The sequence below is a fragment of the Alnus glutinosa genome, chromosome 1 (genome assembly GCF_958979055.1).
Source record: "Alnus glutinosa chromosome 1, dhAlnGlut1.1, whole genome shotgun sequence".
Taxonomy (NCBI): domain Eukaryota; kingdom Viridiplantae; phylum Streptophyta; class Magnoliopsida; order Fagales; family Betulaceae; genus Alnus; species Alnus glutinosa.
In genome coordinates, this window is record NC_084886.1 from 8,018,414 (window position 1) to 8,140,153 (window position 121,740).

Sequence of the window (121,740 nt, forward strand, 5' to 3'; positions counted from 1 at the left end):
CAGCCATACCGGACCTTCTCTGCCTGGTTTCACACCTGAATTCTCTTTCATGACGTACCTGATTCCAACCCTTAATTCGAGTTCACGTCTAGCTTTCGCACTTACCACACTAGATCCTAGTCTGATTCATCAAGGCATCTGAGACTCAAGCTCAGGCCCAAATTTCTCTCATTATCGCACCAGATCCGCTTCACCCCCAAAAAAAAAAAAAAAAAAAAAAGGAAAAAAATTCCTTTACCATGTCATAAATCCCTTCCAACATCAATGATGCCACTAGTCGAATCAACCTTATTTTGGCTAAATCTAACTATAATATGTGGGCTCAAAATATGAGTGCCTTTCTCAAAAGGCAGAAATTATAGCGTTACGTACGTCTCTAGCTAGAGAGACTTTTGTGCCTGTGCAACAAGAAGGCGAGACCAAAGATGCCTTTGCAGCTCATCTAAAAGATTGAAAGAGCGTTCATTGTAAGATCCTCTTTTGATATTAATCTCCTCCATTCACAGCCCACTTACCAAGCTTGCAAATGCAAAAGCTGCTTGGGATTTTCTAACAAAACAATACAATAGTACTCACGATGCATCACTACAATTCCAATGTTTCTTAGCAAAGTTTTATCCCCAACTCTTTCGATTCTGTGTTATTCCTTAGAAAACCAATGCCAATACTATTCTCATCTTGCTTTATGTTGATGAAATAATCATTGCTGGCGATGACTCTAATTAATGGTATACGAGCTCTCCAGTATATTTTTAGTCAAAATTTCGGGATAAAGGATTTGGAGATACCCAACTACAATTTGGTCTTGATCAGGTCACCTGGCATCTATTGTAAATGGTTATTATCTTTCTCAAGCCAAATACGCTTCAAATCTTCTTTCCAAAGCGGGCACGACAGATCGACAGTGGAACGGTCACTGGTTCTCTAAAGACAAATGTCAAGTTTCATGCTACCAATAGTGAACCTCTTCAGGATGCATGCTACAGTCTAGCATCAAGTAATTGGTAGTCTTATCTATCCATAGTTACATGGCTTGAAATTTCTCATGTTTTTCACTTAATTGGTCAATCAATTTTTAGTATTAGAAGAGATTCTAAGGGCAAATATTGTTTTTGTAATTCACCACTAATTAAAATAAAGTTTTAGCCTACACATAAAAAAAAAAGAAAAAAATGTTAGCTAGAATATTAATCAAATGACACTTAATTAAATTCATCATTTATTATTCATTATTAACTTACACTTTTTGGATCAATAATTTGTGACTAAACAATAATAGTACCTATAATGCACGCATGACCTTTCATGTCATTTGAGTATAATTGATATGATATAATATTAGCGCTGACATGCAAATTATGTAAACTAATAACAATATACTGAAATCAACTATTAGAGGTGGAGAGGAATGGGAGAGGAATTGGATCCTCTCCACATTGAAAGAAAATATGAATCACATACTGCAATATAATAGATGCTTAAATATTCTCATGTGCGACCATCCTCCCCAATGACTGAAGTTTCTTTTCCTGGATGAGAATTAATTATATACTAATGAGAGGTTAATTAATGGAAATTAAAAAATGATTAAATGATCCATGGTTGCTTTAAGTTGACTTCTTAATTTGTCTGTAAATGTTTAGTAAATACAAAGTTAAACAGAGAGAATCAAGGGGGCTCTTTAAAAAGCTTACAGACTAATTAAATTTCAAATGGAGCCATGCCAGCCTCCACAAAGAAATGACATGATCCATGGTAACACACCAAGAACAGAAGAAGATATAGTAGCCAAGGTCAGATGGGAGATTTGTGCGAGAATCATGGCGAAAGGCACCTTCAAGATTTTTACTAAGAACTTAAATTCATCCATTTTTTTAAGCTTAAGCTTTAAAGATAAGCTGTGATTATTTATCCATCAAAGATTTAAAAAATAATAAATAAATAAATAAAATGGTCTTTAGAACAACCCCTCAAGAATTGCTTTTCAGTACAGCAAATATGCTCAAAGCCTGCACTGACTCTAACTACGAACACAAAATAAGAAGTATTCTATTTCAAAAGCGAGGAACCAAACTGAATTGCTTTCATTTGTTGCGTGTGTTTGTACGTATATATATACTACAGCAACGTTCCCTGGTCCCCGCCGCAAGCACAAAAGATACGTTAACCTTATCTTAAAAATTCAAGTTAATAAAAACAAATATATATATATATATTTAATCGGTTAATTAATTTCTAATACTCCACCTCACGTACATGAGGCTCAAACTTCTTCTCAATAAATAAGGCTCAACGTGTAGATTATATATTTGACTGAAATACAGGTACGTAAACGGTAAGTCATGGTTCAAACTCAAGATCTCTACTCTAATACTATGCTAATTTCATCGATTATCCCAAAAACTTAATAATTAGTAAAAGCCTTGAGTTTATCTTCATTTCAATTAAATATAATTCAATCATTCATAGCTTCTTACAACAACGATTTAACAAAGACAACATGCATGTTATAAACAGTGAGAGCATATTATGAACAAACAAAGCTTATGGTGTGAAATCGTCAAAACCAAAACAAAGAAGTAGGCCTCATCGATCGTGGCTCCAGCATGCAGTACTGGCAAGATCCAAAAGAAAACCATGGCCATGGGCATATTCGATCATGAAGAATACTTGTTAAAAAAAAGGGAACATATATATATGACATTTGATTCTCAAAAGAAAAGGCTGGCCGGAATTGATTTGCCAAAAGAAAAGTGGAAGATGTTAGTTAAAGTAGTAGTATATGTGATTGACGCAGCCAAAGGGTGGTGCACAAGCAGCACAACTAAAGCTTAGAAGATCCTGAATTTAATTGTAGGATAAACTCTGGAATCTGTACGAAAATAAAGATATATACTCCCAAAAGTTGTATTAATTACACTAAATGCCACTACAAAAATTCATGTAATTCGCCGCGGGTCTACGGTAACTGTTATTGTAGCCACGCGGCCAAATAGCCACGTGTCTTCATGACAATGTTGCTATTTGTACATGAAAAACGAGTGGCCACATGTAATAAATACACGTGGCCACTTGAACGCGTGTATAAAATACACGTGTCCATTTGGCCACGTGTATTAATACACTTGGCCACTTTTTTAGAAATTTGTACACTATAAGTTAAATATATATATATATATATATATATATATATATATATATATATATATAATAAAAAATATGTTTAAAATATACAATAAGAGATTTGGTCACGTGGCTTTAGGCCACGTGGCCAAAATTTGTGCAGGTAGGCGCACGAGACAATTCCCGCGCACCCACCTGCCCATTACTTTGAAATATATAATATATATATAAATTATATTCTCTCATGCTCTCTCTCTCTCTCCGTCACTGCACCACCAGCTAGCTCCCTGACCACCGCGTTGCCAGCCTTCCCTCCGGTGACACGCCCTCTCTCTAATATCTCTCTCGCTCTCTCTCTCTGTGTATCTCTCTCTCTTTCTCTCTCTATATCTCCAAACTCCGACCAACCAGTAAGACAACAGTACCCTCTCATTCTCTCTCTAATATCTCGCTCTCTCTCTCTCTCTCTCTCTCTCTTTGTATCTCTCTCTCTCTCTCTCTCTTTGTCTCTCTATCTCTCCAAACTCCGGCTGGCCAGTACATCACTGGTTAGGGTTTAGTAGTTGTGAAATGAAGGTATGAACACTGTGGTAGCACAGCAAGCACCAAAGATAGAGAGAGATAGAGAGCACCAAAGTAGTTGTCCATGTCCGTTTGTCCAAATTAAAAAAGAATTTAACAAAAATAAGAAACAAGAAAAAAAAATTAAATTAAAAAGGAATTTAACAAAATAAATTAATTAAATTAAAAATAAAATAACAAATTAATTAATTAATTAATTTAAAAAAAATTAAAATTTCTAAAATTTTGCCATGTGTATTTATATACACGTGGCCAACTGTCAGCCACGCGTACATTAAAACACGTGGCCACAAAGCCACGTGTATATAAATACATGTGGTTAACTGTCAGCCACGTGTATTTATATACACGTGGCTTTGTGGCCACGTGTTTTACTGTACACGTGACCAATTGTACAATTAGCTACACTCGGATCTACGACGCACCGAACATGTGGCTATTTACACGTGTCTAACTGTTCGCTACGTGTACGGATAGGCGAAATGCAAGTGGCAAATTGCATAAATTTTTGTAGTGTGCATATTTTGATTAATTGTTAACACTTCAAAAAACTTGAATAAATAATTCTGAGGAGCAAAATATGTAGCGATTACCATATAGAGCCACTTCCACACAATTATATGCAAAATACGAAACCAAGTTTTGGTTTGGCTCCCCGTTTCTCACTCTGATCTGGTTCTCCTTCCTCATTCGCCTCCAACGATGAAAGAAGAGAGTTTGGGGGAATTCGAAAAAGTATGGGGGACTTTTTGTGGCTGCTGGGATTCGAGCCCAGGTCTCTACGGCCACAACGTAGAATTCTTACCACTAAACTACAGCCACAAGATGACGTTTGAACCAAATATTTAGTCTTTTTCTACGATTAGTGACTTTCATTGTTGATGGGCCCGTGTAATGGCCCATCTCATGCACTTTGTAACAAGTCGTTTTGGTGATTGGTCTAGGGAGATATCTCTGACGTTTATTTTTTGATTTCTCACTCCGTGAGAGACGTGTAGATGTAGAGGGTGTAGTCGCTCCATATTGACGTGCAACAGAGCCAACAGTTATATCAGCCGCGACGGTTGGCATCCCTCTTGAGGGAAGTGAGAGGGATTGGTTGTCAATTGGACATGGCATTTCTGAGAGAGTTTTGAGTGTCAATAGGATCCAAAAGGTATTAGGCCTTGTTTACTTCAATGATCGTGAACCAACTAGGGACAGTTTTTACCAAAAAAATAGAAAAAATATGACAGTGGCAAGTGGCAACGTTGCTTCATGGTACGACAGTTTTGTTATGGTTTGGACAGTTTTAAGGCATAATCACAAATTTATTAATTAGAATAATTTGAAGACAGAAAATAACCAATTCAAATTGATTGTTTTATAGTTAAATACATCAACTGAATCCATTGATTTGACAGAGACCTTAAGACAACTAAAAGACTATTGCCTCATCCAAATAAGACTAAAGCAATGCTTTATTTAATTAAAAGAAGCAGACCACAATGGAGAAAACATTTGCTACCATTCTTCATCTTGTTCTTCCTCTTGCCAGCATTTCAGAGTTGATCTAGGAGAAACACAGCCTCCAGTCTTAATGAACCTCTGGTAGACAATGGAACCACCCCCTCCAAGCTCTTCAAGGCTCCTCTCTCTGCGACAGTATCCCTTGACATCCAGTGAACAATTCTGCTCAAGTAATTTACCCGCAACATTGGCATGCACTGCTATAGATAACTCACTCGGTCCAAAACAAGCCAATGCCCTCTCAACCAATAGAGTCAGATTCACACCTTTTAAATCATGCCCAACTGTTTCAAAGCTTGCATAACTGAAACCATCTTCTGGTGTAACATGAATGGTTGAAATTGCAGATCCTTCAATGGCATTCATGGAATGACCGCAGGGATCAAACTCGAAGTCACATATATCAGAATCTGAAAGAATCTTTCTTATGCCAGAATTGATAGTCATCACAACTGCTGAGCCTGATTGTGATTTTTAGAAGACAGATGCCATTTTCCTGTCCAAACCAGGCATGCACATTTCTAGAGTGTAAACAGGGTCGGATGCACTTGCAAATTCTGCTTCTGCAGAATACACATGCCATTTCTGTGGTTTGTCAGACCCACCCATAATATAAGCCTTGCTGCCTGAACCAAGTTGCCCAAAATAGGCGTCTAGGACAGCAACTTCTTCTAAGAAGTTACAATGCGGATACGTCTGAGCTCCAGGGAAGATGAAACTTCCACTAGTATACCTCACAGATCTTACAGCAAGGTAAAGGGTCTCAGAAAATTTTAGGACCGGTGGGATTGAAAGAAGTAACTTCGTTGTCCCACAGGTTTTGATAATTATCTTGTACGGATAAACAAAGAGGCTAGATTCTGAAAGAACGTAGGAATCCACATGGTCATTTGACAGTGAAGAAACTATAGTGCACTCAGCTGGTCCAAGAACCGCATCCAATTGGAATTTTGACAGAGATCGGAGACCCTTTCCGTCAGGATCAACAAAGACACCCGGCTCAAAAAACGATATTTCAAGCCTCTTTTCATAACCTTCAAATCCGATTGCAGATACCGCTACGGCCATATGGAACAACGGAAACAGTTGCACTTGCAAGACGTCCAAATCGTAAACAGAGTAGTGTTGCAAAGAGATCACAGTTGCAAAGAGATGGATTGAGGAAGAAGTCGATTGAAGTCTTGAAGAAGAAAAGGAAATCAAACTAACAAAAGCAAAACGATTACTGAACAACTTATGAATGTCAGGATGGTTTGCGAGAACACTGCACGTACAGGAAAAGATGAAAGCAAGATGTTAACGTGAATTATAATCTCAAAAAAATCGTACACATAATAGTTCTATTGATCTTCATAAACAAAGAAATTAAATTCATGAGAAGTACTAACAACAACGCGATAAGTACACTAAACTTACGTTGCAGTAAGCAGCAGATCTATACCTCTTGATTCCACCGTTGGGTCGAACGTCTTCAATGCTGTAGCCAAGGGGAATTTCGTAGAATAAGGATTTACTACTGGACTTCTTCTTGCCACCTTTAGACTCCATTAGATCATTCACCCTACCTGATCATAGCCACCACACCAAATTACAGGAATCAGATCTAGTCGCTATAAAGTAATCCAATTTCACCCAAAAAAAAAAAAAAATTGTTTTAAATTCTGTGACAAAATCAACATGTTGATGTCGCCAAAATAATTTATTATTTATTATTAATGACGACACGTTGGAGTTGCTAATAGTATAAATTACTGGCCACATATTTAGATAAGGGAAAGTAAAAAAAAATAAAAATTAGTCCTGAGTTTTCACATGTTTAAAAATTACTCTCTAGAGTTGTTTTTAAAAAAATTATTCTTTGGGTTTTAATCGTTTTAAAAATCATTCCATTTGTTAGTTTTTCTATATATCCAAATTGTTGACAAAAGTGACATCAGCTCACTAAATAAACCTACCATATGACATCATACTCATTATTCTCCATAAAATTTCAATTATATCTCTAATCTTTCTAATTGGTGTATATCTAGTCTTTTGAAGTTGTCATGGTGAAGAAACAACGTACCATTACTTCCTACAAAATAGTAACTAATATATAACTATATATTGTCAATTGATAATTTGCAGAGTGAACTTGGAAAAAGAAAAAGAAAGACAACTTACATAGTGCCTGCACTGGCTGAAATCAATTTAGAGACATACAAGCATACAGACACACTGAGAGCCTCGATTGAAGTCTCAATCAAATCTTGATCCACGAAGAGTATTGATGCATCAATTCCAGTACAAAAATTCGAGGCGTTCAGTCAATGCCTCGGTCGATGATTGATCGACCGAGGGTGGTTCATGTTTATCGCATTTAAACTGAACCTTGATCGACCGTTAATGTAGCAGAATATTTTAGTCTTTTGTTTTCTCAGGGCTGCAATCCTATTTTTCTATTTAAGCCTAATAAGAATAGTTTGGCTGACATTTTATGTTGTTTATCCTCAATTTTTAATAAGAAATTTCCTAGAGGTGAATTTTCTTCAATTTTCCCTCAAATCCTTGATTTTTGTTGGTTTTTTTGAAGAGTTGTGACTTGTATGTTTGTTTAATCTGTGAACCACTAAATCACTTTACCTCAACCAATGTCGCATAACAAATATTTTTTGTGCAATAGATCACAATTACGGTGGTAAATAACACAAAACAATCACACTAAAAGAACACTAAAACTTATGTAGTTCCCTCGATGTGAAGTATGTCTATAGGCAAATACAATTACGAAGGATTTAATTAACCAAAGATGGATGGATAAGAACAAAAATAATAAAGAGAAAAACACTCAAAATTTAAAGTTTCAATACATTCAAATCTCAATATCAAACACAAATAAATTATTCATCAAAGGAGAAAACAAAATAGTAAACAAAAGTACAAACTTCTGTTTTGATAGTACAAACAGCAGGTTTGTTTCTCTTTTTTCTCCCTCACTGTCCCACGCACGACTTCAGCTCGTTTTCTTCTTGTGTTGTGCACCGCTTCTTTTTCCCCTTCACTCTTTTGGTTGAATAGAATGCTTTTATAATGAGAAAATTCGGTCGAAACCAAATACAGAACCAACATCAACAAGCTAAGGAATGAGGCCCACGTGACTGATGGGTTTCAAGCATTCACACGTCAACAAATCTCCACATTTACTTGAATTCTATCAAATTACAACAATACGAATCCCCTCAAAATGCTTCCGCTAAAGCTCCTAAAGGGCAATCACTACACACAAATACAATTCAAATTCAAGTTTAAGTAACCCTTGAACTTAATTGAGTAGAGGACATGGTTTAATCATAACAACACATACCCTGGCCTCCTCTACTAGTTTCGTTGGCCACAACTTTTTCATCTAAGTTTGGAGACCTACGTTCTCCTCAATCTTGACAATTGGTTTGGTGACTGTCTTCTAAATTCACCATAGCCTAAAATCAACAATATTACCAAGAACGCGACGGGAATTTTTATATCCTTGAACTTATATATAAAAGATATTTTGAGGGGACAACCACAGAATTTTTCTGTAAGCCCTGGTCAATTAAATGACATGGTTTGGCAAATTTCCTTTTCGAATCCGATTGAACATGCTGAGCGGCGCGCGCCTTGTCTCCAATTTACTTAATTTATAGGCAATAACGAATTTTTAGCTGTGATTTTCAGAAAATTGAGCTCAGAATAATGATAACGTACCTATATATCCATCTAAGCTAGTTGCATGACCACAAGGAAATTAAGGAAGAGAGAGCCGTTCGATCCTTTCAAGGGTAGACCCATGTCTTAATTAGCTACAAAAGCAGCTGCTTCTTAATTTGCTCAACTTAGTCAACTTTATACATATTTCTGACGTGTTTTTCCATTTAAAATGTATCATTTTTGTTTTTCTGGTTACTACACAATACTATCTACAATACATAACTTTATAAAATCATTTATCTTGAAAACGGCATTAAATTTATTGTTGTTTTTACAATAAGCGATATTACTACATTTAATGTCACTTTTCAAAAAAGGTATAAATTAACGTCATTTGCGTTCTAAACGGTATTAAATTCATTTAAGACCCACTACATTAATGTTGTTGGAGAAGCGGAAAAATGTTAAAATTACAACCTCCACCCAATTATTGCACAACCCCAAGGCACATTGGGGCGGGGCCAATTGTGTAGACCACACTCCGATGTGCTTTGGAGTTGTGCAATAATTGGGTGGGGGTTGTATGTGTATCAAGGCCCTAATTAAACGGCACTAAATGTTTATCGCCGTTTATATAGCCTAAAACAGCATTAAATATGTTATTATTATTATTTTGTAGTGTATGTCCCATCTATTTATTTATTTATAGACATAGACAACTTGCCTGTATAACATGTGCAGTGATGTGCCTCTCCCTCATGTGTGTGTATATATGATCACCTAACACAACAGTAATAACCTTATGTATTTATTGCCCTCTCCTCTTTTATTATGCAAATTAGATTCTCTCTATTTCAATGAAATGTATAATATTTATTTTATTTATGGTTAAAATTTAAAATTAATGTATATAACAATATATTTATATGAAATTAATGTTAATACGCACATATTTTAAAAAATTTAAATAATATAAAATTATTTACATCGTCAAATTTATCAATTTTAAATCCCAATCAATAAGTAAGTAGAGAGGATCCTAGCCTATCCCAAGCAAACCTAAACAATTATTAATATGCTTTATATATACCTGCCCTCTCCCCTAATAATTGCTTACATGCATGTATGCCTTCAATCAATTTAATTATTAGCTACAACTGTGCGTACGTCATTAATGCTATAAAGAGAAGTTGTTGAGGATAATTAAAGAAACTGCTTAATAAGTATTACTGCATGCATGCTTCCACAAACCACGTAGCAGTAGATTCTTAATTTGTTTTCTACCATGAAGCCTCTTTTTCCTACCTCCTTTTTGTTCTTCCTTGTAATCTTGATAGCTCCGTGTCTCATCCTCTCACACGAACCAACTTCCACTGATCACCTCAAAAACTATATCCAACTTGACCTCCCAGTGGTAGTTGGCCCTGAAAGCTTTGGCTTTGATTGCCATGGAAAAGGACCCTACATCGGGGTCTCAGATGGTAGAATCCTCAAGTGGCAAGGAGCGCAGTTGGGTTGGAAAGAGTTTGCCATCACCTCACCAAAGAGGCAAGAGCTGATTTAACAGGATGTATCTTTTCTTGGAGTTCAAAATATATAGTTTCAACCACCATGAGGAAAACTTTTTATAAATTTTTTTTCTTGATTGATGATTTCCTCTTCCTAATATTAATGGAGGCCGGCATGCAATGCTTGAAATTTTGTTTCTTTCTCAGAGGCACTGCATGCCAGTTATGATTGAGCAAGTAATTTATATATATTGAGTTTGCACATATTCATCCAGAGAATTTGAGCATTGGTTTTTTGTATATATGATAGGTTTTGGTAGTTCTGTTGGCATATAATTAAAAATATTATGATCTGATCATACCATTTCGTCAAATTCCGAGTACTGTTGAGCTATTAGACCTAAAAGCACAAGCATGCATCTCTGTGAGAACCCCTCATATTTTTATTTCTAGCCACTTCTGATAAGTGAATGATTGCTGATCAGTGAACTATACTGCTCTGACTTATTAATTTGCTATAAATATTTTAACCAATATCTTATTAAGTCCTTTATATATTGTGGGTTTTTTGACCTGCATAAAAACACTCATATATCAAAATATTGATAAAGTGAGCAAATGTTTGTATTTGATCAGGAATAGGAAGCTATGTGATGGGTCAACCAACCCGGATCTCGAGCCAAAGTGTGGGAGACCCCTAGGCCTTAAATTCAACACCGCAACTTGTGATCTTTATATTGCAGATGCCTACTTTGGGCTCCTAATGGTAGGATCCTCTGGCGGCGTCGCCAAACATCTTGCCACTTCTGCTCAAGGAGTCCCCTTCAGATTCACAAATGCTTTGGACATCGACAACAACACTGGAGAGGTTTATTTTACAGACAGCAGCATTTTATTTCAAAGAAGGTACACCTTTTGTTCTTATGATGTCTGTCTCTGGTTTTTTTCCGTTTAAGCTGCGGGCACTTTTAACTTTCAGGCGTCTATTTTTTAGCATGACAGCAAAAATTATTATTAATATGAAATCTACAAATTACTGCTTCCATTATTTTTCTTTTAACCCTGAACAGAAAGCCATATAACTTGGTACCCTTTTGGGCAAGGAATTATACATCTGCACAATAATGAGTCTGAGCTTAAAAGATGGACATAGTCAGCCCTCCAGCTCCAATTTAATTGTTCACCAACAAAATTCCAAAAAGATCGAGTATGGGAGATTGTCAGCCAGATTCCATAAATAGTGAATTAATTAAGAAATTTCAATAATGGTCTTAATATATATCAACTTGAATTCTCTGGTTGGTGCCCATTCAGTCATAATGAATGATGTGTAAGTCTTCAAGATAAGTTTTCTTAATTCTGTCATTTCATTTGGAATTTTGGAGTACCGTTTGTCAGATAGCCGACTGATCAAAATAGGCTGCAAGTCTAGCTAAATGAGATTTTTTTTTTTAAAAAAAAAAAAAAAATTCAAAAAAATTAAATACAATAATATTATAAATTTTATAAAAAATAGATTTATTTAAAAATTATTCTTTCTTGCTGTTTAAGATGTAAAATTGTTTATCAAATTTTATTAATAGATTATTTTCAATAGATATATACTACATGTGCGCAGTTAATCTATTTAAGCTTTTTTGTGACTTTTTTTTTTTTCTAATTGTAATTAAGTTGGATTTTCCCTTTTCAAATAAGAAATAAGAGGTTTTAATTGACTTTCAACTTAAATTCGACAGGTTAGAGTAGGTTGATTACAACTTTTTTTAAAAAAAAAAAAAATTTGCTTGTCATCTTTATCTTTTATTACTCATGCAATAATATTCTTAAATTTTAAAAGTGTCAATTTAAAATTACCATATTTCATTACTCATGCAATTATATTCTTAAATTTTAGAAGTGTCAATTTAAAATTACCATATTTTAATTTTTTGCAATGTCAACTTTTCCGTCCAAATTCTGCGTTATATCCTAATTAACAGATCGAAAAAGTGAAATTCTCAAAAATACCATGCCTTTCTAAATGAAAAAACATTTTCCACTTCTAAAAACAAAATTAATGACTAAATTTTCAGTGTTATATTATCTGAGTCTTATAAATTAATAGCTAGCATTTTTCTCTGCTTTTACTTTTTAAACCTAACATTAATCTCCATAATTTCCTTGTGCCACAGGGAATGGTTACAGGTAATCCTAAAAGGTGACGCAACAGGCAGGCTGATGAAGTACAACCCACGTACCAAGGAAGTGAGCGTCTTGCTAAAAGGCTTAGCATTCCCAAATGGCGTGGCTCTGAGCGACGACAACTCCTTCCTCGTGGTAGCAGAGAGCGGAAACTTCCAAATTCTAAAGTTTTGGCTTCGAGGTTCCAGGAGCCGTACAACAGAAGTTTTTTCTCCATTGGATAGATCCCCAGACAACATTAAGAAGAACAGCAAGGGAGAATTTTGGGTGGCATTAAATAGCGGAAGAGAGATCCAAAATGTTGGAGCTCTGCATGAAACTGAAAGTGCAATCGCAGAGGGATGGGGGACAAAAGATATCGCGGCAGCAAAATATGATGCAGAGGGAAAAGTTATAGGCGTGTTGGATGGAAAGGGTGGGAATTCACTTGACTCTGTCAGTGAAGTTGAAGAGCATAATGGGTATTTGTGGATTGGGTCTGCGGTGAAGCCTTATGTTGGTGTTATGAGAGTATGAATATATATATATATATATGGATAATTTACATTATTACTCTTGTTGGATTGTTGATAGGATTGCAAAATATCAACATTTTTACTAATATTATGATTGCATATTGTTGTAATCTCCTTATTTTATATAATAATTATTTTCCTGGAGTAAGACTCAATACTCTTTATAAAATGATGTAGATATCGTATGACAATTCAATTAGTGAAAAACATCAATTGCTTTACGCAACAATTGATGGTTGATTATGATCTTCTCCAAGTGATCAATTGTATGTTAAAGTCTTTTGAAGTTGTCGATTTATCATTTTAATTATTATTTTTTGTTTCAATCTATAAAAACCTTTGGGTTCTTAATTGTCATAGCATGTCTTATGGAAATATGGATTTTTTTTATTATTATTTATTTTTTTTCCTGTAATAATTGGGATATGCGTTACATACTATTCTTCATATTCTATTGTGTCACGAGGAAATTAATGTGAGCACCTCTTACATCCCAAAAAGGAAATTTGTACTTTTACATCTAAAAAATGGCAAGTTGGGACCACGTGAAAGTAATTTTTCATTTTGTCGATTGTACTTTTACATATGTTGTATTTTTTGTACAAGAACATTGGACGTGTTTGAAAGTCTTTCCTATTTTCCAACCCTAAAATATATTTGTTAAAAAAAAATTACAAAATAACTTCATACACCTTATCAAAATATTTTGAGAAAATACATATTTATTTTTTTCAAGAATAGGAATTTACTTATTACGCATAATTCATTTTTTATATAAATAATAAAAGAAAATGTAATTGTGCACAGTCACTCCAACAAGTTAAAGGTTATCTTATGGTTACCCTAACCAGAGTGGTCACACGACCATCTCTAACCGAAGAGATGAAGTGGTTGCACGGCCACTCTTAACGAAAGAGAGGTGGTCGCACCACCATCTCTTTATATATATATTGAAAATACAAAACACTCAAAAGTTTATCAAACAATCTTCTTTGCAGATAACACTTTTTCAGCATGTGATCTCACCAAAATCTCTTCTTAATTTTCGTCTCTAAATTCAAATAAAACATCTTGAAATCCTCAAACTTTTCTAGGGATTTGCCAACCTATAAAAAAGCAAATGCAACCAATTAACCAGACAGACAAATGAAAATGATGGTCAATCTACCATTAGAGTAATCTTAATTATAAAGAAAAAATAAAAAAATCAAGGGTTGGTTAACAATGTCAAGTCAATAGAAAATGATGGAAGAAGACATAGAAAATCAAAATAACATTCCTTTGTTTTAACCCTCCACTACAATTTATATACCGGGAACCTAACCTTCCGTTCTCCTTCAAACACTTGACAAAATTAAACTAATGTCAACTGCAAAATTGACACGAAGTCTAAAAATAGGAAGCTTGGAACAAATTAATCTAAGGCATATTCTAAACAGCTTAGATGGAGCCATTGTTCATGATTTTACATCTACAAGACTACACACTCATTTAAATGTACATATTAAATCGTTTCTGCATACAGAATGCATAATAAATCACACAAGCTAGAACCAAGCCCAAGGCACTCACGAGCATTCTTCCCATCTGGAACCAAAAAAAAAAAGGAGGAGGAGATGGTTTTGTATCAAAGTGAAATTAATCAGGATGGCATTCTCAGCTAGAGACCATCCGTGCCCCTGAACCTTTTATGAAGCTCCAACGGGGTACGGGTAGCCATTATGCTTTGGATAGCAATCGTTCCAACTGATCAAAGTCTTCATCTTCCTGATCAAAGTCTTCATCATCTTGATGTTGCTGTTGCTCTTCTTCTTGTAGCAGCAGGAGCTGCTGTTGTTCTTCAGGAGGTTGCTGGCTGAATCCTCTTTGTTGATTAAAAATATCTCTTTGGACATTCCAGTCATCTACGATCTTCTCCATTTCATCTCCAATCAATTTTTTATCCTCTGATATGTGCTTTATGTCTTGAACATCCACTACCTTGCTGGCCTCTTTAACAAGAAATCATGATGAAAAGCAGAAATAAGAAGTCAAATGACCATAAATAAAAGTGTGGAAGTAGGCCAGTTGACATAAACATCTGTAAAACTGCCCAGAAAATTAAAAGAAATTTGTATTCTATGGCAGTTGGCACCATAAAATAGTGCATAGTAATATCTTTGCTTCTTTTTTTGGCAGAGAAGATTGCTAGTGATCTTGGGAAAATATTGGAGTGTGAAACCCGTTTAATAAAACCATGCGTTTTAATAACATAAATGCAAATGTTGTCATTCTAAAAGAGTAGAGGAAATGTGGGATTGGGGATTTCATAACTAGTTTAGAAATTATTTAGTAGGGAAAAATGTAAAATCAGACTAACGTGGTTACATCGATTTATAATAAGTTCCATGTTGTATAAAAATTTGTTAAGAGCTCACTGTAGAATGCAAAAATAACAAATAGGTCCTTGAACCCAACTTATGTCCAAATTTTTTTATAGAAACCGTCAAATGCCACGTCAATACCAATCAAATTATGACACATGTCACCCATAATAATATATATAGGTAAGATCATTGAAAATCATATTGGTGTTCAGACCCAAAAATAACTAAACGAGCCACATCAGGATGTCCCCACTGAAATCCTAAAATTAACTGATACATCTCTTAGGATGCACTGTGAAGCAAAGTAGAATGGAAAAAAATAGCCAAACATTATTACTTGTGGATATCTTCAAGACCGGATGCACTATACTAACTTTCTAGAATGATAAACAATAGCACCACTCACCATCATGATACCAATTCATACATAAAAGTTACTTCCATAATAAAATGATCGATTATTCTGTTTCTGCTGAATTTGGTAAGGAAAAATACAATACCTTCAATGGCCAATTTCTTGGCCTCTGCATACTCTGTTGACTTTTCCTGGACAACATTCAAGTCAACTTCCATACCCTAGTACATGGGGGAACAACAATGTATGTCAGATGCAGTCTAAACCAAAAGCTAACTCGAAGATAAGGATAAAAGGAAATTCATAGCACCCATTATGTCAAATGAAAGATCACCTTATCAAAAATCTCATAAGTTGCTAAAAAAAACTATGACAGACAAAACCTGCCAAGCCTGTCAATCCACCCATACATCAAAATCCTTAGATTGGGTGGTAGTTTTAACTAACAGAGTTGTGTTTACCTGACCTATTTATAACAAATCAACTTTTGTGGACCTAGGGGCTGAATGAATTGTTACAACTATCATACCATGATCAGATAATGTTCGAGTATAGCATGAAAGGTAATTAACCAAAACAAGTAGAAAAAAAATTGGTAAATATTATTGTCACGAAGATGCCCAAAGTACAAGAAACAAGTATCTCAAAACAATACCATTGTCAACAATGCTGTTCAAAATTAGCATTCAGACAACCAGATCATTGGTTGTTCTCACCAACTATGGATCCCTCACCAACAGCAATCAATGAAAGTCAAATAAGCACTCCCAGCAGAACGATTCAAATTGACATGTTCTTTTTATGTACTGCAGGTCAAAAACTTGCGTTTGGTCTGGAGTCATCTAAGATCCACTGTGACTCACTTTGCTTTTCCAAATTATCTTTACAATTGGATTGGTTTACATTAGATGATTCCCAGCAGCCTTTTTATGTGGGAGAGGGTGGGGGGGATAGGCCACCAGTCATCAATGCTTTTCATTGGTAGGTGGATACGCCACCTGCATGAGAATTGACCTCATCCTCCATCCTTTCCATGGGGGAAGGAAATGTAATTGGTCCAAGTACCATTAGAAATAGTCATCGCTTACCATGACCAAAACCAATCTTACACCATTCATTGCTAGTTTTACCAAATATTAAGGATGTAGCATACCCACCTGATCTATCAATCCACGTATGGATGATTAATAAAAACCATGTTGCCGTTGGACAACAAGTATGACATGGCATCCCCTTTGCCATGCTTTGAAATGTGTGGGATATGCCCTGCACATGCCCAGAATTGATATCTGCCATTGTACACTCAACTGAGTCACAGCAATTGTGCACTGGACCACAGCAACGCACACGACTTATATGGTACAGAAAGAATCTTATTGAATGGGATAAAAATCAAAGAGGGGAAGGATACAATTACAGACATTAAAAGCAAAGTTAATTGGTAATATTCTACTGTTGTGTACATGCCACAGTTTTGGAAAAATTTCCAACTTCTATGTTGTATCACATATTTTTTTGTGTTTGTGTGGATGCGATTCACAATTTTCAGAATTCGGAACTAGGCTCAGATTCATAAACAATCTCAACCCAAGTGCGCCACTACAATTAGAAAGAAAAACCATATATGTTTCACCAATTAATGTCTTTTAAATTGAAATCCACATAGTTGATATGCATGTTCATATGTCTGCTCAAATAGAGTATAAACTTATGTCAATGCATCTCATAAGGCACTTTGTTACTTACCAAGTCCATATGGAGGAAGTGCTCTATCCGACTATCAGCAAATAACCTGTTAGTTGAAAGGAAAGCAGGAAAGGAGTAAGAAAATGTGCAGAATATGCAATATCATCAGTGATATGTTGAATAAAGAAAAATACAAAATAAAAGTAATATGTTGACAACATACTTATTATATAAAACTTGAATGGAGGCATTCTGCAATTCTGTAAGTTGATTCACTGTCTCTGTAACAGAACCTTCATTTATCTCCAAACACCCAAAGAGGAACATGTTTTTCTCAAGCATCCTTTTGACCACAGCAGATACCACTTTTAAACCTTTTTCTTTTGCATCAACAACAAGCTCTGTAAGTTTCTTCAGCTCTCCTGTCAAATGGGAATGAAGGTAATTAAGCTCTGAGAGAGAGAGAGAGAGAGAGAGAGAGAGAGAGAATCTAAGGTATTAGTAAGACAAAGTATATTTTAACTTTCATCAGAACCCATACAAGATAAATAAGTAATGAAGTCAACCAGCTGGCAGAGTCTGATAGGGATAGTACAAAAGACTAAGGGTGCGTTTAGGATTGCGATTTCGTAGACAATAAGTGCGATTTTAAACCAAATAGCAGAACATAAATCGTTTGGGAACGGGGTTTTTAAAAATTGCAATTTGAAAACGCAGAAAATCTGTTTTTTCAAATCGTAGTTAAGATGATGTTTTCTGAAAACGCAAAATTTTAAAGGCTAATTTGCAATTTTAAAGGCTAAATTGCGATTTTGCCAAACGCTTAACTGCGTTTTTAAAAATCACTTTTTTTAAATCGCACATTTTAAAATCGTTATTTTAAATCACACTTTTTAAACTCGCAAATCTAAACGGACTCTAATACTTCTTACAAGTAATTCATTAAAAAAGAAAAGCCACAATAATGCAGCACAACTTTAGTACCTAGAAAGTATACAAGAAACACACTAAAAAGGAACAACTAATGTCTACATTTCAAAAAACTCCCACAAATTTAAGATGGAAAAGCAACTCATGGCCCAAGTGACCAAGTCCAATGATGCAAGGCAGCATAGTGAGTTCTCAATAGCAAACAACAATAGAATCACAACTCTTCTCAAACCAAAATTCTATCAAGGAATCAAAGCAAAAGGGATAGAAAATCATTCATAGAGTGTTTCATATTGATAAATTGATAAAAATACATAAGACGGAGGCTTAAGCCATCTTAATAGGCTTATATATAGCCTATAAATTCTAAACCTTAAATAATAATAATAATAATAAACGAAATAAGAACACTTTGCATTACAAATAATACAAAACGACAAATTTTGCCTAGTAAACGTTGGAATTATGAAATGTTCATGAAATACAAAATTGTAGCCCTCTGAATCAGCTTTCCAACGCCACCAAGTTTGTCTCAATCCAATGTCAAAATCAGAAGATGTGATTTTTTAAATAAAACGGGTCTAACAAAAAATTAATAAAACTGGTTCGCATCATCCAATCATAGAAATAATGAAAAAGTAGGAACTTCAAATTTATTATGGATAGTGCCCCTCCCACCCTCCCCCTCTCTATCTCTCCCTATGTGTGTGTTCGCACATGACACAAAAAGTAACTATCTCCCAAAATTTCATCATGAAACACCAATGAACAAAATTATCTAGCTAACAGTCAAAATTATATGATATGATATCCCTGGTTCATTTACACATGCAACATGAGTCCACTATAACCATTCAAAACTTCCTCCAATTATCCAATTTTTCAATCGTGCAAGTATGCCCCATTGTTTAATGGTTCAAGATGTCTCTCTTTCAAGGAGGCAGCACCGATTCTACTTAAAATATTTTCTAAAACTCCTGTCCAAGTAAACATTTCCACTCTAGTGATGCTACCTTCCACATACCCCTCCACAGGAAAAAAGATTACCTCCCTTCATTCTTAGAACCTTAAATTATAACTTGAAAACCACGACTTCTAGAAACCTTCCAAACCATTTTATCCCAACTCTCCCTATGAACCTTGGTAGAATTTTATCCTCACTTTCCACCACTATTGCATTCTAATCTCATTAGATATGAAAAGTTCAAAAAATGTCACTTTCAACATAGTTTCCCCCACACCATAATTTATCCCAAAACCAAACTCCTCTATTAAACCCAACCCCCTCATCAAACCTCTCCTAGTATATTTTGATAAGCAAACTCCATAGGGACCCCAAACTTCATTCATATGCCGTTGTCCCCATGAAATTCCATATTTTTTAACCACCAACTTCCTCCACAAATGATCTTTCTCTTCCAAATAAGGTCATAGTCATTTACCTAACAAAACTATATTCAAAATCAAAAGCCTTCTACCCCCATCTTGAATAGAAGCAAACATCGTTTTTCAGTTAACATGCTAGTATTCAAACTCATCTCCTAGCCCATCCCAAAGAAAATCTCTTTCTAATTTTTCAAAACGATTAGCTATTTCAACAGTCAAAGGAAAGAGAAACAGAAAGTAATAGGGTAAGCTAGATAATGTACTCTTAAGTCAAGGCCACTCTTTCTCCTTGGATAGGTACAGTTTCTTCCAGCTTGCCAATCGACTTTCGATCCTCTTAAACACTCCATCCTAAATAGCTCTTGATTTGACTTGTGACTCCAGGAGCAAACACAAGTATTTCGTGGGGGAGAATAGTCACTTTGCAACCAAGAATATCCCCACTAGCAATTCCACATCCAACACACCAACAGGCACCAATTTGATTTTCCCAAATTAACCTTTAATCCTAGAATGGCTTTAAAGCAAAGAAGAACAGACCTCTGAGAAAGGATTTGATCTGGGTTGTACCACAAAAAATTTAACACGTCTCAGCAAAAAGTAAGTGTGATTCCATGTAATCATTGGCCTCAATACCAAATGTAAACCCAGTCATATGGCCCCATCCTACTGCCCTCGATTAAATTCTAATAAGTACTTCCATCAAAACAATAATATGTGGGAAAAAGTGAAACCTCCAGCCGTAATCCTGTAGAGCTCTTAAAGAAACCACAAAGCAACTGATTAGAACCGAGAAGCATACTGTCGATCTGCAATAAAAAATCTATTTTCTCCATCACTCCCCAAAGTCACACCTTGACAGCAAAAACATCATAAATGTCTACTTAATACGATCATAAGCTTTCTTTAGATACAATTTGCACAATGCTCCCATAATACCCAATGTCAAGCTACTATTCAAACATTTGTTAATAATGAGAAGGGAGATTGAAATTTACCTTTCATTAACACGTTCTGAGAAATTGACAGAAACTTCCTAGAAACAGTTTTCAATTTATTAGGCAGCACTTTCACAACAGGAAAGCGAAAAAGAGATAACCATTTGTGTTCTTTCTTCCCGCACCATCACCGATTTAAGAATAATAAAGTGGTTATGGATAGATATGTAAGTAAAAATGTAAATTTTGACCTATAACCAAAAAGTTTATGGTCAACAAAAATGAATGTTACTTTAAACAATCAGTGACTGCAACTAGGGAGTACACCATTTTACACCCATAAAAATGACTTGCGCTCTGCCCCCAACCACAAACAGATTGGACTTTGAGCCTACTCCTACAGAACACTCCAAAAAAAGCCATAAGACTTGGCATTACTAAATGTAAATACTAAGGCCTGGAATCGCTAGACTATACAGCAAGCAAAACATTAAGCTTTAGGAAGTGTAATGAGAAACAACAAACAAAAGCCCAACAAGTCCATCAATGCCTCCCTAAAACATCCAGAAGCTGCATATCTTCTTGCATTATTACTACAAGAAAACCACAAAAAACAACTAATATTGAGTGCAAATCTACAAAAATAGGATATCTTGATACAATAGGGAAAAAGAACATCAGCAGCTCACTGTAAACAAAACTACAAGTTTACAACTATTATAATCACAAATATAGATGACCCCTATAAACTTAAATTGCAGGCTTATGGTAGGTAGTCCACAATAGTTTGAAATCATATAGTGAGCAGAAGGCCAACCAAGCATCTTTGTCGGATTTTCATGTTTACTTTAACAAATCATTAAACAAACTTTGTCAGCAAAATGATGTACACCATTGCTAATGTTCTAATGATTAAATCAAATAAGTTTTCCTACGCATAATGAAATGTACCTGCAACACTCCACTTTCATATTGGGAAGATGAGTAGCCCACATAGAGAATGGGTGGTTTATAAAAGATGCCCATGGGTGCTAAGTCTCACATTGCTTACTTACTAGATGAAATTGAATTTTATAAGTGATTCTAAGGAAGCTCCAAATTGAGTAGTCCTTTTGGAGTGATAACGCAGATGTAGCTAGCTCTTTTCCCTGAGTCGTTACAAATGGTATCAGAGCCACCTAGTAATGACATGTGATGCTGTCAGCACTACATGACGTGGCCCTGACGAAGAGGTCAAGAGTTTAAGGAGGAAGTTTGTAACACCACAGTCTCATATTGGAAAAATGAGTAGCCCACATAGGGAGTTGGTGGTTTATAAGAGATGTTCAAGGGTTCTAAGTCCTACATTACTTACTTACTATGTAAAACTGGGCTTTATAAGTGATTATAAGAAAACTCCAAATTGACTCGTTCTTTTGGAATAATAGCATAGATGTGGCTAGTACTTTTTCCTGAATCGTTATAGTACCCAACCCCAAACAGCTAGCACAAAGCTTGGAAGATGTGTGAATTATTGCCATATCAACATTGCATCACATGTCAACCAAAAGCTATATGAATATTGCCACGCCAATGTACTCCCACAACTAATACAATATATAAAAAGTTGCTCAAAATTCAGTACCAAGTTTCAGGCGAAATCGTACAAAGTGATAGATAAATTTTGAAAGGGGGTTTGAAAGGCTGAGTCTTATAGAGGCAGTAAAGGCAAAAAAGCCCACCCAGTATGTGTGATAAAGAAACATTACTTATCATGCAACCTGCATAGGAGTAAATGAGAGTTACCTTGGTGTAGGGAAACAACGAACACAATAGAGAGCAAAAACTTTTTAAAGTTCACATAAATATCATAAAATAACGCACTACCTATTGAATGGGAATACAACGATTGCATGAAGACGGCCGAGTTGGAAGAAGGACTAGCCTCATATATGTACGAGAACTTATTAGAAAGCCATACCCTCTTCATATCAGCCAAAGCTGTTGATTCGCCCTGTCACTCCCAAAAAGAAAAATCCACAAGCCTTAGAATAAACATAGAACAAGTATTAAACAAAAGATTGTTCAATACTATGCGGTACCTCAGCAAACTCGTTTATAAGGTTATCAATGTCCAGCTTGAATGGAGAGAGACTTATTATATTTCTCCAATTTGAGCACAACAGCTGCAGAAAATTTGCAGAAATTAGGCCGGAGAGATGGTAGCATGTTTGGTTCGAACAAGCAAATAACAAACCTGGTGATTTCGGACTGTTCTCCCTGATTTTGTCTTCGGAAAACAGAAAACAAGCGCAAAACAAGGCGGAAGCTTTTAAAAACAATTTTTAAAAACAAAAAGCAATAGTTCAACAAGCGTTTGGGCAACTGTTTTCAAAACAATTTCCACTTAGAAAGAAAATAAAAAATCATTTGACGTTTCTAAATATTTTAATTTCAATTTTATGGTTTCTCAACCTATTTGGTGATTCAATACCATAGCAAGCTTAGCTATACTTCATCCAAACACACAATTACAAGTCCTCATCTCATCTTACTTTTCCGTAGCACTCAGGATTCCAAATGGGAGGTTCCATTTTCTGCATAAATGCAGATTCTCATTAGACAACCGAAATTTTCCTTTGGCCACAACTCTTTTAAATTCATCGTACAATCTAGATCAATTTAACCTAATTTTAAGGGTCGGAAAATACCAATTTCGCAGCAAATACCAATTTAATGTACAAGGAAATAATTTTATTAGCAAATACCAATTTCCCAAAAGAATCAACTTTTATCAAAACCTACGTCATAATCACCAACCCTTGAAAAATCACGACCAAAAAACAAAACCCAGCACTAAAATCAGACCAAAGAATATAAGATCGTAGTTATATATATATATATATATATATATATATATATATATATATATATATATATATATATATATATATATATATAGAGAGAGAGAGAGAGAGAGAGAGAGAGAGAGAGAGAGAGAGAGAGAGAGACCCATCACCAGCTTCTTCTCCTAAGCTTCCACATATGGGTTTATTTGTTCAAATGCTTTAGAACTTGCAGAGCTCCGAATAGGAGTAGGAAGTGGAGGCAGAGGAATTGGCAAAGGGAGAGCGAAGAGACTTGAGAAGGGAAGGATGATATCGGGGAGGAAGAGGAGAGGGAAGGGGGAAAAAAATCGCTCCTCTCAAGAATCGAACGCTAGACCTGTCCCGTAGTAGAAGTACCGTGCACTTAAATACTTCACACGTGTTTTCGTTACTGTAGATAAAAACATGAAACTTGTTTTTGAAAACAGGTTTAAATTGTTTTCAAATTTCGTGTTTTATGTGTTTTTGTTTTTGCTTGTTTTTGTTCTTAAACCGGTTTGCCAAACACATGTGAACAGTAGCAAAACACGTTTCCCTGTTTTGAAAACATAAAACTGTTTCTAAAATAGGTTACCAAACAGGCTCTTTCACTCCAAGGCGTTGGGTTACTCAGTTGTGTATTGGGTTTGGGCCTAGCTTCGGTTTCTCGAGGCAATAGGACTAGGCTTTAGTTCTAATGGCCTAAAAGAAATCAAACTTTAAATAATTTTTATCAGTAGCAGAAGCAGCTTTGTCACTGGTGCACGGCATAGGGGCTAGAATTCCCTCAATCTATACCGGCTTTGGGATCTCCGGTGGGCTAGCACTCCGAATCAAAGCCCAATTTACCCCTTCGAAGAAGGAATGCTGTTTGATCTCTGTAGATCCTCGCTTATATGCCAACCTATGTTGTGGCTCTTTCACTAGAAAGCCTCTTATCAAATCCCTTGCTGAAAAGTTGAACACCGGCGAGAAGAACAAAGAGATAGAGAAGAGAGAGGGAGAGGCCAAATGTTTGGAATTCTCCTCCCAAAAATTGTGTAAGTTTTCTACCTTTCGATCTAATGGACGGTTAAGATTATAAAATTTGAGATTCATTTGTGAATCTCAAATTTTAAGGAGAATTTGAGCGATCCTGATCCGGAACGAAGAAGGCAAATAATTGCTCTAGTTATAGTTAGAACCTTCTCTCCAAAAACATCTCCAAAAGAACCTCCCTCCTCCCGATTTTGCTTCTAGTCTTAGCCCTTCTAGGGCTATAGAGGTTTTGTTTCCTCCCTGGGTTGTTCCAGTGGAGGTTAGAGTCTCCCAGCCACTAGGGCTATGGAGTTTTGTACCCCCGGACTAGATCCGGTGGTGGTTTTAGTCCTCCTAGCCCTTTTGGATTATGGAGGTTTGTTTCTTTCTTTGTATTTTTTTAGTTTTTTTTTGTTTGGTAGGAAATCACTAAACAGAGTTTCCAAAGGAGGAGTTAGTTGTTCTTGTCGCCGGCGAGAAGATTTGGTAGTGATTCAGTTTCTCAACATTCTTTGGGGCCAAATCTGCTCAGATCCGATGTTCTATAGTCGACACGCGCCCTCCAGCCTTTTTCGCCGCCGTCCTCTAATCCATTTGCTGCCTCCTTTGGTCGAGACGCTCACCGCTGACCGGCGCGTGGTCTTCATGCGACGGGGGGTTTCCACCATTTTGGCGCGTGAGGGCTACGCTCGTATTTTTTTGCCGTTTTTGGTGGTAGTTGAGGACTTATGGTGATCATCCGCTGCAGGGGTTCTTTTGATGACGGTGTGTGTATTTCACGCGCCGTCGCTGATGGCATTTTCTTCTGACGACTATTTCTGTTTGGTGTTTCCTGTTGACAGATTGTATTTGACAGGTTGCTCTGTGTTAGATTATCCTAGTCATTGAGTTTTTAGCACAGATTGTTTGTGACTGACTCCATAGTGCAAGTAATGGTTTCTATGTTAACGTAGAGGCACATTTCTGTTGGTTAAGACTATTTGTAGCAATTGTTGGTATGATCTGTGTTTTCTGGGGTAATTGTAACGGGTTCTTATAGATTTGGATCCCTGTATTCAATGACGGAGAGAGGGGGGGGGGGGGCATGGCCCCCCCTCAACTCTTAAGAGAAACAAATAATTAAAAAAAAAAAAAAATTAAGGTAAAACAAAAAAAATTAAATTAAGTTTTTTTTTTTTTAGATGAATCAAATTAAGGTTTTTTTTTTTGCTTATTGGCCCCTAGCAAGATTTTTTTTTCCTTGCCCCCTTCCCTTTTATCATCTCTTCAACTATTGTCAAAACTTTTTTCCTTTAATATTTCATGGGTAGTAAGGGATATGCCTAAGAATCTAACAATGGAAAGATCTTTATAAAGTTGTAGAGACTGTGTTCAAAGTAAACGAACATGGTTTAGTAAAGTAGTGCATTGGAAGAAGACATGTGTAGATTTGAGGAGTCACAAGCTTAACCAAGCTTGATTTCCTAAGAATGTGTGGAAAAAATAACTGAGACATTTTTTATTTTTTATTTTTTATTTTCTGAATCGTTGGACAGTGGTTTTCTTTACCTTTTTTTTTTCTTTCTAAAAACTCATTTTTACTTTTGCTTATTGATTTTTAATTTGAATGGAATAATAAAAATATCAAAACTAGGTTATGTTTAATTTACTTAAAATTTGCCTTTATACATATACTTTAATCCCTACTTAAGAAAAAAAATTATTTGGCCCCCTCCCATTAAAATGTCTGGCTCCGTCCCTGCCTGTATTGGTATGAGTCTATCTCAATCTTGTATCAGTTTAATTGTAGCTTTGTTACCCTTTGGAAGTTATTGAGGAAATATATACATTTTCCCTTCAAAAGAAAAATTGCTCTAGTTATTACATAAGTAATTGGTAGAAGAATGTTTATTTTTATTTATTTATTTATTTTTAATTCAATTGGCAGAAGAATGTTGAAAGGGTGAAAACGACACTGTTTGATTTCTTGACCCTTGGAACTTCAAAATACACACTACTTTTTTTTTTTTTACATGTCCACACAAGAGGGGAGGGTGAATTCGAATTAGGGACATTCGCTTCATGAAGCGTGGTCCTCAATCGATTGAGCTATCCCTTGGGACCAAAATACACACAACTGGTTTTCTTTGTCAGTGAGACTGTGATCATGTCATGTGTGGTGTATTTTCTCAAAAGTTTCATATGCCGGTTAGAAGGGCAAACTCTTGACCCAACTCCAAAATAATGGAAAAGGCTATATTTAAAATTACTATTAAATTTAAGTCGATTAATTTTATATATTTTACGTTAATAAGTATTTTTATTATTTAAAAGAGAGCTCTTCAAAGAATACGTACCATTCCTCCCAAAATAATTGGAGGCACATTATCGAATGCATTAATAATTAGAGGCCCATTAATTAGAAGACTACTCTCTGATAAGTGATAATAATATATAAAAAATAAAAAAACAAAAAAAAAACAAAGGTCAAAGTCTTCTACCGAGCACTTTGAAATATCTTAGTGCTTTGCAGTCACGCCAATTGTTAATTAGATATTTAGATTCAACGGGTCAGTCGCCTGCCGTGAGTACGCTATAGTTAGGACTTATGAGAGACTTGTGTTACCGTCCAAGAACCGGGACGTCGGTCCAATTAACGAGGAATACGCACGGGCCGTGTCAAGTACGAAGCATCGAATGCGTCCAAAAAAGGAAGTAACATGCAACGCGTTTGCATTTAGCGTATCCCCGACTGTATAAAATATGTCCTTTTTTTTTTTTAAAAAAAAAAAAAAAAAAAAAAACCCACTCGTGGTGATAAAATTAATAACCCACCCTGCATGTTGAGATTATGTATCCGAGACACCCTGCCTGGCTGCCTGCATGTTGAATTTTGAGAATTCAAATTTTTAACATTAAAACTTAAATTATCATTTGTTTTCAATCTAATATTCTGTTAATATATATTTTTTTATTTTAACATATATATTTTTTTTCATTTATGCATTTCGATTTCTCTCTATTCTTACCTTCCTCTCTCCCTTCAATTCTATGGTACGTCATGGACCATGGAGGTTAAAGGGACAAACAGCCACGGAGGATAACCTCTATAATCATCCCATGGTTATAGAGGTCCATGGACCCATCGCCTCCATGAGTGTGGCTGCGTGGAGATAGGTTAAATGAGACTTGAGAGTGAAGACGGAAGAGAGAAATTGGAGGTATAAATAGAAAGAATTCTTTCTTTTTTATTTTTTTTTAAAAAAAATATATAAATAAATTTTAAAATGTTAATAGAGATCTTATATAGATTATAAACCAATCATAACTTTAGAATCAAAAAATTGAAAACTCAAATCTTAAAATTTAAATTGTACATCCCTGTACTCTTGTTTGTTGTCTTACCTATTCTATGTGGATCTCTTTGCTTTTTATTTTTTAAGCAAATATAATAATAATAAATAAATAAATAAATAAGGTAAAAAGAAGAAAGAGAGTTATAAATTGAAATTCGAAATGGGAAATCACCGCTTCTTGTCCTTAAGCACTCATAAGGAATAAGCATTATATATGTTTGCGGGATATATTCCATCGCTATAATAAAATGCTTCATATTCTTTCACTTATCCAATAAATTGAATGGCAAGCGTTTGTCTTTCTTAAAAAATCTCAACTCGTATGCCCAAAGCTACCAATGGAGCAAAAAAGAGGAGAGCCGTGCAAAAGGGGATCACTTTCTAAAAAGTCGAGGAGGAGATTCTTGATTCTTCTATAAGCAACTATCCAAATTTGTTGAGAAACTTCTTACTTAAACTATCCACTACTTGTTAATGCATTCGATAATGTGCCTCCAATTATTTTCATAGTTTGGGAGGAATGGTATATATGTACTCTTTCAGTAGCTCCCTTTTAAATGTTCATTTTTTTATGTGAGAATAAAAATAATTATTAATATAAAATATATAAATTAATCCATTTAAAATTTAATACTAATTTTAAATATAGCAATTACCATTTTTTTGGAGTTGGGACAAGAGTTTGGACTTTTAACTGGCAGGCAAAACTTTTTTGAGAAAATACACCACACACGACGTGACCACAGTCCCACATACAGAGAAAACCAGTGGTATGTGTTTTGAAGTTCCAAGGGTCAAGAAATCAAAGAAATCAAGCGGTGTCGTTTTCACCCTTTCAACATTCTTCTGCTAATTAGTAATTGAATTAAAAAAGAAAAAGAAAAACGTTACTTCTACTAATTACTTCGGTAATAAAACTACAGCAATTGTTTGCCTTCTTCAATCCTATGCGTTTAGGGCGGGAGATAAAGGATCTGCCTTTTTTTTCCCCCTTTTGCGCCGCTCACTCCTATTTTTCACCTCGCTCGATCTCTGCGATTCCGAAGAGTTAGTAATTTTAACTTCTTCTTCGTTTCCACTTTCTCTATTTCTTAGATTTTGTTTTCATCTTCTTCGTTTGCTGATCTGCTATTGTCTACCACTTTCCGGTTATTCTATATTTTTCTCTAGATCGCTAAGCCATGCAGATTCCATGGATCCAAATGCTTGTGTTTGTGTAGTTTCGTTCTGTTTGATTGCATTAACTTAGCGGTTAATCTACCTGCAGGTGGTTTAGCGGGGTTGTTCTGAGACTCAATCGGGGACTTGTTGGGAAGAATGGGGTATATAGGGTCGCATGGCATAGCTGCGTTGCACAAGTACAAGTACAGTGGCGTGGATCACTCGTACGTCGCCAAATATGTGCTCCAACCGTTCTGGAGTCGCTTCGTTAATTTCTTCCCCCTTTGGATGCCGTAAGTGCTTCGCTATTTTGATTTTACTCTAGGTGAAGTTGTATGTTGAAGACCATGCACATACATATAATCTGTTTTGGAATATTCGATTTAATGATTTCTAAGCTATCTGATCGGACGATATGGGGATCGTACTAAAAGGCGGAAATGAACTTCTAGAACGACATGGATATATAGTTTGATATGTCTACTGGTGTTAGTATCTCTGATTCTTAGTTGATGTGTTGTTGAAGTTTTGCAATTGCTAGTAGAGGATTATGCCAAAACGAGGGAGTAGGAAAAATGGTAATTTTGAATATCAGAATATACGGTTCAGTCTCGATTTCCATTCTGTTTCCCATATTCTGATTGGAATTAAGAATTGGGATTTTCTGACCTAGAAAAAAAAAAAAAAAAGCTGAGTGAGAACGTCCTCATTTTGCACTGAAGCTGGTCTTGTTTGTTGATTTCTTCCTTAGTAAATTCGTATGGGTAGAACTTGAGAATTTGGTTTGATAGTTAAGAGTGCTTGGGACTTGAAGTCTTAATCCAACCTTGGAACACTAAAATGTAAATGAGTAAGTACTAGTTTGAGAATTCGAGGTTTTGTGAATGATGAAACACATAAAGTTTTCACCTTTATGTCCCATTAGAACACTTTTTCTACCCAGAAACCAGAAACACCCCCCAAAACACATTAACAAACATACTAGTTTCTGATGGTATTCCTTCATTGGACTTGTTCTTGATCCCAAGTCGTAGACTTTTGGATTTGTCAGTTATCTTATTATTATTACAATATCAATTATTTATTTTTATGTTGGAATGCGTTCAGTTATTGTTTTATAATATCTCTGGCTTTTAATATTGTCAAAGCTTTACCCACTTTCAGAACTTCTATCAGTCTGATAGTACATTTTTTGATGAATAAATTTCCTCTATGCAAATTTTAGTATTTTTTTCTTACTGAGATGTACTGACTTTTCTCTTTTTCTTTGATCTTTGTTTTGCGTTTTGGGATCTTTTACAAGTCCAAACATGGTATAATAATCTTTGCTTCCTCTTTATATTAATGTATCCATTTCTAACTTTATTTTGATATATTTCTTCATGGCGGTTACTGATGAATACTCTTTAACTTTTGTCAGATAACACTTATGGGATTCATATTCCTAGTCATTTCTGCTTTGCTTGGCTACGTGAGTTGGGGCTTTTCTGCTATCATGTTTTTAGTTTCGTAATTGTTAGGTTCTCCTGTTTATAATGCCATTTTTCTGAGAACCAATAACTATTAAAACTTCTCATTTAACATTGTACACTTCTTTTCAGTACCTGGTGTCTCGATAACATGATAAGTTAAAATTTTTTCTTGAAAATTGTGTGCTGGAATTTTTAGTTAGTTATTTATCTGTTTCTGGTATGATTGGTACGCAGTAAATTTTCAGAGCCTTCTGAGCTTTATGGAAGGCGTCAATATGAAACTCGTCCTTCTTGACTCCTTGCACATTTTTTTTCTTCTTTTGAGGGAGAAAATTTATTATGGGAGAATATATTTTATCTATGACATGCACAAAAGGAGATATATTAACATGGCCCAGTATGAGTACCCCCCCACTTGTGTTCTTTGTGCCTCAAATGCATGTACATGTTATGTGAGCGAAAACTGAATATCGATGTTACTTTGTATGTAATTTTGTTGGAATACTTTGTTTTAATGCATTTTTTTATCCCCAATTGGCTAACTGCTAATTAGACAGAAAAGTTGGTTTAAACTTGTTGATGAGTTGCAATCTTCACAAACATGTGGATTGTGTTTCAGATGTTAATGAATATTATGAAAAGAAGTGTTATGTTTTAGTGCACCTCTAACTTGTCTGAGTTCTTCATATATATATTTTTGTTTCAGATTTATTCACCTCGCTTGGATTCAGCTCCTCCAAGATGGGTTCATTTTGCACATGGATTGCTACTTTTTCTCTACCAGGTCTGTTTAAAATTAATTCAAACTGTGTATTCATGCTGTTTCTTCCAAGTTGTCATATTTTATGTATATTGGGCACGCTTCTCCTTGCTGAATAGGATGAAAACATTAAGACACTCAACACTCAGTATTTTCTTCATCCTATTTCTTTTACTTTTATGTATTATTTTAGTTTCAGTTGTACAGCTGTTTTGCTTGATGATCTATCTTTTGTACAACTGCATTGGATATTTTCACATTCTAGTGTACATTTAGTGGTATGAAATGCTTAGTTGTTGTGGAAAAACTGCTGCTGCTCAACAGCTATAGAGGTCTTCTTTAAATTTTTTTTAACGCAATTTCATTTTTTCAATTCTGAATCTCTGTCCTGATAAGTGAATAACCTTTCTGCCTTGCTCTTTGAGGTGTCTTTATATTGCATATTTTTTAGTAGATGTTGGCATATCCTTTTCTTTTTCACCTTTTTAACCTTTCTCTAGTTCCATGTTAGACCTTTGATGCTGTTGATGGGAAACAAGCAAGACGGACAAATTCCTCAAGTCCATTAGGGGAGCTTTTCGACCATGGTGATATACTGTTGTCATGTATATTGTCATTCTTTTTCTTTGTAGGCTGAGTATTAACATTGATGAATAATGGTCTTGTCTTTCCCTATATATTGCAGGATGTGATGCTCTTGCTTGTGCAGTATGTACCGTCATCTTTGGTTGCCATTGTATGGATCTTAGAGATGCATTACCTTTATTATTATTTTTTTTTTCTTGAGTATAGTTTGAAGCCTTGGCTTTTGGGAGCACCGCTTTGTGTGGCAGAAGTACTTTCTGGTACTGGGTAATTTCAGCTGTTCCATTTTTTTGTGCAACATGGGAACAGTAAGTTGCCTATTGATACTGGTTCATTATTTATGAATTTTATTCATTACATTATTCCTACCTTTTTCGATCTTAAAACTAAAATAGTATTTTCTGTATTGATTATATCTATAAGAAAAAAGATTGCTTTATAGTTTTTGACTTTTTACTTTCTCACTCCCGTCTCCCAGGCGTGAGAGCCCATGGATTTCTTTTGAGGTGTTTTTTTTTTTGGGGGGGGGGGGGGGGGGGGGGGGTGTCATGAATTTAAAGTCCTCATTGTTTTCACTCTTTAACCATGGATGATATTATGAGATCTGTTTGCACTTTATGACTCTTTTTAGGTATCTGTCATTTCTATGTGAAATAGTACTGTTGGGATTATTGTTTATCCAATGCTTTCCGGAACAAGTTTATTTATTGTTGATATATGTAGATTTTACTGACTGTTGGATGTCTCATTAGCAGTATTGATATTTGATTTTCTTGATCCAGCTATTTCACCAATACCCTTATTCTTCCAGCTATCAATGGTCCTACTGAGGGTCTCATGCTGATTTATCTGTGCCATTTCTTCACAGCCATTGTTGGTATGCTTCTGCTACCAATGTTTTTTTTATCCTAAGTAATGTGCTTTTGTGTACAAACGAATAATGTTCTGAAACTTTATTTAAAATTCAATACATTGTAATCTTCTTTAGTGGTTCTCTTTTGTTATTTGCTATTTAACCTTTCATTCTTACTTGAGTTCTTAACTTTTCCAGGTGCTGAGTGGTGGGCTCAACAATTTGGGAAGTCTATACCCTTATTAAGTTGGGTGCCATTTCTTCATGGTAAGGATATTCTTTATAAAGTTGAAGACCTATAACTCATTAGTTTTGGAACTGAAAAAAAATAACATATGGAGTCTGTTTAAAATTCTTGCATAATATATTTGGATGGTTTAGCAATATTCAGACACACCAGAATGTTTTAATTATGAGATGTGTTATTTGGGGTTTCTTTAGCCAAAAGTTGTTTCTGTTTGCATTTGATTGTTTGTTCTCTTTGGGGTGTCTCATTTTTCATGAACTCTGAATTAAACATTTCCACAACAGTTTTACTTACAGCAATGTCTTTAATTTTTTTTTTTATTGAGATTTATATTGGTAAGATCAAGGGGAAATGTGATATTAAAGGGTGATCTTTGAAGTCTTATACTTGGTTACGGTATGCCTGTAAACCAATGTCATTGAGGGTGTTTTGTCTTGCTAAATATTGTGGTATTCGGGAAATAAATCCTAAAGATTATTTTGTGTGGGCTTCACTTGAAACTTCTATAAAATTGCATTACATTTCATTTTTTGCTCTTCTGTTGACATTTTTTGTGTAGTTGAAGTGTCATCTTTCACTGGAACGACAAATTATACCTTGTCATTAAGACATTCATTTGAAGGCGTTTAGGGTTTAAGTGATCCAAAGGATAGTGTTGTTGTTTACCCCAGGGTAGTGGAAGATAGTAAGTCGTGTTTTCGCACGATGGGGGTTTCGTTCGTGGGATCTGATCAAAAGGGATTTCTAGATTTTTTTGGCTTTGATCGAGGATGAGCGCTTTGACTTTGAATCCCCTCCTAAGAAGGATAAGGAGATAAAAAGGAAAAAGGGGAAAAGAGAGGTCAAGAATCTGGAATGTTCTATTAATTTCGATGCTAGGGGAATGGGTTCTAGTCGGGATAGGGGCAAGAAGATGGGGGTTTGATGTAATTTTCTTCTATTGGGTTTTTCGGGTGTTTTTTTTTTTTTTTTGGTCCTTTTTGTATACTTCCTGTATGCTTAGGGGCGCCTTTTACGCTTTTTTAATAATATTTTGTTTATTACCTATCAAAAAAAAAAGTGTATTTTTTTTTTCCCTATAGATCCCAATCTGGTAATATATGCAGATGATTTTCTTTCGTTTATTCCTTATCTTGGTGTCCTTCCCAATTTTGCACTGCTTCTATCCAGCGATCTCATATATTATTCCTTCATTGACGTGGCATCTATTTGTTGATTTGTCAGGATTTTATTTTCCCCATTTAGGATCCCAGAATTTCTTAAGTTGTATTCCTTTTGCCGGAAGAGTTTAATCTGCACCATCTAATTTTTCTTTTTATTTAGAGTTAACATAAGGAGCCTTTAGTAGACATTTCATGATATTCAATTGGTGATTCATCTCTATTGACCAGGCTCCACCACTCCTTAAATTGGCAATTTATACTTCTTGATTACCTTCTTTCTTGTTTTTTTTTTTTTTTTTTTTTCACGTTCTCAATTTTACATCTTTACTTTTTCTTCCCTGCTTGATGATTGTCAGTAAAGTCCTGCCTTCCTTTTGCACTGTTTGAAATGTAATGTGTTTTCATTTTTATTTATTTCAGAAATTCCCACATACAGAGCTATGATGTTTCTGATGATAGTTTTTGCTGTTATACCTACAGTCACATTCAAGTACGTAGTTCTCCATACTCTAAATTATTGAAAATTTCCTTTTCCTTTTCCTCTTCCTCTTTGGCATGAGTACATCTAACATGTTTTCTGACTCATGATGCATTTATTATGACCTGCTCAACTTAAGATTCACTGTTTCATATGCAACCTTCAAGTTCTTTCTTTCTAAGATAAGTTTCGATGGACTGGAGTTTCAGCACAATTTTTTTTTTTTTTTTCCCTGTGCTGACACCAATACAGTTAACGTATGGACATGGATCATATTGCTGTTATTGTTCGATGATGGGGTGTGTGTATGCATATCTGTATTTCAGCCTTCTAGACAATGCAACCAAGAGTGAATTTACACAATTTTTATAATAAAATGAATGGAAAATTATTAAATTGGTTCCTGGGGCTTGGCCTTGTATAAGATAAATAATTGGGGTCTCAAAATAATCTTATAAATCATTGTGGTGCGCCTCAGCCTCTATATCAAAATGATCCCTCGGTACAAAATTATGGCCATTTTTTTGGTAGAATCCTTTTGAAGTTACAATTGTACCTTCAAATAAAAATTTTACAAAAAAAAAAAAAAGAAAAGAAGAAGAAGAAGAAAAGAAAGAAAGAAAGAAAAGAAAAGAAAAGAAGCTGGTTGGCCACCCCCAGAATCAGCCTCTAGTGGTGGCCAAACCACACCCATAACTTATGGGGCTAGTTTGGCCATCCCTAGACTCGCCTCCGGGGGAGGCTGGCCACCCCCAAGGGCCGTAGGGGTTGTTCGACCAGTCCTAGAATCTGCCACTAGAGTTGGCCGGACCACTCCCAAGGGCTTTGGGAGTGATTCGGCCACTCTTAGAACTGGCTAGAAGGAGTGGCTGACAAACCCCACTACCACTCCTAGAACCAAGTTTTATATATATATATAGAAATATGGCCAGAATTTGTATGGAGGGATCATTTTGATAGAAAGGCATATTACATGGATTTATAAGATCATTTTTAAACCCCATAGATTTTTTTGATAATTGATACAATGTCAAACCTCAGGGACCAATATAGTAATTTTCCGTAAAATGAATTACATTTGTGTGTTATAGTGTTGATGTTACAAAGTTTAAACTCCAAGGGATTTGCCTGTTTCCATTAGAGCTCACGTGTATGACTTAATATTGTTTTTTGGTAAAGATTAGCTTAGATCTTTCTTGTATTGTGCTTTATTTTCAGTGTACGCAATGTTTACAAGGTAGTTCAGGCAAGAAAAGGAAGCATGCTGCTAGCATTAGCGATGGTAATACTGCAACCTATTGGATGTACACCTCTTACTCTGTTTGCTTATAATAGGTGTAATATTGTTTTCTTGTTTCTTTCCAGCTTTACCCTTTTGCTGTGCTCTTGGGTGGAGTCCTTATTTGGTACGACTCAAATCTGTTTTATACATGTTTTTCTTTTTCACATGCATTATGGTTTACATTCTGGCATTGTTTCTTGACGCAGGCACTATTTGTCTCCGTCGGACATAATTGGGAACTATCCACATTTAGTTGTGTTGGGAACTGGACTTGCTTTTGGTTTCCTTGTGGTAAGATATCTTTGGTTCAATGTCACTATCCATTCAGTTGAACTTTTTTACTTTCTTTCTTTGAATTGCATGGCTTTGTTACTATTGTTGTTATTATTGAAAAGACCAGCTATCTACCAGACTTAGTGAGGAGTGAATAGTTCCTGTTGAACTGTATTACTGATAATTGTTTTTTTCTCACGATAGTTCAATCAATTCTCAAGTGATAATCGTTTAATAAACATAAATACGCAGAATTCAACTATTTCAATTATTACATTTGATTCAGATTTGAATTGATAATGAACAATGATCACAAATATTACATTTGATTCAGATTTGAATTGATAATGAACAATTATCACAAATATAATGGTTATCAATAAGCTTGGTAAATGATAATTGATCACATAACACAATTAACACAGATAGCATCAAACATTGTTGAGAGATTTTTTCATGTGGAAAACTCAACGGGGAAAACCCATGGGACCTAGTTCAGCACAAAATAATACCACCATTAGTAAGCAACAAGTATAAACTTACATATAGACTCATGGATAGACTCGACCCCTTGGGGTGCCTGCTGCACAGCTCATGCTTGTTCATCATAAATATCCTACAATCCTTGTTCTTTGTTCACTGATATCACGCATTGAATTTGTCACACATTTTCCATGCACGCTGATCCGCGTCTTTGGACTTCTCCGAACTCCACACATGCAATATTTAATATTAACATGTGGTTTTATGGGAACCTCTAAATGCTTCTAGAGACACTATAATTTAAGAAATAGACCAACCTTTTCTGGTTCATTTTCACTTGAGTTTTCTCAAGGATTTTTCACTCTAAACATGTGTCTCTCTCTTCCTTTTAAGAACACTCTTAGTTTTTTTTCCTTGTCTCATATGTACTCTCAAAATATGCAGAAGAGATATTTATGGATTTGAGAAAAGAAAAAATTTATAGAGGCTTTGAAAAACCCAAACAAGTGTGTATTGACTTTCAGAAATGAGTTGCACAATTCGAATGGGTAATCATGATATTTGAATGGGCTTAGTTATAAAAATCGATTTTGGATCTGACATTTGAACAATAATTGAATGTGTTTTGAATAGAAGAAATCTAAGATCTGTTTTTTAAGTTCCAATTCGAACGATACATTTAGGGCTGGCAAAACGGGTTGACGTGTCGGGTTCGGGTCGATCCGCTTGACTTGCCACCCCGTTTAGAGTCAACACGAACATGACCCGTTTAGCTAAACGTATCTGACCCTTCAACCCTATCAAGACCCTTTAAATAAACGTGTGACTTGACTGATAAACATGTCTTGTCGGATTGACCCGATACCATTTTTTTTTTTTTTTAAAGCACACATACCAGCATAATTTTTGTTCCACTACAATTATAAGTCTGTTCCACTACAATTATAGTAAAAAGTCTTTGGAAAACAAACTTCAATCCTGATCAAGTTGGTTGCATCTTTTCTATTGAGAAAATTTATCAACAATATCACTATCAATCCAGAAACTTCCTTATAGGTCTTGACAAGCCATCAGTCCAGAAATTACATCATAACATCATATAAATTATCCACTAGGAAATGCTCAAGACAAGCCATCAGTCCAGAAACCGAGAGAGGAGATTGGTGCTATTTTTTTTTTTCTTCAAAAAAAAAAAAAGAAGATACGAGTCAAGTGGGTCAAGCAGGTTTGTCAAAAAATGCTAAACCCTAACTCTTTAATTTCATGTCGGGTTTTCAGGTCGTGTCAAAAATTGCCAGCCCTAGATACATTATGTTTGACATATTTAAGCACCGTGTTTAAACATGCTTTGGAACGCACTTCGAAAAATACAATGTGTCAAATCTGTTCAACCATCTCATTTGAACTATCTATCAAACAGGTTTTGCACAATGCTCGAGTTGAGCATTTATACTCACTTACTCAGGTTTGAACTGTATATTGAACATATCTCAAACAAAGTAGTCTCTTTCTCACCTTGAAGAAACCTTGGAATACAAATTTTATCGTTATAATGCTAATGAATAGTTGGAGAAATTTAAGTCTTTTTAAAACATTTCTCAAAACATTTATAGCCTAACTTATACAACTTAATCCTAGGCTGTGTAGTCCATGCCTTGAGGAGAAATTTTTAGGCCTCTAAGTCACTTACCGTCCTAAATAATTGAGATCGTTTTATAGCTCATGACGGTGTCTTCAGGGATGCATATATGATAAGTCTTCAATTTTATATGACACGAGTCCTTAGATTCAGGTTTAGACCCAACTTATATTAGTGTTTTGTCAATGGAATATGCAACATATTTGTAAATTTTTCTTGTTTTTCCATTTTGCTGTTCTATGGTCTTTAACATAGATACTTTACTTAGTTTTGAGGGGTTAAGATGATTGGATTAATTGGACTTGGAGCCTGTGAAAACAATTTATCATCTTTGTACCTGATTCCATTTTACAGTTGCACTTATATATTGATTAATAAATGGGCTTGTGGTGGAATGGAGATGCCTTAGCATGGGTTTAAATTTGAGTTCTTTCTAAGCCTTTTTATTTTTATTTTTTGATAGGTTTGGCTATCAGCCCTTTAGAGCATTCTCAATGGCCTAGCCATTTTCACCGTTAGGCTAAAATGGCTAGTTAATTCACTTAAAAGTCCCTCCATCCGATTATGCAAATCAAATGCAAAATGCATCTCTTTTTTTCTTTGTTTCTTTTTCTTTCACTCTCTCTCTCTCCCCCCCCCCCCCCCCCCCCCCCCCCCCCCCCCCCTCCCCTCACCAAAACTCATTTACACCAATATATATCCGAATCTGAAAAATTGTATTTCAGATTTTGTCTATGTTTGCCATTTTAAGGTCACACTTATGCGAACTACCTCAGATGAGAACAAAAAATTTTGCTGACTTTATAGTAAATAATTATCCAAAAAAAAGACTGTTAAAAAAAAAAAAATTGACTTATTGTTATAAAATATCTAAGAATTAAAATTATATATATATGATATAGTGAAATATTAGATAATCGGATGTATTGTACCTTTTGAAACCCATTAGTTAAAATAGATAAAGTAGGTTTTAGTTAGCCATTTTGCATATAAAAGTGCATAAGCCATTGGGAGTGCTCTTAGAGCACCAGAAGTAGCTTCCCTAAAATCCATTATATTCCCTAAATGTAGGAAAAATTCTTAAAAAAACCCCCTGAAATAGATTTCCTTGATATTTCCTAAATCAAGGGAACACCAAGGGAACCAAGAGTGCTACCCTAATCTAGGGTAGCGCTTTTCCTTCCCATAACATTATTTTAATTTTGAAAGGTTTTATCTTTCCTCTAGCATTTATTTGGAAGAGTATTTTAATAGCTTTCTCTTTCCTCTAGCTTTTATTTGAAATAATATTTAAATAGTATAGGGAAATGATAAAGGAAGTTGTTGTGGAGTTTATTTAAATAGGGAAGTAAAAAGTAGTTTGGTTCCCTATATTTAAGGAAAATCTAAGGGAAGTTACTGTCAGTGCTCTTATTCTTTTATAGCTTTTAAATGTTTTTGTTGGGACAATTGTATGCAACCTGTGTATTTTGGCTTTTCAACCATAGAAATCCTAACTTTCTTGCTTGTTGAAACAATTGATTGAAGGTTTTGGGTTCAAACTGATTGTTTGGCTGCATGGCTATGTTTCTCACAGCAACACCATCTTATGAAATGAATTTGGCGGTATAGATCCTGAAAGACTCAGGCATTGACTTGAAATTTTTTCTTGTGCTGTATTTTTGCTTGACAAATAAATTTGTTATGAAGAAGTGGCATATTCATGCTTTTTGTAATTTTGGCAATGTTGTTTGTTATTTCCAGTTTTGAAATCTGAGTGGAACTATGAGAATCTTGATATCATAGACGGTGATCAGGGTTTTCTGGTTCTGTTGGTAGCTGCATCATGGTGCAACTGGATTTTGGTATTTTCCATGTGGTTATATCTTATTGTATAGCTGTTGTTTTGGCACATCATGATATGAAATCAGTGGTATAGACCCATTGGTTATTGTTGTGAAACTACAGTCCTTACAAAGGTGCTCTGCTAGTGCGATATGTGATTCTGGCAACCTTTTATCTATCAGATGCTCAATTTTTGGAACTAGATTGTAGAAAGTACTTCAATTATACTCAAAGGGGTGGTAGAACCCTTCTGGTGCATAGATGACACCGCTAGGTACCATCGTTAGTTGCAGTTTAAAGACTGAGGGTGTATTTATGGTTTACGGCATTCTAACCTGGTACGAGGCATGGCTGGCCTGTATTTTAGGGTGATTGACAACAGCTAATAATATAGGATAAATAAATAATTCACACACATATATACATTCATTTGTTTTCTACCCTGTTTTCTGGTGTTGTAATGTCCGCATGATAGCAGTAGTGTGTGTTTCATACTCATTAGTTTTTTTTATTTTTTTTTGGTGTAAAATTTTATTTTTTTCCCTGAGCACCAGTGTTGTGGAGAATAAAATTCCTTATCCTCGAATTGTTGCTGAATTATAACTTCTCGAAGTATTGCTGAATTGTAACTGTTTTGGCAGGGAAGGATGATCTTGGCTCACTTGTGTGATGAACCAAAGGGCTTGAAAACTAATATGTGCATGGTATGTTGCATTCTCGTACCAAACACCTTTGAAATTAGTTGGTAAATTGAAATTTGGTTAAGATTTATCTCTCTCTGTGCGGTTATGTTGCTTCGGCATATGTTGTCCACAAGTCTCTTTTCAGTATAACTGGTGATGGGTGAGTTTGAGAATCAGCAGATATTTGAAAGTAAGCTGAAAAATGAAAACCCAAAACCAATTGGAGTAAAAAAAAAAATCTGGTAACTTGGGAGAATATGTGGCAGAAACTTCTAAAATTCGTTGTTTTCTAATTTACACTGATCTCCCCTGATGTCTATAGACTACGTAATTTTTTATTTATTTACATATGGTTCTATTTTATTGAAGTCTTGGTCATTCCCCCCCCTGGCCGGGTTTTTCTTTTCCTGTTGTTATCGGTTGTGTTTTCTTTTGTACTTGCCCAGAAGGAAAAAAGAAAAAGAAAAAGTCCTGGTCATTCAATATATTAAAAAAGCAAAAGGTCTGGTAGGGTTTTGGTGATGGAGTACCATGATAGAATGGAACTGCAGGGATTTGGTGATGTATTTTGAATACTTAAGCAAGGTATCTGGCAATGCCAGTATGTTGTGATCACAGATTTTAGTAGTAATAGGATTGGTTTCTAATTGATTTTATTTACTGCTTAACCATATCCCTGCCCTTCCAGTGGCATCCTGAATTTTGTGGCTTAAATTTTACTTGTTTGGTAGGTGTATGATTCAAAGCTGAGTCAGATTTTTGCCTTTAATTTTCAGTGGTTCAGGGTTCCTGGATGTGTGTATTATATCTGTATTAGATGTTTGGGGTGTGTAATTTTGCTTGTTCATTATGGCTTGACATGATGTAAACATGGCTTATTTGTCCAGTCATTTTCTTGGAAACTAGAAATTTGTTAAATAAAAAGGGGATGTCAGTTTCTGTCATGTCGAAGTGCTACAATATTGTTATGAAGAAGCTTTTTTCCAGCAAGCTCAAGGCTAACGGATATTTATGATTTTTTTTTTGTGAACTTCTTGATACATTGGGATTTATTTTAAGGTTGAGTTAATTTTATGATTCACAATATGCCAATGGCCTTTGGGCCTAATGGTATTTTCACCTCCCATAAGGGTGTGGTAAGTGTGGTTGTGGTATCAAATCCCGTTTGGGTGATTGAGTTAATTACTAAGAAAAAGGAAAAAAGTTGTGATTCACAATATCTATTACTTTGTGCAGTCACTACTGTATCTCCCTTTTGCTATTGCAAATGCACTCACAGCCAGACTGAATGATGGGTATGTTGTAATTTGTTTTCTGTGAGCTGAATAGCAGACTTGTTCCATTCTTAATGGTTTTGGTTCTGTTTTATTTATGAAACTTTGTTCATCTATTTGGGCAGAGTTCCTTTAGTTGATGAGAGGTTTGTTCTACTCTTTTACTGTCTATTCTCAGGTATGGTGACTTTCACCTCTTTTTTTGTTTTGTTTTGTTTTTTATGCATACCATCAATTTTGAAAATTACTTCTCTGTACATTTTACAAACTCCTGTTTCCAATTATTTGCCTCAAATGCAACGTAGTTCTTGCTGTGCTGGGGTTCTGGAAAAGCATATTATGCATTTGCTTTTGAAACTGTTACTATTGCTTAGAGATTTATTATTGTGATTTTGTGATATTCTTTCTGTTTTGTGCCTGACAAACCTCTTTTACTGAACTCAGCGGGACTCTATTTGCACTTTGCTACATCAGTCGTTCATGAAATTACAACTGCCTTGGGAATATATTGCTTCAGGTGAGAATACCAGCCACAACTTTGGAATTTCACATTTCCTTTTTGCCAAACTTGATTCAAAAAAGGTTTAGATTGGATTAGTGTTTTTTTTTTTTTTGGTTTGTTTTGAAATCAGATGTGAATTTGCCAATTTGGACAGGTCTGACCCATTTGTCCAAATTATATTCAAATTTGTGATATATGAGCTATTAGATATCTTGATTACTAATTATTTTCAAATTTTTAATATCTTGATTACTTATTAAAAAAAAAAAAAAAATCAAGTGTTTGTATAAAATCTAGTTTGAGTGCAGGTGGTCCAAATTTTTATTTGGTGTAGATTTGAATTAACTCTAGTTGGCCGGTTTATTTGGGATGTTGAATACGTGCTCATTATTTAACCTAGACCCTAGTATTTATCATCTTCCCAAAAGTTTATTCCCTTCGGTTCTTGTAAATGAACCCCCGTGTACCGTTGTCCAACAGTGTTGAGATGGCATATTCATGAGAAAATAAACGTGTTTACATTGGTATCACAATTAGCATTTAACTATAATTTATTAATATAATGTATCCTGCAGTTTTTAAGTTTCAGATCTTCCCCAGTAGTAGCTTCTTATTTTTTTTTTTTATTTTTTTTTTTTTGTGGGGGTCAATTACAGGATAACCAGGAAAGAAGCTTGAATTTTGGTGGTGCTTACTTTCGGATGTCCTTCCCAGGTTCGCCCATCTTCCTTTTGCGTAACTTTTTTCCTATAATTTTCAGTATAGTATGATCAATGGTTTAGTTTATCGTTCCTTTGTATCTATCTCAAATGTTATGTAGCATAGAGTTTTTTGGTGGTTTCAAATCTGTATGCTCTTTTCTGATTTTTTTTTTTTTTTTTTTTTTTTTTTTTTTTTTTTTTTTTTAACTTTTATTCTTATTGCGTTCCAGTTTCAAGTCAAGAATGATGCAGCGACAACGAGTTTTTGGTTATTCTTTTTTAATATAACATTGATGGCATAGTTGTTATTTGGTTTTAGTATTGAAGGTCCAATTTAATCATCCGTATTTTTGTAATAGATTATTTATTTTCGGAATAGAGTAGGCCAGTTCAGATATGTAAACTCGTTAAATGTAATACAAGAATTAGATATTTGTAGCATGTGATGTGAGAGCATGTGCATGAGTTCGAGTCAAAATGTTTTTTTGCTTTTTTTTCTCATAGTAGAGAGAAATTTGGAGGTCGATATACTTTCAATTGGATGCCGATTAGTAGATTATGCTTTGATTCGTGCTAATCGAAGATTTATATGTTTTATCTCCAATATGGTGGTGCCATGTTGTTACTATGCATGTTGCCTAGGGAAGTTTGGCTCAAAAGCTATTCAAATAAAGTCCTGGGAGGCAATTAATCGAAAGTACCTATGTTATATAAACCGACCAAATTTTGCGTGGAAATTTTATTTGCCTACTGCGGATGACCCGAGTTTTCATGCAGTTGCGTCCCACTTCCTTATTACCACCGAGCAGACTTGATTGGAGCTCCCTTGCTAGTCCTCACAGTAATTACTGTCGTGTCCCACTCCAATTGGCACGATGTTCACCGACTGAGGCATTTTGCAAGTCCTTGAAATTATTGAGGCCCGCAATTCTTTCGATTGAGATCGTTAATTCAAAGTGAACAGTCTAAATTGAGCCACCGTTTGGTAAAATAGTTATTTCATAGTTTGGTTTTTTTTTATTATTTCTTCCATGGGAATGACTTCCTCATTTTTTTTTTTTTTATAAGTACATCAGTAACCGATTACAAGGAAAAATAAATAACACAAATACAACAGGGTATGGGCAACCCAAATATTAAACTAAGAATGTAAGTACGCGGGGGCAATGCTTCCGAAGATGCGGGCCCTTTGACTCGAGGCACGGATGCCACAAAGTCGGGGTCACCATTAAAGGTGATTTCACAAGTGTATTGAGTCACAAGGACCCAAACACTAAAACAGGGGTAAACAGGGGGAGAGGGGTACAACAAGAAAGCCCAAAAAAACAGTAATACAAAAACAATAAAATAAACAGTAGCAGTCCAGAGGAAGGCGGGGCGGGAGCCGTCCATGACGGCGCGTGGGGAACACGCGCCGCCGAGGAGAGGCCTCTCATCAGCCGGTTTCGCCGGCGTGGCCCAGAAACACCGGACACGGTCGAGGGGGGAAGTGGGGATCGCAAACGTGGCATACACGCGCGGAGAAGAGCAAAGAGCTCGCCGGAGCGTGTGTGCCACGCGCGGGGGAGCAGAAGCCGGCTGAGGAAAAATCGACCGTCGGTGGAAACCGGAGACGCCGGGGAACTCGGTGGTGAGGCGCGTGTCTTGTAATTTTTGGCGGAGGAGTGTAGATCTAGATCTGAAAAATTGAAACAAAACCCCTTGCCAAAAATTACAAAAAACTCGGTGGAAGGCGGAGGAAAATAGCCTGAACAGACGTTGTAGATACACAAAAACCAGTAAAAAGCATGTAAGATAGGAGGGTAGATGGAGCTTATGCCTTAACTCCAAAGGCTTGAAAAACTGGAAAGAAAGTAGAAGGTTGAAGAGATAGATGATGGAAAGTGAGAAGTAAGGGTGGTCGGATGTTGGGGTGGAAGAAGAAGAGAGGAAAACGGAGATGGGTGGTGGGGAGATTGGTGGTGGGGAGGGAAGCACAGAGCTTCCCTCCCATGGCGGCTTACACAGGAGAAATATCAGGGAGAAAAGGTTGGAGGAGAGAGAACGGAGAGAAAAGGAATTCCTCTGACTTCCTCATTTTGAGTAATAACTATTCCTTCCTATAAGGAGAGGAATAGTTATTTTGCCTTGAATAAAAAAGCCTTAATTTTTATTTTTTCCTAAAATTACTCGATGGGTGGCCTTGACCACCCTCCATGTGCCATTGGAAATGGTTGTGACCATCGCAAATTGCACCTGGGGTGATTGCGGCCACCCTCACGGTGCATCTGGTAACTACCTTCGAATCCCTTTCGCCTCCGCTTTGAAGAACTAGGGTAAATGGTTTTTAGAGTTAAATTTGAGCAAAATATATTTAATTTCAGTTAAAAAAGTTTAGTCATTCATATATTGTTTCAAAAAAAAAAAAAAAATGGTCATTCCATTCTAACTTTTTAAAGGCGGTCAACCTTCCCAACCACATCCTTGGCGGTGGCCGACCACCCATTAGTTTATTTTGATATCTTATACTTTAATTTTATTATTTTATTGTTGACATGGTTGAATTCAAGTCCTTTAGAATTTTTTTTTTTTTGTTTTAAAAAAAAAAAAATTGCTGAAAGTTTTAATCCAGTGTTCATTACGTTTAGAGCCCGGAATCAGGGGCGGAACTAGCATTTGAAATTGGAGAGGAAAAACCGAAAAAAAATAAAAATAAAAATAAAAAAATAAAAATAAAAAATTGGAGGTAAATTTTTAATTTTTAAAGAATTATAATAATATTTCTAAAAAAATTTGGAGAAAACATGGTGGCTACCACCATGTAGCTACGCCCCTTCCGAGAATTGTTGAGTTCCATCAAAAGCAAAATCCTTGAAGGAAAGAGTTAAAGCTGAGAAACCAAAGGAGACATGCTTTAAAAATATTACAGAAGAAGAAGAAGAAGAAAAAAAAAGAATTAAAAAAGGAAAAAAAAAAAAAAAAAAGAAGTCAAAACGTTTCTTTCTTGGGTAGCAAGACTTCTTCAGTGTGGTTGACAAAGCCACATAACTGGTTTGATTTGATTCTGATTTGGTTTCAATATTTTTGTCTTTTAATGGCAATTTATATTCATCGAAATTTGAATACAAACGTGACAAATAGAGAATCAACTCCACGTATTAAAAAATTTCACAACAATTAAAAAAACTAAAAACCTATTATAATATTTTCAAAAAGAAAATTGATTTTATTTTATACGCCCGTACATGTATAGCATGAGCATATAGATAGAAAGGAGCAGCGAGCCGCCTAGGGCAGAGACCTTCCGATATATTAACAAAAGTCCTTTTCCTCCCCCACATATCCCTGTGCGAGACTGCCAGCCATGTCCCTGGTGCGTTTCAGAAGCGCTGGGCAATGTGTGCGCTATTGGCACTCCCTAACACGCCGCCACTCCTTTTCCCATCGTCACCTAAGCACATCCACCTCCGACCCCCACCTCCTCTTTTCCGCCTACAAGATAGACTCCGGCGAGCAACACTTCTTCTCCGTCCCAGTCCTCCCAGAACTTTCTCTCGGACCCGCCACTCCACTCTTAACACTCCAGACTGACCCCCTGGGTCTCACCTCTTCGCAATGTCTCAATGGCTTGTTCTGCTTTTACCACGCTGAATATCCCAGTTACTTTGGGCCCCCAATACTCGTATACAACCCCGCCACTCAAGAAACCATTAATATTCCCCTTGATCGTCCAATAAATGCGGGCGCAGATACAACTTGGAACATCAAGACGCACTTTGGGTTCGACCCTTCAACCAACGTGCACAAAGTGCTCCGTATTCGGTTGACCGAAGCGGTTCCGGAGTCAGCTCCGAGGGTATTTAAGATGGAATTCAATGTTTTTACGCTAGGCAAGGAGACGGACTCGTGGAGAGAGATAGACCCTAAGCTGCCTTTTGATTCTGCCAAGTATGGCTCTGGCGAGAGAAGTGTTTGTCTTAATGGCGCAATGCATTGGATGCACAGATACGGGGATTCTATCGTTGCGTTCAATGTCAGAGATGAGCGGTTTACATTAATCCCTCTTCCTGATGAGTACACAGAGGGTGAAAACGCGTCGGAACTTGTACGGCCGGAACGACTAGTCGAAGTTGGTGGGTGTTTGGCTGTGATAATTTCGGAGGGCAAAAACGGTTTAGAGACTAAACATTTAGCGGAGGTACAGATGCTGGAATTGTGGGTACTAAAGGATTACGACAATCATGTGTGGGTTAGGGAGTCTATTCGGTTACCCTTCCGATGGGAAGAGTCGGGTCGACCTGTTCCTTTTGGGAGTTTGCCCACGGGCGAGCTCTTGATGAAGCCGCTTTCTTTGTACAAGAGCCCTGCATGGGTGCTTTTTTACAATAGAGAGGAAAAATATTTCAAGAAGGTTGACATCCCGGGCTTGCCTGAATGGGTGATTTCGGGCTGTCGATGTCTCACTTTCGTTCATTGTTCTGTGGGAAGGGAAGGTCTTCCAAACGGAGTAATTGATGAACCACGACATGGAGATTCGAATGGTTCTTCTAAAGACTAAAGAGGCCCTTTGGGTGGTTGATGTAATGTAGGTGTCTTTATTTTGCTTTGCTTAGCTTTGGAGATGAGTTCTTGGTTGGTTTTGTACCTAAACAGGTTTAGTTATGTCCAATTTGGAGATGAGATGAGTCATAAGATTAAGATAATGCCAATTTAGAGTATTATGAATTTATTTACTTCTAATTGTCTGCTAAATTTTGGCGGTGAAGGATTAATTTCCGTCATGGTTCCCTTTAAGAGGACAGTTTTCTCTGTTGATTGATGTTATCAATGGCACATCCAGACACTTTGCTTGTGGCACGAGCAAGTGCTTCTTGTTTTCACTGTTGTTGTGTTTATTTTTTTTTCCCATAATAATTCCTTTTAAGTTCTTAATGTGGAATATGAAGTACTCCTTCATTGATACTTGTTTGTCTTGGTGAGTAGTTGCCCTTTGTTGCGGTGCAGAGAGGTATGTACTTCTTTCTTTTGTTAAGCATGATCAGAGTTTATTTGATACAATGTCAAACCTCAGGGACCAATATAGTAATTTTCCGTAAAATGAATTACATTTGTGTGTTATAGTGTTGATGTTACAAAGTTTAAACTCCAAAGGATTTGCCTGTTTCCGTTCGAGCTCGCGTGTATGACTTAATATTATTTTTTGGTAAAGATTAGCTTAGATCTTTCTTGTATTGTGCTTTATTTTCAGCGTACGCAATGTTTACAAGGTAGTTCAGGCAAGAAAAGGAAGCATGCTGCTAGCATTAGCGATGGTAATACTGCAACCTATTGGATGTACACCTCTTACTCTGTTTGCTTATAATAGGTGTAATATTGTTTTCTTGTTTCTTTTCAGCTTTACCCTTTTGCTGTGCTCTTGGGTGGAGTCCTTATTTGGTACGACTCAAATCTGTTTTATACATGTTTTTCTTTTTCACATGCATTATGGTTTACATTCTGGCATTGTTTCTTGATGCAGGCACTATTTGTCTCCGTCGGACATAATTGGGAACTATCCACATTTAGTTGTGGTGGGAACTGGACTTGCTTTTGGTTTCCTTGTGGTAAGATATCTGTGGTTCAATGTCACTATCCATTCAGTTGAACTTTTTTACTTTCTTTCTTTGAATTGCATGGCTTTGTTACTATTGTTGTTATTATTGAAAAGACCAGCTATCTACCAGACTTAGTGAGGAGTGAATAGTTCCTGTTGAACTGTTTTACTGATAATTGTTTTTTTCTCACGATAGTTCAATCAATTCTCAAGTGATAATCGTTTAATAAACATAAATACGCAGAATTCAACTATTTCAATTATTGCATTTGATTCAGATTTGAATTGATAATGAACAATTATCACAAATATAATGGGTTGTCAATAAGCTTGGTAAATGATAATTGATCACATAACACACTTAACACAGATAGCACCAAACATTGTTGAGAGATTTTTTCATGCGGAAAACTCAATGGGGAAAACCCATGGGACCTAGTTCAGCACAAAAAAAAATACCACCATTAGTAAGCAACAAGTATAAACTTACATATAGACTCATGGATAGACTCAACCCCTTGGGGTGCCTGCTGCACAGCTCATGCTTGTTCATCATAAATATCCTGCAATCCTTGTTCTTTGTTCACTGATATCACGCATTGAATTTGTCACACGTTTTCCATGCACGCTGATCCGCGTCTTTGGACTTCTCCGAACTCCACACATGCAGTATTTAATATTAACATGTGGTTTTATGGGAACCTCTAAATGCTTCTAGAGACACTATAATTTAAGAAATAGACCAACCTTTTCTGGTTCATTTTCACTTGAGTTTTCTCAAGGATTTTTCACTCTAAACATGTGTCTCTCTCTTCCTTTTAAGAACACTCTTTAGTTTTTTTTCTTGTCTCATATGTACTCTCAAAATATGCAGAAGAGATATTTATGGATTTGAGAAAAGAAAAAATTTATAGAGGCTTTGAAAAACCCAAACAAGTGTGTATTGACTTTCAGAAATGAGTTGCACCATTCGAATGGGTAATCATGATATTTGAACGGGCTTAGTTATAAAAATCGATTTTGGATATGACATTTGAACAATAATTGAATGTGTTTTGAATAAAAGAAATCTAAGATCTGTTTTTTAAGTTCCAATTCGAACGATACATTTAGGGCTTGCAAAACGGGTTGGTGTCTCAGGTTTGGGTCAATCCGCTTGACCTGCCAACCCGTTTAGAGTCAACACGAACACGAACATGACCCGTTTAGCTAAACGTATCTGACCCTTCAACCCTGTCAAGACCCTTTAAATAAACGTGTGACTTGATTGATAAACATGTCTTGTTGGGTTGACCCGATACCAATTTCTTTTTTTAAAGCGCACGTACCAGCATTATTTTTGTTTCGCTACAATTATAGTAAAAAGTCTTTGGAAAACAAACTTCAATCCTGATCAAGTTGGTTGCATCTTTTCTATTGAGAAAATTTATCAACAATATCACTATCAATCCAGAAACTTCCTTATAGGTCTTGACAAGCAATCAGTCCAGAAATTACATCATAGAAATTATCCACTAGGAAATGCTCAAGACAAGCCATCAGTCTAGAAACCGAGAGAGGAGATTGGTGCTATTTCTTTTTTTTTCTTCATAAAAAAAAAAAAAAGAAGATACGGGTCAAGCGGGTTTGTCAAAAAATGCTAAACCCTAACTCTTTAATTTCATATCGGATTTTCAGGTCGTGTCAAAATTTGTCAGCCCTAGATACATTATGTTTGACATATTTAAGCACCGTGTTTAAACATGCTTTGGAACACACTTCGAAAAATACAATGCGTCAAATCTGTTCAACCATCTCATTTGAACTATCTATCAAACCGGTTTTGCACAATGCTATTGAGTTGAGCATTTATACTCACTTACTCAGGTTTGAACTGTATATTGAACATATCTCAAACAAAGTAGTCTATTTCTCGGCTTGAAGAAACCTTGGAATACAAATTTTATCGTTATAATGCTAATGAATAGTTGGAGAAATTTAAGTCTTTTTAAAACATTTCTCAAAACGTTTATAGCCTAACTTATATACAACTTAATACTAGGTTGTGTAGTCCATGCCTTAAGGAGAAATTTTTAGGCCTCTAAGTCACTTACCGTCCTAAATAATTGAGATCGTTTTATAGCTCATGACGGTGTCTTCAAGGATGCATATATGATAAGTCTTCAATTTTATATGACACGAGTCCTTAGATTCAGGTTTAGACCCAACTTATATTAGTGTTTTCTCAATGGAATATGCTACATATTTGTAAATTTTTCTTGTTTTTCCATTTTGCTGTTCTATGGTCTTTAACATAGATAATTTACTTAGTTTTGAGGGGCTAAGATGATTGGATTAATTGGACTTGGAGCCTGTGAAAACAATTTATCATCTTTGTACCTGATTCCATTTTACAATTGCACTTATATATTGATTAATAAATGGGCTTGTGGTGGGTGGAATGGAGATGCCTTAGCATGGGTTTAAATTTGAGTTCTTTCTGAGCCTTTCTATTTTTATTTTTCGATAGGTTTGGCTATCAGCCCTTTAGAGCATTTTCAATGGCCTAGCCATTTTCACCGTTAGGCTAAAATGACTAATTAATTCACTTAAAAGTCCCTCCATCCAATTATGCAAATCAAATGCAAAATGTATCTCTTTTTTTCTTTGTTTCTTTTTCTTTCACTCTCCCCCGCACCAAAACTCATTTACACCGATATATATCCGAATCTGAAAAATTCTGTTTAAAATTTTGTCTATGTTTGCCATTTTAAGGTCACACTTATACGAACTACCTCTGATGAGAACAAAAAATTTTGTTGACTTTATAGTAAATAATTATCCAAAAAATAAATGACAATATTAAAAAAAAAAAAAAAAAAAATTGACTTATTGTTATAAAATATCTAAGAATTAAAATAAAAAAAAATATTTAAATGATATAGTAAAATATTAGATAATCGGATGTATTGTACCTTTTGAAACCCATTAGTTAAAATAGATAAAATAAGTTTTGGTTAGTCATTTTGCATGTAAAAGTGCATAAGTCTTTGGGAGTGCTTTTAAAGCACTAGAAGCAGCTTTCCTAAAATCCATTACATTCCCTAAATGTAGGAAAAATTCGTTAAAAAAACCCCTGATGATTGGTTTTGTGTCTAAGCACGCAAGAACATCATGATGATTGCCAAGGTTTTGTACTAACGCAAACTGGAAAGGGAAAATTTTGTGGTGAATGTATGTGCAAAAATTCAATGGTACTTTGTTTCCAATAAGGTCAGACGTAATATAGCAAATTACTCAAAATTTCCAAAAGTAAATCAAACACCAACTGGGTGACAGGAGCAATCGGCAACAGGAAAACCAGAATTGCTGTTCCGGTTCTTGCCAAGGGAGATGCCAACCATCACCTGGTTCATTTCGAAAAAGTTCTAGCTGCAAACATTATCCATGTTAATTATTCATCGAGTTTTTCTTCTTTTCCCCTGTTTTTGTTGATGCCCAAGCTCAGTTTCCAGCCTCTGTGATGCAAGTCAACAATTGCACTAGCAACTATAGAACTTTTGACTAGTAAGTTAGGCATCCGCCCAGCTTGTTCGTACATATGAATTGGATGCATGAAAAAAATTATACATGTAATCTTGTTTACAGTAGTGACTTATGGTAGTTGTAATTCAGGTATCAGATTTATTGCCAATACAAATGACTTAAAACACATTTACATGAAAAATTAACTTGAATACGTATACTGAATCTAACCAAAATGAGAGCCCCTCCCCCAACAACAAAAAATAGCTATTGATTTTTTCTAACACGTTTATCGAATGGTATAACATAAACTAAAAATGACTCAATGCCTTGCCTGCAGATGCAATTATACAGCCCTCTCTATCCATCTTGGCAATCTCAGTGAAGGCTTCATCCCAAGCCTGGTAAGGAAGACAGAATACAAAATGTGGAGCAAGAATATGAAGCATCCACAATTCAGTAAAACCTAACAAAATAGAAAGGAGAACGAACATGTTAGTCGACAAGTAATTAAGGGGATGGGGGAGGATGTTAGAGTACAGGGAAGAAGGGCAGGTGAAGAATTTGGGATACCAAGGTCGCAAATATGGCATATATCACATTCATCGATGGAATTGTATTGATGCCCGTAGCAGTGAGCAGGAATGTCAGAGAAGCATGAATGTTTATGGTGATCTACAAATGAAAGAAATCTGTAAATGAATAGCAGGGACTCAAATTGAAACCTCAGAGGTGAAAGGACTATCAATTACCAAAGCAAGTATGTTTTCTCTTAGCAAGAATGAAGTTATTAAGACATATCCCACAGCACCAATTGCTCGAACCTGCAAATATAAAATTCTCACTGTCAAAAGAAATTTGGAAATAGAAGGCAATGTTTAAAAGATATACAGAATTCAAGGCAAAGTGGAGCGAAGATTACGATAGTGCACAACAAAATTGAAAGAGTCCAATTTGCTCCTGACCTGAGAATATGCCAAAAACAAGAAACCCAATATGTTACTGCCTGACTTTTGACTTGTCCAGAAATCAAAGATTCATAGTTTTTGCATAAGATAAAGGAAATGCATAATTAAAATAACTAAAAAGAATCACAAAAAAGTAGTCCATTGCTCATCAAAATTACCAGAACTGACTAAGCAAACTAGTCTAAGTCGCTTGGCACTGGATTCAAACGGTTTAGATGTTATTAAAACAATCAATATATATATATATATATATGCCCAGAAAACTAATTACAAAAAAACACAAGTTTCGGCAAAGTTGTAAACCATGAATAAGGACCAAAACAAAGGAAGCGGATAGCAAAATTTTTACATAATGTTGTACAATTTAAAATAATTTAACAAATTTTGTAAGAAAGTGTGCGCTTTGCCTACATAAGAATCATCAATAATGATACGGGTTGAGCATCGCATACCTCCACAAAGTACCCATTGTGAAGCCAACTATTCCATGCCTAAGCTGCAGAAGAGGAATATCCAAAAAGTAGGTAAATTACCAGCTATTATGCCCCCCACTCCAAAAAAGAAAAAGAAAATAAAACAGAAGAACACCTAGCTATCCCAAAGAATGGAAGCTAATTAGTGAATATATGCATGTATCCTATAAGATACATGCATATATTCACAAATTAACATAAAAAAAGTTCAAACACATCAAAAGTAATTGAAATTTGACCAAGAAAACAAGTTCCTGGAAAGTGAAAGCTTTGAATCTATAATATACTAAATTTGTACGAAAACCATGCATATTACAATTGAAGAGCTCAGAACATATTGTTTTGATTACAAAAAATCAAAGCAAGAAAGAATACAAACTAAGGTCACAAAAGGCAAGCACAAAAACAAGACAAGGTCTGTTAGGCAGAAGGGAAGCTCACCAGATAGGTTAAGGCTTTCACTGGACCAGACAAGACAAGTAATAGCATGGTTGTTGCCACCTATCAAGCAAAAGAATCATTTCCATACTTACAAAAGTTTATAATTCAATGATCTATACGTTATTTTTCCCAAAAAGTGCTGATCTTCTAATATGGTGGGAATAAATGGGTACAAACCATAGTTTTCCTTCCAGCTGCAACGCCCCATCTCATTGAGGAGATTACTATTGGCAACGCGAAGACACAGCCAAAGTAATTCTGTAGAAAACCATATCTTATTGAGAAACAATGCACGGCAGAATCCATAAGCAGACATGAGACATATAATGGCTTCTTATACCAAACTGAAGAATTCTATTAAATTGGGGGGGGGGGGGGGAGAAAAAAAAAAGGAATGTCCCATTTCCTGTTCTTCCTGGGTAGATTTATGTTTGTTTGATCTTGTATCTACAAAAGTCTGTTTTGTTCAGGTTTCAGGCTGTGTGTACTGCTACTTGCTTCTTGTTTCTATTTTGGATTGATACAAGTTAAATTTAAAAGAGTATGAAAAATGACATTTATACCAAATCTGCACATTACTACAAATGAGTCATACTTTATATAATCACCAATATGCAGCCAGGAAATGACAAGACCTATTTATAACAACCAAATTCCAAACCAAAGAAGCCAGAAAACTTGAAGATTTAAACTAAATAGCCAATGCAGGGAAACAGAAATAACCCCATGGAACATATACAGAGAGGAAATTGTTTATCACACAGAAAGTCAGCAAGTTAAAATTGGAATACGTATAAGTTTGTACTAACGTGAGAACTATATTAACAACCAATAAAAAACAAAGCTACAAAATTCCATATCCATCCCCCTTACTTTTCTTTACAAGATACAGTACCAAGTTACCAAGAGCATCAGAGAGGCGTAGATTACAACATTAACGCAAACAAAGCGAAAATTTCACTTCTTTAACTAAATTGACGAAGACCCATTTTGCAATTTAGCCCCACAAACCTCAATTGCGAGAGAATTGCTCAAGAAGTAGACCAAGCCGGTGAGCGCGGCGAACATGGAGCACTCCACCAATGCCAGTGTCTTCCGATAAACGGCGCCGTTTGGAGACAAGTCTTCCCGCTCCGGTGAAGGTTTGGTGTAGCCTCCTTCATTGCCAGTAATCGGTGCTTCAGCTTTCGAAACACTAAACAATTTGAAGGTGGGCTTGGAGAGAGGGATTGGGAAAGAGAAGGGGTTGGGTTTGAGGAAAACAGTGGGTTTGTGAGGGGTTGGAGAGAGCGGTAATATTGGAAAGTGAGGTTGGGTGAGAGAGAGGTGGAGAGGGGTAGTTTGGGAAATAGGGAAAGATGGAGAGGGTTGATGAAGCTTCAACGGAATCATGAAGATGAAACGCTTGGAGTTCTCAGAAAATGTGTCCCTGTTAGGCACTAGAGAGCGGGAGAGGACTTCAGTCTTCAGGTAGAAAGTTGTGTATGGGCCTGGGCCGGGCTTTTTTCTGATACCCAACACAACTCTTTTAAGGGTCCGTTTGGGTTTATAATTTCAAAAAATGCGATTTAAAATAACGATTTTACAATGTGCGATTTAAAAAAAATTAATTTTTAAAAACGCAGTTAAGTATTTGGCAAAATCGCAGTATAGCATTTAAAATCACAAATTAGCCTTTAAAATTCTGCGTTTAAAAAAAAACATTATTTTACCTGCGATTTGAAAAAGTAGACTTTCTACGTTTTCAAATCACAATTTTTAAAAACACAGTTTCCAAACGATTTATGTTCTGCAATTTGGTTTAAAATCGCATTTATTGTCTACGAAATCGCAATCTCAAATGCATTGTATGTTTAGTTTTTTCGTATAGTGATTATGGCTATTACACAGATATTATTGCTTTACCACCAAGAAAAATATAAGAGAAATAGTAAACCTATGCCTACAACTCATTTACAACCGGTTGATTATAAGAGCATCTTCAACAAATCTTTCATGTGGCTCATAATAATTAAATAAAGTTATTATGAGTCACTTTATCCTTCCTGCAGATGCATCAAAATAGAGTATCTTCATTCATTATGCTACAGTGAACTCTCATATACGAAGTTTACTGTAGCACATTTTAGTCAACTTTATAATAAAAAATACATTGAAAAATAATATTTAAAGGAAGTAGAGAGTGAGATGGATAATCTATTAGACCATTCTTTTAGTAGCCTTATCAAATTTTACCAGCCAAAATAACTAAAAATTACTTTTCTTTATTTTAACCACCCACTTTTTTAAAGCACTCACAATAACTTCACAATTTTAACTATCAACTATTACTATTTATTTTAAATAATATTTTTCAAAATAAAAATTGTGTGTAATGCATGAGAGAAAAAATAAATAAATAATGGATTTACTCTATCAACTATCAGTGAGCTTTAAAAGAATGGTAGGTCTCATTTTTCAAAAATAAATATGAGTTAAAGGTGGTAGGATTTACTCTATTCCAGCTCCAAAACAAATTTCGGCCCTCCTTTTATGCCCCCAGCATTAGCAGTATTCTATGTTTAGAGAAATAAGAGGATTATCGCTTAGTTGTATATTACAAAAACATATACACAACTGAGACTATTCAAACAAGCAAGATATATATGAATTGCCTGTATGTAAGTTGGGATTAAACAAAATCTTACGGACCTGAGATTTCTTATAATTGCAGTGTAATTCGACAAGCAATTGAGAGAGGTTATTGATTGGGCTTAAGTGTCGGAATAAGTCTTTTGTTCGGTCTCATTAACAACCTCTCGCAATTGCAGTCGGGCAAACTACGATCCAAACAAGAGATTGCAACTAATCCCGATCCAAATTCTACTCAAGCATGGCTGATTCAAGGTCATTTCCAAGTGAGTTTATTTATGCGCAAACGATTAAAGTCAAGTTGGGATTGAACAAAACTTAACGGAACGAAATTCTTTATAATTGAAGTGCGATTGGACGAGGGAAATAAGAGGTTATCAATGGGGGGATCAAATGTAGGAATAAGTCTCGGGTGGGTCTCGTCTTATAATTACAGTCTGAACAAACTACGATCGGAACAAGAAATTGTAACTAATTCCGATCCAAATTCTAGCTGAGCATGGCCGATTGAAGGTCTAAAAGTGTGATATAAAAATGGGCATTACCATTACGCATTCGGGGGGTATGGTGGGTTTGATCTGAACAGTGGGAACATTTATGCCATTTGACTGCAAAGGGGGTCCCAGGGAAGTGCACGTCAGACAAGAAACATGCTTATAAATAAGCTGTAGTTAATCATGAATAAATTCCATCGTATTTGATGAGGCAATGCCATATAGAATTGCATAACCTTATATAATCCCGGAACATTTTGAACTTGTCAATTACTACAAAGCAACAAAATTATTAGCGAGCACAGACCCATGGAACACCATAATTGTCACCATTTTTAAATTTAGTAAATTAATACATAACATTCCCTCTTAACAATTGTTTATGTCCCCCAATGATGCATAGGGATTTTGCATGCGTGTTGCGTGCAACTTAGCCATTATGTCTCAAACCCAGACGTGTCTCTGCCCGTTTTCTACCTTTTCTTTTGAATTAAATTTTAGTCATATTAGACTTAATAAAATAATTAAACTTTATAGTTTTTTAAACTATTAATAATTTAATACGACATTAAAATACGATTCAATCAAAATTAAGATTTTATAATTGATAAGTTCGGGTCGTGTCAAGACGTGTATAAGACTATATAGTTTAACCTTAATCCGGCTTATTTAATTAAATGAGTCAGACCGCTTAATTCTAATTCGCTAATTTCGTGTTGGGTTCGTGTCGTGTCGAAGCATGAATATAATATCATGTAATTAAATCAATCATAATTCAACTCATTTAATTAAATGAATCAGGTTCTTTAATCTTAACACGTTAATTACTTAATCTTATGTTAGGTGCATATCAAACTCTTGAATCAAGTCAAAATTACCGGCCCTGCCGTGCTACATCCAATATACATAGATTGTGCCTCATCATCTATAAAGATCCTATTTTAACTAAAAATTATGTCACCCTAATACAAAATAAATACAAATTTTTTACAAAATTCTTGTAATTTTACATTTAATAAGTATATCAAACATATTGATGGAGAGAAAGATATATTTTTGAGTTTGAGATTAACTAAATTGGTTTGGAATTTGTACAAAATGTTGCGTGTAGATGATGCTCTCTCTCACTCAGAAGGTTATGCCCCACCAATGGCATAAGACCACTTTGGTTTAGTCCAATCATGGAAATGCCACGTAACAAGAGGGTAAGGAAGATAGATGTGAGCAGCCACTGAGTGTAAAAAAGGTCCCACAAATTTGAAATGGGGAAAAGTCAGTGCGCAGAACTATGAGTCTACGAGCCCAGTTTATTAGTACACTACGGCACGTCAAAGCCCATCTCATCTGCTTTTGGAACAACGTGACACATGTCGTCAATCATATCCCAGATTGAGACTTTGAGACCTTGATTAGCATCCTAGGATGGATAGGGAGCACCATCCATGCCTTAGGTTCTACGGAGCCCCTCCCCACCATGATTGTCAATGCAGCCTAGCAAATCTGAACCGCAATTTCCTCCAAAAGCGTTACGGAAAAGGACGCCAGTGATCGTTTAGTCTAAACTGTGGGGCCGACAAAATAGCTTTGTCGGTGGGACACGTGCTCGAGATCTACGGGGAAACAGACATTGTTTAAGATTGTTTTGTCTCACTAAATGATGATACAGTGTTCAAAGAAAGTGGGCAAATTCAGATGTGCCTTCACTTATGCCACTCTGATGGGTGGTTACTTTACGTTCATATCCCACTAATTCAAGAAGAAAATCTGAGAGACTCGATTATAATTGCAGTTCGGGAATGAGAGGAGTATTTCTTTTCTACATAAATGATTGATGAGAGAGGAGGATTTATGTCATTTTGTTTGGAAAAGTCAAAGGGAAGAGATCGAGAAAATCCTGTAAAATTTTGACAAAGATGTCCGAAACAGATGACAGATTGATGGACTAATAAGACCGGACAATCTAGACATCGTTGATGGTGGGGTTTCTTCCTTTTCTTTTCTTCTCTTTTCCTTTTCTTTTTTCCCTTTAATTATGTGGGAGTCTTTTTTTGCTCTAAATAATTAGAGAGGGAGTTTTATTGGAGAGTGGCATTGATGGTACAGATGCATGCAGTACTGGAATATATGAATAAGTTTGTTCACTGATTTACTCCATTTGCTGTTGCCTTCCCTTCCCTACACACAATAATGCCTTGGGGAGGTAGTGCTTTCTTGCGTCACTCTTTTTTCTTCCTAACACTGTTTTGTGAAAGAAAACGTAAAGGTGACGCCTCCGTGCCTTCTATCACTCCAGATGTCACAGCACCTTGACTCTTGAAATCTAAAATATTCACAGTTTGTTTCCTCTCAGTTATAGCTTCACCATTTTTGAAGCAAAGAATTTGATCATCGATCTTTCTGGTACTGATCATAGGCTTTTTTACCTCACGCAACTTTGCCGCTTGTTCATTTCAAGATTGAAGAGAGCAATGAAGGAGAGAGGCAAAGCTGTGGAAGCATTCAACAACAACGACATGGAGTATTATTCTTCTTCATCGGATCTTCCATGCAAGAAGCACCCATCTTCATCCTCTGGTGGAATATGCGCTTATTGTCTTAAAGACCGCCTGATCAAGCTGGTCTGCTCTGACTGTGGAGAGCAGCGTCTCTCTTCCTGCTCTTGCTCTGAGATCTCTTCCACTCGCAATTCATGCACTGTCGAGGTGGGAAGTGTCGGTCGGGTCTCTTTCCTAATAGAGAATGAAAGGCACGAAGTTTCACAATCACATTCCAAGCCAAAAGCCCAAGACAAAGCAGAGGAAGTTGTTCTGCTCAAGAGGAGCAGCAGTAGCTGCGTTGAGATTAAAAAAAGTGGGTTTTGGAGAATTGGGAGATTGTTTAGGAAGAAAAGAGAGAAGAATTGTGAGAGATCGAGTGTTGGTGGTGGGTGTGATGAGAAAAGTGATCTGTGGATGGTTGATTACATGGGTGTGTCTCGGTCCAGGTCTCTCTGTAGTTTCAGGGGCGGTTGGTTGTTTGGGTCAGAGGATGGTGGGGATCACTTGGTTGTATCAGGTGCCAGGAGTTCTATTTCTGCAGCCAGGAGTTCTGGTGTCAATGGCGGCCTATTTTTAGATTCAGGGAGAAGAAGTGGGTTCAGTGAGGCAGAGCCAAGAAAAAGTGGCTTTGATGGTGAAAAGAAAGATAGTCAACTGGAATCTGAAAAAGGTGCTGATCCCAAGGGTGTGAAGAAGGGTAGTCTTCTGGAGCATGATAGACGTGTTTTCTCACTCAAAGAGAGTGATTTCAACGGTATAGATGATTCGGGCTTTATTGACTTGAAGCTTGATTACTCATCGGAATCAAAGCAGGAGTTCTCTGCTGCGAAAATGGCTGTGTTACCAGATCCAGACTCAGCTTTTGGTAGCATGAGAGAGGGACCAAAAAGGGCGCATGAATGTGGAGGTTCGTTTGGGAATTTCACTGGGGATGGGAGTTTCAGTAATCGGGGTTCCTGTAGAATCACGGTGAATGAGAGAGGGATCAAAAGGGGCAGGAAAAGTATTAAGGGTTGGCGATGGATTTTCAAGCAGCATACTAGCTGGGGAAGTGCAAGGAAGAAGGATGAAGATGATTTTATGTTCAAAACCTGATATATGATGAGCAAATGTCAAATTCTTGACAGAAAAAGTTATCTTTTTGTGAAGAGCAAATGTCAAATTCTTAATTCTGTTTTTTATGCCTTTTAGAAGGGAGTCAGTCCCTGTCTTTAGTCTCTTCTGTTCGTAGTTTATGTTAATCTGGTAAATGTTAATAACAAGTAGCTCAGATTAAATGCCTGATGTGTTTGCTTCTGTCTACTGGGCAACACAAACAAAAAGAGTTTAGGAAATATTTGATATGCGGAATAGGTCACTTTAATGGAAGTTCTATTCTACTGTTCGATTTCTTTTTTATTATTATTCATAAGAGTAACTATTCTTTTTATTTTCCTTGAAAATAACACATCAATCTTAAATTTACTTAGAATCTGAGAAATAGAATTCTTATCTATAGAAAAAAAAGTGTAAAGTACCTTTATAAAAAACGCCTTATTTTTAAATTTGTTCTTAAAACAAAGGTTTTGACCTTTTCAAAGCCAAAAGTAAAACTACAAATTTTGTATACAGTAAAAGTACTTTTTAAAATTTTTAACACAATTTCAAACAAGACGGCAGCACTCGGTCCTTAAAATAACGGTAAAGTATCTGTCACAAATAATTTATTCGGTCAATTTTTGACACACGAAAGAATCAACTGAGAGACTTTTGACTGACTGAGTCTGTGTGTGTGCGCGCGCGAGATGACGAGGCTCTCATTACTACCATGTCAAAGTTCTTCCTCGGTTTAGTACTATGCCAGCGGTCAACTTTGAGCTACTATGAACAATTATGCACACAAATAATAATATATTAGCGCAGCACTTGTATATAACTAAGCAAGAGCGCTCTACTTAATTTCTCATACAGAAACTAGAAAGCAATAAATTGTGGTAGAGCAGAGAAAATGTATGTGACAAGACCTCTTTCAATGTACAGAAGGTTTCCTGACGCCCTCTCCTCGCCTCCACCGGAGGGTCCGAGTTCTGGTATTCTGGTCATCCAAGATGAAGGATCGGAGCCTACTTCTTGTTTCGGATTGTGTAAGAGTAGTGACATCAAGGACCTTCCTTTTCCTCAGAACAAGAGCCTGCAGCATCGATACACAACAGGCTTCGGACCTACCCAAGTTCTTCATTTTCAGAATATGATCTTCATTCCAGTCCTTAACCAGCCCCTGTCTTCCAACCTCTACTATGCGATAAAATGCAGGAAGCATAAAGGGTATGCATATATTATCACAGTTCACAATTAAACCACAGTTATTTTAGCATTATATGATTGCCCAGGTGCCTAATTCATACTCGAATCTTTTTGTAGGGAAGCGTACACAAGTTCAGTGGAGGAGGATGAGACCACCTGCTGTTTCGGCGGATACGCCTGCGATGTACCACCACAACCTTTGGATCCCACTAACGTGAATCAGCAATTTGAGATCCGTCTTAAAGGAGGAATCATCAATACTTCGGGTGGTTTTACTGCCAAATCCGTAGCTCCAGATGGATTTCCTCCATTTATTTTGGGGAGAAAAAGGTGGAAAGTGCGTGCCTCAACATCCCCTGATTTCGAGTTGGGTGAAGCACAAGGCCTTGACACTACCCTCCGTGCCCACCTACCAGAATTCACCTTCCCGTTATCAGACAGGAACTCCAAACCTGTGGTAGTAGGAAAATGGTATTGTCCCTTCATGTTTATTAGGGAAGGAACACGGAAAACATTGAAGGATGCAATGAGTAACTTGATATATTACGGGATGGCGCTGGAGCAAAAATGGGAACAAATATTTGCAAGTGAGAATAACGATAGTCAAGGCAACGCTGTGGTGGTGGATGCTCTTGTCCAAACAGAAGTGGTCACAGTTGCTGGAAGGGAAGCTGTACTAGAAGAACGAAACGTGGGTGATAGGTTGGTGTGGTTTAGGAGTAATGGCAACGCGGGAGAAGAAACTTGTGTGGCGTTAAGTGAAGTAATAGTTGAGAGAATGAGGTGGGAGCAGAAAAGGGCAGGGTGGGTTGGGGGGGATGGAAAGGAAGTGAGGGTAAAGAGAGTAGAGGAATTTGGTGGGATTGGTGGGTGGAAGAAATTTGGTTGTTATGTTTTGGTTGAGAGGTTTGTATTGAAGCGACTGGATGGGACCTTGGTACTAAGCTATGATTTCAAGCATACTCATCAGATTAGGAGCAAATGGGAATGAGAACTATTGCTGCTCTTTTAATTAAATTTGATTGTGTTAGTGAAAGAATTGTGAGCAATGTGTAAAGAACAGGAAGATGGTGCGATTTTTCCCCCTCTTTGATATAATTGCTTGTTTGAGAAGAACAGACAATGAACTATATGTATATATATTTAGAGTTGTTTCATGAGATCAATCCGTCTTCTTTTCTTTTTTTGCTTCTTTCCCCTCTCTCTCACCACCTGCTAAGCACCAGTAACTCCTTCCTTAGTCGCTTGCAATTTGCATAGTCAACCAAATCTAACCATTTCCAACACTCTCTCTCTCTCCCACCTTCTCTGTTCCCTGCAATAATCATAGATTCATCATAGTGGGTCTTGCCCGGCAATCTTCGGGTCATGTAATCTCTCCCTTATTTTTTAATTTTCTCATTTTCTACGTATTTGTTGGGGTTACCATCTTAAATATCGTTTACCAAAATTCATGAAGCATTTCTTTCATATTATTGTTGTAGCATAGCATCGTTGAACACGTACTGTTGGACACTTTCCTACTGCATCTTAAAACCGTCGAGCATCCCACTGCGGGACTGTAATATCTTTTTTAAGGGATTTAGCATGTGCTAACCATTGATACTAAAAAGCGGGCATACAAGATTATAAATGAGGGACATACTCCTCACACTCTATGTCAGAAGGATCAGACTTAAAAACAGCTGTCTAAGCAGAATCTCAAATCTCACTAGAATTACAATTAAGCCTCCTTTACAATAAAAATTTCAATAAAATTTGAGTCACACATAGGCAAACTGTACATAGTAACATAAGAAATACACGACACAAAGGCAGAAAATCCTAAAAAGTTGCCGGCAGTGGAGTAGGGAGGCAGCATCACCGGAGTAACGGCGCGTGTACCCAAACCATATCAATTGAGACAAGAGTTAGAATAACTCAATAAACAAGAGTTACAAGATGATAAATTAGATTTATTATTGTTAATGTAAAAGTATAAGAGATTTGTAACATCCAGATTATTTCTCTATAAATAGAATTTTGTATACAATCAAATCAAATCAAATAAACATGTACCTAAACAAAACGCTTTAACGTGTGGATATAGGTCATATGCCGAAATACCTTAATTCTGTCTTTTTTTCTTGTTCTCATCTTTTTCCTATATTATTAGTTCTTATATAGTATCAGAGTTATAGGCTAATGCTAGTATTCAATCATGTGCCAATCTTCTTCTTTTTTGGTTCACTCATCCTTTTACATCTTCAATCATAACCAAAATCAAAATACCCACAAATATCCATTGTGTGCCATTTTTTTTTTCTTGGGTTTCTCATCTTTTAAAATTTTCTTATTATGTGCCCAAGTTATTTCTCTTCCCATACCCACGTGAGTCTCTTTATTTGGCAAGATGATATGCTACCCTGCTATTGTTTCCTCTACCTACAAATACCACCCACCGAATTCGCTCTTATTGAAAGAAAAAAAAATAATATGCCCAAATATGTTTTATGCTCATAGTTGACCCAATTTTGGCCATAGTAATCGCGTTCGACCAAAGTTGTCGATGTTCAAATTCTGGCTATAGTAACCGATGCCGACTAAAGTCGTCGATATCCAAGTCCTGGCTATAGTAGCCGATGTCGGACAGAATTGCCGAAGTTCAAGGTTCGGTCATAAAAACCGATGTTCTAAATCATGCCATAATAGCCTTTTCTTTTCTTTTTTCTAATCCTTTGATGCTCAAGACCAAACCTCAACGTCTGTGAACTACCGTTGGGGTTGCGGAGGCGTATTAAGACAATAATTATAATAACTCAAGATACAAGTGTTACAAGATGATAAATTAAATGTATTATTGTTAATGTAAAAGTATGAGACTTGTAATATTCAGACTCTTTCTCTATAAATAGAGTCTTGTATATAATAAAATAAAATTATTTCTCTATAAATAAAGTCTTGTATACAATAAAATGAAATCGAAAAATATGTAGCTAAACAAAACGTTTTTACATATAGATATAGGTAATAGATGAAAACATTTTAATTCTGTATCTTTTTTTTATTCTCATCTTCTTTCTAAATTATTAGTTCTTACATCTTATTCTCTAATATGAGAATCGTGCACTTATTGATTTGGATGCAAGCTATAGTACTCTAATAGCCGTTAATCCATCAAATTGATGTGAGTGTTGAGCTTGACTTTCCTAATTCATTATGAACGTATGACGTCTCATATCGCTTGGAAATGAGGATGTACTTATATATATAAATGCACTATTTATGACACAATGCGTTTTAAAACTGTGATGGCGATGAACCTATTAGAACTCTGCAGTTAAGCGTGCTTTTGCGAGAGTAATCCCAGGATGGGTGACCTCCTAGGAAGTCTGATTTGGGGTAGCAAAAAACGAACAATATTGTGTCATTAGGGGTGGGTTGTTACAGAACGTGTGTGTGCCCAAATAAAAAATTGTTCTCAACTAAGGAAGTAATTCATGCACAAGACATATTAATGTGAGTTCTACAAAGTATATTTTGGAGTTGTAAGATAGTTATACAAAAGTTGTAATTTTATCACTTCTCCCTCAACACACATCTACACTTGTTCTCAAATATTTACATAAATAATAGGCCATGCAAAAGGGCTCGTTGGCCATCCAACCCAACCTGATTGCATCCGAGTAAAGTTCGAAGTTGGATCCAAAAATACTCCACAACTCAAATCTCTATGGATCAAATTGTCTAACGACGAGGAATTGTGAGTACACGACTAAGTAGGTAAAGACAAATAATGTGAAATGTGAGTGCTCTTTCAATATGGTAGAATCTCTTTTTATTGTTGATTTGAATACCTTGAAACTCTGAATTGAAATTCCCAAAAGTACGTTGCAAAACATTTCTAATAAAAGTACAATTATGCTTGAAAAAAGAAAAAGCAAAAAGAAAAAAAAAATTGTAAAATCAATCTATTTAGTTAATCAAATTTACAAATCGCTTATTATAGTATCAAAATAAATTCAAAAGTTATTGAAATATGCCAAAAAAATAATTTAGTCTATCGAGTCTACCTCCATTACAACATTTGGTGAATTTTATTAAGTGTCACGTCAGTGCCAATCAACTGCCGGCACATATCACTCTTCATATAAAAATATAAATATATTAAACTAAAAAAATATTTTTTCTTTTTAAAAAAAAGTTAAAAAAAAAAAAGAAAAGAAAAGAAAAAAAGGAAATGGGTGTGCCAGCCCCCACCTCTTTCATTTTTTATTTTTAAAAAAATAAAAAATAAAAAAAATATTTTTTTTGTTAAGAGTGACACGTGTCGTCATTTGATAGGCGCTGATGTGGCATCAAACAGAATTCGTCAAATGTTTTTAACGAAATTTGACTCGAATGACTAAATTGTTTTTTTAATATGCCTCAAAGATCTCTAAATTCACTTTGATACTACTTAAAGCGATTTGTAAATTAAGTTAATCACATGAACTAATCTTACATTTTTTTTTTTCAAAAAATAATAATAATAATAATAATAATAATAATAATAAAAGAAAAAGAAAAAAGCTTTGTATATGTACGGAAGTGCCACCTCAACTTGACACATCAAACAAAGAGAGAGAACACGAATTCACTAGCAAGGATAGAACCAAAAAATTTTATTTGGAAGGGGTAAAATATAAATAAAGATAAATGTTAGAGCTTATGCTAGGGTCATTCTATGTTGACATGACACCGTATTTTTAATAAAGAAAAACTACAACCTGATTTCTCTCTCATATTTTTATTAAAAAATACAAGGTGCTATATCAGTATCGAAGAACTCCAGAAAGAAACTAGAAGAAACTTTTGTATTCCTCGTAAATGAATATCAAATCTAATTTTGATAAGGTCAAGCCTAATTTTTAAGTAAAAAATATAAATATATTTAACTTCATAAAAAAAATAAAAAAATAAAAGAAAAGTTAAAAATCAAAGAGGCCATGGCTCCCCTTTAATCGGTGCGTAGTTTAGGCAGCGACGGGAATGACCACCAACCACCCAAGTGCTTGGCGGAAAAGACAAATGACAAGTTGTACTTTGTCCATCCTTGGTCGAAGTTCTTCCTCGCTTTAATACCGATCTTGTGTGGCAAAGACAGGTACATAACAGAGGAGTGAGTTGTTAATTTTAAAATTAGTAAAAAGTGATGATGTGATATAAAGTAAAAAAAAAAATTGTATAAAAGAGTAAAACAAATTTGTATTGTAGTAATTTTTTTTATTTGAATAATAATAAAAAAGTATTGATGTGATGTAAAAAGTAAAAATGTGCGAATGTTTTGATGTTTGGCGTAGTAAAAAGAATATAAAAAAGTGAAAAAATAAAATAAAAAATAAAAAAATCTGAACAGTAAGACGCACTGCTGTGTATTGTCCCGTTCTTGCCAAACAACCCCACCATGTCAGCGGACAAACAATGAAAAACAACTGATTGGCTACTATGGAAAACAAAAACAAAAAAAACCCCATTGACTTGTCAAACTCTTCCTCGAAATCAACATTCGTATATAACTCAGCAAGAGTGCTGCTCATACAGAAACTACACAAAGCAAAAAAAATTTGTGGTAGAGGCTAGAGCAGATCGAGAAAATGTATGTGACAAGACCTCTTTCAATTTACAGAAGGTTTCCTGACGCCTTCTCCTCCCCTCCACCGGAGGGTCCGAGTTCTGGTATTCTGGTCATCCAAGATGAAGGATCGGAGCCTACTTGTTGTTTCGGATTGAGTAAGAGTAGTGAAATCAAGGACCTTCCTATTCCTCAGAACAAGAGCCTTGAACATCGATACTCAACAGGCTTCTACTATTCCAAAACTACTCATTTTCAGAATATTGTCTTCATTCCAGTCCTTAATCAGCCACTGTCTTCCAATCTCTACTATGCGGTACAGCCATACGGGAAGCATAAAGGGTATGCTTATTATCACAAACCACAGTTATTTTGGCATTATATGATTGCCCAGGTGACTGATTCATACTCAAAAATCTTTTCTTTTCTTTTCTTTTTTCTAGGGAAGCGTACACAGGTTCAAATGAGGAGGATGAGACCAGCTGCTGTTTCAGCGGATACTCCTGCGATGTACCACCACAACCTTTGGATCCCACTAACGAAAATCAGCAATTTGAGATCCGTCTAAAAGGGGGAATCATCAATAATTGGGGTGGTTTTACTGCCAAATCCATAGCTCCAGATGGATTTCCTCCATTCATTTTGGGGAACAAAGGGTGGAAATTGCGGGCCTCAACATCCCCTGATTTCGAGTTGGGCGAAGCACAAGGGCTTGACACTACCCTCCGTGCCCACCTACCAGAATTCACCTTCCCATTATCAAACAGGAGCTCCCAACCTGTGGTAGTGGGAAAATGGTATTGTCCTTTCATGTTTATTAGGGAAGTAACACCAAAAACATTGAGGGATCAAATGAGTAACTTGATATATTACGAGATGGCGCTGGAGCAAAAATGGGAACAAATATTTGCAAGTGAGAATAACGATAGTCAAGGCAACGCTGTGGTGGTGGATGCTCTTGTCCAAGGAGAAGTGGTCACGGTTGCTGGAAGGGAAGCTGTTCTTGATGACAGAAATGTGGGTGATAGGTTGGTGTGGTTTAGGAGTTATGGCAACGCAGGAGAAGAAACTTGTGTGGCGTTAAGTGTAGAAATAGTTGAGAGAATGAAGTGGGAGCAGAAAAGGGCAGGGTGGATTGGGGGAGATGGAAAGGAAGTGAGGGTAAAGAGAGTAGAGGAGTTTGGTGGGATAGGTGGGTGGAAGAAATTTGGTTGTTATGTTTTGGTTGAGAGGTTTGTATTGAAGCGACTGGATGGGACCTTGGTGCTAAGCTATGATTTCAAGCATGCTCATCAGATTAGGAGCAAATGGGAATGAGAACTATTGCTGCTTTGTTCACTTAAATTTGATTGTATTAGTGAAAGAATTGTGAGCAGTATGTAAAGAACAGGAAGATGGTGCGATTCTTCCCCCTCTTTGATGTAATTGCTTGTTTGAGAAGAAGAGACAGTGAACTTCATGTATCTACAGTTGTTTTGTGACATTAATCTGTCTTCTAAAACTTGTCGAGGGTAGATGAAATGCTTGCATAGGATCAGAATTCTCAAGTTTATTGGCCATAAACGAGAAGGAAGAAAAGGTGTGCGAAGGATTAAGACAATAAATGGTAGTAGAGAGTGTTTTTTTATGGTGAAGACGAAAATAGTATATTTGCCAAATGCCCTTTTAAGGCATCACAAGTCACAACGAGATCGATGGTCTTGGACCCTTCCCCAACTGGCACATTTTCTGTTAGTACTCGGTTTGTTAATACTCGGTTTGTTTCGGCGAAAATGATTTCAGTATTTTATAGTGTTTGGTAGAGGCGAAAATAATGGTTAATGAAAACCATTTTCAATTTGACCGAAAAAACTTCTTTAATTTTTGGAAAAACCTTAAATCGTTTTCCGAAATTATATATTTTGTCATTGCACGTACGTTTGATATCTGACTATCCGAATCCTGCAATAGTCGGTCGTTCGAAACCAGGCGGCACCGGAATCCGGCATCATTCCGGTGCCAGAATCCAGCGACATTCGGCCACCGTCGCTGGATGCCGGCAGAACAGATTCCGGCAAAATCTGGCCGGAATCCGGCCATGGTCAGAAACCAGCCGAAATCCTGCCTGATCTGACCGGATCTGGCCACTAATCCGGCCGGATCTGGCCAAAATGGCCGGGATCCAGTTCCCATATCTTCCCCCTGTGCCCTTCAGACTAGAAGTTGCTGTGGAGTTTTAAGATTCAATTTAGACTAAAACATTTTTTTTGTAAAATTTAGGTTGGAATATCTTGCCTACTAGACCTAATATTTTCATATTTTTACCTCAATAAGACTCAGAAATGCTTTGTTGCCCTCTTTGCCAACTCTCAATGGAGTCTCTACAATACCTCTTCTTGAGTTGTCCTTTCTCTAGAATTATGTGGTAACAATCTCACTGGCCTTTGCACACAGTGTCTTTCTCGCATATGTGGCCTTCTATTGGTTGGATCAAGGTTTTGTTTCGGGCTCATTTCTCTCTTGGAATCCCGATAAAAGATGTGCATAGTTTTCAAATTTTTGCTTTGATATTAATGGATTAGATCTAGTTTGTTAAAAATAAATTTATTCATGAGGCTATATCCCCTGTACCCCTCAACACTCTTAAATGCATTAGGGCCACCACTCAACATCACTTGCTGGCTTGGCAGCATGGTATCTTGATTGATTGGGAGCCTCCCCCTTATGTTCTTTTAAAGTCAATTTTGATTTGGCCATTTGTCATTCATTTGCGGTTGTTGCAGCAGTTCTCCGATATCTCTCTGAAAAATTCTTGGCAATCAATACTCTGAAATTACCTCCTATGGATGACTTGATGGGTGAAGCTCATGCAGCACTTTTGGCTTATAGATTGGTTGTCTCATTCAGTTACTCACCTCTGATCATTAAAAGAGATTCTCTCCTCACTATTATAACTTTAAAGGATCCTTTGTTTTTCTTAGATTGAATCTCCGCACCAATTATTTTGACTCTTTGGTTCAATTACATTTTATAAATGTTTGGAGTGCTCTTAAACTTTTTAAATGTGCTAATATTGATGCACACCTTGTTGTTGGATGGGCCACTTCTCACCTTGTGTTTGGAAGCATTCTCACTATTTCACATTTCATTTCATCTATCTTGTTAAGGAGCGGTAAAAATCTTCGTTTGTAATCCTTACTTTTTCCTCTTTTTCATGTTTGATTAAAAAAAAAAAAAGGGAAAAATACACATAACCCCCTCAAACTACCATTCAATTGTTAATGTACCCCCTAAACTACCAATTGTGTCAATCTCCCCCTTTAAACTACCAGAAAATGTCAATGTTCCCCCTAAGACCAACAAAAAAGACAAAAATGACCCTAATTTTTTTTGAATAAGACAAAAATGTCCTCATAAATTCAAAAAAAATTAAAACTAAAACTAAAAAACTTACAAAAATTAAAAATTAAAAATTAAATTAAATTAAATAAAAAACGAAAAAAAAATATTTAAAAAAAAAGAACAAAATTTTTAATTTTTTTTTTAAAAAAGTAAACAAAAAATAACTGATTTTTTTTTTTTTACAAAAAAATCAAATGAAAAAAATAAAAAAAGAAAAACCAGTTTTTATTAAATTAAAAAACGAAAAATAACAAATTTTTTTAAACAAAAAAACAAAAAATAACAGAAATTTATTTATTTAAAAAAAAATAAAACAAATGAAAAAAAAAAACCAGTTTTTATTAAATTAAAAAACAAAAAAGAACAATTTTTTTTAAAGAAAAAACAAAAAATAACTGAAATTTATTTATTTATTTTAAAAAAATAAAACAAATGAAAAAAAAAAAAACCAGTTTTTATTTAATTAAAAAAAAAAAGAACAATTTTTTTTTAAAAAAAAAAAAGAAAAAAAAAACTGAAAATTATTATTTAAAAAAATAATAAAAAACAGTTTTAATTTTTAATTTTTTTGTTGGAATAATTTTTTGTTATTTTATATTTTTTTAATAATTTTTATTAGTTTTTATTTTATTTTAATAATTTTATGAAAGGCATTTTTGTCATTAGGGGGACATTGATATTTTCTGGTAGTTTAAGGGGGGAGATTGACACAATTGGTAGTTTGGGGGGTACATCGACAATGATGTGGTAGTTTGAGGGGGTTATGTGTACTTTTCCCAAAAAAAAAAAAAAAAAAAGTAAAAACGAGACAAGGACCATCTTCTAGCGTGAATCAGGGTTTGGAGGGATTAATTTTGTTTTGCTGTCTAAAATAACAAAAATTTAACGTTGACTTGTCCACTAAAATGGCCAAAAATAATTATAATGTTGAAGTGTTAAATATGATTTAGATAACCGATTGTGTAATTCATACACATCTTATATATATTGTTTTGAATATTTTTTAATTAATATCATTAAATATTAAGTCTAGTCTCAATTAAAGTTAATAATACACATAAAAATATATATATACTAATTATATAATGCCAAAATGTTTCAAAATTCAAACAAATAACAGTCATGATCAAATCTCTTATTCCTGATCCGGACCATGTTAGTCTCTATCCTTTAGACAGGTGTCGCAAATCAATTATGGAGTCGTCCACATACAAGGCAACCACAGCTGGAGAACCCCATCCTTGGAAGACAAGTAATTATCTTCGTAACTTGCACAGAGTTTAGCAGGTCAACTTTGAACTCTTTGAAATCTCAAATTCCGCACGTCGGTTTTTTTTTTAAAAGTATATACGAGAGAAAACAAAAAAAGAAAAAAAAAAAACTAAATTATGAAACTAAAAAAGTGGAGGGAGAATCTTTTCCTGGAAGAAAAGATGTGAATAGAGATAAATGATGAGAATGCAGCCATAATAACATATAGCTGCGGTCTAATTTGTTACATTTAGTCGACTATTAATAATAATGGTTCACTGCTTCAAGCCAATAGACCCATCTATTGGGATTTTCTGAAAAATTTGGATGATTGATTTGGGATTTTATGTAAACCCTTACACTTTGTCAAATAATTGACAAGGACAAAGTTTGATAAAAGAAAGGCTTGATCGGGGTATTGCTTCAAGCTAAGAGCATCTCCAGCAGGAGAGCTATTTTAACCAAAAAGTTAAATTTGGCAATTTTTGTCTCTTTTTCTTCCTCTATAACAAAGTAGTTATTCCAACTTTTTTCAAAACTTCGTGAACAGTGAATATCCACTATTGACTATTCACAGTTCACATATCTACTATTTTTTTTTTCTTTCTCTTCCCTCTTTCTCTCACTCCTATCTCTTGCCCACCGAAGAATCTCTCGCCCACCAGAGAAGACGAAGTCCGACGCTGACGCCGACGCCTCTCTCTCTGCGCTGACGCCGAGGTCCGATCGAGCCTCCCAAAGCTCCGGCGCTGAACGAGGCCGTCCTTGACGACCTAGATGTCGACGCCGTCTGCGTGCCCCTGCCCACCGGCCTCCACGTACATTGGGCCATTCTCGTCGCCTAGAAGAAGCAACACCTGTTGCTCGAGAAGCCACCATCAATCGTACCGGTTCTGGGTCTTGAGTGTGGGTGGGCAAGTGCTGGTGGATGCGGTAGAAAATGGAAGAGAGAGACAGAGAAAATAAAACAATAAAAAAAGATTGAAAAATAATATTTAAATAAAATGAAGAGTAGGATAAAGAGTATTGTTATAGTGTTTTTAAAAAAGTGAGTAGTTAAAGTAGATATTGGTACTTTTTCAGTAGCTATTTTAACCAGAACTACTAGAGATGCTCTAATAGATCCATCTATTCCTTTCATTTTCCATCACCCATTTACCGGCTCATACTTTTAATCACAACTCTTTGATATTAGACACAACTCTTACCTCCCCCTTTTTCCCTCGCCCTTTCCGCTTTGAAGAATTTTGGTCAAAAGATCCCACTTGTGGTATAGTCATTAATGAAGCTTGCTCTATAAAAACCACTGGATTATATCCCCAGTTTTTTGTTTGATTAGTAAACTCAAGAATACTAAATAGGCTATAAAATTTTGGATAAACATCACTTTGGCAATGTTGGAAGGAAATTAGATTCAACTCTTCAGCTTCTTGACCAGATTTAACAAGCTCCATCTTCTTATACCAACTTAGCTTTTGAGCTTTATCTTAAATCTCTTTTGAATGAATATATTCTCCGAGAAGAATCTTTATAGAAGAGTAAGTCTAGAGAAATTTGGCTCACTTGTAAGGATCTCAACACTAGGTTTTTTTATACTAGTATCCTTATTCGTCGCAGAAGAAATGCTATTGATCTTCTAAAATCCTCCATTGATGAATGGATCACTGATAGGACTGGTATTGGAGGCTGTTTTATTTCCCATTTTAAGAACTTATTTGCCTCATCCAATTCTTCTTTGAGTGAAGAGCTTCTTAATCTCTTTGATTGCTCTATATCAACTGAAGATAATTTATATTATATGCTATTCGTACTGAATCTGAGGTTTACAATGCTCTTGCTAGCCTAGGTACCTCTAGGGCTCCTGGACTTGATGGTTTTACTACTCTATTCTATATGAAATATTGGAACTATATTAAACTGATTGTTCTCAAAGTTGTCTGAAACTTTTTCAGGAACAATCACCTTCTCAAAGAGCAACACTATACTTTTATTGTTATGATTCCCAATAAGCTCGAAGCTTCCTCGGTTCATCACTATCGTCATATCAGTCTCTGCAATATTATTTATAAGATTATCTTCAAGTTACTTGCAAATAGGCTAAAGCCTCTTCTCAACAAGTTTATTTCTCCATTCCAGACTGCTTTTATGCCTAATCAGAATATACATGATAACTTCATCTTGGCTCACGAAATGCTTAATTCTCTCAAATCTAAACGACGCCGAGATGGTCTAATAGCTGTCAATATTGATATGAAAAAAGGCTTTTGATAAAATAGAATAGAATTTTCTGTTGACTATTCTTCGTAAACTTGAACTTCACCTGATTCGGATCAACTGGATTCAATTATGTATCTCAACATCTTCCTTTTTGACTTTACTTGATGGTAGCCCCCATTGGCTTATTTTCACCATCAAGGGTATCAGAGAATGTGATCAATTATCTCATTTTCTTTTCATTATTGCTTCTGAAGTTATTTCTCGCTTGCTTTGTAGTAGTCTTTGTGGTTTCAAAATAATTTGATCTTGTGCACCATTAAACCATATTCTCTTTGATGATGATTTGGTTATTTTTACCCATGACACATATGGAGAAGCTACTATTATTAAAAATTGTCTTAAGAAATATGGCTCTTGGTATGAACAAACTGTCAACATCAACAAATCATTTATTCTTTTTGTTCACACTTTTTGTTATGAATTCTCGTGAGATAGGTATAATCAAAAGTTAATAACACAAATAAAAAAAAATATGAAAGTTAATATCCAAATTATATATATATATATATATATATATATATATATATATATAGTATTTTCATCCTTAAAAGGGTCAAATAATGCCAAAATGTTTTAAATTCAAACAAATAATAGCCATGATCGATCGATCAAACATCTTAAATAATGCTTAAATGTTTTAAATTCGGACAAATAATAGTCAGGATCGATCAAATATTTTAATTAGTATTCTTGATCCAGAACTTGTCAATCGCTATCCTTTAGACAGGTGTCACAAATCAATTCCCCAAGGCAACCACGGCTGAAGCACCCCGACCCCACTAGACGACAAGCCATTTGATTTCTTCGTAACTTGCCCGCGGTTTAGCATGCGGGTCAACTTTAAACTCTTTGCAGCCCTATTACTTGTCTAAGATGTCTACGCGGGAGTTCTATTTTTTATTATTTTTTTAATCTCTTATAAATATATACATGAAAGTTGAAATAATTAAACGTACAATGATACAAATCATACACATAATTAACAAAGCAGCAGGCTAGAAATTGTGAAGATAGCTTGAGAGGAAATATGTATGTGACAAGACCTCTTTCTCTGTACAAAAAGTCTCCTTCCGCGCTCTCATTGCCACCCCCTGAAGGTCCAAATTCCGGTATTTTGGTCATCCTAGATGAAGAAGCCGAGGCTACTTGTTGTTTCGGATTGTGCAAGAGTCATGAGCTCAGGGACCTGCCTTTCCCTCAGAACAAAAAGCTCACGCTTCGGTACTCAACAGGCGCTGGCGAGAACCAACATGTTTCTCATTTTTACGCTGCCTTCATTCCAGTTCTTAATCAGCCACTATCTTCCAATCGGTGCTATGCAATAAAGACGCGAGGGGGCCATAAAGGGTACGTATGCCTTTTATTGTTATCTGAATGTATCGTTTTATTATTTCTTTTCTTTTCTGCGATATCCCACTAGTTCCTATTCATGGCTGCTTTATCATCTATGACATCAGGCACACAAGTTAATTTGAAGTTTGCATTTTGGGTCTTAAAAACAATGGATAACTTCACAAAACTGACAAAAGGTATCGAATTATACGTCATTTTGAGATAAGGGTACTGAACTAACAAACGTCTCTAATTGGAGTATACAAGTTTTTAAACGTCTCATTTAAAAATATTCTGTTAGAATTTGCTGTTAAATCCTAATAGAGTACCTAAAATACCCATATTTTTTTATGAAAAAAAAAATGCTAGGATCTAGGTATTAGTCAAAATTTAACGAAATTTGTAAAAATACTCATACATGAATCTTTGAAAAAATTTATAATTTCACTTAAAAAAAAAACATAGGGGTATTTTTGAAAATTTTGCAGGATTTAACAATAAATCTTAACGGAGTACTCTTAAGTGAGATGTTTGGAAACTTGTATACCCCAGTTTGAGACATTTATTAGTTCAGTACTCTTATCTCAAAATGACGTATATTTTGATACATTTTTGTGAAATTATCCTTAAAACTATTTTTTTTTTTTTTTTTTTTGTGATATGAGTTGCACCAACTGGACATAGAATTAAGGAAATTAAGGGCTTCGAAATTACACGAGAGATCACAGCTCGAGGGCCGAGATACAACTACTATAGAGCTAGCTGTTGGGCAAAGAAATATTGGCTAGATATGAGCTCAATCATCGCTGATGATATCCAGATTTCACATGCTTACGCTTAATCTTGTGCTTCTTAGTTTGTTATTTTATTGTTATATCTATCATCATCAGAAGTTGATTTTAGTCGTGCAGTTAATTTTAATACACAACTAATTAAATATTACTCTTTTTTCTTCTTTTTTTTTGACATGTCCACAACTAATTAAATCTTACTTAGAATGGTTTATCTTACAAGTAAGATAAAATAGATTAATCATATCATATATAATATATTAACAAAACTTCAACATTAAAATTTGATTAGCAATTTTATATCTCAAAAAGCTAGAAGAATAATTATTAAATTATTTTTTAATATTTGATTGGGGGGGGGTACGGTGGCGGGGGGTTTTGAGCTAGATCTGCCCAGTGCCCACAGCTCACCCTCTGGAACTAGTCGATAAATATTAACTTTATTATATACAGTGGTGTAAGAATTCCAATTAAATAAATAGTTGTATGTTTTTTCTTTTCTTTTTTTTTTTTTTTTTTTTTTTGGTTTATCAATTTAAACTTTTAAGATAGAAGCATTTAACATTATATGGTATGGAAGAATAATGCTAACGTGGCTGTTTAACATTTTTCGGTATGGAAACAGAGATTTTGAATTTGACTCTTGATTAGGCACTAAACTTTCTATAAATACCAATGTATATGACTAATATAAATAAATAAATTCTAATTTATGTTACGAAATGGTCTTGCAGGGAAGCGTATGCAAATTCCAAGGAGGAGGACAAGGGAAGCTGCTTCTGCTTCAGCTATGTTCGTGATGTGCCACCAAAACCTTTGGATCCCAAGAACGTAGACCAGCAATTTGAGATATTTCGAAAGCGTGGCGGTTTTGTCGCCAAACCCTTATCTCCAGATGGGTTCCCTCCAAAGTTCCTCGGAAGAAAAGGGTGGACAGTGCAAACCTCGACTCCCCGCGATTTCCAGTTAGGTGACGACGCACTAGGCGTAGACGCTGCCCTCCGCGGTCGCCTTCCAGACTTCAACTTCCCGCTATCACACAAGAGTTCTCAACCGGTGGTTGTAGGAAAGTGGTATTCTCCTTTCATCTTCATTAGGGAAGGAACATTGAAAGATCAAATAAGGATATCAATGTATTACCAGATCACGCTCGAACAAAGATGGGAACGGGTGTTCGCATGCGAACATGATAATGACAGCCATGACAATGCTGTGGCCGTGGATGCTGTCGTTCAAAGAGAAGTTGTCTCGGTTGCTGGAAGGGAAGCTGCGGATGTAAATGTGGTTGATGGGGTGATGTGGTTTAGGAGCTTCAGCGAAGGGGGAGGAGAAATAAGTGCGGGGTTGAGCTTACTAGTCGTTGAGAGAATGAAGTGGGAGCAGGAAAGGGTTGGATGGGTTGGGGGGGAAGAGAAGCAGGTGACACTGAACAGAGTAGAGGAGTTTGGAGGGAAGGGGGGATGGAGGAAATTTGGTTTTTATGTTTTGGTTGAGAGGTTTGCAGTGAAACGAATGGATGGGAGCCTGGTATTAACCTATGATTTCAACCACATTAATCAGACTAGGAAAAATTGGGAGTGAAAGTTCTTCTTGTCTTCTAAAACCCTGTAAAATTCTAGCTGTTGGTGTGTTCTTGTATGTGCGGTACAAAAGTTGCCTACTTTTCATTCTGTATTTGGTTATTGTGTTATTTGCCTAATAAGAGTTTGGTTTTTTTTTTTGGTTGGAAGGCTCAAATCAATTCAACTCAGCCTTGTTTTCACTTTTATTTTTTTCGTTACAGGTTTGTATTTCAATTGTGACATGTTTGAAAGGAGATGAATGATTGGTGCACAATAATGTTGTGCAAATATCATTTCACTTGGAAGAAAGTGAGAGGGTTGATTTGGTAAAGTTTTTACAGGTTGTTTTGAAAAGAATTTTGAAATTTGAGAATTGATTGACGGGGGCGTATTTTAAATAAGTGTTGAACTTATGGTTTACTTGCAAAATGTTTTAGTAAAATTTTGAGAAGACTTTTTAAAAATAAAAAAAAAAAAAAAAAAAAAAAAATTAAAGAGTGTTCCCCAAATAAATTAAAAAATAAAAAATAAAAACTATGGTAGTTTACACTTAACGGTGGTGGCCGCCTTATGATAGCCACCACGGTGTACACGTTAGACAATCCCAACGGCCATTGAGTGATCATTAGACTGATCGAATGGCCTAGACATTCATTGCAGCTGCTAAAAGTTCATGGCATCCACTAATAATTTATGGGTAATGCTCAGGTGAAGCAATATTACGTCTCCGGTCTCCCTAGCACTGCTCATAATTTATAGTGGGTAATGTACGTGGGGCTATCAAACATTCTTAGCAGCTACGGTAGGGCCATTGAAAGTTTATGGCGATCACTGTAGGGCCGCCAAAAGTTTATAGTTGTTATTTTTTAAGAAGTGTTATAATTTGGGAAAAGTTTTTTTTTTTTTTTTTTTTTTTAAAAAAAAAAAAAAAAAGTATGTTAACATTGTATGTGACCACTTAAAAGTTCGTTTGGAAATTTTTGAAAACCAAAAAGAGTTTTTGAAAATTTTTCCAAACATACTTTCAAGTTGTTTTGAGTGATCCCCCGTAGATGATAGAAAGTCATTAAAATATGCAATTTTTGTTTTTTCAAGTTTCAGAGTAAAAGTTGTAAAAAAAATTGATGGTGTCACAAATTTTTGTCAATAAGTAAATAATATTAATATAAAAATTAACAATAAGATAAATAATAAAATAGAAGCTTAGAGTTGAGAGTAACGAAATATTCCACTATGCTATAGAATCACGCAAAAATATTGTTTGGAGGTTGATTTCGTTCTCCTGGAGTAATGCACTTAGTGCGATCAGGTCTTTTGACACATAACTTTCTAAGATTAGGATATAGCTATTACTTTTGAAAATATAGCATTTCCAACTTCAAATATAAAATAATTTTAAAAATCCTAACCAATCGGCTAAAACCACTGCTCCAAAAAATCTCTCTGCCACCCAATATGCCTTCCTCTAAGATAAATCAATCCATGACAAAACAATTTTAGCCCATGAAATATTTCACTAAATGAAACATAAGAAGGGCAATAGAATAGAGGGATGATGACCTTGAAATTGGACATGGATAAGGCTTTTGGCTATGAATTTGGATCCTTTTCATTTTAAATTGAGAGATACTTTCCATTTCAAATTGAGATATTCTCTCTATTTAGTGTAAAAGTGAGGGTGTAGTTGTCTTTTCACATTCTATAAAAATGTAAAAAGACAACTATGTCCTTACTGTTACACTAAATTGATAGAATATGAAATAGAGAGGATCCTTATCCTTTGACTACATGGAATGGGTTGAAAGTTGATCACTAATCAACATTTGTTGTGGATGGAAGCTCCAAAAAGCCAAAAACTTGCGACATATTCATTATTTCCTCAATGCCACTTTTAGAGCGTCTCCAGCAGGAGAGCTATTTTAATTAAAATAGTCAAATTTGACTATTTTTCCTTTTTTCCTTTTTTATTTTTTATTTTTTTATTCCTCCAACAAAGTAGTTATTGCAACTTTTTTCTTAACTTCATGAATTGTCTATTCACTGTTCATCTATTTATTTTATTATTATTATTAGTATTTTTTTCTCCCTCTCTACCGCCTCACTACCCTGCACCTGTCCTCCATCTCCTTTAGCTTCCCACTCCCAATCTTCACCATGAACTCCCTCACAAAGCTCATCCACGTCTCCAACGTCGACAAACCCGAAAACCCCATCTCTGCTGTCGTTTCGAACACTGCCCTCAAACACGGATAACCCGCCCAAATCTTCTTGGAGAGCTCGAAGGACTTGCGCTCATGGGGCTTGGGGGTTTATGAACTTGCAGGGAGGTGAGGGTGGCTCAGCTGCAATGGGGGTTGGAGATGGAAATGGAAACGGGAGAGAGAGAGAGAGAGAGAGAGAGAGAGAGAGAGAGAGAGAGAGAGAGAGAGAGAGAGAGAGAGAGAGAGAGAGAGAGAGAGAGAGAAAGAAAATCAATGGGGGTCGGGAGTTGGAGATGGAGACGGATACTAGAGAGAGAGAAAAAGAAAAAAAATCAATAAAAAAAGATTGAAAAATAATATTTTAAGAAAATGAAGAGTAGAATAAAAAATATTGTTTGAGCGTTTTTAAGAAAATAAGTAACTAAAGTAGATATTTGTAGTTTTTGAGTAACTACTTTAACTTTACCTACCGGAGATGCTCTAATGCATCATGGCTTTGAAAAGGAATTCTGGAGAACAATAAGGTAGTAGAAAAAATGCGCTTGTTGGGCCATCTCTAATGGGCAAAACATCAACATACGGTCTTCTCCATGGATCCCATCTCTCCCCTCTTTCAAACCCTTGCCCCCAATTCCAATCCTGTGAATACCCCTTATCTCCAAGTGGCTGACTTGATAAATCCCATAAACATATCAAGAAATTCACCCCTTAGACAATCCCCAGCAGCTTATGTAAATTTCAATCTATTTTCCATAACCAAACTCACTTTTTGCTAGTTTACATAACCACTTTTAAAACTATCCTCCAACAGATTATCTAAATTTATATTTATTTTATTAAAATAATCATTTATTTATTTATTTTTATTATTTTTGTTAAATCCTCATGTCCACTCCTCTCTACAGACCCGAAATCATCTCACAAGCATTTCATCAACCAAATGACCTGCACTTTCAAGATCAAAATCAACCCACGGTAACTCACCACAACATTATCAACCAACCAAAATCAACCAAAATTATCACATAGACACACCACACAGACTACACACAACCGGCAACCATCATGGCATCACCACCGCACCACCATCGCACTAGACAACCAGCAACCATAACCGCCGAACCGGACAACCGGCAACCATAACCACCGCACCAGACCGCCAAAAACCTCCAAAAGATCGGCAACCCAAACCCAGAAACTTCCAAAAGATCGGCAATCCAAACCCATACACCCTAACTCAAAAACTTCCAGAAAATTGGCAACCCGTACCCATCCTCCCAAATCCCAATATGAAACGGCGTCGCTGGGTTTCACGGCGAGTCTACGGATCAATTGGATTAGGCCAACGAGGACCACAAGGAGGACGAAGTTCTTGGCGAAGATGAACACGGTGACCCACGGGTTCTGCTCAAGCTTGTGAAGGAGGGGCTTGCAAGCGCAGCGAAATGCTGCGTTGGTGGTGTTGGCCATGAGTTTCTTCGCTTGCTGGGCCTTTATCGTCACCGCCGGTGGGGTTGGGTTAGGGAAGCGAGGCTTCATTGACGCCGAGCGATTCGACGTTGGTGGTCCTCTTCTCGGTCGCCATCATACCCATCCTCCAAGCATGATCGATTGAGAGAGAGAACGCCAAAGAACAAGCAAGAAAATGTGCGCAAAGAAAGAACAAGAAGCTTCGAGAGAGTGAGAAAAAGTAAGAAAAAATAATAAAATATAAGATATATCTGTGAACAGTATCACGCCGCATGTGGTGTGATACTGTTCACAAATGGACGATGGAGCTATTATGGCGTTGGGTTGCATAATCTGATGGAGGAAGATTTTATTGTTTCTGCCATCTACTATAGCTAAGAGTTGAGTTTACATACACTGCTGGGGATTGATCCCATCACTCTTCAACAAATCCACAAATCCAAAATATCCACCTTGCCTAGATCAATACTCTAGAGTCTAACATATGGAATTGGCCCAATTGGGCTCCCTCCCCATCTGACCATTTTTACAGGAGTTGTGATTATAAGTGGTTATCTAATCACAACTCTATGTAAAAACTGTGAAAACAAACAAAAATATCCTCGGCAAAATATATTAACTTCCATATAACCTGATGACTTAAGCTCACCAACTAGCCAACTAGCCAACTAGGTGATGCTCTCAGCTGGCTCAATTTTTAATTAGCTAGCCCTACTTAAATTACTAGCAATCCATGCTGAATTTTAATCGAAATTTCACCCTAAACACATATATACATTCTTTCCTCAATGCCAATTTTTTTTTTTTCTAATTTTTTTTTAAAAAAATTAATTTAATTTAATTTAACCTTTTTTATTTTTTATTTTTTACATCAACCATTTCCGTGCAGCACCAAAATGGTAAAACTAAAAAGTGAAAACCCTAGTAAAAGACTTTGAAACACAAGTTACAACCCGTGGACGCAGCGCCAAATTGGTAAAATTTCATTTCTGCCACTGCTTCACTCGGCGCCCGACATCGCCCCGCTTATTTAATTCCCCACCCGCTTCAAAATCCCTCCCTTCACGCCTCTCCGATTTTCACTACAAAGCGGGAAAACTCGAAGGAAAAGAAAGCGATGTACTTATATTATTGGTAGTAGTATTAGGTATCTAGTGTTGGAAATGGCGAATGTAATTGATCAAGATCAGCAATGGCTGCTCAACTGCTTGTCCGCCACTCTCGACCCCAACCACGAGGTCCGCACCTTCGCTGAAGCTTCCCTTAATCAGGCCTCTCTTCAACCAGGTTTCATTTTCTTCTCTATTTCTCTGAGAACCTTGTATGCTGCTCATAAATCGGCACTTGTATTAACTGTGTCAACATTGATCTTCCTCGGTGTAATTTTGCTGGTATTAATTAAATCAAGTTTGGCTTCAAGAAGTATGTCCTATGTGGTGTATGTCTCATATTCATTTCAGTCTTTTTACTGAGAAGGTCGGATTTTGACATATCCAATTCTGGTTTGTGGATTTCCTGATTGTGTTGGATGCTGCTGCGTGGTCTGTTTAAGTCGTGTGTTTTTTTTTTTTTTAGCTTGAATTAGGTGTTTGAGATCGAGAATAGGCAATAGGTGGTTGAGATGGATTATTAGGTCTGCCCTAGGAAGTTTGTCTGTTCTGTAGAGCTTAAGTGTATCATATCATCATTAATTGGAGCCCGATAAGGCAGAATGCTGAATATGAGGGGTACAATCGGGTTCAAACTGGGAAGAGATTCTGAGGTTTCTGAGGATGTGCCCAACGTAGCGGCTGTTTCTCCTCAAAAGCTAAGTGCATGATTGGAGGAATTACACTTACAAAATAGTACATAATTGGAGAAATAACGCAGAGAATGGCTGAGTTGTTAGGAATGTAACGATAGTCTATCTAGGTGGTGAATCTTTTACTGATAAATAGATGTCATGTTTTAGGAAAGCTCTTTGCTTTTGAGTCCCAATGACGTTCATAGTGAACTTATGGGCATGAGTGACTGAGAGATGAGGAGGTACATTCTATAGATTATCAGTCAATTAAATATTTGGTTTTATTTACCAAAAGAGGTTGAGATTGAAGGCAGGGACAAGATAAATGCTAAAAGTGCATAGGGAGGGAGAGGTTGAAGGATTTTTTATTTTTTTTGATAAGTAAAAAAATTTTATAAAAAAACGTAAGGCACCCCTAAGTATACAGGAAGTATACACAAAAACAACTAAAGCAGCCCACAACAATAAAAAAAATCCAAGAATCCCTCAAATGCCTAAGCCTTCAAACCCAAACCCGCAAGGAACTCTCAACACTAAAACAAGTGAGCCTTGCCTTTCCTGTGCCGGGAGGACGCACTTGAATTGCAGTAGTTAATGGAGCTTACCATATTCAACAGCTCCCTCCTACCTTTGGTCTTTGGATGCACAACTTTAACTCCCTAATGGAAGTTCTCTTCAATGGCATCCAGAACCGCCAAAGACGGATCCACATCCTCATCACTATCCAACTTCCAATCCAAGGCTATGTCGGGAGGTAAAACACCCAAAGGGTAAGAGGAATCTACATCCTCTCCATCTCAAACCTTGTCGCCTTGCTCCCACACAACCACCTCCCCAGACGAATCAAAACCTACTGGCCGCTTATGAGATTGGGTCAAACCATTCATCCTGAAATCCTCACCTTTTACGGCGGTTGGAGTGACGCAACCATCCAAAGGGGAGGGAGCCCTTACCACCCCATCTTCCTTAACAACCTTTGTCGATGCTTACACAACTATCACTTTATGCGAGAGATGAGGAGAAATAACTTACACAGCCGGGTTCGGGTTGAGAAACCCCCTCTGAAGAAAACCCCTCACGGAGTAGAAAGCAGAGGCTGAAAGGATTATGGATCAATGCAAAGACAAATCCACAATCACTTAGGATTTAATTCAATGGTTATGGTCCTTGACTTGTCAAAATAGAACGAAAGAAAAAAACAAAAACAAAGAGAGATGGTCCTTGATGGACAGCTGGACGGAGGCTGGACTGCTATAGCCGACTACAGATAATTGGTGATTAAAAATGCTGTTGTTTTGTTGGCCCAAAAAGGGACTCTTGAGTTGAGTATTAAGTTATTTTTGATAATCTCTAGAAGTGCTATATGTTTTTTCTTTTTATTTATTTATTTATTTCATGGGTTCAAAATGTAGAAGCTTGTATTGCTTTATGGAGAAATTGGGTGTACTGTTAAAAGAAGAAAACAATGCATATTATGTCAAGATTTAAGCTGCTCAAAGTTACCACAAAATTTCTGTGAAGCTATCATGCAATGGCAGCCATTGCACTTAAGAAATATTTTTGCTGAAGGTACTAACTAAAATTGATCTTTAATAGCTAATATTGTCTTGAAACCTTATAGTCCTAATTTTGACCGTTTAGAGAGTAATGCAATGTAATCTTTCTGGTAGTTGTATTGCTACATTTTCACATGGGGTATGCCTTGGGCTTATTATTGCTTTATGCATATACAATATCTTGTTTGCCATTTTTCTATCCTTGATTCTAGTTTCCGACAATCGTAGGTGGTTGTCATGCCCATCGAACAGTCATTTACATTCTTTTTCTGCTTTTCTGGTAATACACGGACGGTAACTGCTGCACATAAAAACTTACAACTTGATGATTCTATAATTTGTCCATGAAGGTTTTGGAACTGCCCTATCCAAGGTTGCTGCAAACAGGGAGCTCGCACTGGGTTTGCGACAGATATCCTTTGATTACAAATAAACTCATATAGTTACACGTATATTTTTATTTATTCATTGTCATTATTTTCTGCTTTTTCTCCTCTTACTCCCTGCTGATCAAAGAATTATCTTGTAAGGTGTTCCATACTAGAGGTTGCACAATGATTGAGAAAAAAGCGTTTGTTTTCCATCTTGCTATTCAATTGTATATATTAGTAAAAGTAGTGTAATTGACTAATATACCCGTGTGTGGTATACTATATTATATGAACTCCCTTTAACCTTTACAACAAACTTACTCTTTGTAACATAAGGTTTAATGTACTTCTACCTAGCTGCCATCCTTCTGAAGCAGTTCATTAAGAAACACTGGCTTCTATTGACCATCAAGATAAAAAGACCAGCATGCTTACTGAAAGCTACTTTTCTTGTATTGACCTTCTTGAAAATTCTCATATGTTGCATAATAATATGGCATTTTATCTTGTAAGATTTAACATACTTCTACCTAGCTGCCGTCCTTCTGAAGCAGTTCATTAAGAAACACTGGCAGGAGGGGGAGGAATCTTTTGAACATCCGGCTGTTTCAAGTGACGAAAAGGTATATATGACATTTGACATTGCTGATTGCATTTTGTAATTTTTGAGCTTTTATAAACCTTATAGTTTATTTATTTAATTTTAATCTTACTTGTACATTCCTGAAATTGTAATGCAACTCCATGAGAAATCTAAAATTTTCCAAAATCCGGGAAGTGACCGTTCCCTCACATTTGAAGTCGAGTTTTCCATGTTTGAGAAGCTAGTGAAAACATGTTACGACCACACCTGATATAAAATCTTAAAAAATATAAAGAATTTAAACTCTAACCATCCATAATAAAAATGATATCATAGTAATCATGACTCCAAAAACATATGAAGAATTTCAATCGACCTCCAAATACGATGGACCAATCAATCTCCTCAATATGGTTATTACAAAAATTATTCCAAGTCTGGTAAAATGTTAATTACTCAAATACAAGAGCTCTAGCAAAAAGAAAAATCCTCAAGCATCTCCACTTGAGGCAGTTAGAAAACACAGTTTACAGAACAGCTAGTCTGAAAAGATTATAAACAACATATATGAGCTACAAAGCCCAGTAAGTAGAAAGTTACAACCCAAAATAATGAAGTGGGTATAGAAAGATTTTATATAATAAGCTGAAGTAGAAGCGGTACAACTAATTCAATTGGCTAGGATGCAACAACAAATAAGTTATTATGTTTTGATAAGTAAATCATTCTCATTAGAAAGCGCAAAATGGTGCAACCCAAGTACACATGAAGTATACAAGAGACCCCTAATTAGGAAGAGGGAGAAGAACACAAATCCAAAAATTCTGAAAAATTAGAAAAGCAAGAAATGTTGTGAGCCGCCACCCAAACATAAAGAGATTTGAACATAATAACTTCTAACTCTAACACTGTTCTCTCATAATCTTTGAAGTTATGAGCATTGACGTGGCCGTTTTGTGTACAAAAATATAAATAATAAAATTATCACTCGTAATAGTATGAAACCTTGTAGGATATGGCTATATTGAGGGTGTTGAACCTCAAGGACTGCGTAGGTGTTGCTATCAAGTTTTTCAAGGTTAAATATAACTTAATTAAAAGAAGTTTGATTTTATTTTATTTATAACTAAATTAAATGCATAAAACTAAAGACATAAAAATAAAGATTTTTGTGATGAGAGAAAGAATAGGGAATGATTTCACCACTCACCGCATAACAATGGTCAATCATAAATTAACAAGGAAAATTCATACTATGCATGATATAGGGCTCGTCTCACTCGAGTAGTCAAGAAATTACCTCTAAAGAATAAGTATAATCCATCATCGGTTGACACCGACCGTCCACCTAACCATTAAGATGCGGTACGACCTGTCTTCTCTAGGTATGAATTAGCTACGTCTTTAATAGGATACACACAATCAATGAAAAAGTTTAACCCATCTTCGGTTGGTACGAACCGCCTACCTAAATTACACTAAACTAGGGTATAGTACAATTCGTCTTCCCTAGGTATGGCCTATCTAACCCTCTTGATTATATATCAATTAAAACCGTTGTATAACAATCATTCACATAATCACATAAAATATAAAGGATTGAGTTCAATCAATATAAAAGACTTTCTAAGACAAGATAAGAAATTCATAATGATTGAATATAAACATTAAGATCAATTCTCACAGTTATACAATCATCATGCATATAGAAAATCCCAAATTAAAATACAATGAAACCATTGTTACTTGGAAAGGGCAATGTCAACTTTTTATTATGAATTTAGCCGCTCATCGTAGTGCTGGGATGGCTTCTTGCCATGTTCTTCTCCTCTTCAACTTGTCAAGTCTTCAAAAAGAATTTCCTCTCTTGAAGCTTAGGGGTCTATTTATAGAGATTATGAGATGCTTAAAAGCCCTAGGAATCTAAGAGAAATCAGAACTTAGTCTCTTAGTCTAAGTAGGAGATTGAAAATTCAATCCAAGTAGGAAAATGATTCCAAATTTGTCCAGATCTGCGGTCTTTTATTGTGGGGCGATTTTGAGATTGTAAACGTCCGAATTAGGAAAAAACTATTTCTGACATATTTGTTTCATTTTTTAGTATCTTTTCAACGCCACCAATTTCATTGCATTCCAAGATCTGAGCAGAAAGTTCTGATCCAAACACTGAGATGTGTGCAGAATCCAAATTTGAATCCAATCCGATTTTGACTCTTAGTGGAGAAATTTCGATTTAATCCTACCCTTGATTTGATTAAACTTAACCACATCATATAGGTCTTCTATTATGATTGACTAAGTTTAACTATATCTTCTAGGTCTTCTCAAAGTGTGCTTTAAGCTCAAAATCAATAAAATTAATTGCATCTTTATTTAAAACCTGAAAACAATAAAATAACACAAAATCAAACAAATAACAATGTTAAGGAATTAACATATGCAAGTTAAGGGGCTTGAATGTGCGACATTCGACGCTTATCAAGCATTATTCTCTCTCAAAATGCACCACATTTAGCACAAAGGAGCCAATCTCCATGCTTTTGATCTACAACGGCTTCTCAACTGACCTCTAAGGGAGGTGGGGGGTCTGGAACTTGTTAATGTTCAATCGTGCTCTCTTAGGGAAATAGCTATGGAGATATGTGCATGAGAGAGAGAGGTTTGGTGGAGATTTGTGGACTCTTAAGTTTGGTAGTTCGTGGGGTGGGTGATGTTCTACTGAGCCTCTTGGGACGTATGCGGTGGGGTTATGCAAGAATATTAAAAGGGGTTGGGAGAAGTTCTCTAGCCATATCCGATTTGAGGTGGGAGATGGCTCCAATGTTAGTTTCTGGCATGATCTGTAGTGTGAGGATATGGCACTTAAGGAAGCCTTTTTCATATTTATGTGGCATTGCTCGTCAAATGATGCTTTTGTTGCGGTTCACTTGGAGATTTCGGATGGCTCCAATCAATGGAATGTAAGTTTGCTATAGTGGCTCATGATTGGGAGGTAAATGATGCAAAAGATGACCTACATTAGTGTAGATTTATTGATGCATGTCTTTTAGTTTTCCTTTAATCTTCAATTCTTAGTTTATGCTGCTATCATATGCTGTCATAACAATTTTAGTTTTGCCCGGCGTCAGTAGATGTCTTTGCCTCGTTTTTCAGGGTGTTGTATTTAGTTAGAGTGAGACGGGAAGGTGAAGACAAGCTTTGGTGGGTTCCCTCCAAAAGAGGTTTGTTTGCAATTAGATCCTTATATAATGTCTTGATTTGCAATGATGGCGCTCATTTCCCTTGGAAGAGTGTTTGGCGGACTAAGATTCCTTTGATGGTGGCTTTTTTTGCTTGGTCGGCTGCCCTAGGTAAGATCCTTACTATGGATAATATGAGGAAGCGACATGTTATCGTGGTTGATAAGTGTTGTATGTGTAAAAGGAATGGGGAGTCTGTGGACCGTCTTCCTCTCCATTGTGAGGTTGCTGGGGCTTTATGGGATTTTCTTCTGTCAATTTGGATTGTCTTGGGTTAGGCCTTGACGAGTAATTGACTTATACGCATGTTGGTGAACTGTTGGTAGCACTCGAAGTGCTGTTGTGTGGAAGATGGTGCTTTCGTGTCTGTTGTAGTGTCTATGGAGGGAAAAAAAATGATAGAAGCTTTGAGGACCGTGATTAGTTATCTTTGTATCTTTATTTTTCTTTAATTTGTATATTTTTTTTGATAAATAATGTCATATCATTGATAAGGCGTAGATGGGTGCAACCTTAGTACACTGAGAGTATACAAGAGATCTCCTAAAATGAGGAGGAAGAAGAGCATAAATTTAAGAACTTTGCAAAAGTAACAAAACTCAGGCTATGATGATCCGCTATCCATAAATATAAAGAGTTAAAGCACAATTCTTCATAACTCCAACATCGATGTTTCTACATCTTCAAAATGCCTATCATTCCTCTCACGCCAAAGACCCTACATTAAGCACAAATGGACTTGCTTCCAAATCGTCGTAGCTTGACCACACCCCAGCGAATCGCCCCAGCTACTCAACAAATCCAACACCCATCTTGGCATAATCCACTCCACCTCAAACAAAGTAAGAAAGTAGCTTCATAGATCTTGTGCAACATCACAATGAAGTAAGGGGTGGTCAATGGATTCCCTACTCTTCTTGCATATACAAAACCACTCAACCGCCACAACATTTCGCCTACGCAGATTGTCATGCGTCATAATTTTTCCTAAGGTTGCGGTCCACACAAAAAAAGACATCCTCGACAGAGCCTTAACACGCTAAATACTCTTCCAAGGAAATGAAGAACCCTCTTGGCTAGTTAACACTTTATAGAATGACTTCATTGCAAATTGCCCTCTCTTGGAAGGGCTTCAAACTAACCTGTCCTCCGCTTCATATCGAATCGGATGAGAATACAGCCGCTCATAAAAAGAAAGTACCATCATCACCTCTCAATCTTGTACTAGGCTCGTAAAGACAACATTTCACTATGCAACTCCATCTTGAACAGACAAGTTATCTACCACCCACGCGTCTTTATATCGAGCAATGCTGAACAAATCCGGATAACATAACTTCAACGGACTATCCCCACATCATATGTCATGCCAAAACCGTACATTAGACCCAACCCCCACCTCGAAGCGCACAAAATTGGAAAAACTTGTACAACTGCTTTTGTTTCTCCTGTGGTGATTAGTTATCATGATTTCTTTGTTCTTTTTTCTTCGTCTAACTAGGTGTTTTCTTATCTATATTCTCTATGTACCTGGGGTGCCTTACACTTTTTGTGATATAGCGATTACTTATTAAAAAAAAAAATTGCACAAAAAGCAGGAGTGATTTCCAATGAAGGCCAATTTTAGGTTGGGGTGCCTCCATAGCATGTGCACTAGTGGGTGACATGCACACCAGATTGCCTTGTATTTGTTTGTTAACATCCCAAAGTCTACTATGATTAACCACATCACAGAGAATTGGAGCTTGACACATTGCTTCTGTTTGTGCTATATATTTAGATGGATGACTCCTTTAAATCTGAAGGTGGCATGTCAGAATTTTTGTTTTGAATCTCAGAATAGGGTCGAATCATGTCAATTTGGTTATCATGTTGAATGAACCATTCCATGTGTGAGGTTGATCATGTGATTCTTTTGTGATAAGGGTATTGGGGAACATGAGATATGTTGATTATATTCTGATCTAAACTTTATCTGTTGTTCTGAATGAAAATATGATATTATTTTATACTGTAAATTGAGGTTTCTGATTGTAGGCTCACAGTACGGATGCAGATCAATTTGTATAAATGATACTCCCGGCAATGACATAAGTATTGCCATAATAATTTTCATGGTTGGGAAAAGTTGAATGGATATATCTGCTTGAAGGCAAATAAGTTGCTGAAAATGGCTAACCTATCCAAAGCAAAGAATATATGAAACAAGTTGCTGAAGTTAAACAAAACGTATCTGATCTTCAATGTGGTAGAAAAATGTTAAGATTGCTGGAGGCATTTGCCCCCACCTCCTTTCTCTTTTCACGAAATAAATTAATTTGTTCCTTTCCTTGATATTTTGTAATAGTAAATTTTCTGTATTCGTTGACCATTTTTTTTTTAAAAAAATTTATTATTGTCATGCTCTTTTACATAATATGATTTTTAATATCCCCTGCTTTTGTATATATATATCTGATGAAATTATGGTTACGTTAGCAGGCAGTTATACGCAGACTTCTTTTGTTGTCATTGGATGACTCTCATAGAAAAATTTGCACGGCAATTAGTATGGCCATGGCATCCATTGCAGTCTATGACTGGCCAGAGAATTGGCCTGACTTATTGCCATTCCTGCTGAAATTGATAAGTGATCAAACTAATATGAATGGTGGTGAGTCTCTCATACATTCATGTTCCACACAACCTGATGACAATGGCTCATCAGGTTTTTTGTTTTCTTCTCTCTCTCTCTCTCTTTTTATTTTTTTATTTTTATTTTTATTTTTATTTTTTTTGTGTTGGGTCTTGCATATTATATTCCTTTACTATATGGCATGAAATTTTATCCCTTTTATTTACATTGTTGAAAATTTTCCAATTAAATGGTATTAATAAAGTTTGATATAAATTTTTAGATGATTGTGAATCATTTATTCACTTGGCTGCTGTAACTGGTGGTAATGCACTCTGTGAGTGTTCAAAGAATGTCTATGAGTTTAGTTGGCCACATTGTACATTATGTTTAAAGATTTTTAAAACATCTGTCATGTGCTCCCTAGCCAGTAAAAAAGAAAATGAAAAAACCTCTAATGTGCTAGTTCTTCCTTGGACATTGCAGTTAATCCTGTCAAGCTTGCTATTTCTGAATTTACAAACATGTGGTGTGATTTGAGTTTTTGCTAGGCTTATACACTGTTTTTGAGAGTGATCTACTAATGCTATATAGGGGCTGCTTATTTTTCTCTGGATGTTTCCTGCTATTGGAAATTACTATTTTATAATTAGTTTTTATTTTATGTTAGACTAAAGCATGGAAAAATCTTAAAAGTTGGATGCAGAAATTGTTTGATGGCATAATCACCTTCAGAGAGTGACAAGTTAGCTTGGAACAACTTAAGAAAAATAAACCAAAACACCAAAATCATACCAAATCTGAAGAAAAAAAACTTTTTTTTTTTTTTTTAATTTTTTTTTAATCTTTTGGTTTCACTCGTAGCTTTTCACAAAAACCATCGCTGCATAGCCCATCGGCGCCATCTAGCCCAGACCACACCACCCACCTGGACCACGCCACCACTGCCCAGCCCAAACAACGCCGCCACAGTCACCTACAATATCATCCATCGACTTTTAATCACCCATAAAACTACAATATCTTTCCTTTCTTTGCTTTTTTCCCTTTGTTCTACCATTTTTAAACTGTGGGTCATCCCTGGCAAGAGGGTTCCCCGCTCCAAGGTCAAGCTAGTATTCAAAGCAATATGTTTTAGCTTTCTTGATTTTCTTACTTGTTTCTCTGGTTATGCTTTTCCTTTTGTGTACTCCCAGTGTACTAAGGGACACCTCATGCTTTTAATGAGATTGACTTATTCCTTATAAAAAAAAAAAAGTTTCAGATAATAAAAAATCAAGCTTATAATTACAAGTTTTAGCCAAAATTCTTCCTTGCCCAGATTCCTCGTCTGCCAATAATAATAATAAAAAAAAAACCCTCAAAAAATTGCAGCAATTTCTCTTTAGGACTCCATAACGTCATTATCGAAGGAGACTTGCTAACATTTGAGATCAATAGGTTGCATCCTTACACAATCAAGCCTACCGCATGCCCAGTCAAAAAAATTACCTTTGTTGAAGCTATAGATCTGTACAAAAAAAGTACCGGTGGTTGAGTAGCGGCAGAGGAACCTTCGACGGTGTTCTCCGGCTCTTAGCCTGAGTGGTGGTGGTGGTGTTTCAGCCTGGTGGTTTTGGTGGGGTTTTTCAAAGGTGGCGGTGGGCTTCGACCATGTTGGAGGTGGCAGCGTGGTCCAGGCTGGACGATGCCCATGGGCTCAGGCAGCGGTGGTTTTTGGAAAATCTGGTAAAAAAAATCTGAAGAGTAGAATGAAACCAAAGGATAAAGTTCAAGATTTTTTTTTTCTTCAGATTTGGTATGATATGGTGTTTTTGTTTACTTTTCTTAAGTTGTTCCAAACTGACTTGTCACCCTCTCATTGGAGGGCACAAAAGGGTGGGTTTGTGCCACAACCACATAGAAGTCGCTCTCTTTTCTTTTTAAGTTTATTGTTTTGTTTCCTTTTATGGTTCTAGACAAGGGGTGTTAGGTAGAAGATATGATTTTTGTTTAAAGCCTGGGAAGAAACACTGTTATGCATTGCTGAAGAAATTACCAAAAAAAAAAAGGTATTGCTGAAGTCTCTTCCTGGCTTTATATGGTGTGTGTAAAACTAGTGGAAGTGATGGGAGTCAGTCAAATATATGCTGCTCCATTGCTTTCTTGATAGAGATTTGTATAGGGGCTGAAGGAGGTTGTTGAGTGTACTTTAGTTGGAAGGGTTTGTTAGGGCAGCATAGTAGTAGTGTGATGGAATTAAATCCCTCCTTGGCCATGTGGACTACTGAGAGAGGAAAAATCAAACTTTTGACCTTGTTGAGCTTTCTAGTCTCGAAATTAAATCTTTATTTTTGGATATATATATATATAAAATAAGGTAACTTATGATATGCGTTATTACCTGATTTGATTACACTTGATTTCATTCTTATTATTGTAATATGCAATAACTGTATTTCCATAATGGGTTGTATATTTTTTGTTTAAACTTGTGTAAGTGTACGAAGCAAATCATTGTGAAAAGACAATATCCCCCCTCTTCTTTCTTCAAATCTTTCGTCTTTTGTCTTTCAACCTTCAACTTGGTATTAGAGTTGTTGTGGTTGTTTTTGTTTCTTGCTTGTGTCACCCAGATCGATAGACTCGCATTGGGTCTGTGCTTGTTGCCACAGATAACCCACTTTCGAGATTCTTCGGTAAAGCCTGAAGCTTCTTGAGTGAATTTGTGCCACCAACGAACTAGTGTTGATTGAAACTTCCCATTCTCGATCGGTGCGGTTGCAAGAAGGGGGACTGTATGTGGGTGAGGAGGCTCAGCGAACGAATCTGAGTCAATCTTTGAAGAAGTCGTGAAGGTCTGATGTGGCGATGAGTTTTCCGGCGGTCCTGTGCAATGGTGGTGGAGGAAATACAAAACAAACTAGAAGACTAGTGTAGTTGTATAGCCATGGAATGCCGTTTAGTTCAAACTCGAATGACAGGTTGTTCAGACGAGGCACACGAGACAGGTCGTTTAGAGCAGGCAAAAAAAAAAAAAAAAAAGAACAGAAAAGATGTTGCCCTGTTTTTGATTACATGATATGGGTTGTGCTGTTTAATTCAAAAATATTTTGCTGAGCCTAGTTGTGTAGTGGAGCAATTTTGGTTGGATGACTGATTTAAAATGATGGAGATAAATTAGACCAATTCACGAGAAAGTTATAGAGAGTCAGGTGACCTCCCATAGTGAAAATCCAACTCTCCGAATCACAACTGTGAAATTGGACGGGCTCAACTATCTCGCTTGGTCCTAGTATATGCTCTTTTGTATATTAAAAGCAGAGGGAAAATGTGATACTTGAATGATGGCATTTTGATAGAAATAATGGCATTTGTGCTCTAGTGAAAGTCAAAATTATATGTAACTAATCGATCTTTCATGTAAGCTGTAAATACATGTATAATAGTTTTCCGTTTACGGTGTTAGAAAGGTTGAAATCACCAGGATGGTTGAATGATTTTGATACAGATGGTAGTCTGTTGATGAGTAATGGCATTCACATTTCCACTTGCTTGACCTGTTTTTATTCTTGTTTCTTGTGTCTGTTTCATGGTGGTGGTGTTTGATGCATTTTGTTTCAAACAAATTCACAGTTTGCTCTCAATTTTTTTTAGTGCATGGAGCTCTAAGGTGCCTAGCTCTTGTCTCTGGAGACATTGATGATAAAATGGTGCCAGCACTAGTACCTATTTTGTTCCCATGCTTGCTTACAATCGTGTCATCTCCTCAGGTTAGTTTTCATTAGTTTTCTTTACAAATTTATTATCTAATTTTTTTAAATCATTTTATTGCTTTTATTTTTATGAGTTGGGGAAAGTATTATATTGTGTCTATAGCTGGTGATTTTCTAAAACTTGAGGGATTTGGAATATATGAATTTAATCACCTCAGAAAAATAAATTGTGCATGCGCACAGCTAACATATAAAGTTGCAGTACCATTTAGGCTCAAAGGTGAACCATGGACCTCTTGGAGCAGCCCACTCCTTTGCAATGGCATGGAATGTGCATGTGTATAAATCCACACACACCCGCACACGTAAAGCCAATTATTTATTCAATCGATATTAAAATGAAAGAAAAATATGAGGCTCTCGAGAAGTTTTAAGGATTTTCATGCTGAGTCTGAATCATTGGTTGGACATAGCATTTGTTGCGTTAGGTGATGGGGATAGAGCAGGAACATGAATGTTAATTTCAATACTGCTAGAGGGCCTAATCTGTCTCTAGAGCAGATGCCTACTATTGCAAGTTTGTTACTATTGTACTTAATAGTGATTACTTTTGATGTGCTTCCCAAAGTTTAATAAAAAGACAAAAAAAGGAAACATAATTTTTTTTAACAAAGAATGTAGGGGTAGTTGCATAAATCTCCCAGAGTTTTGCACCATGTTTTGGAGTTTGGAGGGAGAGGAGAGGATAAGGGGAATGTACTCCTTCAAATTCCGTTAAATCCTCTCCTCCTCCATCCAAACCTCCTCTTAGGGTAGTTTTACGTTGAATCCTAAGTTTCTGGTTCTTTCAGATGAAGCCTTAGATTTCAAGTACATTGCAATCTTCTCCATCTGTCAGTTTCTATTGAATTGAGACTAGTGGGGGAGTGCACGACTTGCATGTAGGTCTAAAATCGGCCTCAAAATCACTAGATTTGGCTCATAATAGCCATGAAACAACGTTCCATTAATCAAACAAAGCCAATGAAGTAGAAACACTAGTAATAACAGAGAAAGTTGTTGCGGCGGTGGCAAGAGATGGAGCATCCTGAGCGGTGATTAATGTTGAGATCACGATCATTGTCTTTCTAGGAGCAGTTGTGGATGGCTTTGGTGTTGAATGAGCAAAGCACTATGGTGGCAACTGGGTGGAATGGGAGGAGCAGAGATTGTGAAAGGAGGTTGGAGGGACGAGCCATTTGGGAGTGAGTAGAGGATATTTTGAGATAATTAGGGCATTGAGTTGCTTGAATTGTTTTGTGTGCGAGATCATGAAGTGAATCTAATAAATAGCATTCTTTATATTTGGGCATGTATGTTCTAGCTGATGCATCTCTTTGTGCAGGTCTATGACAAATACATCCGCACAAAAGCCCTTTCAATAGTTTATTCATGCACCTCCGTGCTGGGGGCAATGAGTGGTGTATATAAGGTATTTTCTTGACACTGGATCTTTGTTGTGCTTGATTTTGGGTATGGTTGGATTTAGCTTGTTTTATTATGATTAACAGATCAAGATGTTTATGTTCAGACAGAGACGGCTGCACTAATAATACCTATGCTTAAACCATGGATGGATCAATTCTCTATTATCTTAGAACAGCCAGTGCAATCTGAAGATCCTGATGATTGGAGCATTAGAATGGAGGTCGGTGATCAAAATCTGTGTTAACGTGTCCCCACTCGTTGTCCATCAATCAGAATTAATGATTCTATATAATTATTGTTTCTCTCTTTATCATTAGGTTTTGAAGTGTTTGAATCAGTTTGTTCAGAATTTTCCTACCCTTGAAAGTGAACTTATGGGTAAGTTTGACGCCGTGTATTAGTAAAATCTGAAACAAATATTTTTACTTAATTTCAAGTTCTTTTCATTGATATTTCTATTTCTGATATTTTTCATTGATTTGCATGTGTGTTTTGTCTCTCCAACACGTCGTCTCTGTCTAACACACCGTCTCTTCCAGTTCTTGTCGGACCATTGTGGAAAACATTTGAATCATCTCTCAGGGTATATGTGAGATCATCCATTGAAGGTACAGAAGATTCATATGAGGGAAGATATGACTCTGATGGTGCAGAGAAGAGCCTTGATTCATTTGTCATCCAGGTGATAATGCTGATGGCATTGTAGGCAATAACTTATTTAACTTATTTAAACATGTTATAATAAGCAACGAATATTTTAAGAAGTGCCGAAGGGGGAAAGATGTGTGGTGGGGTGGGGGGAGGAGGAGCTGAGTACAGAAGGACTCTACAAAGGCAATGGGAAGAAGGAATATAAAAGAAAGAAAATAGAGCAAGAGAAAGTTAGAAATCAGATCCTCAAATTTAGATAATCAATGAAATTCAAAGAGAAAGTACAGGTCCAGAAAGAGAATGAAGAGCAACCTAATCATATGAGGCCTTCAGCAAGCCCTCTCCTGTGGAATTCTCCTTACCTTGGAAACCCTATTTTTCCTCTCCAACCAAATTTTTGGCATAAAACTTGATGGTGCTGCTCGTGAAGTAATTAAGCCTCTTCCGCTGCCCAAAATTTTGCTCCAATAAGATTACTGTTCTTGGCATTATGGGATTAACTCGAAAGAAACTGATGAACATAGAGGAGGAATGTAAAACTAAATCTATTGAGTCTCCTTCCCTTCTGCACATGTAGCACCAACTAATGATAAATGTGACCCAAAACTGCAAAACTGCAATCTCACAAAACACCAATTATTTGAAGGAACTCTTACGTGCCAAAAGCTCCTCCAGGGAAAGATACTTTTGCCTGAATCTTACAGCTTCTACTAGAACTTTTTGGTATTAAACTTATGCATACTATTCTACTTTCAACACAAAACTTTCTCGACAACACTATCTTTCACCTCATACGGCAGTCAAGAAAGAGCACCAACTGGCTCCAACTCCCAATCGTAACTTGCTGAATAAGAAACAACTTCCAATTTGACACTTCTCCCAAAACAACCCATGGAGCTAGTATTGTTTTTTTTTTTTTTTGGGTATAAGGGGAAGAATATAATTGGAAAGAGTATTTATTTGTTTGCTGTACATTGCAATGCCAACTGCTTGTTAATCCATTAAGTGACTTATTTAAATTCCTTATTTAGTTGTTCAGTAATTTTGTTTTGTGTATGTTTATTTGCTTGTTACCTATATTCTGTTTTGTTTGAATTTTGCTATGGATAAGCATCCCTATGGAATTGTTTGAGTTTTATCTGTGAATTTGGAATGTAGATCTGGCCATATTGAGGAGTGATTGGGCAATTAAGTTACTGCTAATATATTTTCTGGGTCTGGCTCAGTATGTATGTGAGTAATTTGGAAATTTTGTTGTTTATAGTTGAAACTGAGAAGCGTGTATTGTGTTGACATAAAAAAAGTTATGAATTTTGACGAAATATTGTTTCAAGCTTAAAGCATGAATCTAGAAATGACGCTAATGGTAGTGATGGTTGGCCATAGCTATGCAATGCGATAGAGTTGTTTCTGAAAATGGACCTCCAGCAGTCCATTGTTGAAAAAAGAAAATGCCTATTCCCCCATATCTGAGAAGGTGAGGGCAGGTGGGATGTGTTTTCTGACTGGATTCTAACTATCTGTCAATGAGATGCTTCAAAAAGTTGAAGGAAATGTTATCTGGACTATTTTACATGTGCTAAATTATGCCATAATGTATATCATTCTGGTTCGTCCACTTTTGTTTTATTCTCAAGTGCATTTAACTTGATGATTGCATTAGTTCAAATAATAATTGAATTCTGACATGTACTTTGCATATACAGCTGTTTGAGTTTCTGTTGACCATCATGAGTACTGCAAGATTGGTAAAGGTGCGGTTCAAAATTGGATCACATGTTTGTGCTTCTTATTTGGTTCTTGTTTTCAATCCTAAAACAAATTTTGTTCATGTAGGTTATTGCAGATAATGTCAAGGAATTGGTGTATTATACTATTGCTTTTCTGCAAATAACAGAACAGCAGGTAATTTTGTAATTTATAATAATAAGCCAGATCCATTCTCATTTCCCCGATATGAGTTTCCCTCATTTACCCATATCCATACTCATTTCCCTTTTCCCTTTTGTTTTGGTCTAGGTTCTTGTTTTGACGCCATAGCTATCACCTTCCAAGTATCACCCTTTGCTATCTCTATAACTCTATGGCATTCTGACCCTATGTTAATATTATTCCAATCCTATCTCCCTCCAATTTTGTACCCTACTCTCCTGTCACCTTCTCCATCACCCTGTTGAATCCCTCTTCAGAATTTAATTAATACACCTCCCTGATTTGATATAGCAATTAAACTCACTCAAGCCTATGTTTATGAGTGCATCCACAAATCTAAGTATCTATTAGCCTGTTTCCAAACCTAATTTGTATCCCATGCATCCACAAATCATTAGGCATTCTTGAATTCTACTAAGGTTCATGCTGTCAGCCTTTCGTGTTTTCTAGCATAACTGATATTGCTTTATTAAGTAGTTAGTTTTGCTAGAGTTATTTCATTAATTTAGAGCCTTTCATGTTTTCTGGCATAACTGATATTGCTTTATTAAGTAGTTAGTTTTGCTAGAGTTATTTCATTAATTTAGTTTTCTTATCAAAATCTGTACCTTTTCAACTCGTTGTTTGATCATCTTCCTTAACTCTTAGCATTATTCAATAAGCTTTGTTAGTCTTTTCTTGGATGTGCGAATGGCGCTGTTTTATGCCAAACACATTTTTTGTGACAATCTAATCTTCTTGGTGTTAGAATTTATTATTATTATTACTTTTATTTTTATGAATGTCTTGGTGTTAGAATCTTACGGGGATTACAAGTTTGGGAGTCATTAATAACAAAATTAAATTTTATTATAAAATTTACAATTGGTGATAGTTCCATTTTTTCTTAATCAACATCCTGATGTTAGCTTGAAAGTGTTTCTTGCTTATTAGCTGCTGTGATTATATGACTCATGTGATATGTCAAGATGACGATCATTCTAGGAGAGTGATTTTCTGCACTATTTAGTATCTATGTGTTCACACATTTGGTATTGGCATTGCATATTGTTTTATGTAAGTTATCACCTGGTACTTAATGTGCCTCTTTTACAAAGTTGGTTTTTACTTAATATTAATTCGTTTATTGAGTACAAATCTGGAATGGACCCTGCTGATGCTGTTCCTGACTTGAATGATTACTAATTCGCTGACCAGGCAGCTCATTGTCAGCTGTATGATCTGGTTGACCATTAATTTTGATTAAGGAAGATACTGGGATGATGTTAATCATCTTTGTCTGTCTTTAGATATCAATTGGAAAAACACATTACCCCATTCTTCCCTCTTATCTGCAATCTCAATCATTTGAACCGCGAACTTTTTGCCTTTGATGCTAAAGTTATTAAATTTTTTTTTTTGCTTATGACACTAAAATTTTGGAATGAAAAAGATTGATAATCATGCTGCTTTTTAACAAACTGTTTCGGAATAATCTATGTGAAGTTTAGCATGCTTGTGCTATCAAATCATAATATCAAATGGCATTTTTTTTTTCTTCCCTTTTGTGGCCATGTGAAAGTCATATGAGGGTTGCACTTTAATTCTAATGGAAATTTTTGAGTCAACGGAATTTTAACTCTTGAGCAGCCATTACAGTTGTGCTTGTAGTTTGGGAAGGGAAAGTACAATTTACTTCCCCTTCCCCTTTCACCCTTTTTTTTTTTTTTTGAATTTTTTAAATTTCGTCGGATTGATCTGTCAGTAACTGCAAATTGCACAAAATAGACTATTTTGCTTAAAAGGCTTTGAATAGTAATTAAAGGAATTCTGTTTGGTCCTGCAGAAGTCATCATGACAGTTACAAAAGGAATGACTACAAAACAACTAACCACAGGTTATTGTAGGACTCATCGCCATGTAGTATAGAAAAGTTTGTGCTTGGGTGTTAGAACATGGCTAGGGTTTAGGCCTTCATATTGCTTGTGATCTACAGTGATTGCCTTTTGTACTGAAATAGTAATGAAAGAAATTTTGACGATGACCTGGATGCTCTAAGTTTATATGAAAATATGAAAGAAGTTTAAGAAAGAAAAAGTGAATTTTGAACCAAGGGCTATACAAGCATTTTTACTATAGCGTCTTCTGGGGCCAAAGCTCAAAAATTCCCTTTAATTTCACCCAAAAGTCCATCCAATTAAAATGCTACAAGCTTCTTGCATGTGACCCATAATTTGCATGGGAAAACATTGTCTATAATACTCCAAATATGTCCTTACAGCATAGGATTTTAACATTTAACAATATTGCTCAAATTAAAAACAATACTCAATATTCTTGGTTCAATATCCTCAAAAACTAAAATTCCAAATCTCAACACTGTGGCGTTACATTTGTGGTACGCTTTTGATTAGATTTTTTTTGCGAATCTCTCTTCTTCTTCTTCTTTTTCAATTTTATCCAGTCGAATCGTTGAATCTGTCAGGTCTACTGTTACTTAAAATGTTCAATTCTCTTAATATATTCTTTTTTTCTTCTTCTCAAAAATAACTTTTCTTTAGGTACATAATTGGTCAGTAGATGCTAACCAATTTGTCGCTGATGAGGATGATATCACTTACAGCTGTCGTGTCTCCGGTAAGAAATTACCAAGCTGTTTATGTAATTACTTAATTGTTCTAAAGAGACAGACACACAAACATACAACTATATTTGTGTGGTGTGTAAACTTAAAGAAGGGTTCCAATATATTGGTGCAATTGTCTGTGTTAATTGTTATTTTAGTTTGCATGATTATGATCATTTTGGAAATGGAGAAATGATAAACACAAGCTTTGGGAAGCCAATAAAAATCATGGAGAATGTAGAATTATCATGAAAGTGAAGCATGCTGACAAGATATTATCTCAATGAAAAATATAATGGACATATAGAACTACTGAATGTATGTTACTTAAATCTGATAATATTTTCTATTCCTTACCCCTAGGGGGACCACGCCTCATGCAGCGGCTATCACTAGTTCGAATCTCCCCTTCTCCCTCCCCTTAGGGCCAATTACTCATATAAAAAAAAGGCATTTCTACTACTGAATGTTAGTTTAAATATTATAATTTGATTAGTTACTAGTGTTTTTTTGTTGCATATGCCATAGATATGGCCGTATCAATTTTAAAGACACGAACCTTTATTTATTTTATGAGTCTTTATATCAGTTCCTTTTTTCGGAGGCTACATGAGCTTTTGTGACAGTTTTACCTAAATAAAATTGCCTTTTGCAGGTGCACTTTTACTAGAAGAGGTTGTCAATAGTCTTGGCGGTGAAGGAATTGATGCCATCATGGATGCTGCAAAAAGGCGATTCATTGAGTCTCAACAGGAAAAAGCTGCTGGTTCTACAGTGTGGTGGAGGGTAAGTAAAGGATGTGTTCATGTATATACGTTAATGGTGACGGAATTATCCTGTAATAGGATATGGCCAAAGAGCTGTAGTAGGTTTGTAAGATTGTAGACTGCTGAAATATGCTAGTTGAATATCAATAGCCGGTCTTTAATCTGGATTTTTCCCAGTCATTAAGATATTCTTTATTCATTAATATATATATATATATATTTTTATTTATTTATTTATTTATTTCGGAGGCCTTTCAACCCCCCTGTGCAACCCCTTTAAAGATTTGACTCCCATCAAAACACATGCTGTATTAAATCTTTTTCTGACCATGCTTATGATTCTCTTCAAAGACTCTGCTTGCCAAGGTATAAGTGGCAAAATTTGCATTCTCTTCTACCATTTCTGAAGAACTTTTCTTTTTGTTAGTAATAAAAGTTTCATTATGAAAAATAAGGCTCTAGCCCAACTAGACAAAATAGATGCTAAGAAGAAAATGAATAAAATAACCAAAAAAATCCAAGATACAGAAGAAAAGGCCTCCATCACTTTCTTCCAATTGAATAAAGATCTCAATAATAAAGCTTTCAATCTAAGTTTTCAACTTTCATTTCCTTCAAAAGTCCAAGAATCCCCTTTCAAATACTGCACATGAGGCTTAAAGGTATGGCTTTCCATGATGATATTCCACCAACTGTGGCATAACGCAGATCCCAAATAAAGTAGGGATTAGTGACTCCCTAACCGCATATCAAACTGAAAAAGTTGATCAAATATCTCTTCCCTAGGTTTTGCACATAAAGCAGCAATCAACTACAACATTGTTGCGCTTTCTGGGATTATCCACTGTTAAAAGTTTCTCTGTGCAGCTATCCAACTAAAAAAAGCCACTTTTTCATCATTTTTTTCTTCTGTTTTCTTTGTTCATTCTATTCTTCTCACTTAACTTTTGCATGGTAATATTCCCAGATGAGGGAGGCTACTCTATTTGCATTGGCATCTCTTTCAGAACAACTGGTTGAATTAGAGGTTTGTGCTTTTTAGATTATACTTATTTCAAGAGGGTGGTTTTTGTGCTCTGGTTGGGTTCTGATGAGCACAGCCTGTAGTGACCATCTTTTGTTCTTGATAACATGCAAGATCTTTTGTTGGCAGGATCCACTTGATGTATTATATTAATATATTTATGTAATATACTTTACAGGTATCAGGACCGGCCGGAGTTGACGTAGGAAACCTTCTGGAGCAAATAATTACTGAAGACATTGGAATTGGTGAACTTTCTCTCTGTCCCCTCCCCATTAGTGGATTCAAATCATTATCTATGAACACAATTGGTATTATTGTTTTGTTGTGCAGGGGTACATGAGTGTCCCTTTCTTTATGCTCGTATTTTCACATCAGTTGCTAAGTTCTCCTCTGTGGTAACGATTACAATACTTCCTTACCTTCCCTACGATCATTTCTTTTAGAAAAGTCTTTTATGTAATTTCTGATTACGTATAGATGAGCCGTGAAGTACTTGATCACTTCCTCTACGCTGCTATCAAGGCAATTGGCATGGATTTGTATACCTACCTCTCTCTCTCTCTCTATATATATATCAGCATATTAATTGAGAGCGGAATAAACATATGCTGACGTTATTCTGTTAACAGGCCCCCACCTGTAAAAGTAGGTGCCTGCCGGGCACTTTCCCAGCTCCTACCTGAAGCAAACAATGAAATTATTCCACCCCAATTGATGGATTTATTTTCTTCACTTACAGGTCTTCTTAACCATGTAATGTACTTCCAGTATATCTTTTGTGCTCTATAGTTGAAGTTCCTTTTGGTAGCTGTTTTAACTCTGCTTTTCAGGCATCTGATGAAACCTTGCACCTGGTACTCGAAACACTGCAAGCTGCAATTAGGGCAGGTGGGTTTCTAGGGATTTGGTTTTAATGATGAATTGTGTGAATTCTTTTTAAGTCCGTAGTGAATGTTGCAGTTTTATTTTAGGCCGGTGTAATAGTTTCTTGCTGGTTACTTCCATGTTTTGTTTTTTCCTCATCTAGGCAAAGAAGCATCGGCATCTGTGGAGCCCATCATCTCTCCCATAATACTTAATTTGTGGGCATTGCATGTTTCAGATCCTTTTATCAGCATTGATGCACTTGAGGTTCTGGAGGTAACAGTGTTGAACGTTGTTGATGATTGTCATAACAAGCTGAGATGCCTTCATTCATCTTGTTTGTGCATGCTCGCTATATTTCCATAGAGTTCCTTGGTTTCTTTTGTAATTATCACTCTTTTAGATTGGGGGAACATCACTGACAAAGTGATTAATGATGTGCTAATTTGTGACCTGGTATTTATTAGCGCACAGCACAATCCTAGTGTGTATCAATCTTTTAAGACTCCTAGTGAGTGTGCTGATAAGACTCCCGGTTGATCTACCTCCTAGTGAGTGTTGATAACACAACCAGTTGATAAGGATAAGATTATCTTGAGGAGGTTTACTTGTAATTAGAATTCTGTTTAAGAGTTTGTGTTAGATTAGAATATTAGAAGTTGAGGCTTATCGTGTAAATTCTATATATACTTCAATATACACTCAGTAGATGAGCAAGCTTGAAAGCCAAAGTATTATGAAATTCTACATGGTAGCAGAGCCCCTATAGACTAACGTCTTTTTTTTTTTTTTTTTCATCATCATGTCTAACTCCACGGCTTCTTCTACCGCTTCATCCCCTACTCATTCTGTGAAATAGACCTCCTCAAACCCTTCTTCTTCCAATGTTATCTTCACTGTTCCAATTATGAATCACACCTTGAACATCAAACTCTCCAACAACGACTTTCCTAGCTGGAGAACTCAAATTCTGGCTTAAGTTAAAGCCCAAGATGTGTATGGCTTCCTGGATGGCACTTCTCAGCCTCCAGCTCAGACCATCCAGAATACTAGCACCACTTCCGGTGCCCCTGCAACCATTTCAAATCCGGAATTCCTTGCCTGGTGTCAACGTGATCAAATGCTGCTTAGCGTGTTGATCTCCACGCTCACCGAACCGCTTGTCGTTCATGCCGTCGGTTGTGCAACTTCACATCAACTTTGGATGACCTTCGTCTCTATGATCTCATGTTATGCAGATCCACTATCGGCTTGCCACGGCCAAGAAAGGTAGCTCTTCCATCACAAAATATTTTCAATCCTTTAAAACCATGTGTGACAACCTTGTTGCTGCCAGACAACATCTTAATGACTTTGAAAGCATCTCCTACCTACTTGTTGGCCTCGGATCAGAGTATGATCTGTTTGTTACATCCATAACCACTCGGTTGGATCCTCTCTCCTTTGATGAAATTTATGGTCATCTTCTTGCCCATGAGATGAGGATAGAACACAACCTATCTTCCATTGAGCCTTCACTACCAATGGCTAATCTTTCTACTCGGGCTCCTATGTCTTGTGGCCGAGGATATCGTGGACGAGGCTGCAACACTTTTTGAGGTAGAGGATCCTCTTCCGGTGGCCGTGGCAGAGGCAGTTACTTCTCACAAGACCCTGATGCACCTTCTCGGCTAATCTGCCAACTCTGTGGCAAGATTGGGCACGCTATTCCTAGATGTTACGAATGTCCGGATCCTGCTCTAGCTGCACAGCCCCTTTCAGCATATCCGAATGCTCAAGCCTATTACTCCTTGCCTTCACTGCCTCCTGAAGAAAATTGGTACCCGGATATTGGTGCCACACATCACATGACAAACAATCTCCAGAATCTGAACCTCTCTTCTGAAGAATACTCTACCTGTTGCCGTTCGTTGAAAATCTACTAGCATGGACTAAACCTCGCTGCTGTACCTCTAATGCCGAAACCATAGTTGCTACATCTATTTCTCTGTCTCTCTCTCTTGCAACCCCCTTTCTGCCTTGCTTGCTTTGTCTCTTTGAAACTATGTTGTCCTCACCTCTTTGCTTCTGTCCTCTCTCAATTGGCATGCTCATAGTCATGGTTTCAACCTCCCGATGGACATTGTCTCACACCCCCAAATGCCAGATGGGCATGGTGACTACGCTTACAATATGACACCCTTGAAAATTTAGGGTTTGTTTGGTTTTGGGTTATCAATATTTTTGCTCAATTATGTTGTTTCATTTTTCTTTGTTTGATTTTTTTTTTTAAGGGAAAATGCTGTTCAAGCTCCAAAACATCTCTTTTTCCTCTTTCATTACCTATCAAAAAAACATATCTTTTTAGGTTATTTGGTTTTTGCCTGCAAATTGTTCACAATTATTCTCTGTTAAAAAGGTCCGATGCATGGTACCAATTTTTAGCTATTCCATCATCCCTTGATGTGATATTATCTTATGGATTGATTAAACCGACCATCCACTGGCACCCAACAATTTGGTATGGTTTGGTAGTGACCCCTAAGCAATCTGTTTCTATTTTTTTTCCTCTCAGGCTGGGGTGAATTCTGGACAACTGATACCAGTCGGTTCCCCATTGGAAATGGCTGGCTATCTAACTGAGGGGGCTGGTGTGCCCAGCCCTACCTAGTTTGCTCAGGATTGAGGCTTAATTCAGTTTGTATAAAGGCTAATTAGGTAGTTTTTGGAGATACAAGTTTTCAAATTTTCAGTTCTTAAAAGATTTTTGAGAATTATTGTAGGGTTTAGGAAGTGGTAAAACCTTGCTTAAAGCTTTAGATAATCTTTGTGTAACCTCTAAGGTCAACCTTTTATTCTGTTGACTATTGACTAAGGAGTTCAAGTTTCTTTTTCTTGAATAATATTTGGAATACATGAATCACCAAAACATATAGGAAAGATTTTGCTAGGTCATTCTAAGCAGAGTAAGAGCTTGAAAGTTTTTGTGACAATGGGGATAGTTGACTGGATAAAAACTGGGGATAGTTTTTGTTAAATGTGCAAGCCAAATCTACAGTACTGCCATTTCTGACCACTTTGTATTTGAACCTTGCTTTTGCTAAAATATACGATCTGCTTGATGCTTCCAATATTGGTTCTAAACAAACTTGGTTTTGGTATTGAAGTTTCTGCATTTTCCAAATGTTTGTGGTTAGCCTAAACTACCCTCGTGATTTAGTTGTAGTGACTGGTGACAGTTCTGTGTAAAAATTTTGGATGTGGAGTCTGGTTTTTCATTATGCTAATTTATGATCGTCATTTGCAATTACAACTTAGAAAAGTTCATGATTAAAATGTATCTGTTTATATTATGTTAACTATTTATTTTATTTTTTACCTCAGGCAATAAAAAATTCTCCTGGTTGTATACATCCACTGGTATCCCGAGTTTTGCCATACATTGGGCCAATCTTGGACAAAGTACGGCTTGTAGGAGTTATCTCAATGTAAATGTTTTGCTGGTTGTACAAGAGTTGTTAGGTTATCTGTTTCTGATGCATTCGATGGTTATTGTCAGCCCCAACAGCAGCCTGATGGATTAGTAGCAGGATCATTGGATCTGATAAATATGCTTTTGAAGGCAAGTTAAATTTGGCAAGATAGTCTGATTGTTTTCTCTCACTATCAGCTTTTCAGCTTTTTACAATTAAAGTGGCAGAATAATCTCATTATCATAGTATTCACATGTTTTGCTAACTACACTTTGTGTTGGCGTTGTACAGAATGCTCCTACTTATGTAGTGCAAGCAGTATATGATGCCTGTTTTAATCCTGTTATCAGGATAGTCCTGCAAAGTGACGATCATAGTGAAATGCAGGTTATCTATTCTTTCTTGATGCCTCATTTTCCTATACCTTTGCTGCATATGTAAAATGTTGAAATGACCTTACTATGCTGCCTCAATATTGACCAGAATGCGACAGAATGTTTAGCTGCTTTTGTGTCTGGGGGAAGACAAGAAGTGCTCACTTGGGGTGGTGATTCGGGATTTACTATGAGAAGTTTACTTGATGCAGCTTCCAGGTAATTGATTAGTAATTTCCTTCATTAAGTAATCCCACTGGAGAGTTTGAAAGCTCTTGTTAATGTAGTCAAAAGTTGAAAATGTTGTGCTGAACTAACTTGTTGAAACAGAAAAGCTATTCTTATGGACTAGCATAAAGTAGATACTTTTTCATTATTGATTATTTGCATCTAAAAGCTTTTAGTGTTTTAGTTTTTACAAATTCATGATGATGCCAAACTCGTAAATTTATCCAAACCACACGTGGTCAGGGGCTTAAAAAGGGCTCAAGCTTTGGGACTAGCTCTATTTATTCAACCATTTCGTCATTCTAATAGCATGTTGTATATATATTTTTTTTGCCTGTGTGCTCACGTTTGAATAACAAATGAAAGCTCTATTTTTTTTTTTTTTTGTATACTATGTCCTGATTGATTATGGATATGTGATAACTGACGTGAGAAAATGTACTCATTGTATCTAGTTTGTCCATTTCAACTTGGTTTCTTATTTGCTGAGTGAAATATAGAGATTTTACATTCCCATTTCTTGATCACCTCTTTTGCTGGATGCTCTAGCAAGCAGACTTTTTCATTGCTTATTCTGAGTTTGTCCTCTTCTATGTATAGGACATCATATTACTTATAAAAAAAAAATGTATAGGACATCATATCTTGCATAGTGAAGTGACACAATGGTTTGGAATTATGTTTGTTCTTTCTATATTGATTCTTATGGGTTTTCTAGTAGTACATTGATATTCCTGTTAATTTGTCATGATAAATATCAATATTATACTATAATTTTTTCATAGATTCTGGTTTCTGGATGCTGAAATTTGGGAATTGGAATGCAGACTTCTAGACCCTGAATTGGAAAGCTCTGGTTCTCTTTTTGTTGGAAGCTACATTCTGCAACTTATATTGCATCTTCCCTCACAAATGTCACTGCATATAAGAGACCTGGTTGCTGCTCTTGTTAGACGGATGCAATCTGTTCAAATAATGGGATTGAGAAGCTCATTGCTACTTGTTTTTGCTAGATTAGTAATTCCCTTTAACTTTTTAACTTCATCTTGTCTTAACTAAGCTTATTTTTGGTAGGCTAGCATTTAGTGTTATCTAATGTTGTTGATTAGAATGACGGTGAACTTGCGATTTATTTCTTCTTTTGAATTGCTTACTTTTTCGTATTCTCGGGTAGTGGTATTTATGACTAAAAGCCTATTAACAAAAAAAAAAGAGAGAGAAAAAGAAAGAAAAGAAAATTGCATGAGAGAATCTCTAAACTAGAACTTCTTGGCTGTTCACATTCGATTCTTACTGTACTTGCTTTTAAAATTGCTGAAACTTGGTTCCACCCCTAATCTTTTGTGGTTCCTACCTTACCTATGGATTTTCTTGGCAAATTTCCCCAACATTTCCCAATTTCAGTTGTGGTCCAGAAGTTAGGCACCTGCACATAATTTTGGTGGATTGATTTTGAAATGTTTCTCCCTCTAAAATGCAGGTTCATATGAGTGCCCCAAATGTTGAACAATTTATTGATTTGCTAATCAGCATCCCGGCTGAAGGCTATGATAACTCCTTTACTTATGTAATGTCAGAATGGACGAAGCAGCAAGGTAGGTATTCCCCATGCACTTGTTTGCTTTTAGAGAGGTATGCAAATGTATTCAAGTGGCAATATGAGTTATCACACATTTATTTAAGCTTTAATGATGAATGGGTCATTCAGATTGAGTTTCATAGTGGCTTTGTTGTGCTTGCTAATATACTTAATCAAGAGAAACTGCTTAGGGGTTTCATTGTGCATGGATAGTGAACTAGGGAGGTAACTAATAAGACATTATTACAAACCCTTTTTTACAAGGCTAGAAGTACAAAGTATGTGAAACTAGTAGATACCATTTGGCAACCGTTTAAAAAAACGATTTTCTCTTCTTGAAAACAGAACATTTTTAAAAATTGTTATCGAATCAAGTTTTCAAATGTGGTCTCCACAAAAAATAATTTTCATTTTTCCTTTTCGAGAACACTTTTTCAAAACACAAAATCAAAACCAAAAAAAGGTTTTTGTTGATTATTTTCTTGAAAACGTGTTTGGTAACTAGGTTGGAAGTATTTCTTCCAACCTACTCCATTAAAGTGGCATGTGTCCAAAATGCATGTGATTCTCATATGCATTTTTAAAAATATATGTGAGAATCACATCTCTATTAAAAATGCATGCATTTTAGACACATTTAAGTTTAATAAGTAGGTTGGAGGAAATTCTTTCATCCCAGTTTGGAGGAAAACTTTTTTTACGAAAAAAAAAAAAAAAAAAAATGAAACCAGTGTCACATGTGTCTAGCGGCTACCTTGTGGCTGCCAGAACAGTCTAGTGGCAGCCACCACCGCGTGGCCACTAGAACTGGTGGTCACCATGTGGCCATTGGATCTATCTGGTGGCTATACCGTGTGAGCTAGCCTCTGGTAGGCTCTTTTATTTTTTTATTTTTGGTTTCTTGTTTTGTTTCTTTTATGTTTTGAAAACATATTTTCAAAAACACTTATCAAAGTTTTTATCCAAACAAGTTTTTAACGTGGCCCTCATAGTCAACGCTTTTCCAGATGTGGCCCCCACATTTTGCGAACAATTCTTGAACTTTTCAAAAATAGGAAACACTTTTCGAAAGCTTTCCCAAATGGGCTAGGGCTTCAAATGCCCTTAATCCCTAGTGTTAATTCTATGCTTAGATCAAAGATTGACTTTTTGTGTGTGTGTGTGTTGGGGGGGGGGGGGGGGTTATTACCAAAAGAAGAGATTTCATTGAGATAAAAAATAACTACTTTGGCCAGTGGCCCATATGATACTCTTCTAAGTATTCTGCCTATGTAAGAGTATCGTAGGCTTCTACCCTAAAAGAAATTACCTTTCACATCCAAATGGTTGGGAATCAGATACAAAAACTCCAAAAAAATAAAATAAAATAAAATTCAAGAGAACCAAGAGAGGAAAGTTCCTTTGCTTTGATATTAACTCTAAGCACTGAAATTTATGATTTAAACTTCAGATTACTTTATTTTAATAAATGATAATGTCACAAAATGGTGACAAAGGAGGTGCGATCAAAGTACGGAAGAAATATATGAATGGATGTCTCTGTTGAAGAGAAGAAACAGAAGCAAAAAAAGACGAGGAGAAGAATAAAAAGCAGATACATATGTCAATGCACCCGTAAAAGTAGAAAATGGAATCTGAGGCTGCAAGAGGAGGTTGTCACCATTTATAGCATTTAAATTGTGTTTATAGATACTTTACAATGAATAGAATAATATTTTATGAAACTTTAGCAGGAAAGATGCTAACCTTTCCAATAAGAGGATTGATTTCCCTTAACTTGACCAATTCATTCTAATATGATATATTAATTACAACTATTGGAAACTTTTACGTGACTACTGGAAGATATTTAAATCATTGGGAAGTTGAGAATAATTTAAAACCTCAAAGCTTGAATGTGATGCAAATATATCAAATGATACTTTGAGTGACAATTTGTCTCCAGTCGATCCACGTCATTTAGGGTGTAGGCACCTGGTGGACCTCATGATGCCAGTGGGTCTTTCCAGCTCCATGACCTCATTTTCCACAATAATTATGTTCGTGATGTACACAGGGATGCTCCATCTTGCATTTTTTCATTTATCATATACTGGGTTTTGAATTCTACATACATGGTTTGATTCAGGACAAAACTTTGATACCAAATTTCATGTAGAAGTTTCTGGACAACAACTTGTTTTAGGGCTTAGGATGAGCTAGGGCTAGAATTTTGGTGGCAAAAGGCTTAAAAATATTAGGGAATATAGGGTTTGTAATGATAGAAGGGATAGGTATGCATTGGAGATGAAACAAAGAAACAAAACTTAGAGTTCGGGTGGCTGCTCCTGGGCTGTTAACACTAGCACGGAACTGTAGCAGATTTGGTTTTGTGGTTTTGGATGCTAATCAAGATGAGTTATGCTAGGGTTTTTTTCTCATAAATTTTAGGGTTCTAAGGGTGAGAAATAAATTTCAAATTGTAGGGTCGAAGAGTTTTAATTTTTCTAGAAATTAAAGAGACTGAAAAGAAGAAGATAGATCTAGGTAGCATATCTAGTTTTCCAAAGCATCACACCAAGGGTTTCCTTGGCATCGATCATACCTCAGGAAAGGATTGTATAATACAATCCTCAAGAGTATATTTGCTGCAAAATTTCCAGAAACCTTGTTTTCTCTATTGAATTAAAAGGGTTACATTACTATTTATAGAAAACTCCTAATGAGACTTGGATTCTTAATAAGAATTGAACTCGAGCCTGATGAGACTTGAACTTTTGGGCTTTAACTACAAAACCTAAATGAAATAACTAATGGAACCTCTAAATAAATTCCTACAAATACATGAAGACCCAAAAAAAATTAATGCACCAATAGTACAATTTAGGTCTAAAAGATAAAATCACAAAAATACCCTGGACTCCTAAAAGTAAATAAAATAAATTTAAATAAAACTGGCTTCCTTTTGCTTGGGCATGTTTATAAGCAAATGTGCAAACATAGAGAACATCCTTATTTTCATTTAACTTGCAGGTTTTCCATTTATCTGTTTCTTGTCTTATTGGTAGCTTTGATTATTTGTTGCTCTTGTTTTAGTATTTATTGAAGCAACATTGGTATGGGTCATTTTCACTTTAACTCTGTTTTGATTAGCAAAAAGCTTGTGATGCCGGACAAATATTGCAATACCAAATCGAATGTGAGAATTTCTTGACTGGAACTTGTTGTAGGGTTTAGGATGGGTTGGGGTTAAGGTTTTATGATGGTAAAGTTAGGTAAAAGTTAAGAATTTTAGGGGTTCTAGTAGAGTAAAGAAAGGAATTGGGTTTGCGGGCATTACAAGGAAGAGAAGTTTCCGGGTTTTTGTTAGGGTATGTGAACAGTAACACGAGAACAATGTTCTCGTATGGGTGGTTTTGGGTTTCCAAGATTTGGATTTTGTGGAAAGATGAGAACACAATTTAGGCTTGGGTTCGCTAAAATTGGATTGAAAACGGGGAAGAATTAAAATGGAAAATGAGAAGAAGAAGAATAGAGATCGAAGCATCGCAATAGTTTTCCCTAAACATCTCACCTAGGGTTTCCTCGGCATCAGCTTGGATAAGGTTGGATTACACAATCCTGAAGAGTATTTTTTGCCTACTATTCTCGTAGATTTGTTTTCATTATTGATTGAAAGCATTGTGTCAATATTTATAGATGCCTAATAAGATCTGGACTCTACAGGTTTTGACTACTAAGCCCAAACTAAATAGCAAATAAAATCTGATTAGGTATAAAACCCACAACAATAACCACAATCCATAAGTACAGCCCATATCTGGAAATTCTGAAAATTATAGAAATATCACGGACTGCTAAAGTTAAATAAAACTATATTTAAACAAAACAATCTGGTTGCTTCCTGCATATTGTTGAAGTGACAATTTGTTCCTCTTTGTACTTGAGTGCAGGTGAGATTCAGGGGGCATATCAGATTAAAGTCACGACCAGTGCTTTGGCATTGTTGCTTTCCACGAGGCATACTGAACTGGCAAAAATTAATGTCCAAGGCCACCTAATTCAGGTCTGAATATAATTTTAAGTACATTTTGTTTTCAAATGTGCTTATTGATTCAATTTTTTTGGTTAATTTTTGTTTTTGGACAAGTCTGCCACGGGGATAACCACACGCTCAAAAGCTAAATTAACTCCAGATCAGTGGACAATGGTGCCGCTTCCTGCAAAGGTACTTTTAGGTTGTATTTCCTCACGTTTAAGAATTAATTTTTGGATGGACATGTTTGCTTTTCAAGCCAGATGAGTAATATCTTTGGCAAATTTTAAAGGCGGTGCTAGCTTTCTATCTCCAGTCATTTAGTTTCTGTACATCATGAGCACCTGTGCAGAATTGTGCTCTTAAGAAGCTTGATATTCTGTGTATTATAGATGCAATTTACTGATTATTCTTGTGCTTTTAACAAGCCTAAGGTATGGAGAAAGCTGAAAGCCTGTTCTCTGCTTCCCAAACAATCTTTCTTTTTCAAATCAGAAATTATATGTTTAAATTGGATAAACTTGAATATATTGAAAGATCTTACAATCCTTTTCGCTCTTTCCCCTGGGTTATGCAGATGCTGGCGTTGTTGGCGGATGCATTAATTGAAATCCAAGAACAACATTTGGATGATGATGATGAGGTAGTTAGTTTGATAACCTGCTGTTTAGATCCATGTTACTGGTTATTGGAACTAAAAGGTTTGAACCAATTGTATATTAGGATAGTGACTGGGAAGAAGTTCAAACTGGGGATGTGGAAACTGATAAAGATTTGCTTCATTCACTGAGTACTACATCATCTGGTAGACCGACATACAAACATCTTGAAGCAATGGAAAAAGTATTTAACAAGGTTTGAAAGGAACAAGATAACTTTCCTGTTGTTTACAAATATATGTCTGCTCTTTTTCATTTTCCTTCCCTTCAGTTTTTTTCTTATTTATATTTTTTCCTGGATTTCTGGTTAAAATTGGTTGAAAATTTCAAGGACCAAGAGGATGAATATCAAGATGACCAACTAAGTGTTACGGATCCCCTTAATCAGGTGTTGTCTGGATTCAAAGTTTCTGTTTTTTACAAATATTTTTGATGTCAATCATTTTCAATATTTTTAATTACTTGATTGCCCCTGACAGATTAATCTGGTTCACTATCTTGGAGATTTCTTTGTGAATTTTTGTCAGCACGACAGACAGCTATTTGGGAACCTTTGCCAGGTGCTTTAAATTCTCAGTCAGGCAGTTGCAAGCATCTATTAGAGTGGAGTTCCTCCCCCCCCTCAATAGGGTCATCTCCATTTCATGCTGACGATTTAAAGTTAATGCATCTAACGGTGTACATGAAGTCAATATTAGCACGTCTTTTAAAAAATTTAAATAATGTAAAATCATATACACCATTAAATGCACCAAGTTTAAATTATCATCATGAAATGGAGAGGATCATATTCTTTCCCCCCCTTGTGTTGTTTTGGTGTGTATAACTAACTTAAAATAAGTGATATCCTGTTTTACTTTTGATACCACAGAGTTTGACACAGCCCGAACGAGATGCTATACAGATGGTACTGAATCGCTGATGACTATGTTTGGTATGTCTACATTGTTGGATGCTGTTCCATTCGTTGATTGAAAACAAATATATCTATCTATACATATATAATTGCCGCAGCTGCCAAGGGAGGAAAGACTATAGGTTTGAGTTTTTAAAGCTGTAATTTTCTTTTCCTTTTGGTTTCCTTAAATGTATTTTTAACATTTAGACTGAGACTTGCAATTTTGGATTTAGCTTCAGTGCTGAGTGTTGATTGAACATTTTCTTATGCGTATATTATGATTTTTTTCCCTTTTTTGTAATTTATTTAAACAGTTTCTACAGACGAAGAAAGAAAATAGTAATATATATATATATAGGTTACTAAATGAACAGTGTTTGGTACATCAAACATATTAAGAAATGATTTTGATGTACAGGACAAAAATAAGAGAACTTATCCTAGAGTTTATTTGAATAGAAAAGTAAAAAGAATCTCTTAAAGTCAAAGAAAATAAAAGAGAAGTTGTTAGTGCTCTTAATCTTTTTTCGAAGTTTGAACCCTTTGATACGTTTCTAAATTTGACTACCATTTAATTTATAAGAGATATTAGGGATCGATATTGCCAATTAATGGAGTTGATATTTATTTCTTTAATTACCCCCAACCCCAACTGCCCCTGGAAAAAAAAAAAAGCTAAACCAAAAATTGCACCAGTGTTAATTCTCGTCTGGATTTTATCTTTCAATTCAATTTTTTTTTTTTTTTTAATATTTAATCCTTGTCTGAGCTTAAGCTCATATGATTAATATCAATATATATACTAGATAAACTAAGGTGACGCACTTTTGTCTCCAATCATTTGCTAAAACGTGTTAAAAGTTGTAAAAAAAATTATATGCACGTGTAGCATTATTATTTTTCAAATGAAAAATGCTAGACTAAAAATTCTTTTACAATTTTACTTTTTTACAACTTTTAACACATCAGTATATATGTGATTGAAGAGTGTTAAAGAAAGTTAAATGCTTACAAATGTTCGCTCCAATTACATGCAGACGGACACGTGTTAAAAACTACCTGACATACAACTGTTTCGCAATTTTTTTTTTTTACAACTTTTGACACGTACATGTCAGATTAATGGGTGTTAGAGGGTGTAAAATGCTTACAACTTTTGGCTCCAATCACATATTAATTAACACGTTTCAAAAGGTTATAAAAGGATTATATATGTCTAGCAGTACTACTCTTTGCATATTACCGAATATTCTTCCTTCTTTTCTTTTTTTAATGAAATATTAAGAAATGTTTCGAGAAATGGACTTCAAAGTCCTATGACTCCTATATATATATCTTTGTTATGAAATGTCAAAGGGATCGGACATACCACGTGAAAAATGAAAACGTAAAAAAGAAATTGACTTGGAAAAATGAAAGCTGAGAAGCTGAGTACGTAACAGAGACAGTTTGGAGGCTCGTGGCATGCATGGTGCACTTGAGCCAATTAAGCCCCACACCACAAGACCTCAAAGCACTGAACGTTGACACCATGATCGATACACCTTTTTCCATTGATAGATTTATCTCCCTGCCCTGCATGTGGATAGAAAGAGAAGAGATAGATGATTAGACGACTAAAAAGAAAGAAAGAGATAAGAACACAAGATTCTTTTGTATAAAGCAATATTGGCGCATGCTGCCTGGCGCCTATAACTTATTTATTTTTTTCTATTCCTTGCTTCACAAGATTTCCATTTTCCACCACGCTAGCTGGAAGAATATTTGATCTAGGAATCACACCTGACTCACGTACTGTAAAGTTTGTCTCAATTCTACGAACTTTTCTCTATGGAGGATTACGTGTGTATGCCTAAATGTTAGGTAGAATTGAATATCCGTAGATAGGTATGGGACCGCGGCCATCCTTGACCCGACTGTTATAAAGTGGTCACCTTGCTTAGACATGCATGCTTCATGACCAATACTCGGTATAAACCAATTGGAAAAGGGTTAGAAAGGATCAAAACATTGAGAAAAAGATGGACTTCCCAATAACATATCCAAAAGAAAAATAACAATGTAGAAAATAACTAAATAATAAGAAATAGGCCAAGCAAGTAACTTGGTCCTCTTTAATTAGGGCTGAATAAAGTAGTTACTAAAGCAAAATGGACATAGATAAAAAGGAACACGAATCTTGAGAAGTCCCTTAACCCTATCTGACTCTCAACTAAGAAACTGCAACAACCATCGGAAGGAAGCGGAAGCAGGAAGGGCACTGTCAAAATCTGAAGCAAGAGCCGAAAAAGAGGGAGTACTATCTTCTCCACTACATGATCAAACAACAATAGCACAGCTGCACAAGGAGATCACTAAAACCCACAAAACCAAAGAAACACAATAGAAGATAAAGAAACTTAAAACAAATAACGGAAAAAAAAAAAAAAAAAAAAAAAAAAAAAGAGAAAGAAGAAGAAGAAGAAGATTTACAATGGAATTGGGGGTGGAAGAGGCAAGGGAATGGCGTATGAAGGGCTCTTAATTACTAGTGCATAAGCGGCAAGCGGAGGATCAGAGGATGGCGACTGGGAGGTCGAAGAGGTTAGACTGACGGAGGAAAGTAAATGACGCTTTGAAGAAAACTGATCTAAGAACCAGGCCAGTTCCGAGGTGAAGGAGGCAAGCATGCAGCCCAGTGCTGAGCGGTGAAGAAGGCAAATGACATGTAGAGGAGCGCAGGGCGGCTGTAGAGGGAGGGAAGATATTATGTGTGTGGGTGAAAGAGTCTAAACGGGTGAAAAAACACTAAAAAGGAAAATAGGTGGGACAGAATGGAGGAGGCCGGGAGGGAGAACCATATCCCTGGCCTCCTCCCCTAACAGCCGCACCACCAGCGGAATTAAGCCTCACTAAGGAGGAAGGAAGTCTCTACCTAAAGAGAGGGAGAGCTTCTCTCACCAAAAGGAGATCAGAAGAACCAAAAATGTTGGAGACTTGGAGTCCAAGGAACAATTAAGGATCGGATCATTCTCAAATGAAATGAATAAATCATGGTCAAGATTTAAAGTTGATACACCTAATGATGTACATGATGTCGATATTAATACTTCTTTTGAAAAATTTAAATAATTCGGTATCTTGTACAGCATTAGATATACCAATTATTGAGTGATCGAATACTATCAATTTCAAATGTTAAACCGTAAGAAAGTAGATTTGAATTGGAAATGGCAGCTTAAATGTTATTTCTGGCAATGGGTTCATTTATATAGATATACAGTATAGCTGTACAATATTTGTGATAAATGCAAAGAAAAGTACCTAATAACAAAGAGATAACAGAGTACATTTCAATTCAAACAGTATGAAAAATGCTATCCTACTCCAGCGACAGAAAGCGTGCATGTGTTCATCTTTAGGCATATCATTATCTGCAGGTTTATGATCACTTGATATTTGACCTGAGGACGATTAATCTGCTACGGGGAATTTTCTTTTTGTCATGTTTTGCTTTTACCCAATTCAGCGCAACCACCACGTCTCGCGGTCACCGGAATTGAAAGAACAGTAATTAAAAAGCAGCACTTCCCTCCCAAGTTCAGTGGTAGCTCTCCATGGAAGTAGCGAACGGCGACAAAGGGGACAGGTTACACGCTTGTGTCCAAGCCATCTGTCTAAGCAAACTCTATGAAAAAGATGATCACATGTCAACTCTCTAATCTCTTCTCCTTCCTCAATTCTGCAAAGACACACTGCACATTCTATTTCTTTCCTACACCCTGCAGGCTCGCAGCTGTAAAGGCCTACGCTTAGCTCTTGGTTGCTGCCATCGACCATGTCATCCTCGTACTCCTGAGGGAAAGAATGATGATGAAGCAAGCAACTGAGTAGCTGTTTGAAAAGGGTAGCAATAAAGATAACATAATTCCAAAGGACGGACGGACAAATTAGCTTGTAAACTTGCTTGTGTAAACCAAACATGGAAGACGTTAGAGTGAGAAAGAGGGAGAGTGTTGAGGAAATTTGCGACGTGTTCATGTTGTGCTGATGGATTCTGTGAGGGCTGCGGAGAGGAGGTACTTATAAGAGTAGGGCGCGCACGAAGGAAGGTGGCTGGAAGTGAAGCAAAGTTAGTGAGGACTGATTTTCAAAAAAGAAAGAGGAGAGACTACGATGGGGGGCAAGACAGACAATTCCTAAAAAGTAGGATAAATATGTATTAATTAATTATAATCAAATCCTAAAAGAGCCATGGTTGAGTGCACCACCGACTTTCAACATGTTATAACAACCAATACAACGATATCAAATGATATTAAAAATTCATATTTATATTAAAAAAAAAATGTGATTCTTATATGCTTAAAAAAACACAGTATTTTTAGAGATTAGGTTGGAGGAATTTCTATAATCTGGTTTAAAGAAAATTTATATCCAAAATTATCTTTGTGCTTTTTCACATGACAAAAATTTCTTATAAACTGATTTGTATGAAGTACATATATGTGTCTTTAGCATGTGAGAAAATTAAAAACATTTTTTTTTTGGGACAAAAATTTCCTACAAACTGATTTGTAGGAAATTTTATACAACACACATATAAGATTGACATGTGTCCCTTCACATATGAGAAACACATGTTGTTTTAATAGCATGTGCTTCTCACATGCTTTTTTAATAGCATTAATAAAAAAACATGTGTTTCTCACATGTTTAAAAGACACATGTCGCTTTTATATGTGGGTTGTATGAAATTTCCTACAAACTGATTTGTAAAACATTTTTGTCATTTTTTTAAAAGCATGTGTTTTTCAGTTTTCACATGCTTTTTTAATAGTATTAAAAAGAAAGCATGTGCTTCTCACATACTTGAGCCTTAAAGTAAACATGCCACTCTTAAATTATTACAAACCAATTTGTATGAAATTTCTTTCATTTTTCGCAACATGGATAGAAATTTCATACAAACTTGGTTGTAAGAATTCCTACAATCCAGGCTCCAACCTCTAAAAGTGATATTTGTTCTCTAAGCATGTGAGAAGCACATGTTATTAAAAAACACATATTTTAATTTTCACATGTTAAGGTATACATGTTACCTTTTTAGAGATTGAGTTGTAGGAATCCGGTTCGGTCTATGACCTATGTTCACAGGATAAAACACATATTCTCTTTATGTTTTAATAATACAACAGACTCTTATTTATACGAGGGTTTGGATAGATAAGTATGGTAATCAATCAATGTGATTTAATTACTATCAAATCTGCTACAAATAAATCAATCAAATCAATCAGATTTGATTGATTATAATT

The 121,740-nt window shown here is 36.0% G+C and overlaps 11 protein-coding genes and 1 non-coding gene across 14 annotated transcripts; 8 read left to right on the forward strand and 4 right to left on the reverse strand.

The window, feature by feature from the left end:
* Window positions 1-4,455: 4,455 nt before the first annotated feature.
* Window positions 4,456-4,527, reverse strand: TRNAH-GUG (transfer RNA histidin (anticodon GUG)). The gene has a single exon. It is a non-coding gene; the product is annotated as a tRNA-His (tRNA).
* A 663-nt stretch (window positions 4,528-5,190) lies between these two features.
* Window positions 5,191-6,431, reverse strand: LOC133858762 (S-adenosylmethionine decarboxylase proenzyme). The gene is given in 1 exon segment (XM_062294224.1): window positions 5,191-6,431. A coding segment is annotated over 1 exon segment (1,074 nt). The 5' UTR covers window positions 6,283-6,431; the 3' UTR covers window positions 5,191-5,208.
* Window positions 6,432-10,129: 3,698 nt separating this feature from the next.
* Window positions 10,130-13,221, forward strand: LOC133858759 (protein STRICTOSIDINE SYNTHASE-LIKE 10-like). The gene is made up of 3 exons (XM_062294222.1): window positions 10,130-10,428; window positions 11,025-11,294; window positions 12,560-13,221. Exons 1-3 carry the CDS (start codon window positions 10,166-10,168, stop codon window positions 13,083-13,085), a joined length of 1,059 nt encoding a protein of 352 aa, XP_062150206.1. The 5' UTR covers window positions 10,130-10,165; the 3' UTR covers window positions 13,086-13,221.
* Window positions 13,222-14,803: 1,582 nt separating this feature from the next.
* Window positions 14,804-19,478, reverse strand: LOC133865050 (uncharacterized). Its single transcript, XM_062301539.1, has 5 exons — window positions 19,469-19,478; window positions 17,715-17,913; window positions 17,552-17,597; window positions 15,951-16,026; window positions 14,804-15,075 (listed from the first exon to the last, which is right to left on the reverse strand). The coding sequence occupies exons 1-5, from the start codon at window positions 19,476-19,478 to the stop codon at window positions 14,804-14,806; spliced, it is 603 nt and encodes a 200-aa protein (XP_062157523.1).
* A 9,358-nt stretch (window positions 19,479-28,836) lies between these two features.
* LOC133870310 (choline/ethanolaminephosphotransferase 1) lies at window positions 28,837-43,900 on the forward strand. The gene is made up of 20 exons (XM_062307406.1): window positions 28,837-28,990; window positions 29,211-29,397; window positions 30,408-30,417; window positions 30,525-30,575; window positions 31,283-31,360; window positions 31,848-31,923; window positions 32,022-32,044; window positions 32,129-32,229; window positions 32,704-32,798; window positions 32,973-33,041; window positions 34,605-34,674; window positions 35,881-35,944; window positions 36,028-36,068; window positions 36,151-36,235; window positions 40,805-40,867; window positions 42,083-42,141; window positions 42,246-42,298; window positions 42,565-42,637; window positions 43,279-43,336; window positions 43,554-43,900. Exons 2-19 carry the CDS (start codon window positions 29,261-29,263, stop codon window positions 43,298-43,300), a joined length of 1,170 nt encoding a protein of 389 aa, XP_062163390.1. The 5' UTR covers window positions 28,837-28,990; window positions 29,211-29,260; the 3' UTR covers window positions 43,301-43,336; window positions 43,554-43,900.
* A 2,766-nt stretch (window positions 43,901-46,666) lies between these two features.
* On the forward strand, window positions 46,667-47,860 carry LOC133865194 (F-box protein DOR-like). The gene has a single exon (XM_062301588.1). It carries the CDS (start codon window positions 46,667-46,669, stop codon window positions 47,858-47,860), a length of 1,194 nt encoding a protein of 397 aa, XP_062157572.1.
* Window positions 47,861-52,411: 4,551 nt separating this feature from the next.
* Window positions 52,412-55,757, reverse strand: LOC133870320 (uncharacterized). The gene is made up of 8 exons (XM_062307414.1): window positions 55,293-55,757; window positions 54,459-54,539; window positions 54,282-54,341; window positions 53,820-53,863; window positions 53,322-53,364; window positions 53,152-53,223; window positions 52,973-53,074; window positions 52,412-52,865 (listed from the first exon to the last, which is right to left on the reverse strand). The coding sequence occupies exons 1-8, from the start codon at window positions 55,671-55,673 to the stop codon at window positions 52,746-52,748; spliced, it is 903 nt and encodes a 300-aa protein (XP_062163398.1). The 5' UTR covers window positions 55,674-55,757; the 3' UTR covers window positions 52,412-52,745.
* A 3,681-nt stretch (window positions 55,758-59,438) lies between these two features.
* Window positions 59,439-61,341, forward strand: LOC133870330 (uncharacterized). The gene has a single exon (XM_062307424.1). The coding sequence runs from the start codon at window positions 59,875-59,877 to the stop codon at window positions 61,036-61,038; it is 1,164 nt and encodes a 387-aa protein (XP_062163408.1). The 5' UTR covers window positions 59,439-59,874; the 3' UTR covers window positions 61,039-61,341.
* Window positions 61,342-61,872: 531 nt separating this feature from the next.
* On the forward strand, window positions 61,873-63,392 carry LOC133870338 (uncharacterized). The gene is made up of 2 exons (XM_062307434.1): window positions 61,873-62,247; window positions 62,344-63,392. Exons 1-2 carry the CDS (start codon window positions 61,931-61,933, stop codon window positions 63,215-63,217), a joined length of 1,191 nt encoding a protein of 396 aa, XP_062163418.1. The 5' UTR covers window positions 61,873-61,930; the 3' UTR covers window positions 63,218-63,392.
* A 4,370-nt stretch (window positions 63,393-67,762) lies between these two features.
* Window positions 67,763-69,306, forward strand: LOC133858458 (uncharacterized). Its single transcript, XM_062293930.1, has 2 exons — window positions 67,763-68,161; window positions 68,263-69,306. Exons 1-2 carry the CDS (start codon window positions 67,842-67,844, stop codon window positions 69,134-69,136), a joined length of 1,194 nt encoding a protein of 397 aa, XP_062149914.1. The 5' UTR covers window positions 67,763-67,841; the 3' UTR covers window positions 69,137-69,306.
* A 6,367-nt stretch (window positions 69,307-75,673) lies between these two features.
* LOC133870344 (uncharacterized) lies at window positions 75,674-78,571 on the forward strand. Its single transcript, XM_062307443.1, has 2 exons — window positions 75,674-76,075; window positions 77,586-78,571. The coding sequence occupies exons 1-2, from the start codon at window positions 75,756-75,758 to the stop codon at window positions 78,430-78,432; spliced, it is 1,167 nt and encodes a 388-aa protein (XP_062163427.1). The 5' UTR covers window positions 75,674-75,755; the 3' UTR covers window positions 78,433-78,571.
* Window positions 78,572-83,067: 4,496 nt separating this feature from the next.
* On the forward strand, window positions 83,068-116,716 carry LOC133870355 (uncharacterized). Of its 3 annotated transcripts, XM_062307471.1 has the most exons (33): window positions 83,068-83,371; window positions 85,774-85,835; window positions 86,325-86,417; window positions 92,098-92,269; window positions 95,867-95,982; window positions 97,310-97,396; window positions 97,496-97,612; window positions 97,710-97,770; window positions 97,932-98,074; window positions 99,750-99,797; window positions 99,880-99,948; window positions 102,516-102,591; window positions 103,236-103,366; window positions 104,315-104,374; window positions 104,550-104,619; window positions 104,705-104,769; window positions 104,852-104,913; window positions 105,004-105,127; window positions 105,205-105,262; window positions 105,402-105,514; window positions 108,602-108,679; window positions 108,777-108,839; window positions 108,982-109,077; window positions 109,174-109,283; window positions 110,120-110,309; window positions 110,773-110,887; window positions 114,804-114,916; window positions 115,001-115,078; window positions 115,464-115,529; window positions 115,610-115,741; window positions 115,877-115,933; window positions 116,025-116,105; window positions 116,417-116,716. In XM_062307471.1, exons 1-33 carry the CDS (start codon window positions 83,248-83,250, stop codon window positions 116,465-116,467), a joined length of 3,081 nt encoding a protein of 1,026 aa, XP_062163455.1. In that variant the 5' UTR covers window positions 83,068-83,247; the 3' UTR covers window positions 116,468-116,716. The 3 variants fall into 3 exon arrangements, with proteins under 3 accessions (XP_062163455.1, XP_062163448.1, XP_062163440.1); XM_062307464.1 differs by lacking the exons at window positions 83,068-83,371; window positions 85,774-85,835 and having other exon boundaries at window positions 86,157-86,417; window positions 116,417-116,479; window positions 116,560-116,716; XM_062307456.1 differs by lacking the exons at window positions 83,068-83,371; window positions 85,774-85,835 and having other exon boundaries at window positions 86,157-86,417; window positions 92,095-92,269.
* The last annotated feature ends 5,024 nt before the right edge of the window (window positions 116,717-121,740 follow it).

What these genes read in the sequence shown, in the direction of transcription:
- LOC133870355 (XM_062307471.1), top strand. Translation starts at nt 83,248, where the DNA reads ATGGCGAATGTAATTGATCAAGATCAGCAATGGCTGCTCAACTGCTTG. An exon ending in CTGTTTCAAGTGACGAAAAG is followed by an intron (nt 86,418 to 92,097) that starts GTATATATGACA and finishes TTACGTTAGCAG; the next exon opens with GCAGTTATACGCAGACTTCT. An exon ending in TGATAAATATGCTTTTGAAG is followed by an intron (nt 108,840 to 108,981) that starts GCAAGTTAAATT and finishes GGCGTTGTACAG; the next exon opens with AATGCTCCTACTTATGTAGT.
- LOC133870338 (XM_062307434.1), top strand. Translation starts at nt 61,931, where the DNA reads ATGTATGTGACAAGACCTCTTTCAATGTACAGAAGGTTTCCTGACGCC. An exon ending in AAATGCAGGAAGCATAAAGG is followed by an intron (nt 62,248 to 62,343) that starts GTATGCATATAT and finishes ATCTTTTTGTAG; the next exon opens with GGAAGCGTACACAAGTTCAG.
- LOC133870344 (XM_062307443.1), top strand. Translation starts at nt 75,756, where the DNA reads ATGTATGTGACAAGACCTCTTTCTCTGTACAAAAAGTCTCCTTCCGCG. An exon ending in ACGCGAGGGGGCCATAAAGG is followed by an intron (nt 76,076 to 77,585) that starts GTACGTATGCCT and finishes ATGGTCTTGCAG; the next exon opens with GGAAGCGTATGCAAATTCCA.
- LOC133858458 (XM_062293930.1), top strand. Translation starts at nt 67,842, where the DNA reads ATGTATGTGACAAGACCTCTTTCAATTTACAGAAGGTTTCCTGACGCC. An exon ending in CCATACGGGAAGCATAAAGG is followed by an intron (nt 68,162 to 68,262) that starts GTATGCTTATTA and finishes TCTTTTTTCTAG; the next exon opens with GGAAGCGTACACAGGTTCAA.
- LOC133870330 (XM_062307424.1), top strand. Translation starts at nt 59,875, where the DNA reads ATGAAGGAGAGAGGCAAAGCTGTGGAAGCATTCAACAACAACGACATG.
- LOC133865194 (XM_062301588.1), top strand. Translation starts at nt 46,667, where the DNA reads ATGTCCCTGGTGCGTTTCAGAAGCGCTGGGCAATGTGTGCGCTATTGG.
- LOC133858759 (XM_062294222.1), top strand. Translation starts at nt 10,166, where the DNA reads ATGAAGCCTCTTTTTCCTACCTCCTTTTTGTTCTTCCTTGTAATCTTG. An exon ending in GCCATCACCTCACCAAAGAG is followed by an intron (nt 10,429 to 11,024) that starts GCAAGAGCTGAT and finishes GTATTTGATCAG; the next exon opens with GAATAGGAAGCTATGTGATG. An exon ending in AGCATTTTATTTCAAAGAAG is followed by an intron (nt 11,295 to 12,559) that starts GTACACCTTTTG and finishes CTTGTGCCACAG; the next exon opens with GGAATGGTTACAGGTAATCC.
- LOC133865050 (XM_062301539.1), bottom strand. An exon ending in ATTCAAGTTTTATATAATAA is followed by an intron (nt 17,598 to 17,714) that starts GTATGTTGTCAA and finishes TTCAACTAACAG; the next exon opens with GTTATTTGCTGATAGTCGGA. An exon ending in ACTTCCTCCATATGGACTTG is followed by an intron (nt 16,027 to 17,551) that starts GTAAGTAACAAA and finishes CCCATGTACTAG; the next exon opens with GGTATGGAAGTTGACTTGAA.
- LOC133870310 (XM_062307406.1), top strand. Translation starts at nt 29,261, where the DNA reads ATGGGGTATATAGGGTCGCATGGCATAGCTGCGTTGCACAAGTACAAG. An exon ending in TGCTACTTTTTCTCTACCAG is followed by an intron (nt 31,361 to 31,847) that starts GTCTGTTTAAAA and finishes GTTCCATGTTAG; the next exon opens with ACCTTTGATGCTGTTGATGG. An exon ending in TTGGGTGGAGTCCTTATTTG is followed by an intron (nt 36,069 to 36,150) that starts GTACGACTCAAA and finishes TTCTTGACGCAG; the next exon opens with GCACTATTTGTCTCCGTCGG.
- LOC133870320 (XM_062307414.1), bottom strand. Translation starts at nt 55,673, where the DNA reads ATGATTCCGTTGAAGCTTCATCAACCCTCTCCATCTTTCCCTATTTCC. An exon ending in CAATTTTGTTGTGCACTATC is followed by an intron (nt 53,224 to 53,321) that starts GTAATCTTCGCT and finishes TTATATTTGCAG; the next exon opens with GTTCGAGCAATTGGTGCTGT. An exon ending in GAGAAAACATACTTGCTTTG is followed by an intron (nt 53,075 to 53,151) that starts GTAATTGATAGT and finishes TTTCATTTGTAG; the next exon opens with ATCACCATAAACATTCATGC.